A 115,353-nucleotide genomic window follows, 5' to 3' on the forward strand; every position below is an offset into this window, starting at 1 on the left:
TAAGCCCGCCGGCTTTTGAGTAGAGTACTTGGTTGTCTGGCACTCATAACACGACTCCACGAATTCTTTAACCTCTTTGCGCATCCCCTTCCAGTAAAACGAGGCTGCCAACCTCCTAAAGGTCCTATCCACACCCGGGTGGCCCGCTGCAGGCGAAGCATGATGCTCGTGTAGAAGCGCCGCCTTAGCCTCCGAATCCCGACTCACATATACCCGCCTATTGAAGTACAATAACCCATCGACCAGAGAAACCGCCGGGTCTGCATTTCCGTGCAGCAGGGCAGCCTGTAACTCGATCAAATCCGGAGTGGACTGCGTCTCCTTCCTAAGAATATCCCAGACATCCGCAATCGGATGCGCCACTGCCATTAGCGCCTGCCCAACCTCCGCCGCTGCCGCCCCTGCGTCGCTGGCTCGGTCATCTGCCGCTGACGGGCAACTCCCAGCTGAGGGTGTTGGTTCACCGTCCAGCACCTCCGTATCCCGTCTCGACAATGCATCGGCCACCTTATTGGAGGCTCCGGTCTTATACTCAATGCGAAATTTGTAGCCCATCAATTTCCGCGCATAAAACTGTTGATCCGGAGTTTGGATTATCTGCTGTAACAACTCCTTCAAGCTTCTTTGATCACTGCGGATCACAAACTCCCTGCCCAACAAGTATTGACGCCACTTTTGCACCGCCTCGACAATGGCGTACAATTCCTTGTGGTAAGTAGAAGATACTCGCCGCTTCGGACCCAACTTCTTACTGAAGAATGCCAATGGATGACCGTCTTGGAGCAGCACCGGCCCGATTCCAAAATCTGACGCATCTGTCTCAAGGTAGAAAGTACGCTCAAAATTCGGTAGGCGGAGGACGGGGGCGGTCGACATTGCCTCCTTCAAAGCCGTGAAACTGTCGGCTGCCGCGGGGGACCACGCAAAGCTGTCCTTCTTTAGTAATTCAGTCAACGGACCCGCAATGGATGCATAATGCTGAATAAACCTACGGTAGTACCCCGTGAGACCCAAAAAACCCCGCAATTGCTTCACGGTCCTCGGGATTGGCCACGCCACCATTGCCTCAATCTTCGCCGGGTCTGCCTTCAGGCGGCCGTCTGAAATGAGGTGGCCCAAGTACTCCACCGTAGAGCACGCAAATGTGCACTTTGACATCTTCACGAAGAAATTATGTTTCTTCAAAATAACCAAAACCTCGTGAATATGGCGGGCATGCGACAACAGGGAAGGGCTGTAAATGAGTATATCATCAAAAAACACTATCACCGAGTGACGCAATAATGGCCTGAAAATTGCGTTCATCGCCGCTTGAAACGTCGAAGGGGCGTTTGTCAACCCGAACGGCATTACCAAAAACTCAAAATGGCCGTCATGAGTCCTAAAAGCCGTCTTGAAAATGTCCTCATCGCTCATACGGATCTGGTGATAGCCTGATCTCAGATCCAACTTCGTAAAAAACCTCGCAGCGCCCAACTCATCGAATAGCTCGTCCGTTGTCGGAATTGGGAAATGATCTGGGACGGTTGCAGCGTTTAGGGCTCTGTAGTCGATGCAGAAACGGAACGACCCATCCTTTTTTCTAATTAGCAAGACCGGTGATGAAAAAGGGCTCTGGCTCGGGCGAATCAGACCGGATTCCAACATCTCCTTCACCTGCTTCTCTATCTCATTCTTCTGAAAGTAGGGATACCTATAGGGCTTAACGTTAATCGGCTTAGCATCCGGTAGGAGATGGATCTTATGGTCAAACTGCCGTTTAGGCGGCATGCCCGATGGAAGACCAAAAACAACACCATGGGAGTCCAGAACGCTCCGAATTTCATCCGGCAGGTCGCGCGGAAATGCCAAGTCACCGTTCCCCTCACTCGTCAAACTCTCAGTCGGTGGCACCTGGACCAACTCAAACAATTCCGCCCCCCCTTGCAACGTTAACAAAGTAGAGAACGTCTTCAGAGATACTTCAGCCGCGGTAGGAGGAACGAGCTTAAGACAAACCCGTTTCCCATTCCGAGAAAATTCCAACGTGCCGTTGACATAGTCGCTTGTGACCCTCCGCATCTGTTTGAGCCAGATTCTTCCCAGAATTACCTCAGGGCCATGCACAGGTAAGATGTGTAAGTCAACCATAAAAACATGCTTTTGAATGACCACCCGGGTCTGAATGCTAGCATGAGTACAAAGCAAAGACTCACCGTTTCCGACGTACACTCTGAAAGGTCGTATTTGCTGCAGAGGTAGGGCCAATTTCTCTGCTACCCCCGGATGTAAAAAATTGTGGGAGCTCCCTGTGTCCACCAGAATTCTCACGGGCACAGCTCCAATCGTCCCCCTCAATTCGATATCGTCCTCCCGTTGTCTACCATCCAGGGCATAAATGTGGGATAAGTCCGCTGATATAACAGGCGGGTCCTGCTGCTCATCTTGGACGTCTTCCAGCTCCTCATCTGACTCCAAGTCGGCGCCCATATACACCAGAAATCTGCCCCTGCACGAATGTCCCGTCACCCACTTCTCAGGACAATACCAGCATAGATTCAGCCTTGAACGCTCTGCTCGTTCTGCCGCTGTCAACCGTACAACCGGCAGCTTCGAGTACTCTGACCCCTTGGTAGTATTGGTGCGATTGGGCTGTGTAGGCGGGGCCGGTAATGCCAACTGTTGCGCCGGTTGTGGGAGTTGGCGTTGCTCGCGATTCTGCCACCCGCGGCGCTGTCCTCCGGAAGCCATCAAAGGCCGTTCCAAACAACTGTCATACTCGATAGCCAGGGCCATTGCTGCTGCCACAGATTGCGGGTTCTGATGTTTCACTTGGTTCTTGACCGGTTGTTGAAGACCCTCTACATAGATAGGCAATAAGATGTACTCCTGAACCCCACGAACACGATTAAGCATAGCCTCAAACGCGGTGTGATACTCTGCCACTGATCCCGTCTGACATAATTTAGCAATCAGCCCGATAAAATTCTGGAAATATTGTGGGTCGAAACGCCGTCGCACATCCTCCAAAAACTCCGTCCATCGAGCCTGCGGATTGTTTTCCCGATAATTGAATACCCACTCAGAAGCCGGTGGGTCAAATAACATGGTCACATAGTGCAGCCTGTGCTCCTCCGGCATCAAAAGGTGCTCGAAATAGTATTGCACCCTCGAAATCCAGTTTGCCGCTTCCGAACCGTCAAACCGTGGTTGCTGCATCTTAAACTGACGCGGATGTTCGAACTGCTGTTCCACGTTCTGCCTAGTGGCTGGGTTATCCCAACTTGTACCCTGGCGAGAGTTCGAAAACTCCTTCCTCGCTCCTGGTGGGTCCCACGCTGTAGCCCGATTCATCTGAGGGCCGGTCCACGATGTCAGCCCAATATTGGAAGTAGGGTTCGATTGGCTGGTCAGCAAACCCTGAAAGCCTCCTCCTGGCGGCTCCCCTAACAACGAACGTGACGACACCCCAATTGCCTGTGTATAGACCGGCTGAAACGGCGGCCCACTCGACGGCGGTTCTGGAACCGGTCGTTGAGGAGGGACCGTTCCAATCGCGCCGCGTTCCGCGGCCTCCAGACGCGCCTCCATACGCGCCAGTGAAGCGAGCACGTGCTCCATCGCGATTGCTCCGGCGTCCAACGGTTTGGTGGACGTAGGGAGCGGCTCCAGGCCCCGGATTGTTGGTTGTTCCGAACGACCCACAGTTGACATGCTTCCGATGAGTACGACAATGAAGGCACCACTTGTTAAGGAGAAAGTTCCTCAACAATAGATTTCGCGTCGAACGTCGCGGGATCTTTGCCCGTCGATCAGCTCCGGCGTCGAAAGTAGGGTTTGAGTGCATGAGGCACAAGAAAGAGACGAGATAGTGTGAAGATATTTTATTTCATATCAGAGGAAATAAAATACACACGTATTTATATCTAGGGACCCTAGGGTTGATTCGACCTACGATCCGGGAAAGAATCAACAAAGAAAACCCGGAAAGGAGCTTAACGTTCACTCAACGAATAAAATAATAAACTTTAATATTCTTAACTAATACAATAATTAAATGACTCACGAATAACTAGTAAATGACCCCAAAAATAAATACTCTGTTCCTCCTAGCGAGGAACGAAGTCTCCATAGCGAGCTGGCCGCTTCGACTGTCGACGTTCTGATCGGTCTCGCCGCGCCGGCTCCACCTGCTGTACTTCCCCCGGCACGCTAGTGTCGGCGTCTACTTCCTCTAGCTGTCGTTCTCCATGCTCCTTCAGCCTAGCCGATGGGGGACCCGTAACATACTGCTTTAAATATTTCGTTGGAATGGAATGATACATGATCTGAAAGTAAGAATTGAGCATTAATACTCATAGTGAGTTTTGTATCGATGGCAAGGATAGTTAATTATTGGGTAAATTGCCTAAAAAGTCATAAATTTTGGGAAAAATTCGGTTTTTCTCACAGACTATAAAAGTTGCGCCTAAAGTAACGAACTTTATTGGATCGTGAAAATTTCTCAAACTACCCAACCCGGTGACATATTTCTGTTAAAAACTTATCCCACGTGGCATGCCGAAGGCATGACTTGACAAAATTTCTGGCTTAACCCTAAACTCAAGTAATATAATCTCTTTTTGGTTGATTTCGAAAGCGCAACCCCAATTCAAGCGACGAAAAACGTAATCGACAAGAGTGAAATCGTCGACAAACGGTTTAGGGATGAAATCAGCGACGTGTAAAGAAGATTCAATAAAAGAAAGCACTAAACTACGTCGTTTTGTGCCCAAATATTTTTTCAAGTCATGCCTCCGCCATGCCACGTGGGATAAGTTTTTAACGAAAATTTGTCATCAGGTCGATAGTTTAGGAAATTTGCACAATCCGATAAAGTTCGTGACTTTAGGCACAACTTTTATAGTTTGTGGGAATAGCCAAACTTTCCCTAAAGTTTGTGACTTTTTTTGGCAATTTTCCCTTAATTATTTGTATAGTTTAAACAATGGCAAAGAAGCAGAGTTGCCATTGTTCAGTCAATCTACAATTTTAAAAGCTACTAATCACTTTTCCATGGCTATCAGGCTTAGTGAGGGGGTTGCCATTATCATGTCAAATTAGCTTTAATATTTCAAATAAATATGGTATAAAAACAAATTCTTGATTTCACATGATACTTTTTTCGTAGCGCCAACCTTTTTTCTTGTACGGTTTAAATGCTAAGTAACGGTGAATCGGAAACCAAAGTGAATGCAAATACTACCTCTGTCTTACATTAATTGTCACATTTAGTGTGAGCATGAGTTTTAAGAGCATCTACAATATAAATAGGCCAGCCACTCTCTCTCTCTGTCACGTCAGTAGCACTAAAAATCCACCTGCCACATCAGATTTAGGTCAGCCATAGGCCAGCCGCAATAAAAATAATTCAAAAAATACTACATTTACGGAATTAAAATAACGATTAAATTACGGAATTAAATTTGCGACACAGATACGGGAAAATTAATTCATTTCATTAAAAAAAAAGTACAAAGATTAAAAAAAAATACATGATTTTTTTTTTAAAAAAAGGGCTTCCACACACGAGCCCTCTCTACTCCTCGTCGACGTCGCCGTCGCCACCGTCCTCGCCGTCGCCGCCGCCACCCGGGGTATCTGAGCCCACGTCGGAACCCTCCATCTGTGCCCTCGCGGCATCCAAATCAACTCGCATGCTCTCGAGCATCGAGTGAAGAAACATCTTCTCTGTGGGGTCAGTTGCGGTCCTCCAATCTTGGAAGACCTTGTACATCTGCTCCCGCATTTTTTGACGCGAGAAGAAGGTGTACTCGCGTGGGGGGGTGCCGAGACGACCTCCTGGGGCGATATGGGGGATCCTCCCCTCGCTGCCCGTTGCGCCCGCTTTTGTCCAACAGGGCGAGGGCGACGAGCAAAGGATGGAGGGGCCGGAAACTCCTCAGCATCCGGGGGGAGGTCGTGGGATCCGCCGCTGCTGCCGCTGTAGTCGCTGGAATAGTTCAGCCTCTGCTTCTTCGGCCACCCAGCGTCGCACCCCGCCCGGAACTTCTCGGAGTCCTTCAGCAACTCATAGCATTCTCAGAAGTGGAAATCCTTGTACTTACCCGCCAAGGGGAACTGACTCTCGGCTATCCTCCGGGCGTCCTCCTCATTCTGCCCACTAGTGAGCTGACGGAGGGCGTTGGCGTACAACGCCGAAAAACGGCCGACCGCGGCCCTGATGCGCTCCTACCCCTTCCGGACCTCCTCCCCGCTGAAGTCCTTCCTACCCGGGCAGTTCCTCCTGTAGGCAGCTCTAATCTTCGCCCACATGTTGACGACCCGCTGGTTGTTCGCAACCAGCAGATCGTCGCACACCTCCAACCACCCCCTGGCCACCCCGGCGTACTCATCCTCCGTTCACTTCCTCCGGGCGGGGGTGTCGTCAACAGCGGGCTGCGACGACTCGCCGACCGCCTTGGTCTTCCCCTTCGTCTTCTTCTTCTTCGCCGCGGCCCGCCCCGCTGGAACGGGAGTGTCCGAATCCCCGAGATCGATCCCCATGTCATGCAATGACAAAAGGTCATCGTCAGTGAACTGCGTCTCCACCTGGGTCGACGTGTGAGACGAAGCCGTCAAAAAATCCAGAGAGGGACGATAGACCGTGTCCCCTCCCCCCCCGGTGACCCCTGCATCCCGGGATGCATACCCATCATCTGCTGCATCTGGGGCATACCTCTCCACCCCTGCCCGCCGCTGGCCTGTCCGCCGCCCGGCATACCCCACGGCATCCCTCCCTGGTTCCCACCCCCCTGTGCTCCGACCATCATCCCCATCAGCTGATTCCAAGGGACATTAAACCCAGGGCCCATCTGCCCGCCCATCTAGCTCCATCCAGATCCCACGGGTACCGTGGGAGTCTGAGATCCACTCGTCGTTGGACTAGACTCATTGTTGTGATCCATCGCTCGATGATGCTCTTGTACAGAAATTTAGAGAAAGAGAAAACTCGTTAAAACAAGTGGTGCAAATGAAAATGAAACTAAAATCGAATTATATAGGTTTTCAAAAAATAAAAAAAATAAAAAAATCGAAATACGGCGCTGGCCGATCGGCACGCCACAATGGCAGCCAGCGCATCGGCCAGCGCCACGCGATCGGCCAGCCCACGCCGCTTTTTTCGCCGATTTGGCGCTGGCCTGCTCCAATGGTTCGGCTAGCCGACCGGCTAGCGACGCGAATCGGCTACCGGCTAGCCGGCATTGGAGATGCTCTAAGAAATGTAAAGGAAAGTGAGTATAATAAGTTAGTAGATTATGGATACCACTTATATATATTAGTTTTATAATAAAATATGAGTAGAATTGATTGGTGGAATATGTGGTCTACTTACCATTTATGTTAAAAGTGAAATGTGACTCTTATTGTGAGACAGAACGAAATGACAAAATGTGACACTTATTATGGGACAGGGATAGTAAATATTATTTCTTGGTGAGTAAATAATTAATAATTATATTTTGTACGATATGTGTACTTTGCATTTGTTTTCAATAGGATGTCGTGTTGAATTGATTAAGGTTTTTATGTGATAAATAGTACCCATGCGTATCTGAGTTGTATTTCTTTTTGGATTGTCCCTATAGACGTGAAGAATAAAATAAAAAGGTTTTGTAATTCATTTTCAACTTTTTTTTTTGGCAAACGTATTTATTCTCTCTTATTTTTCTCTCTTACTTTTCTCTCTATCTTTTTACTTTCGTATTTTATTCTTTCTTCAATTAACGCACTCTTAACTCAATTTCTTAAACTTCATGGAAAAAAACACCTCTATTAATTATTTGTTTGCACGGAAGTGGGATCACGTTTTAAAATATGAGGGAAATAGGATTAAGTTATTTCTGTAAGTCATTGGGACTTTCGAAAGAGTATTTGGGCCTATCCAAATATTAACAAAGGATAAGTCCAATTAAATAGTTGTAAAATACAAGTGTTGGACTCTATTTGTTTCACCTATCTAAATACATTTTTGGGCCCAGTTTTATTTAATTTCTTTGGAGCCCAATGGAATCTATATCTATACATATATAAAAGCCGAGTTTTGGCGTTCTTTTGAAATATTTATAAGTTTTGTCCTCATTCTAATATATTTATAAGTTATGGGATCAATTTGATAATATTGGAATTGGAGCTCACGTTTTTAAAAATAAATTTAGATTAAATAATGTAGTGGAAGTTTTTTTTATATTCTACCAATAAAATTGTAACCGTCACATACATTTGAATACATTATCATGTATATTTATTACTATTTCAATATTAATTGCCATTACCATTATCATTATCATATTTATTACCATTACCAATTCAATATTAATTAGGATTAAAGAATTAGTGCAATTTACCACCACCATCCAATTAATTAGTTTGAATCATGTCTATGAACTAATGTTATGCAATTAAACTGTAAGAAATATCGGGTATTCATAATAAGAAACGCATTAAACTTTTAATACATGGCTATTAACAACAAAAATGAATAAGAAAAGTCAAATTTTGTAACTTCTGTTATCTTAAATTTATAATTATATTGTTTTAATTTCATGATCTCTCATGGACTAATTTTGTGCCTATAAAAGGCATAGAGTTGTAGAGGAATCAAACCAACTAAAGTATTCTCCACCAACATTTTATTGTACATTTTAGGAACATTGTTTTACTCAATTTTTGGAGCTCCATCAAATCATCGGCGCCTAGCAGGTTTGAGATGTTATGTACGTTAGGAGGATTTCATCTTTGGAGATAATACGTCAATCCGAGAGCACTAACCGTAATGTACTTTGTCTTGCTGAAAGAGGAGTTTTCTCAACTAGACTTATAGTTCAGTTTATTTTATAATTTTTATTGTAATTTTCATTTTATGTATTGTTGTTTTTCTTTCTTTTGATTGTAATAGTTAGAGTACCGCGTGTATATATGGTTCGAGAATTTTATCCCAATATTTCTTACAGTTCTTAGAGAGGAAGAATCATAACATTCTTGACTCGAGAATTGTATCCCAATATTTCTTACAGTAGTTAGAGTACCGCGTGTATATATTGTGATTTACATTTTTCAGTAGAGAGATATGAACGATTGTTTTAAACTTATTTTTCAAAAGTATCAACACTTGATATTCTCTTCTTCGTGTCCAAATAATTGTGTTGGTCTTAGTTCCATTTTAAATACTGGAGTATATTTATTGAATTGTTATTTATAGTATAATTTTCTATTTTTAATCTTATATAGTTATATTATTTTTTATTTTAATTAATTAATAAGTATTTTAAAATCGTATGATGAAAATATATTCCGTCGTGCATCGCACGTGGGTTAACACTAGTTAATTGTAGAAGTCAAAGATTTCTTTGCTTTCCCCCTTTGCAAGCGCGATTTTTACCGTCTTCGTATGTCAAGATTTCTTCAAATTTCTATTTTGATTTCTTGTCTTAACCCCTGCAAATTAATTCCAAGTTTGAGTCTATAAAACACTTCATAGTGCATAAAACCAAGGGGGTAAAAACCATGCGAATGTGATTTACATTTAAGACAAGACTTATATGTTAATGAAATATAAGAAATCAATAACCTAAATCACTGGAGCATGTTTAAACTATCTTCGGTCGTCTAAAACCTAAAATGAATTAGATAATTCGCAATAGTACTCTAAAATCAATATCATTTTAGACTTTTGAGTAAAATATAGTACTCATTGTTTGGGTTACACAAGCAAAACCAAATCAATTTTTCAAATTTTATGAGTAAAAAAATGTAATAGATGGAGAATAATTTTTAAAATTTGAGTTTAATGTAAATAATTGAGGTAAAATCAATATTTGACGTGACATTTACACTAAAATAAGTTTGAGTTTAGTGTAAATGCTTGGAGATCCTTTTAAATACTCCCTCTGTCCTTAAAAAATAGACAACTTTGTTAATGACAAGTGTTTTAATGTATAATTGGTAAAGTAAGAAAGGGATAAAAAAAATAAGAGAGAGGGAAAAAGGTAGTGGAAGGAATGTTAGTGGATTTGATCTACATTATAAATGATTTGTAAGATTATTATTTGTTAAAAAATTTTCATAATTAGACTTGTCTAATTTTAGGGATGACCAAATGGTAAAACTAGTCTATTTTTGGGGATAAATAGGGCATGTATTTGTATACTCTATTTGCAAATTGTCAAGTCAATTAGCCTTTTATGGTAGCTCAGATAGTTATAGTCAATTTCCGCAAATGTAAATTGCATCGTCTTTAATGCACCAAAATTTATCAACTTAGACCAATCATATGAATTTAATTATTTATTAAAATCTTCATTAGCAAGCACCGCCTTAGGTATGTTTTCGAAAACTTTTGTCATGATATGTCACATGCACCATCGATGTCAAGTATATGCACCATCGATGTCAAGTATTCACGAGGAAATTCTCAATAATAACTTTCATTCTCTAATCTAGATCAGTTATGATCATTTAGGAGCTAAACTCACGCATTTGACAAACAACTTGAATAACTAAGTGAAAGAGTTTGGACTAACTCTGACTACAATGTAGACTAGCACCAAATGTTACAGCCCATGATTATCATCTCCAGTGAACGTGGCAAATATTAGAGAGGAGGCTGTTAATACAATATGATATGTAAAATAATAATATCACTGTTGAACTATTAATAGGTCATATCGTGTCATTTGATATATCGGAAATTTTAGTTTGTTTAGTTTGATTAATACATCAGACTTTACGATTTCTGTAATTTTAGCTTATTTAATATTCGGTGATTATGAATTTGTTAAGACTTTGTAAAGTTTGTTAACGATTTATGAATTTTTAGCTTATTTGTTTGTGCTTTAGATTTCGGTTATGAAATTACTGTAATATAAAAGGATAAATTGTTACTCCCTCCGTCCCATTAAAGATGACTCATTTTTCTTTTTGGTTTGTCCCAACCAAGATGACTCATTACTTAAAATGGAAACCCATTTATCTTTACTTCTCTCTTACTTTACTCTCTCCATTTAACACACTAAATAAAGTTGCATAAAATCCCGTGCCGTCCAAGAAAGGTGTCATCTTCCTTGGGACGGAGGGAGTAACAAACTTTGGGGAAAGTTTGGTTTTTCCCATAAACTATAAAAGTTGCGCATAAAGTCATGAACTTTATCGGATCGTGCAATTTTCCCAAACTACCCGACCTGACGATATATTTCCGTTAAAAACTTATCCCATGTGGCATGGCGGAGGCGTGGTTTGACAAAATTTCTGACTAGGCTCAAAACGACGTCGTTTTATGCTTTTATTTTTATTTTTATTGAATCTTCTTTACACGTCGTCGATTTCATCCCTAAACCGTTTGTCAATGATTTCACTTTTGTCGATTACGTTTTCCGTCAATTGAATCGGGGTTGCGCTTTCGAAATCAGCCAAAAATAGGTTTTATTACATGAGTTCAGAAATTTTGCCAAGTCACGCCTCCGGCATGCCACATGAGGGTTTTTAACGGAATTATGTCGTCAGGTAAGGTAGTTTGGGAAATTTGCACGATCAAAGTTCGTGATTTTAGGTGCAACTTTTAAGTTTATGGAAAAACCCAAACTTTCTCAAAGTACTTTTTAGCCAATTTACCCCATATAAAAAGCGCGAGGATGATTTGAAATTTTGAATGACTAGAGAGATTATGGTTCCGAGTAAGGATGCATATTAGTATATTACAATCGAACAATGTTTTTGTTCATGTTTTGACATTTGTGTATGTTTGTTTTTCACATTTCTTCTGTTCGAAACAACCACCATGAAATTTACTCCCTCCGTCCCAGATAATTCGATCCAATATTTCATTTCGGGTCGTCCCACATAATTTATCCCACTTCACTTTTATCATTTTTGGCAGTGGACCTCATATTCTACTAACTCATTTCTACTCACATTTTATTATAAAACTAATACTTTAAAAGAAGGACTCACATTCCACCAACTTTTTCAACTCACTTTCCATTAGATTTCTTTAAACCCGTGCCGAGTCAAAGTGTCTCAAATTATCTGGGACGGAGGGAGTACTTGTGTAATTTGTGAAACGACTTTGATATTGCTTCGGACTGAATTTCACATTGTTGTTAGGGTGGTTGATATCAGGGACGAATGTATAAAAATTGTTATAGCAGGGGCTATCTATATATTAAAAATTTCTTGTCAGATAATAATTTTTTTACTGTCTTTGTCCCTGAAAGTTTGTCCCATTTTCCCATTTTCGTCTGTCCCCCAAAGTTTGTCCGATTTCACTTTTACCATTTTTTATAGTGCACCCCATATTCCACTAACTCATTTCTACTCATATTTTATTATAAAACTAATATATAAAAGTAGGATCTACAATCCATTAACTTTTTCAACTCACTTTCCATTACATTTCTTAAAACCCGTGCCGGGTCAAAGTGGGACAATATTTGGGGGATGGAGGTAGTATATTTTATTAATATTGTTGTTGTTAATCGTGCATGTATTGACATTGTTATAAGATGAATTTGACATTGTTTTATCCATGTATCGTCGTAAATTGTTAAAACTGTATATATTGTCTCTCATTCCTAAGTACAACTAGAAACAAGATTGGGTATGACACTGTGAACTAAGCAATATACTTAACTTAGTTAAATAAAGTAAAAGAGGGTGGAGAGAGAGACGATGAAAACCAAACAACCTTAAACATTAACAAAGCATTGATTGAGCTTTACTTTGTCAATAGCCAAAGTATCAGTTGGGAAGGCGCAGTCCACTTCCTTCTCCACCAACTCCGGACATGCTTTCGGCGTCACCTTACTCGACACCCCTCCAACATCCGTGCAATTCCACGGCAGCTTCTTCCCCTTCTCCTCCCCAAACAAAAACCCTCCCTTCTTCTCCTTCTTCTTCTCCTTATTCTCCAACGCGGCCGTCACATTCGATATACAAATATTAGTAAAAGCATCCCCTTTTATCCCAGACAGAGCCCCAACAATCTTCACATTCTTCGCCACCATGTCTCTGTAATTGATGTTAGTGATCTCGGGAAGCGCCTTGGGGTCGAACCCGGGGTCCGGGTGGCCCCCGTAGTCCCCGTTCATCCAGAAGACATACTTCATCGTGTCCATCTCCGCGTCCCTGATGTAGATGTCCTTGACATATCCGCCCCTCCCGACTCCCGTCTTGATCCGGATCCCGGACTCGGAGTTGAGGGCGCGGAGGCCCTCGGCGCGGACGTCGCTGATGCCGCCGGACATCTCGCTGCCGAGGGCGATGAGGGCGCTCTTGGGGGAGATGCAGGTGAAGGCGCGGATGGAGAGGCGCTGGGTGGGCTTGGCGTAGCTGATGCCGTAGTGGTCCCAGCCGCTCTTGACGGCGATGCAGTCGTCGCCGGAGACGACGTAGGAGTCGCGGATGCGGGTGTCGGTGCAGGAGTCGGGGTTGATGCCGTCGGTGTTGGGGACGTCGACGGGGGCGAGGATGGTGAGGCGCTCCAGGATGACGTTGGAGCAGTAGGTGGGGTGGATGTGCCAGGAAGGGGAGTTGGTGAGAGTGAGGTCGGAGATTTGGAGGTTTGTGGAGTGAAGGATTTCGATCAAGTATGGGCGAGTGTGTTTCAGCTTCTTTGCTTTGAATTTCTTCCACTAGATTTCGCCCTGCCCGTCTATCGTTCCATTCCCTCCTGCGCTCCACATGACAATTTCATATTTATTCAAATTTTGGTTGGATACGAATTTTAATATACAATTGATAAAACAAGAGGGGTAAAAAGAAAAGGTAATTAAATTATTGTTATAAATGCATACTCTTGTAGGACAGACTAAAAAGGAAAATAGTACATACTGTTATAGGACGGAGAGTAGTATTTAATGATGGACGTTAGTGTTTGTTATATGTTGTAAATGAATTGATGTATATGAGTAATGAGTTGGGGACAACATTCCATAAATGGAAATGCTCGTATTTTATGTGACGGACGAAAATGAAAGTGCACATATTTTTATGTGACGGAGGAAGTACGTATAAACTAAGCTTAGCAAATCATGTAGAGCGAGTCGATAACGACCCAACCTAATAAGACATAATCTAACATGTGATGGAAATTCTCTATCCAAATAGAACCCGTTACCTTCAAATCTCAAGATAACAACACGATAACAACATGAACATAATTTACATTATTACAGTCTGATATTATATGATTAAACCTAATTTTTAAATTACCCACTACCTTTAAAGATAACAACATAATAACAACATGAACATGATTTACACAACTAAAATAGGATATCAGACTATAAAACACGATTTACACGAAAAGTATAATTTTAAGACAAAAGAATAAACAAAATTAAAATAATAGAAAAGGAACTTTAACGGGTTGTCCAAACCTATTAATTTTGTGTCCAATACATAAGACATGACTCAAACTCATTAAACTTTTTGTAAACATAAAAATACCTGTTATTACGACATCGGTTAGATTGGTGCCAACAATGAGACTGGAAAACCTTTTCCCTGGAGCTTCTCTTCCACTTCCATATGACGGCAATGGATCGATCAGAGGATAATCCGATTCTTCCTGTAATAAACAAATATTTCACACATAACATTAACTTTTACACATTTTCAATTCATAACTAAATTAATAATGCAAGAGGGTAAAACCAATTAATTACCTGCGAAGCAAGAATAACAGCCTTTTGGTGTATATACAAAGTGAAATGGCTAGCCAGACCGAACGATCCGGTCAGCCATTTCCCGGGCGGGACAACGAGCAGCGCCCCGCCATCGGATGCAACCTTGCTCAGGTTAGCAACAGCTGCCTTAAACGCGGCTGTGTTAGATGCGACTCCATCGCCTTTGCCTCCAAAATCCGTCAAATATGCAATGTGTTTGCGACAGTTTATCGCTGAATATGGGATTTGCTCCTTGAAAGATTTGTAATCTCTTGATTCTGCTCTACTCACAAACACCAGTCCCAGTAGAATGAAGGTCAGGAGCTTCTCCATGATCTGAAGAAAAAAAGAAATTAAATCAATTGAGAAATATTGTTTTGAAATGAAAGAAGGGTAAATCATGAAGTGTGTGTGATGAGACTAATTACATGGGCTTTTGTGTAACTCATCTTGGACATGGTATGCATATGATTATTAGAGCCTATTTATATGATTTTGTTTGAGTAGGAGAGGAAGTAGTAGTAATATTGCATTTACTGATTTTAACTATGCAGTCAAGAAAATATTCACTATATTGTGAAATTAAGGTGTTAAAAATAAAATTGACAAGATCTTGATATGTTTTTATGGCATGGTCAATTTAAGGGGATTTTACAAAACAAATAGAGAGTGCTAAAGAGGTCAAAGAATTTTTAATTAGAAGGTTGAATGAGCCGGATATATAATTCAATAATGGAAAATTTAGAATTTACCCAAATAAAGTAATCTTTTCTTTAAATAAAGAATAAATTAAATATTCTCATTTTCTAGCAAGTACAGTAGTGTATTTTTCACGTTATTATAAGTAGGAAATAGTATTTTGCATGTCTGTTTTGTTAGCCGTATTAGTATTAAATTAATGTTAAAGTCTTCTCATCCAAGAAAATTCTATTGATTGTCAATGACTCAATAATCAATATAGATTTTGAAATGTGATGGACATAATTCAATGCTTCTTCATTATTACTTTCCTTTTTTCCTAATTAAATTAGCACAAAGTATTGTATCTACTGGCTTTATGTAACAGACCCTCCTATTTTTACTCCCCATTCTGCAAGAAAACAAATAACACAAAAACGGAATTTTGACAAGTGCAAGATTTTTGTGCGAATTTATGTAAGTTTTGTGGTCCCTTCCTCCCCCGTTAATTGTCCACTTTAATTCTGCCTAGGTATCAAGAAATGTAAATAAAAAGTGGATTAAAAAGTTAGTGAAATATGAGTCTCACTTTTGTTTATTGGTTTTATTAATAAAATGTGAGTGAAATAAGTTAATAGAATGTGAAGCCTACTTAACATTTATAGTAAAAGTGAAAGTGAACAAATAATGTGGGACGGACGAAAATGGCAAAAGTGGACAATTAATGTTGAGATGCAATCTCATCCACTCATCCAAAATATTTGTGAAATGTCAACAGCATGTAGTTTATGTCAACTAGGGGTATTATCGTCAATAGCCTACACATCAAATGTCAACAACTTTATTCAATAAATACATTTTTTTATTTTAATTTTTTTTAATTTTTTTAAAATTTTTTATTTTTTATTTTAAAAAAATTCATTTTTTTGTCAACTATATACAATTCATGTCAACTACACATCAAATGTCAACAACTTTATTCAATAAATATTATTTGACATGAACATGTAGTTGACAAATACGGATTTTTCATGTTTTTAAGGACTAGATTTGACTCGTTTTAAATGTCAATCATGCAAATTATGTTCTTAAATTGCATATGTTATACATTTGGTATTTTTAATGTGTTTGTTGATATATGATAGAAAAAGATAGAAAAAAAGGTGCAAAAAGGCCAAGATGCAGCAGCCTCTGTTCGAGCCCATTCTGCCAGCGATTTTGAAGTTCAATCAGTGCTTAGTTCATACCATTCTCTTCGTCTTTGAAAGAGCTTCGCGTGGATATCTCGCACGTCTCAATCGGAGTTCTGTGAAGAAAGTTATGACTATTCTACGAACGTTGCGCAGTGCAGTCAAAGCTGGCGGGAATTTAGGCGGAAATTCACAGAAGAAAATAAATTATTATATTGTGAAGCCAAATCTCTGCCATATCTTGAAGGCCACGAAAATTAACCTTTTTCCAGCCTATAAATACCTCTAAACCTAATTTTAATCTTGATCTCAGAGCCTCCAATCCTTCTCTGTCTCTACCTTCTTCCATCCCACAATCCACACATAAAATCATCCATCTTCCATTGGAGAGGCGCTCTGCAGATCCAGGCAAGAGAAGACTGAAGATTGAAGATTTGACCTTGGGTTTTATCTATTTCTTTCATGTCTCGTACTTTATTTGTAGTTTTTACTTGTCTATGAGTAGAACATCTTTTGTGGATTTTTTGGTGAAGATATTCAATTGATTTTCCTTGTTAGCTCTTGCAGTTATTTGATTTATCCTTGTGCCTACTATATTCAATTGATTAGCTACCTCTTGAGTACATGCTAGAGTTGATTAGAGTACTCGAGAGACGAAATAATTGACTTGGACGAGGATAATTCACACTTTAATTCAATAGAACTCGGGAGAGTTGAGGTTTCATGTGAGGTCATTGGTCTTTACAATCTTTTAGGAGTTAGGTCTAAAAATTAGAAGGGGACTTCAATTATTACACCTAATCTATGGATTTCTCACCTCGGGAGGGGGTTTAATCTAGTTAAGTGACCGACTTAATAACTCTAGAGACCGTAATTCAAGGAAGTCAATTGTGTTTTGAATCCTTAAATTCTACTTTCTTACGCCTGCTTTGTATCATAAGTTTTTATGCTTTATTTTATTTGTTTATTTATTTTCTGTCTAGTTTAATAAACCAAAACCAAAAATCTCTGTGTCTCTAGATAGTATATGACGCTTAGTATATGGTAGTCAGTTGCAATCTTATTCCTTGTGTTCGATATCCCGGTACTGACCTTTAGCTATATTAGATCTACCCTGTATGCTTGCAGGTATTTTTAGTGCTAATAAATAGTGCATCAGTAGTTGACATTATATTGTGTAGTTAACATGAATTGTATATGTAGTTGACATGGATTGTACACATAGTTGACATTATATGTGTGTAGTTGACATGAATTGTATGTGTGGTTGACATGGATTGTACACATAGTTGACATTATATGTGTGTAGTTGACATGAATTGTATATGTAGTTGAAAAATAAAAATAAAAATTATAAAAAATTAAAAAAATTAAAAAAAATTAAAAAAAATTAAAAAAATTAATTTTTTTAAAATTAATAAAAAATTAAAATTTAAAATTAAAGAAAAAATTTATTGAATAAAATGTACCATGATATTACCATTCTGCCCTTTCATAATTAATTAATCTAAAGATATTTTCCATGTTGAAAAATCTGGACCACTCATTTAATAAAAATGAGTGGCTGATATAGCATCTCATTTCTCAATTAGCATAAAAAATCTCAATTGATCACAATCCGGACGAAGGGAGTATAATTTGTAATTCTCGTCAGCTTTGTGTTTAAGAGACATATATACATATTAAACTAAGTAAATTAGGGTTATATTTAAAATTATGGTTAGGGTTACGATATTTGGCATTTATAATTTGTATATATATGTAATACGTATGTTGCAAGAATTATGGCGGTAAAATCATACAGTGTGGTTTGAATGTAGGGTGTGATCCTCCTTATAGTAATGGATCTATTGTGTTAAGTGGAAGTGTTTCTTAATTATGATGTCCTTATTGATTTGGTCAAGAAAAAATTGGAATAAACAATTTTGCTCAAAATGTAGAAATAGTATAGATACATTCAGTAAATTTGGGATATTGATATAGTTATATAGCTGCAAGACTTGACCAAATAAGTATGCAGATAATGACCGATGAGGCTTGCATCTCACGTATAATCGAATTGTGTATTGAGATATCCCCAAATTATCAACAACAAGTCTTAACCAACTGTAGCATATGATGTTGAATTTAGGGGTTCATAGATTCAACCATATTATATTGGGACATATGTAAGGGAACAATATCGGAGTTCACTAGTAGATATTGGTGGTATGAATTTGAACGATAATAGAACAGATATGGTTATTGTTGAGGAAGATGATGATATCCCTTGTAGTGGCCCTGGTTTACGTAGTCCACTATTTGAAGATTAAAGAATCACATGAGGACCTTTCCCATGAAGATGTTTTAGAGGCACCAAGACCATATGCTCTAATAGTTAGTAGAACACTATCGCGGTTTAAAATATTTTCGTTCTCTTCCTACCGATAGTTACCAATCAAGTTTACTATGATGGCAATGAAGAGAGGTCATGTATTGGATACATACTGGCTTGATAACAAAATTTGATGGGAAATTGCATGTGAACACTTCTATTATTGTGTGGCATCTCAATGTCGTTTGGCAGTACAACCTGGTAGAAAGCAAAGGGAAAAGATGGCATGTAGTATGCAAATATCCTTACGGAATGCAAGCTAATGAAAGTAGTGAGTCTGGATTTAGATGTGTATGGGACGTCCGGGCATCCATGATAAAACACGATGGCAAATGGGAGATTATGCGCACACTTGTATCGGGCATCGCCATTTCAGGGTCACACTAACTTACCATTATCCATGGTAGCCTTGTGTGTGAGGCATCAAATAGAAAATTGATGTGAATCAAATATTCATCTTTTACCCCGTCAAACTTTATTGGTGCTATGCATATTTAGACTCAATTTAATACAATATTTTTATTATAGGGCATGGAATGAGAAATAAAATAGAGTTGGAACAAAGTCTGGAGTCAAGGGTGAAGTTTGAAAGCAGTTTCACTTCCACTCGACCAGAGTTGAAATATGGCGAGAATCCACTTGACTAGAGTGGACAATCACCTCTTCAAATCAGAAAGTTTCACTCGATCGATTGAAAATGTGTCCAAAATCTACTTGACTATAGTGGAATATCACATCTCCAAATCAGAAAGTTCTACTCGACCTGATTGGTGGTGCGCTCAACCGCAAATTGACAGTTTTTTTATTTTTTATTTTTTATCATTTTAAGTGACGGTTTTTGGACTCACTTTGGGACATCCCAGAACGTCTGAGACACGAAAAAGAAACGGAGAAAAAGGCCATTGCATTTCCCACAATAAGCAAGTGACTTTTCTTTATGGGATGTCCCACCATAAGTGAGTCATTTCCCGTTTAAGCAAAAATCCTCTATGTTACATTATTTCCCCATCTACTTTATTCGTTTCACTTTAAATCTTTAAATATTAATTCCTTAAATCACGTGCCCAAAAGAAATGACTAGTTTATAAAGAGACAGAGAGTATTTAATTATACTAGCAAATAAGCAACAAAGTTTTAACAATAACTAAAATACTTTTTAATTAAAACAAACCTATGGTAAATTTCTACAAATTTCGTGAGATTGCGTCCAAAAATATATTGGAAACACAGTTTAAAAGTGTCTCCAATTAATTCATCAAGGCTTGCTATTTGCGTTCTCATTTTTTTTTCTGTCACATAGCCGATAGAGACAAATGTTTTTTTAAAGTCACATTCTTACATGAAGAGAAAATTATCTCATGTCTTTCATGTTCAAAAGAATTATATTATGCATCAACATGTTTCAACAGAATTATACTATGCATTAACATGTAGTAGAATTTTTTAATAATATTTTTTAAGTTGGTGTGCTAGAGAATATATATATTGATGTAGACTAGAGTTCGGATTTTCTTTGAGTTGTTGACGTCTTGAAGATATAAACAGAAAATGGAATATATCAATAAATAATTCAAACGCGAACTAGCCAAAGCCCACAATGTTTCATGGGCTAGCTAGCTAAAACTATATTGTTATAATTGCAAATAATATTGAAAGGTGCCTATTTTTATGGGCGAGAGAATATCATTTGTGAACAAAATTGGCCATTAGTCCTTTCTTTTGGATATTATTTTGTATTTTTATACCTTGAAAACTATTATAGCCCGTCGAAATTACTAATTAAATAAAAATTGAATCTTGGCTTATTCGTTTATTAATCTATTTGAATAGTAAGAGGAAAATTAACAAATTGGTAAATTAATGTGTAATTTATAAATTTATTGATCCGGATAAAACCTTTGAAGTAGTAAAAATAACATCTTCATCGGTCCTATAAAAATAGAGACTCAATTTATTTTGGTCCGTCCTGTAAAAATAGTCCACTTTTATTTTTGATAATCTTTTTCTTTTATTAAGGTGAACCACATACTCCACTAACAATACTCTAATTGCTATTTTTTCTTTCTATCTATATTCTCTTTTCTCTTTTGACAATTGTACATTAAAATTAAGTCATTTTTAAATTGTCACGAGACTCACTCATATTTAACCAAACAATCAGGAGTTCGATCTCTATATTTGAGTATGGAATAACTATATAATCATTGGGCCAACTGTCCTATTTTCAAGATGACTACAAATTAACACGACTAATAGTTACTGAGGCTGAAAAAAAAGGAAAATAGAAATTTACTTGTATATTGACTAAATAACATGTTACTAGCAAATTATAAATCGTATGTTGGTCCTCCGTATATACATTAGTAAGATGGATATATTATTTGTGAAGATTTTATTTTAACCTCGGGTATACATTTAAATTATATTTAGTACTATATCATGTAGTGACGAAAAAATTGCCACACGCATAAGAATCATTCAGTATTTTGACCCCCCATATGATGATATCTAGAAGTGTTGAAAATATTGAAAGTGCTATATAGTTTGTTAATTTCAATTTGGGACACAGCTATATCAGCTATTTGGTAAGTAAAATATAGCCCTAGCTGCAAAAGGTTGACCACATAAATTAATCTTCTCAATAACCAAGTTATTAGTATTTGATTAACACGTCCTAATCTCATATAATATGATAACTGCAGTTATATTAAGTGATATCACTGTTTTAGTGTTAAATTGCTGGGTCGTTATGTGCAAATTGACGTATTTAGACATTGTCTAACTCTAAGAAACCAATAAATTGACATTGATTAATGATTCATATGGCAATTAACGTCTCACCTATTATAACAGAAAAAAATCACACACACACACACATATATTTTTTTTAACTTATTTTTTTGGCATTTTGGCCTCTCTTTAGCTACACTCCACTAACAAACAATTGGCTATTATGGTCTGGAATATGTGGATATAATAAATATAAAACAATTTATATCGAATTATATTGTGTGATCGACACGAATAAAAGCTTTATTCACAGTCAATATGAAAATTGACATAGAAGTAGGAGGAAAAAGTATTATTTTTTTCTTTATTACTATTATTGTTGAAAATAAAATACGATTATCCAACAAGCAGTACTTCCAAATCGTACAAATTTTTATTGGTGTAGCTATAATTGGCTAAATAATTATATTTGAAGTAATTGGATTAATGCGTCACCCCAATATATTTTTAGCTGTATAAAATTAAAGCATCATTGTAAACACGCATGAGATTACTCTATCTATATAAGTTAGGTAGTTACAGACGGCGAAAACAATTATTATAATTAATTCCAAAGTATAACAACTCACAATAATGCTTCGATAATTATGTATCATCGTTCATCAAATCATATATAGTGAGAACTCCACGTTTCAAATAAAGGGCATTATTTAATTACTATAGCATGTGTGTTATGACTGTAAAGCAATCACATTAGGAGACTGGTTGTGATCGATTTAATTAAGCCAAGGTGACTGTGCACTGTCGTCTTCTCATTCATGCTAATAGATTATTGCCGACCACTCTATTGCAAAAAAAAAAAAAAAACTGTAACCACAATTATTAATAAAAGTGAAAAACAATGGATAAAAATGTCACATCAATTTCCCCTTTGTTTTTTAATTTGCATAATAATTAAATAATTATATTAGGTTCGTCTTAGCTCAGTGACCGATAATGGAACCACCTAGCTGAGCACCCGAGCGCCCACTGGTTCGTGTTAGCTTAGGGAGTCAGTGACATAACTATATTAGTGTGTTTTTAGAGCATCCACGACACAAGTAAAAAAACTCACCCCGTCCTGATCAGACGAGTTGGGAGGAGACTTGTTGTAAGCGTCCCCTTCCAACAAGACTCATGTGAAAAAGAGAGAGGAGGCATGCCGTCTCACAACTCTCGTCACCTCCACCCCCACCACGAGGCAATTACTGGTTGCAAGCGAGACTTGCAACCAGGGAGACTTGTTGCAAGCGTCACCCCCACCACTCATGTCTCATTTCTAATGAGACGTTTTTCTTTTTAGATTATCTTACTAAAAATAACATATTATAAAATGAAAATAACATCATCTCTACTTTTTTTTCTCTTACTTTATTGTGTCATATTTAACTCGCAAAACAACACTACATAAAATCTCATGTCAAAAAATAAATGTTTCGTATTTAGAGGGACGGAGAGAGTATATAATTAAAATTATCACACTTCCTCAACTATAACTATCGTATTGCCGTTGTCTCTCATTTTTTATTTTTTATTCCCCTCACACCAAAAACTCTCTCTCACTCAATTTTCCTTCTAAATTTCCATTGGCTGAGAACAGTACAATCCGACACTACCCATATAAGGCTAGAACAATTGCAGTCAAATAAGCTACTCCGTCCCGAGGAAGATGATTCCTTCCTTAGCGGGACGAGATTTTATGTAGCTTTAGTTTGTATTAAGTGGAGATAGTAAAGTAAGAAAAAGGGAATAGAGTAGAGATAAAAGGTATTTTTATTTTAAATAATGAGTCATCTTAATTGAGACAAATTAAAAAGGAAAGTAAGTTATCTTCAATAGGACAGAGGGAGTACTTATTTAGGATCTTGAGCGTGATATGGGCGTTCGTAGGCCGCTGACACAGTAAATTTTATTACGTAATTTTAATATTTAGGATTTTAGTTAGGTAAGTAGTTTTTAATTTTTATTTTGACTACATAATTTTTTAGTTTTTTAATAAAGTATTTCAAACGTAATGTTATTTAATCAATTGCATTTTTAAGTTGAAGAAATAATGTAATGAAACAATAAATAATTAAAGGAAGAGATAGTGGGTTGTGGGTGTTATCTCTTAATAAGAGATGAGTTAAAAAGTGGTGTGGAGTTTATAAAAAATATTACATCCATTCAAAAAAATATAGACAAGTTTATAAATGGCACGAATTTTAATGTGCAATTGGTAAAGTAATAGAAATAGTGGCGTAAGTAGTGTTAGGGTGTCTACAATGGTGGACCTCTTGGGCATGCCCAAGCCACCATTTCTTGGGCATGCCCATCAAACTTGGCCCTTGCTCTCAAAACTTGGCCACCACAATGGTGGCCCTCCGGGCCACTAATTAAAATTATTTTCTTATGTTTTTTGATATATTTTAATTTAACTAGAATAAAAATTATTTGCATATAATTATTAAAATACATAGAAATAATTAAAATAAACAAAATTATAACAAAATTTTCGCTGTATTATTATAAAAGGGAAAATTATACAACGAAAATTTCCGATACAACGCGAACAACAAAGAGAACCCCTATCACACTGCGCCCCCTCCTCTACGGTTCCAGATCTCTTCAACCAAATCAGCCTGCAGTGTTGAATGTGATATTTCACTCTGCATATTGGTGAAGCGCTGAATCAAGTATTCATTACTGCGTGGTACACCCATCTGCAGATGAGGGGTTGCAATACCGTGACTTGTGCTAGCACCATCTTCCGGTGCCCAACGCTCTGCAGTAAAGCCTTCATCTTCTATTATCATATTGTGCAATATGATACACGCAGTCATGATGTCTGCGACATCATTTTCGTGCCATTGTCGAACCGGACACCGTAAAATGGCCCATTGCGATTGGAGAACTCCGAAAGCTCGCTCAACATCCTTCCTCGCACCCTCTTGTTTTTTTGCAAAATAGGTCTGCTTCGGCCCAACTGGTTGTCGGATCGTCTTGACAAACACGGGCCAGCGAGGGTATATTCCATCGGCCAAATAGTATGCCCTGTTGTACTGCGTGCCATTGGCCACGAAGCTGATTTGCGGACCCTCACCCTGGGACTCATCATTGAAGAGATGCGATGATTGTAGAACGTTGATGTCGTTGTTCGACCCAGTGACACCAAAATACGCATGCCAGATTCGCAAGCGGTAGTTAGCAACGGCTTCAAGGATCATCGTGGGATGTCGCCCTTTGAAACCAGAAGTGAACTGCCCCTTCCAAGCCACCGGGCAGTTCCTGCACTCCCAGTGCATGCAATTGATGCTGCCCATCATGCCCGGAAAATGATGCACAGTCCCGTGCATATTTATCAGTCTCTGGCATTCCTCGGCCGTCGGTTTCCGTAGGTACTCCCCTTTGAAGAGTTCTTTGATACCCTTGCAAAACTGCCTCAGCGTCTTGAGGGCAGTCGTTTCGCCCATCTGTAGATATTTGTCGAACATGTCAGCAGGCCCGGCATAGGCAAGCTGCCTAATTGCGGCCGTGCACTTCTGATATGTCGACAATCCGGGTCGACCGGTGGCATCACTCCGCAAGGTGAAGCACCTGTATCGCTGAGACAAACAATCCGCAATGTGGATGAAGAGTCGTTGCGACATTCTGAATCGCCGACGAAAAATCTCCGGCGTATAACGGGGGTTATCGCCGAAGTAGTCTTCCATCAACCGCTGGTCGGCTTTGACATGGTCACGGTTGATATACCGACGACGGTATCTCGGCCGAGGGATGGCCGCCGCCGCCGCCAAAGCCGCCTCCTCCTCGTCGGCTTCATCTTGCACCGCTGCAACGAGTTCTTCGAACTCCTCATCGACCAAGCGCTGAAAATTTTCATCATCGGAATCCATGTTTTGAATCTAAAATTGAAATCAAGTGGAAAGAGTAGAGTTTGGTTTGGGGTAAAAAAATCGGAGGAGAATGGATGAATATATTAAAAATTTTGAAAAAAAAATAAAATAAAATAAAATTCGGCTGGCAAGGCCGCGGCTCTCGGCCCTTGCAGTGGCGGGCCGAGCCGCGTGCCCAAGAGCCTCGGCCTGGCCGAGCGCTCGACTCTCCCTCGTCCACCCCCCCGAGCCGCGTCCACCCCTCGCCTCAGTAGTGGGGGGCCGCGGGCTGCCCAAGCCCGGGCCGAGAGCCGCGGCCCTCCCACTGTGGACGCTCTTAGTGGATTGTGAGGTCCACATTTAAGAATAGATGATGTTTAGGGTTAATATTTGGTAAACTTTCCATATTTAGAATTAGTTTAATTTTGGTAGTCACCTTAAAATGGTAAAATTAGTCTATTTTTTGTGGACGAAGGTAGTATAGGTCATATTTTTGCCAGTATTTCAACTGAGAAAATAATCTAATTCCTTAATTTTATAATTCAGTTTTTGTTTTAATTTTTAATAAAACTACGAAAGTAATCATAATCTTGAAATTAAGGAAAGTAGTTAATTTTCCAAGTTTCTAAATCTTAGCTTTTTATAGGTATTCTTTTTCCTAGATTTATGATTCTTTACATATTTAAGTATTTAATAGAGTATAAAATTTAAAATCTTGTTCATTTTCTAAATACAAGAAAGTAAAATTGTAAGAAATCATATTCCCGAGATTCATTTTGGCAGGATTAATTTTTCTTGCCAACTTTACTTTTCTGTAAAACTACTGGCGGATCTGGGGGCCAGGAGGGGTGACCGCCACCTCCGTACGACTAATTGCTACTTATCCTAACATTAAATTGTCTGGTTCGCCCCATCTATTTGGCCCGATCAAAAAAATAATTATTTCCATCCTAAATCAAGCTAGTAATATATATTCCACCCCATCCGTTTATATATCATGGACACACATGGGATGGCCTAAGAGAAAGTTACGTTCTTTAAACATATGGGATTGGGGAGCATTAATATTAGCATAATTCTTTATTCCAAGTAGACGTTTCTTATTAATATTTGACATTCTTAATTTAATTAATTATATTCCTTTGTTTCAATTCGTTCTAGAAAATTGCATTAGTCCATTAAGAACTAACCCACGTAATTAAAAAAAGAAAGAAACAATAAAAAGACATACACAGTGACATTAGAATTTGTCTATCGGACTATTTTATAGAACATATTAAAATAAAAGATATTGACCTTTAATATGGAAGTTTCAAAAAATTGAATTTTTCACAAATTTAAAAATTAATAAATAATATCACTAAATTTACTACAGTTTGTTATTTTCTATCGGTGAAAAAGTTATGGCAAATAATATCATGATACAGATTTTTTTTTTCTTAATTTCTCCACAACAATTTAGAGAGCTTCAAGTTCTTCAATCTTTGAGGATAATTTTTCGTGAAGTACATCCTCCAAAATTGCTCTTCAATCCATTAATATAGCCATGATTTTTTCGTCAATGAGAAATAACAAACTCGGGTAAAGTTTGTGACATTATTTGCCAATTTTAAAGTTCGTGCACCAACTTTTTAAAAGTTTTATAATATTAAAAATCAATATCCCTAAAATAAAAAAAATTGTTTATTTTCATTAAAGAAGAGAGCATCATGTATAAGCTCGTAGCATCAAATTCTCAAAATCGAAATTCCAATATACAGTATCAAATTCTCAACACCTCGATGAAAGAATTCGTACAACCATTGCAAGTTGTCTTTCAATGCAAATATGCAATCGTTGTCAAATAAATGATGGGTTTTGACGGATTGGATATAACGATTTTTGGAATGATTGTCAAATAACATGATTTTGACTTCTATTTTTTAGTTATTAGAAATAAAATAGAGATGAAAAAGAAGGGAACAGAGAGAGGTGGTGTGGTTAGGCTGCGCCAACCAAAACGAGAAGTGAACCAAACCACAAAATCAAAAATTGCATCCCTTTTCTTTTTCAAAAATTTCAATCCAATATGATGCAACGACAAACTGGTCAACATTGCAATTTCCCTCCTCTCTCTTTTTCTCAATTCAACATAGTCTATATAACAAGTGTGTGCGAGAGAGAGAGAGAAGGGGCTTTTCAGGCTTGAGGTGATACTGTACGTAGTCATCACCACCTGGCAATTAAGCAGAGCTCCATTTGATTTTTCTTATCAATATAATTTTATTTTCCCAAAAAATTCCATATCCTAATCCCGAGATTGGAGGTGGGTTATCTTAAAGATTGGATTTTGGGAGGATTTCTGTCTTCTTAAGATTCTTCGTCTTCTCCCCAATTGTTTTTATGAACTGACTACTGAGGGTAGTTTTCTGTTTGGCTGATCATATATCTAAAAAAATCCAATCTTGAATTCTTGCATATTGAGTTGGGATTGGGAAAGTGAGAATGGTTGGTGGAAATCTGTTTCACTATAGAAAGAATTCATGGCCGCCACAAGAATACATTAATCGAGCAACTTTGCAGTTGGTAAGCATTTCTTGCTGGGCTCTGAATTTTTGGTATTTAGTTATGTGAATTCTGCACTTTACATATTGTTTGATGACTTTGTCGTGTTTTATGAGTTACTGGAGAAATTTAAGAGTTTGATCAGTGACTTTATAGTAGTATTTCAATTTCAATTTAGGCCTTTTGACATGGTTGGAAAGCAGGAGAAATTAGTTGGATTGGGACTAACAATTGGTCTTCACTGGTATTGGTTTTGCTGTTGCCTGTTGTGCACGTATAGATATAAACTAATAGTCATGTGTTTCTCTTCTTCATATTTGTTTGGAGACGCCTTCATTTTTTGTGCATATACACAAAGAATAAGAATCGGATATATTTTGATGCTCTTCTATTCAAACATAACGGCAGGGAACATTGCAATATGGATTATGATAATCTCTAAAGGCCTCATCTGCAAGTTTCACCATTTATGCTCTAAGATAGCTGATTGGGTTGAAAAATTGAAATTGATAAATTAATATTAAAATCCGGTTTTTGATTATCAAGATATAGCTCTATATTGACCATGGTCCTTTCCAGTCTTAATATCATGTCTCTTTTGTTTGTGGTTATCTTATAGTATTTGAAATTTTCACTGTTACATGTTTTCTTAAATCTTGTTGAGGACAAAACCACTAAAGGCTTCGATTAGATTTTGACTGATATCTCATTTATATGATGTTTCATTTTGATACATTTAGCACGTAGTAGTAGCTTTATACGAGCATTTTTGTAATCCGTTTTTTCTTTTGCAATAGTTGGATATTGATGGTGCTGCCCCTCCCGAACACGCATTGAGAAGGAAATTAAATAGCCATGCCAGTATTCTCAAAGAATTCAGTATCACATTTAGAGAAGCCATACAAATGGTAATCATCACAATCCCTCAGAACACGTTCACCGTTCTTGACTCATCATTGACAAATTGGTTCACGATTGTAGATTAGACTAGGAATACGACTATGGCATTACGTACGGGAAGAAGCATCACATGGAAGAGTAAGTTACTCATCACCCATCCTTTTGATCATCTTGCTCTTTTCAGCATACTTCAATAAATGAGCTTACTTTGTTTTTGCTCTCCTTGTACAGAAAGCACCCATAGACCCTTTTACTCGAGAACATTGCAAACCCTCTGCATCACAAGGAGTGCCGCTAGGTGGGATGGGGTAAGCAGTATTTATATTCTAGCACTCCTTTTTCTCGCTGACCATGTCATGGAAACTTAACCGGTCCTCCTCTATGCCCTTCAGAAGTGGCAGCATATCTAGAGGCTTCAGGGGGGAATTTAGGCAATTTCAAATACTTCCTGGTACATGCGAGACTTCACCGGTGATGGCCAATCAATTCTCTGTAAGAACTTTCTCCTCAATTTATCATTAATACAGTTCCTGCTTCTGATGAACGCATGTCTCTTTCTATTTTTAATCACAACCTAATATCTTAAGTTCTGCAGATCTTCATATCTCGTGATGGAGGGAAGAAGAAGTATTCATCGGTTTTATCTCCTGGACAGCATGAAGGCTTAGGGTAAGGACTGTGACAGTGTAATTAGTACATTTAAATTGTGTATGGTAGTGAAATATCATTTCAAGTAGAAACGAATTGGAGATATGATCGAGGCCATGATTAACGTTTTTAATTTTGACAGAAAGCCAAGTGATCAAGGTATATCATCCTGGGGTTGGAATTTAAATGGTCAGCATTCTACATATCATGCTCTATTCCCAAGGGCGTGGACAGTTTATGACGGTAACTTGCTATCAATTATTTTCAGCTTGGTAGATGTGACAATTTTGGCCATTTATATTAGACGTGTTTTCATTCTTTCCTTTTGTTCCAACAGGTGAACCAGATCCCGAGTTGAAAATATCTTGTAGGCAGATATCACCATTCATACCTCATAACTATAGAGAGAGTAGCCTTCCCACATCTGTGTTTGTGTACACTGTATGTCAATTTTGCATTCGAAATTTATCCTTCTATCTCAGCAAACATTCTGCTCATGCACTGAGCAATATAATTATAACCGCCTCATTAATGAGGAGTATGAATCATTCCATTTCTTATGTTGGCTTTTGTGTCTTATACAGTTGGTGAATACCGGGAAGGAGAGGGCAAAAGTCAGCTTGTGTTTTACTTGGGCGGTGAGTTGTTCATGTGCTGATAGCTGTTGTAGTTTTGCAGCTGAGTTTGAGTTCAATTTCCAACTTATCAACATCTTTCTCTTCATTGCAGAATTCTATTGGAGGCACGTCACATCTAACGGGAAATCATGTCAATGAGCCATTTATGTAAGTTTATCTTACAGAGTATTATTGTTCAATCATTCAATTTTAGATTGTGTTTTGACATTTGTGCTTGTTTTTCCTCTTTTCTTGTAGAGGTGATGATGGGGTGTCAGGCGTGCTGCTACATCACAAGCAAGTCATCATACTTTTTTACTTAAATGTGACGGTTGGTTGGCATACTTTCTTATATGTTGGAGTGAAAATTCCAGATTCTTTTTCCCAATCAAGAAATTTAGAATGTTAATCTAAAACAAGGTCAATTTATTCTCTTGAAACTCAGTGGTTAACTGTTAATAAGGGAGTTATCAAGTTAAATTGTGCGCTGGAAGTTTATTTGAGAGTAGGTTTTGAGCTTTTTAGTGTTGTATGAGAGTGAGAGTTCTAATGATTAATAACTTTACTAAGGAACTGTGCATTCAAAAATGGCAATGGTGCCTTCTAATGATTCTAAGAGTTCTTGATTCAATTTTGCATACAAGGTGTCTTCAGATTATTTTCTGCTTCAGTTTTGGACTCATGCACAACTGATTCAATATCACGTATTTAATCGAATTTATGTGCACATGTTTTTTAGTTTTAACTAAATGCATACTAACTAATACATCTATGATTGTAATATTTATCACTTTCAGGACGGCAAAAGATAACCCTCCCGTGACTTATGCAATTGCTGCCTGTGAAACTCAGAATGTGAGTGTCTCAGTTTTGCCTTGTTTTGGCCTGAATGGAGAAAGCTGCGTAACTGCAAAAGATATGTGGGGCAAAATGGTGCAGGTATGCTGATTGTCACATATTGCTTTGATTTGTCACATATTCGTCATCATGATTTTTGTGTTGTAAGCTAACAGTTTGAATCTTAGGATGGACATTTTGATCAAGAGAATTTTAGCAAGGGACCTAGCATGCCGTCATCACCTGGGGATACCCATTGCGCTGCAGTTTCTGCTTCTGCATGGGTTGAGCCTCATGGGAAGTGCACAATTGCATTTGCTGTTTCTTGGTCATCTCCTAAAGTTAAATTCTGCAAAGGGAAGTCCTACAATAGGTAATTCCAGTCGACTTTTCTGATATTTACATGTGTGTTTGCTGACATGTAAAGATTCTTATGTTCATTGTCTGGAGTTTATATAGCTGTAGTACCGCCCTTATCCTTTATTACTATTTTTAGACGGCATTCTCTTTTATATCCTGCTTACCTTTTCACTTTTCCATTGAGATCAAATACATGGTTTTCAAGAAATCTGATAATGTTGTGGCATATTCTTACCTGTTGTTTCTACATTTGTTGAAATGGGCACAGGAGGTATACTAAATACTATGGCACTTCGAAATATGCCGCTAAGGACATGGTCCACGACTCTCTAACAAGTGAGTGATTTTGTTACCTCTATTGTTGTTTCACTAATCGAGTGATTTTGTTACCTCTATTGTTGTTTCACTAATCAATCCAAAGTTGTTAGAAAGGGGTAGTGTCCTCAATCGCATTACTCACCTTCTGTTTTGTTTGATTCTTGTTTAGAGTACATGCTGTGGGAAGAAGAGATTGAAAAGTGGCAGAACCCTATTCTTAAAGATAATAAACTGCCTGAATGGTACGCAACGGTTAAACTTCTTATGCTACTCCTCTTGGTGATGTGTTTGCTTAGTTTTCACCAATAAAAATGTTTGTCAGTTGTTGTTCTGTTGTCAATATCTCTTTCCTAGTACTCGCTTTCTGGCTTGAGATTAGTCTTCGACTGAATGTGGTGCATTGTTTGCAGGTACAAATTTACTCTGTTCAATGAGCTGTATTTTCTAGTTGCTGGTGGAACAGTTTGGGTTGGTATGTATACTTCTTCAACTGCCTTTCGTATTTTTTCAACTCGACTTGTATATATCACATATCAACTTCTCCGCTTTCATTCCGTAATAGCTTGTGCACTTATCATGCAGACTCAGGCTTACCGATGGAGGATTCAGTTGGTATCAATTCCGTTATTACAAATGAAAAAAAATCGAAAAGGAAACATGTAACGATAGTTCACAAATCAGCTGGGCTTGTAAAGGAGACTGCTGTTCAAGATTCTGATGTCTCTGTAGATGTTGAATCAAGCAGCGGTGGAGATACGGCTCTTAGAGGATCTTCAGATGAAGAAGAGTCGAGCTCTTGTGGGAGTGGAGATGGAGAGAACTCTCTCGAAACTCCCCCTATCAAGTCGCCAAAGCCCATCAACGACGATGATGATGTAGGCAGGTTTTTGTATTTGGAAGGCGTCGAGTATATCATGTGGTGCACGTATGATGTGCACTTCTACGCATCTTTCGCCCTTCTCGAGCTGTTTCCAAAGATTGAGCTTAGCATACAGTCGGAATTTGCAAACGCTGTGCTGTTTGAGGATAGACGGAAAGTCAAGTTTTTAGCAGAGGGGAATCAAGGAATCCGTAAGGTGAAAGGAGCAGTTCCTCACGATCTCGGAACTCACGATCCGTGGCACGAGATGAATGCATACAACATACACGACACGAGTAGGTGGAAGGATCTGAACCCGAAGTTCGTTCTTCAGGTATACCGAGACTTTGCTGCGACAGGGGATCTTTCGTTCGGGGCAGATGTCTGGCCTGCTGTCTGTGCTGCAATAGACTACATGGACCAGTTTGATAGGGACAATGACGGTATGATCGAGAACGACGGGTTCCCAGATCAAACATATGATGCATGGACCGTTCACGGCATAAGTGCTTACTGCGGTTCCTTATGGCTCGCCGCGCTGCAAGCTGCCGCGACCATGGCCGTCCAACTAGGTGACCATGCCTTTGCCGAGAAGTGCAAGAACAAATTCATGAAGGCGAAAGTCGTATTCGAGGAGAAGCTATGGAACGGGTCGTATTTCAACTATGACAGTGGGTCTAGCAATAACAGTAAATCCATCCAAGCCGATCAGCTCGCCGGGCAATGGTACACGGCAGCATCAGGTTTGCCCAATCTTTTCGACGATTGCAAGATCCGAAGCGCACTCCAGAAGATTCACGATTTCAACGTCATGAAAGTTCAAGGAGGCAGGATCGGGGCTGTTAACGGAATGCATCCAAACGGTAAGGTAGACGAAACTTGCATGCAGTCTCGAGAAGTATGGACAGGAGTAACTTATGCCGCGGCTGCTACCATGATCCATGCCGGAATGACGGAGCAGGCTTTCACCACCGCTGAAGGCATATTCCTCGCCGGCTGGTCGGATGAGGGATACGGGTAAGCCACACCAACTCACCACACACCACATATTCAGGTCACTTTTGCCTATTTGTGTACATTGGACATCATCTACGGTATCTATGGTGGTGTTCGGTTCATTAGACAAGATAATAATGAGATACAATATGGGATAAGTTACAGTAGAATTTGTCTAGGATTAAATTAGTCATACAATATGAGATACAATCTAATCTTGACATTATGGAGGCGGTCCGAACTTTTGAGAAAAATGCAGCCGAACAAGATAAGATTAGTCATGGCCTTTAATCATAGGTAATCATGGCAACTGAATGGCCCCCGAAGATGGTATTAATCCGGTTGTTGCTCGTGCAGGTATGCTTTCCAGACGCCAGAAGGCTGGACAACCGATGGGCACTTCCGTTCCCTCATATACATGAGGCCACTCGCCATATGGGCAATGCAGTGGGCGCTGTCCTCGTCAAAGACAGTCCCAAAGGCCCCAATGGTTGTGGCGATGGACAGATCGCATGTACCCTCTGGTACTGCAAATTCGTTCTGCAACAAGGGTGGCGTCACGAAGAGAGTGAAGAAGCCGTGGTGCTTTGGCAACGCCATATTCCACTGTTCGTACTGACCAGCTGGCAGGCGTCACAAGTGTATGTAGTCTCTAATGTAACTGTTAGTGTCTCCTGTTTATTAACAGAGATTTTGTATGACATTGTTGTAGCTCATTCTTTTTAGTCATTGTATAGTTGTATTGTAGTTCAAATTTTTGCTATCATTACTGTTAAATTTGTTGTGCAAAGAATGTTGTAAGGAGTTCAGAGCTTTACAAACTGGATATCTACTTTTTTTAAGAGGTTTATTTTCTGCCATGATGTCTATACATTATAAATATGTCAACTTATTATATCTTGTGATGTATTGAATGATTCTTTTATTATATTCTGAAATGTGAGTGTATGTTGATAAGTGATATTTTGCCAATAAACAAGTGACCAAATTTGTACGAATTAACACTATGACAAATATAAAGATTGATTTATGGAATGATTTTTGAAAAATTGTTTGATTTTAGTGAGTAAGGTGCAGAAAATGCCTGTTTTCAAACTAAAGCATTCCTTTATAAATGAGACCTTTTGTGCCTAAATTTGTTATACCGATTATTCATCAACAATGTATTGGATTTGTTAATTTCCCCACTCGAGTAGTTATTTATTATACAATAAAATTTAGTTAACAAAGTCAAAAAATCTAAATACATATGGACACACAGGGCGAGTTTCAAAAGATGCTCTAAAATATGTTCCTTGTGCGATCTCTTGTCTCATAATAGAGATGCTGCCGAATCGCTCTCGACATTGACTAAACATGCGAGAAAAACTAAACTAAGCGATACAGAAACTGAAGTTTCTAAATCTTGTTTATTAAATTTTCAAAAACTATCAACTAAACTAACAATAAGGCCTATATATAGGCAATAAAAATTCTAGTACTAATTGAAAATGTTTATTAGACAAAATAATCTTGTGATGTATTCTATGATTAAGTTGTGAGATTATTTAGTAGGAAGGGGTGGCTATGATTAACTATCACATGATTATCTATCTAGAATTGAGTTGTGAGATTCAATCTCTTTAACCAAACATAATGCATATTTACTCCCAATATATAATTTTGCAAATCGAACCGCTTCTGAGAAAATAAAATAACTTCTAGACTCGATTTCTAAACCTAATTCGAAACAACTGCATATAAATTTAATCCTTTAAAGGAAGAGAATTTGGCTCAAACAAAAACAAATCCAAAACAAAAAAAAAAAAAAAAAAAAAAAAAAAAAAAAAAAAACCAAAATTAAAACTTTTACTTCAAGTCTTCATCTTTATCGCAAGAGGGCTCACACCTAGAACTCAATTTTATAATGAAAATTCACTAGTGTTATACATTCTATATTCCCAAGGTAATTTTTTTTTTAAATGATGCATTAAAATCTAGAAATATCATTATTATTCTAGGTAAAAGAGTTTGTAGAAATTGAGCCGTTTGGACGAGTTTAGAGGTGCATGGATGCTTTGGTCATCTAATGGTCAAGAAAACTTGTGTATCGATAAACACTTATCGCATACTCTCCCTCCGTCTCAAGTTAGTTAGAACATTTTTTCTGGACACGAGATTTAAAAGTTAATGTGTTAAAGATTAAAGTGGAGAGAGTAAAATAAGAGAGATAAAAGAGAATAAAGTATGAGAAAAGATAAAGTTTTTGCCAAAAAAAAAAAAAAACCAACTCTCGGAACAACTAAAAAAATATACGACCCAACTATCTTGAGACGAAAGGAGTATATCAGTATGTCACTCGTAGATCCTTGGGTGTTAGATATTGTGCGAGGATTTGGATAAGGTGGGCTCGTTTTTGTGTTGTTGATACGTGTTTCAATCCTAAGTATCTATATTAGTGTGTTGAAGAATGATTCGTTTATATGATGTGTATCAAATTTGAATTATTTTCCTCAAGTATTTAGTACTTTTGGAGTGTCATTACCAATCAATTAACTAAAGAGCTTGTTTAAAACATCCAATGAGTCGCACATAGAAGGAATATCAATATTAAACTACAGAAAATTATATCTTAATCCATAGAATTCCAAAGGGTTCTCTAACCACTAAATGATCAAACGTTTCAGTCTTCTCTTGATTCTGTGTCTTCAGGATGGGGTGAGTTCTTTTTGGAGCGTAAACGAGATTTTGAGGTGTGAAACCGTATATTGTGATTTCGAATCGCTCAACAAAAAATGTGAGAAAAACGAAATCAACTGATACACAAAACAAAAATTTCTAGATCTCATTATTAAATTCTCCAAAAGATAGCATTAAAACTAGCAATAAGGCTTTTATATAGGCAACAAAAATATCATACTCCATCAGTCCTATAAAATAGAGATTTTTTTCATTTTGTTCAATCACATTAAAACAAATGAGTCAGCCCAATTTGTTTTATTTTTCCAACAAATTTAACGCAAAATAAAATATGATCTTTCTTAGTAAAAAATTTTAAGCTGCTTCAAGAGTCAAGTCGACGGCAGTAATAATTAAGGATTCAAACATTGATTCTTGCTTAGTCTTTGTGGAGAGAACGGTGTGTATTCATTAATTAGTATCATTTGCTGTTAATGATCAAATTTTTAAATTTCGTAATTTATCTTTTGTTAACCGATTCTTTTTGTCCTGTTTTAAATACATATAATAATTGTTTTTTTGTTTTTTATTGTAGATTTAAGTGATTTATTGGATCAAGGAAATTTTTTTTCCAAAAAGACCTTGAATTTCTCAATTTTTAAAAAAAATGACTGTTTAAATAGTACTCCGATAATCATTTTTATCTTACTCAATTGAAACTACAGTTATTAATTTCTGGATTCGCAATTTAATTTATAGTCGTATAGATATGTGTATATTTGAAATACATGGGGACGTGTGCATTCAATCAAGGAGACAAGTGCTGAAATTTGTCACAAGCCAAACCCCACTCATGTCCTTGTTTTTTGCATGGCTTTATTTCATATTCACATTATGCGAATATTTCATATACACGTACAAATCAGACAGCCACGCCATATTACACAAGAAAACATTTTTAATTTGTAGTTTTCCAATGCAAAGTCCAAGTCGAACGACAGAATGGCAATAGTTCCAACAAGAAAAGGTTTGAGGCTTTCTGCATCCATTTCTTTTCAATGCTTTAAATCTCATATTTTTGACAAAGATAAGGCATTTCAACCTTTTAGAAGCTTTCTTGTCTTTATTTATATGTAAATATCTATTCAAATTGCTAAAGTTGGGGGATAGGATAAATGAGTGTGTATTGGTAACTAGCTCGATATTCAAAATAATATGTACTCAACTAAAATTATTTGCGTTTCAAATGTTTAGACTAGATCTTTAACTTAACATAATTAATTGAACAGAACGAGATATTAAATCAAGATTGAAAGTGCCTTTCCGAAGTCCTGGAGAGGAAGATTCATCTTGGGTTGACGTATAACACTTTTAATTAACAAAGATTAATTAATTTCTTATATCATATGGTATCTATCTTTTTAGAGTTAATTTCATAAGGATTACTAAAATTAGAGTTTGTAGCAAATTAGTTACTACTAAACTTTGATTTGTTTTAATTTAAGCACTAAAATTTCTCGCAACCGGTTAAACTAAAACTAAAATAAGAATATTATAAAGTAGAAATTTTAGTGTTTAATTTGAAACAAATCAAAATGTAGTAGTAAGTAATTTGTTACAAACTCTATAGTTTAGTAATCATTAATGAAATTAACCCTAGCTATTATCTGCCTATTGCATCAAAACTTTGGTCATACAATACATGAATGATATACGATAATACAGATAATTATAAGTGTTCCTTCCTAATTATGTAGTACATATATTTCGTGTCGTAATGATTTAAAAAATTATGGAGTATAAGTTTAACCCCCTATTTTGCAATTTACTATCAACTATAATCTTAACTCATACGGTGTCAAATGTAATTTGCAAAATATCTGTTAGTTTATCTATTACTATTATTTTTTATAAAGAAGTGATGATGTTGTTTATTTGTTAAATTGTTAGTTGGTTGTAAACAAGTTGCCGTAACTGGGTAAACAACAAAATAATTGAACCATAACGTAATTTGAACTAGCGGAATAACAATATGTAAATTTTAAAAAAAACTTTAGTACCGGACTATTCTACTACTAATAGTAAGATTATTAGGGAGATATAAAACAGAGAAACAAAAACCGGATATCTGAAAGTCGTGTTTATCACTTTCAGATCAAATTAATTTCGGGGTTCAACCAAAACGTTTGATCGGATAAAATTCAGAGTATTAGAAAAATCATATGTTTATGTTTTTCGATCATATTGAACCAGAAAATGATCAGTAGAAGAAGAAGATGAAACAGTGCAATGAAACATTGCAACTGTTGGGAGATGAAACCGAAAATAACCGAATTTCAAAGGTTTCCAAAATTGCAATTTAGTCCTTCGACTTTCGGAAATTATATTTTCGGATGAATTTCCGATACAGCTCAACCCCAGCCAGGGGCTCTGCCCCTTGGACCCCGCCAGGGGCTGCCGCCCCTTGGACCACGCTACCCGGGGGCGCTGCCCCCGGACCCCCGTTCATCTATCTAGGAGCTTCGCTCCTAATATTATAACGAATTCAAATAAGCGTGCACTCCGCACCTCCATACTTAAATGATGTATCATTATAACAATAACCGATCATTCAAGTTAGTCCAATTACACTAAAATATCTAACAAAGATTTTGCTACAAATCGCACGGATGCATTCGTTACTAAACTTAATCGGTTTTCAATCATATTCCAATATCAACTAAGTTTGCAGTTTGAGTGTTGATTTAAACGGATTGATTTATATAGTAATAAGATAAGGCATTAAAAAAAGGGATACGATGCACGTAAAAAATATTACAAGACGACGAAAGAAGTGAAATGATGACATTCCCGTTTGCTTAGAGCACTCCCAATGGGGGTGGCGAAAATCCGGCGAAAAATCGCCGGATATCGCCGACTTATCGCCGGCCATTGGGAGGATTTCGGCGATTTTTCGGCGAAAATCCTACCGATTTTACGCCAAGCGGCGTTTTTTCGCCGGATTATCGCCGAGCGATCGCCGGCCACTGTGGGCGACGCTCGGCGATAAATCGGCGATATTTAATTTATTTTTTTTTTTTCGGCCCAACGGCTATTTTTACATCCCACCCCTATAAATATTTCCTCCACTTCCTCCATTCATCACCCACAATCTTCATTCTCTCCATTTTCAATCTCTTCTCCCAATCTTCAATCTTCATCAATCTTCCAAAAATTATGAGCTTTTGGAAGAAAAATTCCCGCTCGGGTAAGGGTAAGGGTAAGGGGAAAGAGTCGAGTTCACAAATTCCCAACACGGATGAAGCAAACGAGCAGTGGATGCACTCGTTGTTGGCGATGGGTTCTCCTCCCGGCCAACTTCCATACGCGGGTCCGTCTCCTTTGCAGACTCCTCCGGCGCGGAGACTTTCTCCGTACTTCAACTCTGCCGGCAGAATGCCCTCTCCAGCCGACGATGTGTATCGGCCCCAGTTCGACACCCCCGGATCAACCCCAGGCGACCAAGAATCTCAGGCCGCGACACTGAGCGCGGAGGACTTCGAGGTGGAAGAAACGCCCACCGAGCCGCCTTCTAGGAGCGGGAGGGGGAAGGCGCCGGCGTCGTCGGCTGCGACTGATACGGGTTCCGATGAGAGGCCGAAGCGGGTAAGGACTACTTACACTCTGCAAGAGTCCGAGCTGATAGCCACCTGCTGGGCGGACACGTCACAGAACGCGGAGCGCAGCAACTACCAGACTGAGATCATATTCTGGGAGCGGGTTGCCGCGAAGTACAGGAGCCACAAGACTGCCTCAATGAAGGACCATGGCAGCGAGGCGATCCGTCGGCATTGGGAGCGCCTCGTGAGGGACTGCGGCCACTTCAACGGTATTTATTCTAACTTGTTGGCGAACATGCCCAGTGGCCAGAACGAGCATATGGTCCGAGATGAGGCCATGCAGAGGTATTGTGGCAAGTACTTGTCGAAGGGGTTCAAGTATTGGAACATCTACGATAAGCTGAAGGATCTCCCCAAATTCCGGACGGGGATGCACGTCGCGCTGCACGGAAAATCGGTGCGCTCGCGACTTAGCGTTTCGGAGAGCGAGGGGAGCGCGACCCACATCGACTTGAGTGGGGATGGTCCGCACGAGCGCCCGGAGGGAGCGAAGAAGGCGAAGGGGAGGCGGAAGGGGAAGGACACAACGTCGGAAGTCGAGTCGGAACCCCACATCGACTTAGAAAAAGCCACTTATTCGAGCAATGTCGCCAATCTGACTCAGATGTACACGCTGTACTTCACCGGCGGCGGGACCCCTGAAGAAAAGGCGGCCCTCTGGAAATGCATCCAAAGCCTGCAGATTACGATGGGCCTCGATCCCGACGCCCCTCCGGCCCCTCCGTCTTAGTTTTTTTATTTTAAATCTTTGTTTATTTGCGTTTTTTATTTGTAGTTTTTTTTTTCTCGTTGTATTATATTTTCCAATGATTAATACAACGATGAATTGTTCATTATTAGTCTATTTATTAAATACATTTGTAGGGAAAATTAAATAATATAAAAAATAATGATGTAAAAATGAAATGTTGAGTTAGGGAGAAATAAGGGAGAAACCAATGTAGCAGTTGGCTAAAAACTGGGGATAAAATGTGATGCTGATGTGGCACTGATGTGGCAGGAGTTAGGGAGAAATAAGGGAGAAATAAGGGAGTGCCATTGGGAGTGCTCTTAGGTTACCTATATTTGTGCAGTTATCAAATAAAATATTTAATTTTGCAAAAAAAAAAAAACAGACGAAATGGTGAAACATCATTTCTCAAATGCTTGATTAACACAATTTATCCATATCCCATATCAAAACCCTTGTTCCACCATCGGTTCAATTCAAACCCATATCCAAATTATTTCTTGAGCCCCATTTGGTTGATGGATTTGATCACTATTTTCTCTCTCATCACATTTTCATGGCTACAAAATATTCTCATGCTCCATTAATTCCTCTCCTTCTAATCCTGCTCTTTTTCTCTCTTCCATCTTTCTCGGAGGCTTCAAATCCCAATGAGATAGAAACTACTTATCCTTCGAAAACTAGTGATTCTTCCACGAAGAAAAATTTCAAGAAAAATCAAGATTTTTATGGCGCTGCTGCGCATGAAGTTCCGAGTGGTCCGAATCCTGAGTCAAATTGATTTTGGGAGTGAAAAAAAGGGGTTTTGAGCTTGAATTGCTGCTGCTCAAGATTAAGAAGGTGATGGCAACAAATATATATATTTGTAATGTTAGTTTGGGATGGTTTATGGTTCCAATATGGTAGTATTTAAATGTTTTTAGATGTTGGTTAATTTTATTTTATTTTCATGTGAGTTTGTATAAAAGGATATAAACCGATTTGTTGATTTGGTGAGAGGATTTTGTTCTTACAAGAATTAGGGTTTTATCTTATGCAGTGCTTTGATAATTCTATCAACTATGTATTTAATTATTATTGCAAAATGATGATAAATATTAGTACTACATTATTTTTATTAATTTGTATTTTTAGGATTTTTTGTATACTAATAATTGAGGTGGGTGGATGGTTAGTGATTCGTTGCAGAAGAGTGAAAAGTGAATAGTAGTACTTGTTAGAGTTATTTTTTTGGATTTGTGCATTTGTCCCATAAAGTGGTGGTCCCAACTCCCCCCTTATGATTTGCTAATTATGACAAAATGGTAATTATTGGTGCTTGTCTCTCTTTGTCATGAAAAAAGGCATTGCAAAATTTTAAGAAGATGAAACTATGACGTGTTATGTATGAATGGATGGCTATAGACAGATGCGTCATATTGCTACGAGCATCATTAACCCTGATCCGGATCTAGGCCCCAACCCCCTCCACATCATCATTCTTCTAATTTTTAAGGCCAGACCACAACTCCTATAACCCTGCACAGGGGTCGAGATCATAGAGAGAAAGGGCTTAAGCCCTCAATGAATTCTTTTTTAACATTATTTTCTTTTTAAATTTTTTGAAATATATCTAAATTTAGTGTACATTATTGTGTAAAAATCCTTACAAATAATTTAAAACATCCAAAAATATACTTTAAAACAGAATTTATAAATTTCAGCCTCTATCGATATTTTTTCTGCGTCCGTCCTTGGCCCTGCAGGCCCCATCTAGGCCTCAACTATTAAATTGCACTATTCACAACTACAAACTATTTTACTCGTAAAATAAAAAACGTTGAGCAATTATAACACGAAAAATTCATTCTTCAGTCGAAAATAGAAAAGAACAAACATAAAAATTAAAAATTAAAAAAATATATACATTAAAAAATACATCCCATTAAAATTGAACAAATACTTAAATACATAAAATTGAAATAATGCCCAGCTCACTAAATATATTAAACCTAAAATTTTCTCCTTTCTCTTCTTCCCCTCCTCTCTTCCCAAGCAGTCATCTTCTTCCTCTCTCTTTTTCATTTTCTTTCTCAACTTCCATTTCCGTCAATTACTCCTCTCCTCAACTCGAAAAATACAATAAATATGAAGGCATGTATGTTCAACAACTCAATAAAATTCGATTAAAAAAAATTGAATTGCGGCCCAGCCCGAGAGCATGCAACGTCGGACTGGGATGCAACCCCCTCCAACGCACAGGCCGCGGGCCGGGACCCAGGTGCAGTTCGGCCCGCCTGCATTAACCATGCTCTAATGAGTCATTAAAATGCTAACTACAATTAAATAGTAGTCATGATCATCAAATTAAGATTCAAGATGACCAATTCATTAGTATCAATACTATTAACAAAAATTTTCCATAGTAGTATTAATCTCAACTACTAGCAAATTAGTTTCTACTCTTTCTTGCAAAATGTTTTGAATTTATATAACTATCTCAATTTAAATTAATTTTTCGTTTAATATATATTAAATTAAAGATAATTTTATGAGAATTCTAACAATATTCTAATCGCGTAATATGTTCAAATGACAAATTTTGATACTAATATTTTCGTAAATGTTCATATATTTTGATTCATAATTTAATATTAACATATGTATCATAATATGTCAATATAATACATGTACAATGTCATTACTATTAAATTGTGTTGACATACTCTTGTCATCACGTTAATATGTTTAATACTCCGTACTCCCTATGTCCACGGTCCACCATTAGGAGTCTCATTTAAGTTCGGTCATTTTTAAAGAAATGTAGAGAAAAGTGGGCGGAAAAAGATAGTGGAATGTAAGACCCATTTTTATATATTAGTTTTATAATAAAATGTGAGCGGAAATAAGTGGAATGAGTTAGTGGAATGTGAAGTCTATCTACCATTTATGTTAAAGTGAATCGGGCTCCTACTGGCGAACGGAGGAACTCCTAATGCCAGACGAATGAAGTACTCCCTCCGTCCCTTATAATTTGTCACTATTTGACCCGACACGGGTTTTAAGAAACGTAATAGAAAGTTAGTTGAAAAAGTCAGTGGAATGTGTGGTCCATAACCAAAAATGGTAAAAATAAAAGATGATAAATTTTTAAACACAGAAAAAAAAATGAAAATAAGTGAGAAATTTTCAGGACGGATGGAGTATATAATACTCCCTCCGTCCCACATTTGGAGTCACTTATTGTTATGGCTCGGATTTTATGAAAGAGTTGAAGTGTGTAATAAATGAAGTGAGATGGTGGAGTGTGTAATAAATGAAATGAGATGATAGAGTGTGTAATAAATGAAGTGAGATGGTGGAGTTGATTGAAGGTGGGTCCCTTTTGACTTTTGATTTTTGTTTTGATTTATTTTAATGCAGATAATGACATTTTTATGTAATTTTGATGAAGAATGAGGTAAAATTGTATGACTAAATATGAAAAATTCTAAAAGTGACTCTTAAACTGGGACGGACTTTTATGGCAAAAAGTAACTCTTAATCTGAGACAAGGGAGTATTGACCTTCGTATATCCTATAAAGAGAACTTTACTTTTACATTTCATAGGCCCAATAAAATTTTAGTACAAGTATTTTAGAAAATTTATTTTTTTTACATAAAAATGTTTTTCATAAATAAAATTGATATTTTTAAAACTTTGTCTTGAATTAGCAGTTTTAGTTCAAAATATTGAACCATAACCAAACCGGTGGAACCTGTAACACAGTTCCAATTGAACTGTTTCATGTCGGTTCCTATTCGAACTATATTTAGCGGTTAACCAACAATCCGATTAAAATCGTATACCTTTGTCTATATCTTTTTGCATTTTATGGCATTTTTAGTTGAGCATGTGAGTAAAGAATGAATATCACCATCTCGTGGATTTATCTTGTCGAAGCACATCAATTTGGAGGAGTCTTTGCGAACTGTCGGATGATTGGTCGTGCAAGTAAATGGATGACAAACTTTTTGGGTGAAACCTTATAAAAGTGGACAAAGATCTGTTTTGCAAATTCATTCAGACCAGTTCACGGAAAGCTTCTAAACTTTAAGCAAAACCATTTCTTGGTTCGGGTGTGCCTCTACTTGGATTATGGTACCCCATATGTCATATATTTATAGTTCAACCAAAATGTCATGACCATCATTAGAACCTCTCATTTCCTCTATTTATAACCTTTGAACTTTCTCTAATAAATCATTCATTGTATTGCTTAACCGTAATTTAATGTGATGTAACGTGATTAATTGTAATTATTCACAATTAATCTCTACTGGAAGACACTTAACGGTATAGGAAGAAATCCATAGATCCCACCGATTCAGAGGCCAGACAAACAACCGATTACTATTTACGACAATTTAGCCAATAAAAAAAATAGTTTTATGTAAATAATAATATCTTATTTAAAATGACATTTCTATAAATACCCCCAAAACTAAACCCTAAATTTAAAATAATTTTGAATTCCCTTCACTTATGACGTGATTTTATTGTAATTATATGACATTTATGATAATTTCCCTCAAAACTCCCATTCTATTTATGCATATAATATCAAATTATTATCCACAGAAAACATAAAATAAAAAATTATTTATTAAAATTAACACATAAATATTGATTAAAATATTTTGGATATCCAATACAAAATGTGTAATCATATTATACGAATAATTAAGCATATGCAAGTTCAAAAGTGATATACCATCAACAAAATAATGCGTAAATAAAATTCCGTATGAAAATTATTACAAAACATTAATTTATAAGTTTTGAGGATATTCCACTTCTTTGAGTTCCTCCACGACGACGACGAACACGATGTAGACGCTGAGCAGGATGACTCATTGCCTCTCTCTCCGTTTCAGCGGCGGCGTGCTGAAGCCTCTCCACCCGTACTCCTCCGTTGGTGTCATGGATATCACAATTAGATAAAAATAATAAAAGTGCATATATTAAATATGATATTTTTAGATTTATACTATAAAGGGAGAAACCATACCTTAACAATATATGTATCGTTCATTACTAAAATGCCATCCATATGAAATAATTAATCTCAAAATTTATAATGTACTACAAAATGTCAAGGTTGTGTACAATTAAAACTACCCCTCACTCGTGGAGATCATTGTCGAGCAGATGGTGGTGACGGAGTTGAGCCTCAAGCAATTTCGCTGCTCTATTCACGACAGATAGTTTTACCTAGGGGTGGATAGGTACGGTATACCTTACCGAAACCACCATACCGTATACCTTACCGTAAATACGGCATGCAAAAAAGTCATACCTTTACCTTACCAAAGTTTTCGGTATACCTTATTTTCGATATGACGAATTCCATACCGATACCGTATCGAAGTTCGGTATACCTTACTTTTGCGGTATACCTGACTTTCAACATCAATTAAAATAGAAAACTAGAGTTTTTAAAATATTATTTATATTTTATAATTTTAAAAATAAATTAAATACAATTTATTCATAATTATATTTATATATGTCACAATAGATTTTATAATTTAAAAATATATAAAATATATTTTATACATAATTGTGTTTATATTTTTATGGTATATACCTTAGTTTACGGTATATACCGAATTTCGGTATGCAACGGTATGCCGCGGTATTTGAAAATTCATACCGTTACCTTACCGGAATCTTTCGGTAAGGTATCATACCGTACCGAAAGTCACAGTATACCGAAAATTCGATATTTTCGGTAATTTTTTAGTACGATAAGGCCGGTATTTTGGTATTTTTCCCCAGCCCTAGTTTTACCACTAATTTCTTTGAGTCTGAATTTATTCTCATATTTATAGTCCCTAAAGAGTCTTGTATAACCATTAGACATTATTAATTTATAGAAAAATGTTTTAGAGACGTAATGGCATTGCCATAATAGGGTTAAAAAGGTAATTTAAGATTATATTAGATTTATAATTAAATTTTTGTTATACATAAATACTATTTTACCCTCATAGTAATGAACGCTCCTCTTGCTATTAATTAAGGAATGTATTGTGAGTGTGTTAATGAGCTTTTTTAAATTAAGTGCCTAACATTTAATTACATTTTAAAGTTTTGTTATTTCATTAGTTGTCAAGCTCTCTCTCTTCTTTTCTATTTATATGTTTATCAAAAATTCTTATTTTCCTTTTCTCCAATTATAGTTTTCTATAAACAAAATATCATTTTCTTCTTCTCCCATTATAATTCTCCATCAACAAATTATTTCTTCACTAATTTGCTTAATTCTTTATATAAATTAAAAATTCCTATTTGATCCATTCGGATCCTTTTGCGGCTTCTAGTGCAAATTTCAAAATGTATTTATTTTTTGCAAAACTTTAAATTTATTGATTCTTAATTTTTAGAATGTTATAATTGAACCTCAATAAAAAAAAATTGCATTTTCTTAACCTATCTATTTAATATTTTATGTCATATAGTTCATAATTTCTCATATTCTTTATAAAATATTGAAGTTCTTAGTTCGATCCACTATATTATAAAACAAATTAGAATTTAATACGTGATGTATTAATACTAATTGAGTTGAGAGTTTTGATTTAAGAATTTTATAATTATGATTTTAATTATTTAATTTTCATAATTTCACTTTCTATAAATTTTTAACTTTTGGAATGTTTTAGTCGAACCAAGATAAAAAAAAAATCACGTGCTCGTAACTCATCTATTTAATATTTAAAGATACTCCATATAATTAATATTTTTAAAATCTTTTAATAGAATAGTAGATATTTTAGTTAAATCATAAAATAATAGTACATGATCTTGACACGTTTATTTAATATCTTAAAGATATTTAGTTAAAAAATTTCTTTTATTTATAAAATGGAGTTATTGGCTCAATGCGTTATAACATACATCAAATAAAAAACTGATATATGATTTATTAATACTAACTTTTAATTTAATATTCATTTTTTTTATTTATTAATATTAAATTCTTAATTTTGTATCGTTACGGCGGACCTCTATCAAAAAAATTAGTACCACATATATTTTTAACTCATTTATTAAATGTTTTAAAGCTTCATAGTTAATTTACCATACAATAAATTAAAATTTGATATATAATATTATTATATTAATAATAATTGAGTTCACATTTTTAATTATAAAATTTTCATAACTTTGATTTAATTTATTATTCACTTAATTTTTTAATTCTTAATATTCTAAATAAGGAGAAAAATTGTACAACTTGTAGATATACCACAAATGAAAAAATGTATAGTTACATTAATTAAGCGTTACTTTAATTTACCATATTAATTTAAACTTTTTTTACATTAAAATACTCTAAATTAGAATTATCCACAATTGTATTGTTATTAGTCAAGATATAAATTATACTTATGGCAAAAAAAAATATAAGGACATTATGTCTCTAAATCACTACAATAATTTATAATGGTCGGATTCATTGGTGGAAATAGGAAAGGCAGCCACGTTTATAAAACGCCAATTTCATTTGCTTTCTAATTAATCAGTGAATCCACATGACCGTTTCCACCTAATTGTTTTTGCTCTATTCCTTTTCTTCCATAACCTAAATGAGTTCATGGAGCCTTTTGGCTTTTCATTTCTTTGTATAGACTAAATGTGTTATAAGGATGTTTACAGTACATCCATATGTGAAATTAATTCACTGCTGTTAAAGATGAAGAAATTAATTGTTAAAAATTAGTTTTAATTGAATTGTAATTTTTTAATTAAAATGGTATTTAACTTTAGTTTAAAGAAGATGAAATTATGTAACGGAAATTTTTTATAATGTTTATTATCCAGCCAAAATTATTTCCACACGATATTAGATTATAACTGCCACTAATTTCCCATTATCGGTTTTAGTATACCATGATAATAATGGTCTACAAATTTATATTTATCAAATAAAAACACCTCCATTTGAATTAGGCATAATTAACCTAATTATGATTTCCACGTTTATTGATTATTAAATCGTAAATATGAATTATAAATGCTAGTATATATTTTGAGTATCATGCCAAATCATCTACCACTAATTTATAATGTCATTAACTATATAACTGCCAGCTCGATGAATATATTTCAAATATGTTATACTACTATTTAAAATAGTTAATGGACTCAAATATTTAATCCACTGACAGTTACTTATACTACACAATTAGCATAATTATCTATATTAAAAAGGTTCATAACTAATAAATATTTAAAATCTTGCCCAAACTTTACAAATATTCAAAAAATTGGCCAAAAACTCTCATTTTATAGATGTAGATAGATAGATAGATAGATTCAATGATTTCATGGAGCCTGGAGGGGTGACCGGCATTATCCATCCATTAGACTAGACGTGTCTGGATATTAATTAAAAAATAAATATTATCAAGACAAATATTTTAAAAATTTGCAGGCGGGGTCCAATCTTAAGGATCAGTTTATTTTATTTCTATTCTACATATTATTCATCCTATCATTATTGAATGTCTCATTTTGTCATTTCATATGTCGATCAATATAAGTCCTATATACCTTTTCTTACTATTTTTTATAATAGACTCCACATTCCTAACTATATCTCACTCACATTTCATTATAAAAATAAAATATAAAAGTAGAATCCATTTTTGACCAACCTTTCTGTACTCAATTTCTATTACATTTCTTAAAATTCGTATCCGATCAAATGTAGCCTTATAATGGTTGACGAAGAGAGAGTACTAGGTTCCTAAACCCTATATATAATTGTTTTTTGGAATTGCGATTAAGCAAAAAATAAAATAAAATAAAATAGATAAATAAGTACTCCCTTTGTTCATTCAAGATTTTTCATTCTGTATATAGAAATAAGCTCTCTCCCATCTTTCTAAAATCTCGTGCCACTCACAAATATTGATATCTTGAGTGGGACAGAATGAGTATAGAATAGTTGGGTCATATTCTAATGCTTATAGCACCCTAATCCAAAATCAAGACCAAATCTCCACCCTTAGATTTTAAAATGAGTGGATGAGATTAAATCTTATGAATCTCAATAAATAGTAGACAAAATATCAACAAAGGGGTAATATCGTCATTATATTATCATATGATAATTTTCGTGAATGTTTTTTTATATCAACATAGTGTATTACAAATATCAACAATATGACATAAGAATATCAACACTAGTACAAGAAAATATCAACACATATTTATTGAGATTCTTACATGGTTTTATTGAGATTTTTATAGGGAAATTGGTCTCTAAAATCATGAACTTTGCCTAAAATTTGGTATTTCCCATGAACTTTGAAATTGATATATAATATCACGAACTTTGCATTTTGTTTGGTATTTCCCAAACTCACTCAAATAAGATATTTTCATCAAAATCTTATTTAATATAGGCAACCTTGATATGTTTTATAATATTTGAAACCACTTTTTAAGTTCATAACATGTAGCATAAAAAGTCACGTTGAAAACTACGTTGATTTAATTGTGCCAAGTATGATAAAAAAGCCTCGTAAGTTAGTCAAATATAGCAATAAACATGCCGTGAGAAATACCAAACAAAATGCAAAGTTCATGATATTATATACCAATTTTAAAGTTCATGAGAAATACCAAATTTTAAGCAAAGTTCATGGTTTTAGAGATCAATTTCCCATTTTTATATGGTTTTATTGAGATTTTTTGATGTATTTGTTGATAAAAATCTGGTTATCAACATTTACGAAAACTAAAATTAAAAATATCAAATTTCATCATCCGAACGTCGTCGGAACATATGCAATTGATATCTCGTTGGAATCCTTATAAAATTATCTTTAGTTTGATATATTTTTTGCGAAAAAATAATTTAAATCGAGAGAGTTACGTAAATTTAAAGTTTTAAGATGATTTTAATGAGAGGAAATTAACATTAGTACCTTCTAATTTTACTTATTAATTTTTTTAATTAAAAATATAATCCATATGTCATTATTTCTAATGACTAAGATTTAGTCTTAGTTTGAGATGGTTAGCGATGGATCAATCCCTAAAATAGTTAATATAAAAAAAGTAAATAAATAGTAGTAGTAGTAGTATAGTAAATATAAAAATATAAAAAATTAAATAGTTATATTTCAATTAAAAACATAAATGACCTGGTGATGTTGACAATGTTAAAAATTTTAATATTAATATTCCTGATCTTCTAGATATTAGAAGAAGTAACCTTCTGGTTAAGAATCTCTTTTTAAAGAAAAGAGGAAGACGGTGAGACGGGAGCTATCTTCATTTTATTGATTTTAGTGCTCCCCTCTCGCAATGGAACAGTGCGTTGCAGATCTTGCTGATATGCAAGAAGAAGAAGAATTTCCAGACGAATTCCAGTGTTGCGTTTGCCTGTGAGTTTTTTCTGCTCTCTATTAAATCTAATTCCGGAACAAAACGCTCCATGTTTGTGATAAATTGCTCAGAAATCGCCCATAAAATGAATTAACGATGTGATTTAGGATTTATATCAATTATTTTGTTATAATGAGAGAAATCAATTTTACTGCATTTCGATTGTTATTCAGTGATTTATTTCTGTGTTTTTGTATGCCCTATGATTAATTGTGTTAGTCTTACTGTATTTTGCAGGGATATCATGTACAAGCCTGTGGTTTTAGGTAGTTGAAAGCTGCTATTTTGTTTAGTAACAAGCTTACAGCTTGTTTTTCCACTTGAAATTTCTCTTTGTTTGCAGACATTGTTCTTATTTTGTTACCATTTTTCAGCTTGCGGTCATATTTCTTGCTTTTGGTGTACATTTAAAGCCATGTGCAATTCCATGCAGTCTCATTGTCCCATTTGTCGCAACCCGTATAATCATTTTCCTAGAAGCTGTGGATTGTTGCATTTTTTACTCCTCAAGTTATATCCATCGCCCTACAAAAGCAGGGCAAAACAAGTTGCAGGTTTGAACTTCTTGTATTTAATTTGTGATAAGTTACTCTTGAGTCATTTCATGAGATATGCTGTCCAGTTAGATTGCAAGGGGAAATGGGAACTTTTTGTCATTGACATGCTCGAATCGGCCAATAATGTTTTTTCCTTGTTCAAATAAGCATCTTCTCTGATTTTCTTACCGGTTAACGAGGTGCAAAGCTGTGCCTTTCTGTGTACCTTCCCCGGCCTCTGTCAATAACCATATTCTTGAGACAAGTAAATTTCCATTTTTATCCACAAGGCCAGTTTCGATGGTGCAAAATTACTTTGTGCTATTTTGGCCGGAAAAATATAGCATGACTCGGGCATTAAGGACAAAGCTGTCACTGTGTTGGATCCCGGAAGTGGCAAAGATTTGCTTGACTTATGCATATAAGATGATTTTGAGCTATTGACACATGCAACATTACCTAAATGTAAGCGAATTGAGTAATCGTGTAGCCCTGTTGTCCCACGCCCCGGATTTTTACATAATTGCCCAGTCACACCCCGCTCCCTTAAAAACACTTATGCTAGCACAATAATAAATTATACTCGTCTCCCTCTGTCCCACATACTTGAGGCGTTTCTTTTCCGCACGAGATTTAAGAAAGTTGTGTTTAGTGAGTTATAAAGTAAAATAAAGTAGAAGAGGGAATAAAGTAAGAGAGAGAAGAGTGAATAAAGTAAAAGAAAGAATAAAGTAGGTGTGATTAGATGTTTTGTTTTTAGTCAAAAAGAGAAATGACTCTAGTAACTTGGGACAAACCAAAATGGAATACGACTCAAGTAACTTGGGACAGAGGGAGTATAAGTATATTAGATAAGTTGTGGGGTTCTAGGATGAAGATTATATTTCATACTTTCATCTCTTCCTTCACTTTTATATTTTCTTGTTTATACTAATTCGTGCATTTTAATGAACTCTAAACCCACACTACCATGAATATGAGTGGAGTAGCTGAATGCTCTTCTTTGTGATCTTTGCAGAAGAAGAAAAGGAGATTGGATATGCATCACCGCAATTTGAGGGAAACATTATTGAATCTCAATTAAGTGAAGTGGATGGCGCCCAAGATGCCACAGGTGAAGGAGATCATCTATCCATTAAAGATTTTTCACAACCAACTTTGCTTGAAGACGATACAAGTATCCAACCAACATCAAGCTCTCAAAGTACTACAAATGATTCCAACTCTATCTCGAGAAAAACTAAAAAGGTCCTTGTAACCGATGTAGAATGTGCAGTTTGCAAACAACTATTGTATCGCCCTGTTGTTCTTAACTGTGGTCATGGTAAGCATTTCAGATATTTTCTACGTGCATGTCAGGAAGAGTATTGTTTTATTTTTCAATGTCTTTTGTTTTGCAGTTTATTGTGAGTCCTGTATTCAGCCAGACGATAGTATCTATAGATGCCCAGGGTGCCAAAGTTCACATCCAAGAGGGATTCCGAGCGTGTGCTTATTACTACATCAATTCCTTGAGGAATATTTTCCTGAAGAATATTCAGGAAGGAAAGAATCTTTAGCCCATAGCCAGAGTCATAGTCCAGGTGGAAGTATGCTGCCATGTTTATAATCTTTATATCTCGTGTTTGATAGTTCAACTTTATCAGTTATGACATCTTTCTTTTACATTATTGTCATTAGGCTCAGCAGGAAAACAGGAGGAAAGTGCCAAAGCTTCGGTTCAGCCCTCTGGCAGGGTCAACTTTCACCCTGGGGCTGGTTGTGATTATTGTGGGGTATATATCCTTTCACTCTTCTTTGCTTCTGTACATGATGTGGCATTTTAGGATTTCATTTCATGTCTCTTTTCAGATTTCTAGTAGATTGGTGGTTTTGCATAATGTTCGGAATTTCATGGTATATGTACATTTGTGAGAGAGGATAAAGAGATCATTTTGGAGAATGTTGAAATTATAGATTCAAACTTTTGTCTACTCAAGGAAAGTATTGTTCCCATATCTATGCTTCTTGGTTCCTTTGAAGTAGAAAGAGTTCTGCATTCTATGGTAAAAGATACTGATTGGTTCTTGAACACCTAGGGTGAAAAGTGGTGTAGATACATATAACCGGGAGTGAGCTTATTGTACTCATGTTTTTTGACCATTCAGATGTGGATTTTGGTTGCCTCTTTTATCTCGTCTTAGAGTCCAGTTTATTGGAGGCTGATTGCATCTACTTTTTATATGTTTTCTGACTCTGCACAGATATATCCTATTACGGGAGTAAGATATAAATGCAAAGACTGCGTGGAGAAAATTGGTTTCGACCTTTGTGAGAGTTGTTACAAAATTTCCGCCAAGCTTCCTGGTCGATTTAACCAGCAGCATACTATGGACCACAAGTTTGATGCTATACAACCTAATTTTGTTATGGTGCTGTCAAGCTTTGGGGCTGAACTGTCTGCAGAAGATGATGGATCTGGTTTTGGCTCAGAGGACGACGGTGTAGCTTAGTTTAATACATCGCCAAGGTGGATGGTCCATAAGAATAAGCTACACCGATACCAAATACCTCTTGAAACGATCGTTTAGACGATCAGGTTAGCAATTCTGCCATTCCTCTTCATGAAAGATGACTCTGCCTGCTTGGAATGGGATCCTTGAATGATATTTTATGTGTGGATATTATTTCGATAAATACCCTTAAATTGTACCGATGTGTGTGATCTGCTCTAAGTTCTTTCTTTTGGTGTTTTCAAATTCAACAGATACTGTAACTTTGGTATTATCCGAACCATAAACCATTACACACCCTAATTACAGCTCCCTGATATCTTCCGATTCTTAAACATATGACGATTTTATGATTTTGGTCCAGAACATTATCTTTTGAAGTATTCCGTCCCGCACCATTGAAAATGGGCAGGATGTAATTCTTTTTGGACGGTGCCGTGAAAAAGTTATGATTAAAAGAGTTAAGGCTATTTTGACTGGATTAGGTTACTAATTATGTTTTATTAACGACTAAATGCGAAAATAGTTCTTTTTGAAAAAATTCGAAAATGAAAATAATTTTAACAAAGAAAAAGCAAAATACAAAAAAATACAATATTAAAAATTTATCTCTTGCTTCTCTAGTTTGGAATTGTCGTTGCTCCAAAACACCAAAAATATACAAATCAAGATTAATGAATTGGAGCAGATTTGTAAGACATCGGTGCAGTAAATTGCTTATCGATTGTCGATTTTATCTAACACTTAAAGTTTGTACGACTTCTTCTACCTTCTTCATGAATAAATGTTTGAAATTTTATTTGCAACCAAGTGGCAGATTTGGTTCATGAAAAGCAAAGAAAACATAGTACAAGGAGTTCAATACCAGAATCGGTTTCACCATTTGAAATTTTATTTCATTACTTGAACTTGAATATATAAACAAACACTAAAATAAAAAATAAACGGAATCCGTACATCACAACACTGTCTAATTTATGTATGACCGATTAGTCTCATAGATTAATGACAAATATCAAAACTCTCCTCTCCCCTCGGCCTAAGGCAGTGACAATGGAGTCATGGCATCGTCTTCGTCGATTGACTCGCACCACTTGAAAAAAATACTCTTTTCTCTCACAAATAAAGTAGCTCCTTTCCATCGGTGTTGACCATTCAACTGAAGCCACTATATTGCACTTGAAAAAAATTGTACCGGAATCGGATGTCACACCGCCACTCTTGCCGGACCCTCTGGTGTAGTTCGATCGCTCCATAGTTGACGAAGTAGGGTTTTTGCCGAGACTTGGAGTTCTTGAGTTCTTGAGAGCACGTGAAACGAGAAAGAAGAAGAATGAAAACTTCTTTTCTTTTTATTTATTTTTTATTCTAATCTACACCCCTAATTCAGTCAAAATAGAATTTTAATTTTCTTGTTAATGGAAATTGAAATCTTCCTCACTAGAGTAAAAATGTTAATAGACTAGTGTTACTAGGGGCGGGGAGTGTACTAGGGCGATGAGGTGAAACACTGGGGCGAGAGGCACATTTGGGCAATGAGGTTCCAAAATTGCAAAATAATAGACAAACAAAAAAGGAAAGATAGTATTTGAATAGATAAAAGAGTACTCTCTCCGTCCCATTGAAGATGACCCACTTTCCTTTTTAGCTTGTCCCAATCAAGATGATCTATTGCTTAAAATGGAAACCCCTTTATCTTACTTTATTCTCTCTCTTACTTTACTCTCTCCACTTAACACACAAAATAAAGTTGCATAAAATCCTGTGCCATTTAAAAAAAGGGTCATCTTCCTTGGGACGGAGGGAGTACTATATAGATAAAATTTTTGTAATTAGTTTACAATAAAAAAATCAATACTTTAAATACGGAGTATATTTTAATTTGTGAACCCATGTGATATTAGTTACTAATTATAGTATAATAATAGTAAAACATTTTCACTTATTAATATTTTTTAAAAATTCATTTATCTATCGACTATTCTAAAATTTAATTTTAAATCGAATAGAAATTTGCTGAAGTTGGCCCTTCGCTCAAGAAACACTAGAGAAAAGCTCCATCGTCGAGACGAAGCAAGAAAATAGTTTCTCCAAATTTCTTCTGCTATCGCCTTTGATCCCATCGCATCTCCGGAAATTGTGAAGACCGGCGCCCTAATTCTGTGCAATGGCTGCGGCGATGACGGTGAGCTGCGCCGGTGGGCTACTGGCGATGCTCAACGAGAGCCACCCAACTCTCAAGATACACGCGCTCTCTAATCTCAATACCTTCGTCAACTACTTTTGGCCGGAGATCTCCACCTCTGTCCCAATCATGTATTCTCTTTTTCCTTTTCTCAATCCGATTGCATGTATTGGGCCTTCTCTATCTTCATTTTTCTTCTTCTTTTACATTAGTGAGAAACTGGGATTCGAAAATTGGGAGTAAAGTTATGTTCTTTTCAGCATTTTATGCCGGTGTTTGATATTGACTTCTGACCTCCACCCAAAAAATGGGATTTCTTTGAAACTGTAGTGTATTTTAATCCTTGAATTCTGGTGGTTGGGGCTTCTAGGAATAGCATCATGTAGTGGGAATTCAGTGAGCTGAACTTCAGCTTTTGATTAATACAGGGAATGTATAGGTATACCGTGTTGAGGTAATTTCTAGGTAGTATGTGAAGTGAAACATTCTCTTTCAAGACAGGGCTTCCTAAGGCGGAAGTGAATGGAATATCATTTCGCTATCAATACACTTGGTATATGTGGCTTGGATGAGGGCATGAAGCAAAATTATGCTGTAATCCATATATTTTTTCTGCATCTTGCTGGTTTATGACTAGTTATTATGGTGATGTAGATGCCTATGGTTTCATGTAGCTAAACTTGAGGTTGTGCCGATGCATATTTCATGAGTTATCTTTGTATTTATTGTTTACTATCTGCCATTTCGGGATCTTTACTCACCTATTGATATCTGGTATTTAAGCACAATTTTGTTGGGTTTTTATTTTGTCTTAGAATTCAAATTTTATCAAGTCTGTTTGTGTAGGTTTGACTTGTAATAAGTAAGATAATGATATTCTCTAATATAACTGCAGAGAAAGTTTATATGAAGATGAAGAATTTGAACAAAGGCATCTAGCTGCCTTGCTTGTTTCCAAGGTATAATATTTCATTTTTGGTTCTAATATTGTTACTCTTATTAGCTGCTTCCTCTGTATGTTTGATTTTTAGTTTTAGAAATGACAATTTTTCTGCTGTATTGTTATCTTTGTCAGTGTGTACCTTGCACATAGTATTTTTTGCAATTATGCATTCTTTATCTAAATTCTCCATATTAGGTGAAGACTTCTTTGATGCATGATAAATTTTTTCATCTTTTAATTTCTTTTGTCTTCTTTTACAATGTACATTTGTTTCTCTCACCAGGTTTTTTATCACCTGGGTGAACTTAATGACTCACTATCATATGCTCTGGGAGCTGATCACCAGTTTGATGTGTCAGAGGATTCTGAATATGTCCACACTCTTCTTGGTAAGTCGTTAATTTTTAATGTTTCCCTTTGTTATCATGTGATGTTCACTTAAACTCTTGCTGCTTTGTCAAATTAGATTGTGTTGCTTCATGTGTAACTTTGGTGGTGTTATTATAATGTGCCCTATGTAATACTTTTGCCATCTTCTTGTGTCCCTCAGCTAAGGCAATTGATGAATATGCTAGTCTGAAGACTAAAGCAGCTGAGGCAAATGATGAATCTGCAGTAATTGACCCTAGACTGGAGGCAATTGTTGAGAAAATGCTTGATAAGTAAGTAAAGTTACATTTTCATCTGACTGAGAATTGTTATACGTTTTCTTTACTTTGTATTGCCTTTTCTTACCCTTTGGCCTTTCCTACAGATGTATTGCAGATGGAAAATACCAACAAGCTATAGGAGTGGCTATTGAATGCAGGCGACTGGATAAGCTTGAGGAAGCAGTTATAAGGAGTGACAATGTTCATGCTACTATTAATTACTGCATTGATGTCTCTCATAACTTTGTATACAGAAGAGAATATCGTCTTGAGGTGAATATTTGTAAGCCCATTTGATAGTTACTTTGCTGCCAAACTCTTGTGAATCTGTTATATGTTAATATATGAACTCTTTAGCATCTTATGAAGCTATTTGTGACTTTGTGTTTTAGATATGTAAGTATGACATTCTTGCTCTCCAATCTTAAAACAGGTGCTCCGGCTTCTTGTCAAGGTATATCAACAATTGCCCTCACCTGATTACTTGAGCATTTGCCAGCGCCTAATGTTTTTGGATGAGCCCGAAGGAGTAGCAAGCATACTGGAGAAACTCCTACGATCTGAAAATGCAGATGATGCACTGACAGCATATCAAATAGCGTTTGATCTCGTGGAGAATGAACACCAAGCCTTCCTTTTAAAGGTAAGGGATCTGATCCCCAGTGCCAAGAAGTCGCAGCCTTCAGAGTCAAAGCAGTCTGATTCTGCACAGCCAGATGCTGATGCTGTGACAGGAAGTATTCCTGTTGTACCGGAGGATGTTCAGATGACAGATCGGACTCAAGCAGATAATAGTGCAGAATGTTCTAATCCACGTGAAGCTGCTTACGATGAGAGATTAACGAAAATGAGAGGGATTTTGTCTGGGGAGACTTGCATACAGTTGACTCTGCAGTTTTTATATAATCATAACAAGTGAGGCATTTCTCTAATTTTTTATAAGTATTGGACTTTTCATATATCTAGATTCAGCTCACATGCCTAAAATTAAGTGGTCTAATAAACATTAGATTTCTTATCACCTTTCAGATCAGATCTTCTCATTCTTAAGACCATAAAGCAATCTGTAGAAATGAGAAATAGTGTTTGCCATAGTGCAACTATATATGCCAATGCCATTATGCATGCTGGAACAACTGTGGACACATTTCTTCGAGAGAATCTGGTATGTATCCATTGACTGAATTAATTAAGAATTTGCCCTCATAATCATATACTATATCTATGTTCTTCATATTCTCCTAAAACTCCATACTAATTGTATGTCAGGACTGGCTGAGTAGGGCGACAAATTGGGCTAAGTTTAGTGCTACTGCAGGACTTGGGGTTATCCACAAAGGTCATCTGCAACAAGGAAGATCGCTAATGGCACCTTACTTACCACAAGGTGGGGCTGGTAGTGGTGGTAGTCCTTATTCTGAAGGTGGAGCTTTATATGCTCTTGGTTTAATCCATGCAAATCACGGGGAGGGCATTAAACAATTCCTGATAGAGAGTTTGCGTAGTACTAATGTTGAGGTCTGTACTTTGATTTTTTCAAGTGATATTATTCTATGGTTCTTATGTGACTCCATTGATCACCAGTGGCTAAATGGTGGAATGTGACAAATGGTGCAGGTTATTCAGCATGGTGCCTGCCTTGGTCTTGGTTTGGCAGCTTTAGGCACTGCGGATGATGATATCTTCGATGAGATAAAAAATGTCCTGTACACGGACAGTGCTGTAGCTGGTGAGGCTGCTGGTATAAGTATGGGTTTGTTGATGGTTGGAACTGCTAGCGAGAAAGCTGGAGAAATGCTTGCTTATGCTCATGAGACACAGCATGAGAAGATTATTAGGTAATTATTGATTTCCCATTCAAAGCTAGGAAATATATTATGGCATGTCATGTTTCGTTCCTCGGTCTTATTTTTTTTATTGGACTTGTTGGCAGGGGTTTGGCATTGGGTATTGCACTTACTGTCTATGGGAGAGAGGAAGAAGCAGATACTCTGATTGAGCAAATGACTAGAGATCAGGACCCTATCTTGCGCTACGGTGGAATGTATGCTCTGGCGTTAGCATACAGGGGAACAGCAAACAATAAGGCCATACGTCAACTGCTGCACTTTGCCGTATCAGATGTGAATGATGATGTCAGAAGAACTGCTGTACTTGCCCTGGGATTTGTTTTATATTCTGATCCTGAACAGGTTTGTACCTTCCTTTTGGTGCTCCTTCTGCTAATCTGTTGTTTAAATATCTATGCTTAAAATGTCTATTAACTTCTGCTCGAACAAAATGAACAAAATTTACCGGATGCCTAACTTATCTGTCTTGATTCATCTTAGATATAAGTGTTAGTCAAGGGTTCTTTCCTATCGCGACTCATTATTGATTTATGTACTTCCTCAAAATGCAGACTCCTCGAATTGTTTCGCTGCTATCAGAGTCATACAACCCACATGTTCGTTATGGTGCTGCACTAGCAGTTGGAATTTCTTGTGCAGGTACTGGTCTTAGCGAGGCCATATCATTGCTTGAACCTTTGACATCAGATGTCGTTGACTTTGTCCGCCAAGGTGCTCTAATTGCAATGGCAATGGTGATGGTACAAACCAGTGAAGCCAGTGATTCCCGTGTTGGTCAATTCAGGTATTTTTCGGACTGTATTTGACTTCACTATATCCAATTGTAATCTGTCAGCTTACATTGTCTGTTAATAATAGGCGACAACTGGAGAAAATAATCGTTGATAAACATGAAGACACAATGAGCAAGATGGGTGCAATTTTAGCATCTGGAATCCTCGATGCTGGTGGAAGGAATGTGACCATCAAGTTGCTTTCAAAGACGAAGCATGATAAAATGACTGCAGTTATTGGTCTGGCCGTATTTAGTCAGTTTTGGTACTGGTACCCACTAATATATTTCGTTAGTCTGGCGTTTTCACCAACTGCATTAATTGGTTTGAACAATGACTTGAAAGTGCCGAAGTTTGAGTTCCTATCATACGCAAAGCCATCATTGTTTGAATACCCAAAGCCTACGATTGTACCTACCACTACTTCGGCTGCTAAGCTACCTACGGCAGTTTTATCTACATCGGCTAGAGCCAAGGCCAGGGCCAGAAAGAAAGATGCGGAGAAAGCAAATGCTGTAAAGGCCGAACCAAGTTCTGTAAAGGGAAAGGCAAGTGAGGAAGATGACGACACCATGCAGGTACGCCGCTGTTTCTATATGATTGTGAAGTGATTGCAGAAGTAGTACCTATATATATATATGTAGTTTCAATGAAGTGAGTCTATAACTGGGTGAATCACACTTAGGTCTAATTCTCCAATTCGGAAAATCATGAAACCAAGTGTTAGGAAAGTGATCTTGTATATTATGCAGATTTTAACCAATTAAAATGTAAGATGATCGCACCCTTAAAAACAGTATGTCTTGGTTAAAATTTCTGAACATTCTACTTTATAGATCAAAATATACATTATGTAACATCTAAATTCAAGCCTAACTGAACTGAGTATAATAAACTCCATATTTCATGGTGTGGTCATATTTTTTACATATGGGAAAGCCTTTCCGTGCGACATAAAACAAATTAGACATAGCCTTGGGAGAGGTTGCTATAATACCTTAGTTAACCATTGTCATTAGAAATCCTTTTCTCTACCCCATATGGAAGTAATGATCTCTCTTCAAGTCTCCACTGCTTGATAGTGGAACATGTGAAGTTGCTGGCTTTAACCTTGTGTGCCTTATTATGTTGTCAGATTGATAGCGCTGCAGAAAAGAAGTCTGAACCTGAGCCATCATACGAAATCCTGACCAACCCGGCTAGAGTGACTCCTGCCCAAGAAAAGTTCATCAAGTTTCTTGAAGACAGTAGATATGTGCCGGTAAAGTCAGCACCCTCAGGCTTTGTTCTGCTAAAAGACCTTCGTCCAAGTGAACCCGAGGCATTAGCTTTGACCGATTCACTCTCATCCACAGCACCAAATGCTGCTGATGCATCAGCCACTGGACAGCAGGGCTCTGCCTCGTCAATGGCAGTGGATGACGAGCCTGCTCCCCCACACACGTTTGAATATACATCATAGTGGGAAATGCTCCATTTCCTTTCTCTATGATTCTGCTGAGTGTCCGAACGGAAATCATTGTGGCCCGAAAGTCAGTTAATCAAATACTTGGAGTTGTATCCAATGTTGAATTGAGCTGTTGAGCTTCTGCTCTTCCTTCAAACCTGCTCGATTATGCTTATTTGCTATGTTATATATGAATGCGGGGAAACAAGAAGTCTGTAGAAAACTGCATCGCAGGAAGTCTCGGTGAGCAGGGGCAGAAGTCGACCATATAATTTCTATGTAGATGTACGGGTTACAGGAGACGCCGGTAGTTTAATTTGTATTAGATCAACTTTGCTGTAATTTTTATCTTCACGTTTTGTATTAGAACATGGTTTCAACTTTGGTTTGTATTAGACCGATGCTGACGATGAAATGAAGATGCGAATGATCGTGCAGTTGCTGTGTAACTAAGTTGAATTATTAAAACATGATAGTGCTGAGATCAGGCTTCCATAGTTGGTGCAGCAATCGAGTTTGAGAGAGAGCTTCGACAACTTCTCCGGTGCCTTCAATTAGTCGAGAGGCATTTTTTGGAATTGTGCCCGATCGCAGTTTGACCGGATCATACAGGTGACATAATGTCCAATTGTGAAAATTAAACTATACAAGATTGATCTACGTTCCAAGTAATTGGTCGTGGTATATATTCACTTTCTCTAAATCGGTTTCTGATTAGTGGGAAATAGCAGACAAAGTTTGTCACTTCATTATTGAGTTGGATGATTAATTAATGTTAATATCATATTGATAAATGAAACTTCATTAAGGGGTTCCATAATTCCATATAATAATTATATGCACAAGTGACCGGTGATAAAGCTCATACGTGTGCGTGAGCGTGCGCGCCACCACCGTTCGCCTCGTGTCGGGCCACGCGGGACATGGCCATGGGCTTGACTTGAATATTAGATATTTGGCAAATAGTCTTATGGATGGCTCGGGCCTAGCTTAATCTTTTGGAGGAAGGTGACATATCAAGTTAGAAATGACCCAATATCTCTGTGAGCTCTTCGTGCATAGAGAGGTCGACCAAGTACGTACCTTAAATGAGCAACGATGTGAACATTTGTCCATGTGCGTCTCAATGACTTACACCAGTGTCTTCCAACTGTTACACTTGTCATGATGACAATTTTTGAATGTACATGGAGAGTGTCAAATTTTATTGTGTCCGTGTTATTATCAGGTCGACCTGATAAAGATACGATAATTTCATATCGAGTTCATATGTTCGGGCATGATTCGAGTAACCCATTAATAATGAATATTATTATTTTATTTTTATGTCGCTTCCATCAATTCTTCGCTTTCACTGCTGGGAGCTCAACTATTACGCTGTTGTCGAGTCATATCTCACTCGCAATATGGATATATCGTTTTTGTGTTGTTATTGTGTGGTCGTCCTGTCATTATTGTATTGTGTTGTGTCGGGTTCATGTCGCTATTTTGTCGTGTTAAACAGAATGGGCTCATGTCGTTAACGGGTTAGCATCGTGTAAGGGCTTAAATGTGTCAGGGCTCGTGTTCAGGTTGACCGTTTCATTTATATATCATGTTCGGGTTTACTCTTAACAATTTAAGTTGTTGTCGGCTCAATTTAATTACAATCTAATCCACCTGATTTACAAGCCATACTTCAGAATTAAGATGATGTTCCCTATATCATCTACACCTAAAATTTCGTGGATCGATATTTCTAATTGGAAGGGAGAGAACCAGTGTTCAAAACTCAAAACATTTTTTTCCAAAAAAAATTTGCTCGTTAAAAATTGCAAACTATGAAAACTAAAAAACTACTCTTTTCTTATATGAAAATTGTGGCACTTAATATTTTTGGCGATATAATACATAAGATAAGACTGTCATGTTTTAGATGTTTATTTTGTACTATAACAAAATGAACAACCATTAACACAATATCAGTTCCATTAAAAATGAAATATTTTACTTTTTAATTGTCCCATTAAAAATAAACTATTTTTTATTTTAACATCGTCTCTATTTTTTTCATCTGTTTTATAACATTACATGAAATTTAATACTGAGATCCAAAAGGTTTATGTTTATTAATGGGAGAAAATGTAATGGACTTTGGCCCAAATCGGAAGCCTAGCTGAGAAACCACAAAACCCAATTGCATATAAAATTGAACCCTAACAAAACCCTATTTTCCGTTGATTTTCGCCGCTGCACTGCACCAGCCTTCCGAGAGAGAGAGAGAGAGAGTGTGTAGAGATGGTGTCAGGTTCGGGGATCTGCGCGAAGAGAGTTGTGGTTGATGCCAGGAACCACATGCTCGGCCGCTTGGCCTCCATTCTCGCCAAGGAGCTCTTGAACGGCCAGAGAGTGGTGGTCGTCCGATGCGAAGAAATCTGCCTCTCCGGCGGCCTTGTTCGCCAGAAGATGAAGTACTTGAGGTTCCTCCGCAAGCGTATGAACACTAAACCCTCGCATGGACCCATCCATTTCCGCGCCCCTTCAAAGATCCTCTGGAGAACCATCCGTGGGTATGTATGCTTTATTCTCCTTTCTACATTCATTCTCCCTCTTTTCATGTTTAATTTCCATATCTATCCTATCATCTCAAACTGTTTTGATTGATATAGATGTTTTTGTTAGATACTAATTTGTTGTTTTTTGAACTCAAAATTAATTATACTATTCATTACAGAATGTAGATATTCATTTAGCTAGCCTGTTGATCATATCATAGTACTCCCGCCGTCCCATATTACTCTCACTTCTCATTTTAGGTCATTAATTTGGCATTGATTTTTTAGTGTAATTAAATTAGTATTTTAAAGTGGTGTTTGGTTTCCTGGATAAAATTGTAGCAAGATATAATATAGGATATAATCTTGCAAACAACGTCCTGAGTATAGTGAGAGAGCACTTAATAATAGAATGCTTAATTAACTCTAATGTATTAATTAAATATCCTAATTCTTACATAAAATAGTTTGAGACGAGCTGAAATAGAGCATGTATAGTTTTCTTAGAATTAATCTTCTAATACTATGTGATTAGCGAAGCTGCTTGCTTTGTAGCTGCATTCTGATTTAGGTACAGTTTTTGTTATACTGGCGCTGGTAGATTTGAGTCTGTGTTGATAACTCTTCTAGGAACATATAGTAGTAAAACGTTCCTCTAGGAACGTATAGTAGTAATGTGGTTCGCGGCTTGTATTTTCAGGATGATTCCCCACAAGACTAAGAGAGGAGAAGCTGCCCTGGCACGCTTGAAAGTTTATGAGGGTGTCCCACCTCCATATGACAAAATCAAGAGAATGGTCATTCCTGATGCACTCAAGTGAGCCTGCAATCAATTATTCTTCAGTTTTGTTTCTATAAAAAATTTAATGTTTTAATTTCCTTTTCTGTAGGGTGTTGAGGCTTCAAGCTGGCCACAAATATTGTCTGTTGGGTAGACTCTCATCAGAAGTTGGGTGGAATCACTATGATACCATCAGGGTAAGTTTACTCATTTCTTGAATTTTTCATATAGTTTTATATCCAATTTGCAGTTGTGGCTTAGCGTGGATTGGCCACTACTTTCGTTAACTCAAATATGAGGTTTTTTTTTTGAAATCTCAACCTTAAAGGCATTATTAAATTCTTTGTCTGAAGAAGTTGATATTGTTAATAACTCATTCATTACTGTATCTTAGCAAATTCATTATGAGGGCACAGCCGGATTGTGGAAATTATAAATACGTTGTTTTTTGTTTGTTTTAGGAGCTGGAGAAGAAGAGAAAGGACAGAGCCCAGGTAACCTATGAAAAGAGGAAGCAATTGAACAAGCTGAGAGCCAAGGCTGAGAAGGTTGCTATTGAGAAACTTGGCTCACAGCTTGATGTCATTGCTCCTATTAAGTACTAAAAATTGTGATATATAGCTGTCGAGTGATAACTTTGTTGGAGACTACGGAGTTACATTCCTTTAATTATTAAATCTGTTTTGGCTGTCATTTTTCTTTTTGTCAAACTTACAATCGTTGCTGTAATTCTCAAATTTTGCAAGTTTTAATAGACTATCCAATGTTGTTGCCATAACTCATGTCTTTCATTTACTCGATTGATTTCATCTCATTTGCGTGATTGTTTGAGAGTGGCACATACAGTTTTCAGTAATCCTATGGAGTTTCTCTGCATCATGTGAAGATAGATCATCTCATGATCCATTGTGTATATTTTCAGCAAATTAGAGTTAGTTTCGAGTCATTGCATTTGCCTATATGCTACTACTAATCCACGTGATATGATGACTTGGTATGTCCCACTAATAACTACGTGACATGTGGATATAGTAGGATTCTAGATATTTAATCTATATATGGTATTTAGTTTTTAAGAATGGAATAAAGTTTTATAATTTCAAAACTTTCTAAATTGTTAAATAGATGAAAAAGACATGTATGTATGTACGATGGAACCATTCTCTCTCTCTCTCTCTCTTTTTTTTTTCCTTTCTGGAATATATATACAAGAATATATGTAACTTTGTATGGACTATTATATAAATATAATGAAAAATCACAAGATGATGATAACTCAAATTTTTAAATTTTCATTTTTATTTATATCTGTAAAAGTTACAAATAAAAAATGTAATGATAAACTAAATCATAAATTAATCTTGCTAGCTCTTATTAAACTGTACTACGACAAAATTAAAACTTTTAAAATTAATCTTGCCAGCACTATATGCACAAAATTTTAAACATTTATAAAGTATTGTTTTTGTTTTATTTGTAGTTTTATATATATAAATAAATAAGATAAAAATATAAAATTTTAATTAATTATCTTATGGTTATTTAATATATACTCCATAAAATAAAAATAATAGTAGAATAATCCCATTAAATCTTAAATCAATTACTTTTATGAATAGATATTGAAAATAAATGATGTTAGTATCTGTAGGTGTATTTACCGCGTGTTTAACAATTTGGGAAGTTTTCAACTTATAAAACTTTATTCCATTCTTAAAAACTAAATACTATATATAGTTTAAATATCTAGAATCTTACTATATGCACATGTCACATAGTTATTAGTGGGACATACCAAGTCATCATGCCACTTAGTATGTCATGACCACCAAATTTTTACTCCTAATCCACACCTCAAAAACACTGAAGAAAAGAGATTTCCCTCCGTTCTCAAACATACTATATGTGGTGTTCTTTTAGTCAACCAGTGGCTGCAAGGTTTAGTTAACCGGTGGTTAATCATGAAATTGGAACAGATGGTTATGGTTCCGAACCGTAACTACGAAATTAAAATGGAACCAAAATTGTGACATTTTGAATCACGGGTTGGTTCATGTTAGAAAAATTCGAAACTGAAACCATGATGGAACTGCAGGTTTCAGGTGGTTCCGAATCGGAACTGCGAAAAAATGTCGGAAAACCGAACTGGAACCGTGAAAAATTGCCAAAATACTGACTGTTTGAAGCTGAAACCGGAACTGGCGGTTTTTGAAATGGAATTGTAATTGTGAAATGCGTTCAAGATTTGGTTCTAGTTTGAGATTTTTCGGAACCCGAACAAGCGGTTCTGAACCTTAACCGGCGGTTCGTGAACTTTGTGTACATCTTGTTGCACCACAACATAGTCCCTCTAAAATCCATCACTGGTCGACTATGATCCATCGTAGAAAGGCCACTTCACAATGATCTAAGTCGCTATAGACACCGTCCTCCTCACATTTGCATATGCCTTGAAAAGGCCATGATATACAGGTGAAGAAACTAGGGGTGGACATTCGGGTTTCGATTCGGTTTTTTGCCCAAACCAAATCAAAACCTAAAAATCGAATTTAGTTCAAAATCCGAACCGAACCTGAAAAACTGAAACTGAAAAACTGAAAACTGAATTTCAAAAACCGAACTAAACCGAAATTATATGAAAAAAATCGAAAAACCGAACAAATCGAAAAAAACAAATATATACATGTATAATATATTTTATTTTTATATATATATATATATATAGAGAGAGAGGTGTATTCATATGCTTTTCCTATTTTATATGCTTTTTCCTTTTTAATCTCAACCATTCATTCTTAACATCTAATGGCCGAAATTAAGGCCTGATTATACATTTTTTATTAATTAAAAATATGGAAAAGGGCTTTTAAGGGAATGACAATATTGGTGGTTATGGAAAGTCCATAATTTTCTCCTCACCAAATATTGCATCGGTTTTTTTCTTCTTCTCCCAGATTTTTTTTTTCTCTTTCATCGTTCTTTCTTCTCTTTCATCTTTCAACGTTAGTTCTTCGGTAAAAATCCGGTGGTAAAATCGTGCATTATAAATTAATTTGTTTACATTATTTGTTTAGTTATATGCATTTTAGTGTGCACAATGTATAACATTAATTTGTTCTATGGTTTATTATACATTATTCCCTGTATATTGTACATTATTAGGCAATAATTTATAATTATTAAGTTATCTGAAGCAATTACCAGTTTTGTGAAGCAAACATTTTGTACCTACATATCCAAAACTTTCTAAAAACACCTAGTTCAGGAGTATCCAAAATATTTAGTACCAAGAAATCCAAAACATTCTAAGATATCCAAAGCATTCGAACCCACAAATTCAATGTCCATCGTGCATTCCCTGTATAGGTGGTCAACCTTTTTCCCTCGTGCCTTCCTCTTTTCCCCATCTTCATTAGATGTAATAGCCTCTACTGTCTGTTGTTCCCTAAGTCTCTCCCTAAATTTGTGGGCAATTGCTAGAGGCAGAACATCATCCACAACCTCATCTATAGCCAATCTTGGATGTTTGGTCACTGCAAAAACGAATAAGTAAACAATTTACATTAATGCATAATAATAACTGACTAATATACATAGCGGACTTTATAATAATGTTAATGACCAGTACAATAATGCAGAAATTGCTCTACAAAATCTCAAAAATACGTTTACAACTTCTACAAACATTAAATTAGCTATGGAATACAGTTGTAATGCCAAAAAACATCAAAAGAATGCACCAAGACTATGAAATAATGCATGAAACTTTTTTCTAGCAGCAATAAAGAACAATAATGATGAAATCCAAACAAATAATTCAAATTATGTATTGAATAATGCTTAAAGATTTGCAACCAACATCAATAATGTTGGTATCCAACCGAATAATGCAGATAAATATCTAATTAATGCAGAAAAAAGGAAAACGGCTTATAGCAACATTCACTGAGAGATGTAATACAGTTCCAAAATGTTATATAATGCAGAATTTACTGATAAAAAATGCACAATTCCATCCGAAATGCCCAGTAATACTGGATCCATAGCTCACTAATTGGTGAGATCAACAAAATAATGCACAACATGGTTTGAGTAATGTTAAAACAATGGACCCAAATTTTTGAACGAATAAAACAGATATGCAATAGACTTGTAATGCACAAATAAAGGCTAACAATGTTCAAATACTGATAATTAATGCATCAAATGGTATAAAACAAACATCCTAGTCCTTAAACCTCACTACTCAGTAGTGGACATCTCCATCCACATGATCAATACTACTACACACATATATCAGTAATGGTGCAGACCAACATAATAATGCAGCCTTTGAAATGACTAATGTATCACAAATGTACACCAATTTAAGCAATAATATAACAGAGTTGCACTGGACATGTAACGCACAAATAAAGACTAACAATGTACAACTACTACTCAATAATGCATCATACTGGTATTTAAGTAACCCACTAGTTTGTAAAACTCACAAGTTATCAGTGGACACCTCCAAACACATGACCCCTTCTACTGAACGCATAAATCAATAATGTTCACTTCCAATCAAATTATGCATAAAAGTCACTGAATAATGTAACAGAACCGGTCATCACTGAGGCAAGCATAAGACGGAGAGACAATAGACTTGTAATGCATAATATAAAGTCAAAAAATGTATAGAAAACGTTCAATAATGAACAAAAATAAGGACAACCACATAATCAATTTCATACACATGGCACAGCGGTCTCACCTTCGGACTGCGTCGGCTGGCTTTTGAAGGGACGGCCTCTCTTCGACATCGCAAATCTAACATATACAACGACAACAGAAACCACACCAAATTAGTCTGCAGACCCAACAAAATTAACACCTTAGTTTCAGAGTCGTGGATTAAAAACAAGATCACCAATTTCATGTCGATTTCATCCCCAAAACTTACTGTCAGAACACATACCACTAACAAATCAACAATAAACTTCCAATTTTGCATAACCCAACATCTAATACTCACAATTTCACATTTTATCTAAGAAATCGCGCTAAAAATTGGAACTTTTTAAGCGTACCGTGGATGGAACACCGATATGAACAGTGGACCGAGGGTGCGCACGAACTGCAGCGGGATCTTCAACACTCGGAATCGTCGCCGGTCGAACCTTTTCACGGTGTCAATCGAAGTCGCGGAAGTCCTAGGGTTTTCAAAGGCGGCGGCTAGGGTTTGACGGATGTTGAAGAGGAGAGGAAGTTTTTTGATCGTGGTGTGATGGATGGAATGACAGAGGAGCGAGAAGGTGAAAGGTCTATCAAATTGCCGCTTAATTATCGGACCTTCCGTTTCCAGACAGTATATGTTTACTATTATACCCTGGTAATGCACGAAATTAGACCAATAATGCAGGACGGGATTAAATTCGATTTTTTAATATGGACCCTCCACTGCTTTCATCCAATGGATGATATTTAAAAGGAAATAGTATCTAAAGGGGTGAAAGTAGTTTAATACTCCCCTATATATATATAATATAATTAATAGAAGATATATACAATACATTATTATATAGAATATATTAAAAGAATATAGTATATATTTATATAATAATACATTAAATTAATAGAATATATATAAAATATTATATTTTAAACATAATTCGGTTTTTCGGTTATTCAGTTTTTTTTCTTCCGAACCGAACTGAAAAACTAAAAAAGCGAACCAAATTTTTCGGTTTAGTTCGATTCGGATAGGTTTCCGGTTTTTTTTGCTCACCCCTAGAAGAAACACATGTTTCTTGTCGATATAATCAATGAAAAATTAGTTTCATTTTTCTATGTTATCTTTTTATCACAAGCCCTTCATCTTCCTTGAAGGAGAAGGCAATAAAAACACATTCCAGATTAAGTTAGATGTTTCTATTTTGTCACATGAATGTAGATAGCGGTGGTGTTCAATGAATTAAATTGTAAAGTAAATAATTAAATAGGAGAGATAATAAACTATGAAATAGAAAGTAAATACTACACAGTGGAATAAAGTAAAAATGATACTCCCTTTATCCACGAATAAGAGTCCCGTTTTTTCATTTTTGTCCGTCCACGAATAAGAGTCCATGTTCATAATTACCATAAATGGTAAAAAGACCCCACATTCCACTAACTCATTCCACACACATATCATTTAAAACTAATATATACAAGTGAGACCCCTATTTTACTAACTTTCTTCCACCCACTTTTCTTAATATTTTTTAACACCCGCGCCATTTAGAAATGAGACTTTTAATCGTGGACGAAGTGAGTAATAAATTAAGAGATAAAGAAGATAAGAAGGGAGTTATATTATTGCTGAAAAAGAGAAATGCCTCAAAATTTCAGTTGGTTGATTATTTTTTGTTTGAATCATTTAGAGAGAAATGGGAAGTCAAATAGCAATGAATAAATTTCTGAATTTGGCTTTACAATGGAGGTTTAGATAGTGTTGACGTTGCTGGTTTCCTTTCTGTTTTCATTTCTCAAGTGGAAATACAATTATGTTAGCTTTGACTATCTATCCAAACACACAAACAGTTGGGAAGTGAACAACAACATGCGCGCGGTCAAATATTTTAATGTTGGGTCTTATTTGTTAGTGAATCATGTTCAAACAGAACCCAATTTATACATGCCTCTTTACACATCTACATTGTTCTATTGTGAATTTGTAAATGAAATTAAATTTGATTTCACAAGTTTAATTGTATCGTACGCCTTTCATCCCAATTTAATTGGAGCGTTTCTACTGGGCACGAAATTAATAAATTATAGTATTAAATAAAATAAATGAAGATAAAGTAATATAGAAGATAATTTATAGTAGAAGAGATAAGAGAGAATAAATTTGGACAGAAAATAAAGTATGAATGATTAGTTGTTTTATTTTTGATATAAAAGGAAATAACTCAATTAAATTGAACGAATGAAACAATATTTAATCTTGTTCCATTTATTGAATGATTTAAAAACTTTCTAACTTAAATAAAATATGAAAATAAAAACAAAAGAAATCCCATCCTTAATTGAGAAACAACATGTGAATGCTTTCTTGGTAAGGTTATGATTTATGAAGTGCAACAACTCAACTCAACTCGAGCACGCCCAGTCGGTTAGACACTTCTTCTTCGTCCAATAGGTTAGATGATCGAGTCTTCACGGGAGTAGACGAGAGTACTATTACATCTTTTATAAAAGAAAAAAACACTCAACGACGACCCATAATTTTGAAAGCCTTCTTCACCCAACCTTGATCATCAATAAACGAAATGTCGGTCAAACGGTTCGCCTCCATCACTTGAAGCTTTGGCTCCCACTTGACTCTCCCCGACGTATTCGCACCCGGGCCTCTACAATTGTACTCAGCCATCATCAACGTCGATCTGCATTTTTCGTTCACACATAATTTTTTCAAGTTTGATTAATAGTATATGTATGAATGTGAAGGAGAAGATGTGTTACGTACTCATAGCCGGTGCGGGACCAAGCATCCCAACCTAGAGGCTCTATGATGTCTGCCATGGCAGTGTTGTAAAATAGAACCCTAGCGTAATCCCTCCACGGCCTTCCTAGGAAGAATTTACCATTTCCAACTATGTTACAGTTTTTGAAGATGAAGCCGCTTGTATCTTGAGGATGGTTTTTTCCCTGAGATGTGATGTAGCCGGTTTTTCCGTTCAGAGCTGCAGCAACCGCTGAAATGGTGCAGCTCTGAATGAAATAAATAAAGACTTTTGTTATAATCCATTAAAGAAGATGAAGACGAAGATGAAGAATATTTATAATTAATTACCTCGTAAATGGATTGAGCGCTGCCAAAGATGAAGTCTACCGCGCCTTGGATGGTGCAGCTTCTGTACAAATGGCGGCCGTAAGCGTCCCACAAGGTGTCTTGCACCCCAAAGAATCTACAGCGGTAGAAGGCTGATTTATCGCCTTGGACCAGCGCCGCGACTGCAGGCTCTACTGGATTTCGAGTTCTTTCTGGAGGATAGTTGTATGAGTTCTACACCAGACAATGTAGTTGAGTCAGTATTCCTTTTTTGGCAATAAAACATCTCATCTGTCTTAGTTTATTCTCACTCAACACAGTTTTTTTAAATTCAGTGCCCAAAAGAAATGTCTCTACTGTAGAGGGACAGAAGGGGTATTACGTACAGTGAATGTAATGCCCCGGGCAAGTATGTTGTCAGCTTGAGCAACGAAAGTAGCGGTTTCATTGATGGGGCCATGGCCATTCCACACAATGAAGGTTTTCTTCCTTCCTGCTCCTTTGAGGTAGATGAATGGTTTGTCGTACGGAATAACAACTTGCTCCCTGTGACATAAACAACCAATTGTCAGAATAAGTCAAATTTTACTGAACAAACAAGCGCATAAAGATTGATTGTTTGACCTATAAACGCCTTGTTTGATGTCGATTGTAGTCCACCTCCGGTTCTTGGAAGGAACAGAATTAACGGCGGCTTGGATGCTTCTGAAACCGTGTTTTCCCGACGGATCAACCACGATGTGAGAAGGTGTTCGATGTTTTCCGGCAGCAGTGATGGATGAGAAGAGAGCAAAGATTGATAATGTGCAAATGCACCATTTATAAGATAGCATTTCTTTTGTTGGTGTTTAAGAAAGATTTTTGTGTTGAGGCTTAGCTAGGATTTCACTAGAGGAAATGTTGGAAAATTTTATGTACTATTGAGAAGAGATATTTAGTGTAGTGCACAGATATAATTGGAAGTTTATATAATGGTGGAGAAGGAATGGGAAGAGAATTTTGCTGCAATCATATATGAGGATATATGAGTTAATGCAGTTTTATACATTTACAGAAATGGCACCATTTCATTATAAATGATTATAGAGATTAATTTGCTTCTAATTCAATTCACAAAAAGCCAGAGCATATCGAATCTATATACATCTGGAATATGAAACGTATATATCCATTGTTCCAGAATTTCATAATGTCCATTTGTTAATAAATCCTAGAGGATAGAAATTCAATAATAAACATATAAATAAAGTTTAATTTTATGTATATCCATAAAGTATTCCAAAGTCATTCTGGAATTTGGTGATGCAAATCATTTCTTAGTAACATAGTGCTCCAAAATGTAATGTAAATTGTAAAGTATCATTAAAAAAATATCGTTTCTTTCTAACTTAGCCCATGATTGACTTGGTAAGATCCACTATCACTAATCCTATATTTTAGTTATTTCTACCTTGATTTTAACATAATTTTATAATAATTTCTTCCATTATATATAAGGGTTCATATTCTTTTACTAGACATCCGCCAAAAATGATTTATTTTCCATTTTAATAAAAAATTAACACATTTTTTCTCTCTTACTTTATCTCTCTTCACTTTCCTATTTTATGATTTCTCCTTTTAGCTCATTTAGTACGTATATTTTTTAAAATTCTATGCTCAAAAGTAGCGCCTCATTTATGATCAGGGGCGGCGGAGGCAGAAAATTTATTTAGTAGGGGCTATACTGTAAACGATACCAGCTATTGTTTTGTCACAAACAATTAATTTATTTTAAGCACGAAATTTAAATAAATGATATTTATTGAGTTTAGTGAAAAAAATAAAATTAAGAGATAAAAAAAGAGTAAAGTAAAAGAAAAAATAATGTAAAATAGAGTAAATATGTTATACCTCGGCGAATAATGTACATTTTTAGTATAATAATGTAGCTTATCACAGCCATCCAATCTAAGGATCCAAGGGCTGTGATTTGTGCTGTGTTTTACACTGAGATGCTGTTATGACCCTAACATACCCCTATATATATATATATATATATCTAACAAAATAGTAAAACAATTAATGTTACTATAATAATATTGAATTACAATAACTAAACATTGAATTATCTGTAAAACTTTCAATCTAAACAACTCAAACTCAAATCTGTAAGTTTCAATATATAAAAAAAAGTCCTATAAGCTAAAGTTTCTTATTATTAATTTCAATATATAAATATGAATACACGTTTGTATAATTAAATTAAAAAGAATAGACAAGAAAAATAATAAAATTACCAAGCAAAGTCAACCACAGATAAGCTAAATAATCAATTTTGGAGTGTTTGTATAGTTATAGTCTAGGGAATTTTGTTAAATTAAAGAAGAAGTTGTTTGGATTACAATTCTATTAAATCTATTTAAAAATATTTAAAGGCTAATTCTTCTACACTTATGCAGTATCTAATGAATGCACTCTACAAGAAATTATGAATATTTTAAACAAATCAAACAATAAATAGCACATAGGCCTGAATCACACCCGTATCTTTTATCATTATTGTTTAATATTTAATTGTCTTCTTGCTTTCACCATTGGCCTGAATCACATCCGTATCTTTTGACATTATGGTTTAATATTTAATTGTCTTCTTCTTGCTTTCACCATTATCTCCATTGTTGTTTTCTTTCAACTATTTCATAATTTCAAATTCAGCTCCTGCAGTCTGAAGCGATATTGGTTTTGTAAGGGAGGGAGTAGATGGTTTCAAATATTTCATAAAAATTACTCTACAAACCGAAAAGTAAAAAATTATTGGATAAGATAGACCCCAGTTTATGGCGAGACAAATGAAGTACTCCCTCTCCGCTATTAGAATTTTCGGTTTATCATTTTAGTTTATCAGCCATTAGATGTTCCAGTTCATTTTTACTATAAATAGTAGGTAGACCTCATTTTTCACTAACTCATTCCACTCACATTTTGTTATAAAATTATAAAAATAAGTCTCACATTCCATTATCTTTTTTCACTTACTTTTCTTTATATTTTTTAAAATCCGTGCCGAACTCAAATGAGACTCCTAATATTGGACAGATGGAGTATTACTTTATATTTTTCAAAATTCCACCTTATAAATGAAATATTCTAGAAAATTGGTACTCCCTCTGTACATAATAGATGTCACAATTTTCTTCTTAGTTTGTCCACAAAAGGTGTCACATTTCTATTTTTTGAAAAAAATTCTCTCACACTAATAAAAATATAATATTTTCTCTCTCCACTTAACACACAAAACATCTGCTAAATCTTGTGTCATTGCCGTATCATCTATTTATGTGATGGATGGAGTACAATAAAATAGTAATATAAATGTGACGCCCCGGAATTTCGTTCCTTTCTTTCGAGATAAATCGGATTTAGTAGCTAATTAATTTCCCTTGAAAAAGTCGTGTAATCATAGTTTTTTGTTGTAGATTTCGACTTTTGGAACAAAACAAGCATTCTCGTTTGGGAGAGATAAAGTTCAAGGATAAAAGTAAAAAAAACTATGCTTTTATTTGATAGTTATTTGAGGAATAAAATACATGGATGATGGAAATAGTACATGCCTACAAGTGTGATAAAATCAACATGCACCTATTCTACACTATCTATCCTACTTCTTTAATTCTCAAGTTTGGAAGCAAACTAAATTGGGGATAGAACCAAATGAGCTCAAGAGCAACATCTTCTTTCTTTCCCTCTCATTCTTATTCTCGATTTTGCTCCCCTCCACAAGCTCCAAGAATGCCTCCATGTACCTACAAAGTTTACACCAAATTGGGGTTAGAAATTTACACACAAGTAAAGAGGGAGGGAAGCACAAGCTAAATAAGAGATGGAGCAAGTAGGTGAATAGTGCAGCTAGAAGAGCTACAAGATAGAGCATGAGGTAAGCCAATTTTTGTCACCACTTAACATCAAAAGAGATTGAAGACAAAGAAGGCATAGGAGAAGGAGCTCCTACACAAGCCCAAAGTAGAAGATGAGTCAAACTCTCATCTCCCCGTCGATCAAGGCCGAGAAATCAGCCAAGAAGATCAGCCACAATCACCAAAACGGCAAGAATCTCACAATCATCAAGCTCGAAAGAGAAAGAGCTAGCAACCCCAAAATAGGAGCCTTTGCCTCCAAGTCTCAAACATAGATTCCAATAGCTTAGCACTATATAGGAGCCATCTCCCTTCACCTCCGCCACCCCACTACTCGACACCGCCAACCACACACGACACCAAGCGCGGGGCGGCGAAGAGGAGAGGAAGGAGCGGCGAGCGGCGAGGGCGAAAACCGCCACCACCGATACAAGTTCAGCAAGTGAGGTAAACAACCTGAACACCAACCATCTCCATCGCATCATGTAGAACAACGAATAGCTAGCACAAGAACTTAGAGATTTCCATAGGATCCTCACACACAAGTAGCAAATCTTAAATATCGAGTTTGGAACTCAAGAGCCTAGAGCTTATACGAAATAGAGATAACCACATTGCTGCCCTCCCTATGAATTCAGTGGCATAGTATCATAAGCAAGAACTTAGCAAGATTTCAGTTTGAGCAACATAATAACAGTAAGCTTCACCAATGCTCCACCCCGAAAAACACAAATAAGCGACGGCCAAGAACAATAACAGTCTGCCCAAGATCAAAGCTTTAGTATTTCTAAACTAAAAAGGGGCTAAGGGATTGGGGACTTAGCTTTGGAGTGAGGAGTAGTCGGCAGAGCTGCCCGGCGATGGTCGAGCGGTGACGGAAACTCCGGAGAACCGAGAGGAGCGGCAGCTCTGCTCGTTGAGCAGCCGGGACGAGGTCGGCGTCGCTGGACGCCGAAAGGGAAGAGGGCGGCGTGCGTGGCGGACTTCGGCAGCCGCGATGACGTGCCTGCCGTCGCGAGTGGGAGGTGATGGAGGCGTGAGCGACGGACGACGTTGGTCGGAGGGATGAGACGCAGAGGAAAGCCGACCGGAACAGCAACGAGCACGAGAAGGAGACGCCGCTGGGTTCTTCGAGGTGATTTTAATTTAGGGATTTTGAGACTTGGACTAAATTAGGGTAAATGTGCAAAATTGGGAGAAGAGGCGGAGCCGGCGACGCAGAGAGGCCTCGATTCGCCGGAGAGACGGCGATTTTGCCAAGGAAGAGAGTAGAAAACCGCTGCTGCATGTTCTAAGATGGGGACCGATTTGTGAGAATGGGAGAAGGGAGAAGTCACGGTGGAAGGGGAGTATATAATTGAATGGACTCCCAATTTAATTAATTGTTGGGCCTAATGAATTGAGAGGGAATTGGGCTAAGCCCCATAGGAATTAATTAGAGAGTATATTTTTGTGATGGGCTATTTTTAGCTTGGGCCATATGAGTTAAATGAGGTGATGAGATATTTACATTTAATTAGTGGGCCAAGAGATTTAGTAAATTGGGCCAAGGATTTAATTATGAGAAGTTGGAATTAAGGATATTGAGATGGAGCTCGGAGGTCGAGGAATAAATTTCCAAATAATTTATTTAGATTCCGGGAAAAATAAAGTAGTAGAGTGGGAGACGCAAAAGCCGACCGGCGTCGCCCCGCGACGCCATGGGCGGCTTTAAGAAAAATCCGAAGAAAAGAATTTTAGAAGAGACTTTCCAAGAATTCCTATTCTATTAAATAAGTGCCCGAATATTTATTTTAGAGAAAATAGAATTTCTCCAAAGATAGTAAAGAGAATAAATAAACTCTGCAGAGTAGTGAAGCCGAGGTAGGATTAAGAAAAATCCTATAAGCCGAGACTGAGATATAGGTGCTATCCAATAGGATGCATGCATTCTTTCTAAAGAGAAATAATTCAAGTATTAATTAGCATGCTACGCTATTTATTTTCAAGGGATAAATTGCTCGAGGGCGAGTGAGGCCAAAGCGAGTAATTGAGTTGAGACATAAGCATATCAGGTGGGCTTTCTTTTAATATCCAGCACTATAATGTGGATATAAAGCAAATACTTGTGAAATTATGAAAAATCATCTTTTCTCAAAATGAAGCAGTGATTATTTTAAAGTTGTTGTCATGCCATAAAATGTTTGTTTTGAGGCCTATCTGTTAGGGTTGTAACCCGCGGGTTTTGGCGATGCCAACCTGAGTTTAACGAATTCGGTTCCCAATAGGACCGCAAATCCTGTTCGGAATAACGTGCACGCGAGCCGTGAGCCATCAGCTGTTGGCCGGCGATGTGTCCGCTGAAGGTGGCCACCTTCACGGTACACGATTCTCAGATAAGGCGAGGATCCAAAAGAACTTAGACTGCAGTCAGACTTTTAGCTCACAAAGAATTTAGTATGCTCGGGCCTTTTAAGAAAAACCCCCGTGCGATACTGTGGATGGATGACAACTATATACTGTATGTTTTGTTTTCGGCATGTGTCCACTGAGTACTCCTGTACTCAGCCCTGCATGTATTTATAAATGTGCAGGTTGAACGTCAAGAGGATGGAGAAATGATCGGAGTCGATGCTACTAAATAAGCCAGTGGATCTTTTCACGATTCGCGTCTTCATACACGAAGTCGTCTAGTATGGACTTATTCCGCTGCTCTTTTGTGAAGTGAGACATCTTAGAATCTCACCGTCGAACTCTGATTTATTGATGTAATGTTTATTCTAGTTCTAAGACCATGTAATGGTACAGTTGACTTCTATTCTATGATATGATCGACTTGTCCTTCGGGCATATTCACAAGTTCTTTCCCCTTTTCTTTCCTCGTTTCTTTAATCCCTCCCATTAGTCGCGTTTTACCCGCTTTCGCTATCCTTAGCAAAGTGCGGTCGTGACAATAAACATACTATTATTATTTAATAAATAATAGAGTAAAGGCTAAAACTGGTCCTGAACATATGACCATTTTACGATTTTGGTCCTAAACTTTATCTTTTGAATTTTTTGGTCCTGCACATTTCAAATTGGATCACAATTGGTCCTCCGTTTACAATTCCGTTAATTTTATAACGATCAACGGATTTAACTCAATTTTGACCAATTTAAGCATTTTAATTATTTAATAATCAAAATTATTTTCTGTTAAAAATAAATTGAATTTGGTGACAGGAGGGTAAATCCAAGTCCAACGACGGTGTAACGCCAACGCCGCCGAGCACGCCTTCTGGAGTCCTCAAGCGGAACACTTTCGAGAAGTGGCGGCCGCCTGTTGGTACGGCGGGAAGCGTGGGCAGCCCTACCCCAAAATCCGACGCTATAAAGGTGAAACTCCATAACCAAGCACAATTTGTTCATGCCGACGAGGTATCTACTCCCAATTCGGCTAAGCAACAGGATTTCCTTGCTGCCAGGGTCAGGCTGAGGAGTGTCAACAACAAAGAAAAACTAAATAATTGAATCCAATAGTTTAGGAATTACTAGGATTTTGTTTTTTTATTTTTCCTTTTGATTCAGCGTTTTTTGGTTCTTGTAATTTCAATTCCTTTTTGCTGAATTCCAAATTGCGATTGAAGCACCATAAAAAAATGGAAATTGTACTTTTTTTTTTGTGTGTAATTGAATTGTGAAATGTGAATGTGAAAAATCACACCGGGGCTCCGCCGCCTGCCTCAACTTCGCCGACTCCGTCTCGCGCCTTCGCGTCCCCTTGTCGAAAGACGCCAAGGACCTTAGGACGGCCGCCGCAGCCACCGCTGAGGCGTTCCAGCCGAGGGAGGGTTTTGCGGGGAAGGGCGCGGCGGAGTTCTCGGGGGTGTGCGAGGTGTTGGGAGTGGCGGGGCTGGCGGAGGCGGTTCTTATGTCGCCGCCGCCGTTGTTGGGGTGGCGATTCAGCTGGGATGAGGTGGAGAGAGATGCTTAGGAGTAATAAATTAGAATAATAATTAATGATATAATTATTGAGTTAAAATTTATAATTAAGAGCTTTAATCGGTCAAAATTGAGTTAAATCCTTTGACCGTTATAAAATTAACGGAATTGTAAATGGAGGACCAATTGTGATCCGATTTGAAATGTGCAGGACCAAAAAATCCAAAAGATAAAGTTTAGGACCAAAATTGTAAAATGACCATATGTTCAGGACCAGTTTTGACCATTACTCTAAATAATAATGTAATGATAAGGTTCGTTTCATGTATTGGTTTATGGGTAAATTCATGTGCTTATTGGGGGAGATAATGCACAAAATTTGAGTTTAAGCGTGCAGGTTGCGACTGGATCAAGTAGATCATGCAAACTAACCGAGCATACGCAAATTGAGCATAAATGGAGTGAAAATGCCAAAAAACCGCCTAATTGATCAAGGAGAATTATCAAAAGGAGCAGACAGTGCAAGGAGTAGGACAGATGAGAGAGAATTCGAAGATACCCTTTATTTTAAGGGTACAAATGTCAAATCATGGAAGGCATACCCTAGGGATTTGAGCCTCAAGCCGTCCTATAAATAGGGAGCAATATGAAGAATGAAGGCAGTCCCTTTGGAGCTCTCCGAGCTCACAACTTCACCATTCTACACACAGTCACATCCTTAGACAGAGTTCTCAGCTGAAATCCACTCCAACTCCAATTCAAACTCTCTGCCTCCTAGCTCAGAGGGGGAGGGGGAGAAATCTTTAGTTCCGAATGTTCTTAGTTTGTAATCGGTGTTCCACCGGTCAGAGGAGCAAAGATACAATTTTACATTCATGTTTAGCATCATTTGGTTTCGTTTCTCAAGTATTTCCAGTGTAAGAACATCTTAGCTTAAGAATTTCGTGATTGTTTCGTTGTTGGTTTCAGATATTATCGTTTGGAGTTTAAATCTGGTTTTATTTGAAGTTATGGAAGTTTTTGTTAGAGTTCATGTTGGATCTTACATTTTGTTGAGCTTGTTTACATGTTATTGGATGCTTTTCGCAATTGGTAGTTGTTAGGATGTCTTAGATCTAACTTTTACATTTCTTGTTTTCTTGTTGGTTTTGGATATTATCGTTTGGAGTTTGAATCTTGTTTTATTTGAAGTTATGGAAGTTTTTGTTGGAGTTCTCGTTGGATCTTATGTTGAGCTTGCTTATGTTAGGTTTGGTATACTGAAAAGCATGTTTAAGCACGAATAGAATATTGCTTGTATACGAAAACCTCTACAATCCACGCTTAACCCGATTCAGTAATATTCGAGTAGTTTTGCACGAATAGAATCAGTATTATTATTACATTGTGTTTGCTTGTGGATTTATAAGATGTTTTACAAACATTTAAATGCATAATTTTGCTTAGTAGATTAGTTGTGGGCATTGTCCACTTTAAGGTAACACAATCGATTCTATGCAATGCTTTGCAAAAGAGAAAGAAGAATTTCACAACCTAGATAGGCCTTGACTACCTATCGCGAAAGGTTGCAATGTCAGTCCGATTATATCCAAGCCTAGAATTATGTAAGAATGTTGTTGATAATAATCATAGGTTCGTGGAAAAGTTAATTACTCCCTCCGTCCCCTATTAAGAGTCACACTTTTCCATTTCGGTCCGTCCCCAATTAAGAGTCACACTTCATTTTTACCATAAATGGTAAGTAGGTCTCACATTCCACAAACTCAATTCACTCACATTTTATTATAAAATCAATATAAAAAAATGGGTCACACATTCCACTAACTTTTTCAAACCAACTTTTCTTTACATTTCTTAAAACCTGTGTCCGGTCAAAATGTGACTCCTAATGGAGGACGGAGGGAGTAATTTGGATAATACTCATGCGGTTACACTCACAGTTAATCCGTTATAAAATTATTATATTGAAAATAGGTTTCACATTCATTTACTTTATCTATTTTATTTTTATTTACAATATCAAATAATTTCATAAAACTCAAGTTAAATAATTCTTTAAATGGTGGTTCGAGGAAGTACTAATCTTATACAGTTGACCGAATAATTTGTGTATATGATAAAAACTAGAAACATTTGTTGGGTAACAGCAAATAAATTTTCTGCAGTTTGCCAGATTTGGCTTCTTCATATTTTGTTTCAAGAAAAAAAATTCAATGTATATAACACTGACGATTATGGTTTAATCTGTATAATATGAATGTAACATCCAGTACATTATTTCGGATATTTAATTGTGTCAAAGTACAAATTTATTGTACATGCCTTCTATATGGTCAATACTAAATAAATATTTGAATTACAACATGAGAAATCCAGCCCAGTTAATTCTTGCTTATGGTCAATTAAACCCTTTTAATTAGCAAGTACTATTAAAAAGGACATGAAACTGAAAAATTGTGCAAAGAATTGATCAAACATTAATGTTAACTTAAATAATACTAGTACTACTATAACTTCCCTAATTGAGTGTCAACTGTTACACACTCATAAATCGTAGCCAAAGCCATGACACCATTTAATTACCCCTTAAAAAATGAAAGTGAAAAGGAGAATAATAAAAAGAAGCTATAGATAAAATCAGAAACTTTTTTCCCATTTTCCATCCAAATATCTTTATCTATATATATTCACATTGGTTACACAACAACCTAGTTTTATCGAAATAAAAAAAATGTTGAGTTATAAATGGTATATTTGCACATTCGTTGCTCTATTATCAGCAACTTCATCCATCACCGCCACACTTGAAGAGAAAAGGATAGTGCCTCATATTATCTTTGTTGATCAATGTGGGAATGGGAAAAACAGTTTCAGAAGCATCCAAGCAGCCATCAACTCCGTGCCTTCAAACAACAAAAGATGGATTCAAATAAACATCAAACGAGGCGTCTATAGGTAAAGGAGAGAAAGTGAAATGAAACCACAATTAATTGTTATCTTCCACTTCCATTTTTGGCTTAATTACATAGTATTATTTTGTTACAGAGAAAAGGTTACAATTCCTTCAGACAAGCCCTACATTTACCTTAAGGGGGCAGGAAAGAGACACACAGTGATCGTGTGGAATGGACATGGCTCCATCGATACGAGCCCTACATTCGATTCTCAAGCTGATCATATAGTCGCGAAGGGCATAAAATTTGTCGTAAGATGAAGCTCGAATGAGTGTTTAATTTATATATGTTTCATAAGATTTATATTATTGTGACATTGTTTAATGTGCAGAACTCGTACAACTCCCCACCTGATGCTAACTATAATCCAATGGAGAGGGCGGTGGCAGCTCGGATTCAAGGTGATAAATCGGCCTTTTACAAATGTGGATTCTTCGGATTGCAGGACACATTGTGGGATGCTGGAGGCAGGCATTACTACAAGAGATGCACCATTGGAGGCGCCGTAGATTTCATCTTTGGTGCTGCCCAATCCCTATACGAGGTAGTACTAAAAAGAATCATACTCTCTTAGTCCCGTTAAAAATAAACGTTTCCTAAAATAAAAATAATACTATGTCTACCTTTTTTTCTATCTGACTTTACTCTCTCACTTTACTCTTTCTTTATTAACTCACAATATAAAATTGCATAAAATCCTATGCTGGAAACCAAATGTTTTATATTTAATTGGGACAAAGGGAATACTCCATCCGTCCCACATTTATAGTCACATTTAGTTATGGCACCGGTTTTAAGGAATTGGTGGAGTGTGTAATAAATGAAGTGAGTTGGTTGAAGGTGAGTCCCTTTTGACTTTTTGGTTTTTTTTTATTATTTTTTTTTGGTCTATTTTAATGTAGATAATGACATTTGGGTGTAATTTTAGTGAATAATGGGGTAAAATTTTATGTCCAAATATGGAAAATTCTAAATGTGACTCTAAATGTGGGACGGACTTTTATGGCAAAATGTGACTATAAAACTGGGCCGGAGAGAGTATAATACAAGTAGTATTTCTTTAGTAATTAGGGTGAATTAAAGTTTGTGACATTTATAATAATTGTAGGGGTGCACAATATCGGTAGATGCTGGAGCTCTAAGGGGAAGCCAAGGCTACATAACAGCTCAAGGGAGGCAGAATCCGGGAGACACGAATGGTTTCGTGTTTAAACATTGTAACATAGTTGGTAGCGGACATGCCTTCCTCGGAAGGCCGTGGAGAAACTATGCTAGGGTTTTGTTCTACGACACACAAATGTCTGACGTCGTTGTCCCTCAAGGATGGTATATTTGGAACAGCGCAGGCCACGAGTATGATCATATGTAACCCTACATATATATATTTACATTGATTTTTATTATTATTTGCTTATTGAATTTTATTTTATTGTTTAAAATTTAGGGGGCAGTTGACGCTGTCGGAATATAAGTCTCACGGACCAGGAGCCAAGAGTGAAGAGAGAGTGAAGTGGGAAAAGAAGCTGAGTGAGGAAGAGGTGAAGAAGTTATCAAGCTTTTCATTCATTGATAAAGAGGGGAGCTGGATAAACCAAGCATTATTCACCATTTTGGATGCTCAATTAACTGACTAATCTCCTTTTAGCTTGCATACAAAGTTATAGTCAAGCATTCACCATTTCTCATGGTTGATTATAGTACATTTTTGTTACCCCTTTATACTAGTGATCATAGAGTTAATTTCATAAATTATTACCAGACTATGACACTTGTATCAAAGTAGTTGCCAAGTTTTGATAAGTTTCGTACAAGTACTTTATACTATTATTTTGAATTCATTTTCTACTTGGCAACCAATATTCTAAAATATGGTTTTCCTGTTAATCCTACTCAATAAAATATTTGTCATATCATATACTATACATATATAATAGTGAGGTAGGTTAGGTCCACGACTATCTGAAATAGATAATTGACAATTATGTGAACAACTTACATTATGAATGTCAATATAAAGACATTTGTATGTCAATTAAATGTAGATATTAACACCTAGAAGAGACAATAGTTGCACCTAGATCCAACTTAGCGTGTTTCGGGTCAACTCTCCTGAGATTACGGATTAATCGAGTCCATGTTAATCGAATTGTAATTTTTTCGCGTTAAAATTTACAATAATAATTCTGTGAATTCAACATGCTATTTTGAGTTGTCAATTGGGCTAGGCCAGCTCGGCCCAGGACCGTATGGGTGGTTCAGGCTCTACCCATTAGTGAAAGGAAGTGAGCCTGAGCAGGACTCATTGGTTTACGTGGGGTTCAATTGAGCCATTTGGTAAACCTAGGCATGGGTTGGGCCTATGCCCATTTGAAGCCCCGCCCAAACTCGGGACATGCCTAGGACCAGTCCAGTAGAGGTCCACCTTGAATAATTAGACTTTTTTTAAGGTAATAAAGTAATTAACCACTAATAATAATATTTCTCCGTGTCATCTTACGAATGAGTCATGTTAATATTATCTAGTCCCAATTTTATTGGATATTGCCGGAGGGACTCAATCACTATTAAGTGATTAGTCTAATATCTACAAAAATTCCCAACTAATGAATACAATACAACATCAATCTTGATAGCATCCAAAAAAATTTCATTTACTTTTTTTACAAAATATAAAAATGATGGTTGTAAAGTTTATCTTTAAGAATATTACTCATGTCCTTATATCCAAACCTCTATATTTAGTAAATAATTATAGGATTTTTTAAATATATTAATTAGTTCATATATACTTTTAGTTTTAAAAATACAACACAAACATTTATATCTAATAAATAATTATAAAATTTTTAAAAATTATTAGTTAGTTCACATATTTCTAGGTTTGAAAATTTAACATCTACTCATATGACATCTCTACTAACAAAAGTAACAATATTGCTTTTTCTTTTAATTTTACACTTCTATATGAAATAAAGAACATGAAAAATGATGTTAGTACAAAGTCAGTAAATGAACTTAAACGGTATTTAAGTTTGAATTTAGTGGAAATGAGACATAAATATAAGTTACACTATGTTTTATTTTTGTATATATTCCTTCCGTCCACCAAATGCTGTCCACTTTGACTTGGCAGGGTTTTAAGACAATGTGAAGAAAAAAGTGTTGAAAAGTTACTAAAATATCACTTTTATAATGATAGTACAATAAGTTAGTGGAAATTTAAGACAATGTGAAGAAAAAAAGTGTTGAAAAAGTTACTAAAATCTCACTTTTATAATGATAGTATAATAAGTTAGTGGAAAATATGATTCATTTACCAAAAATGAAAAAAATAAAAATAAAGTGCATAATATTTTGTGAACTGGATGGAATGGCAAATGTAGATGACATTTTGGTGGACGGGAGAAGTAATATTTTTAGTTTCTCTTGATATACAAAAGAAAAAAATTTAAACAATATCCCACTCGACCAGTGAGTCTAGCCTGGGTCGGGCTTAGCAAAATTAATTACCTATCAGGGATTATAAGAATGAGAATATTGTGAAAGGTTAAGATGATTTAATTACCATGTAGTAATGAATATACCATATACAAAACAATATTTTTCACCCTATACAGCAATAACATGCAACATGATTCATACCAATTCCTTTAAACTAGTGGCGGAGGCAGGTGGGGTCGAGTGGGGTCGGCCGACCCCACCGCCTTACCCGGAAAACCGCCGGAATACTCCTGCTACCGGCCTCCGACCCCTCGGGATCCGGAATTCTGCCCTACGGTTCATCCTCAAGATGGCAAGCAGCGCAGCTTTGCAACAAAACGTCATTGTTATCCTTAACTAAACTAATATTAATATGCACTGGACTAATTTGAATGTAGTCGGAGGATGATGGGCGGGAGGGCGACGGCAGAAGATGGGGTGATAGAGAAGATGAAGTTCCTTTTTTGCAATTGGGCTTAGGGTTAGGCTTTTAGTTTATTACTGTAGTAAAAAGGAAGCAAGTATACTAGTTTTGAGATATAGCGAGCTGTTTTGCACAAGATTTTCTTTTAATCATGTTATATTTTGAGTTTTATTGGGTAGTAACAATAAAATTTTACCCTAATTTTGTATGTATACTAATACTTTATCCGTTCCATAAAATTTGTCCCATTTTACCATTCTTGTCCATCTCACTTGTAATTTCATAAAAGATAGTCATTAAATACACCTCCTAATCTTCTTAATGTGGGATCCTTATTCCACTGCACACGTCCATTTAATACAAAGTCAAAATAGTTTCTTAAAACTTGCATCGGGTCAAGCTGGGACAAACTTTGTGGGACGGGGGTGTTAAGATAGAGATATTTCCTTTGTAATACTCCCCCATTTCATAGTAGTTGAGTCATTTTTTTTCATTTAGGCATTCCATAGTATAGAGATATCTCTTTTTAATTAAAAGTAACACATTTTCTAACTTTTAATTTTCCCTCTCTCTTACTTTATTTTTCTCTATATTTTTGCATTCTTCTACTTTATTATCTTTTTATTTAATATTCTCTCCGTCCCACAAGAATACGCTCTCTTTTCTTTGTAGTCTGTCCGTCCCACAAGAATATGCACTTTTTAATTTTGGAAACACTTATCTCTCTAATGAGGTGGAACTCATTCTTCACTATCAATAATTTATTTGTTTTTTCTGTCTACCTCTCTCTTACTTTAAAAAACTATATTTAGGTATTACTATTATATTTATGGTCCGTTTGTCCGACCGCACGATTTTTTATTTCTGGATCCGCGATTGCAGTCTAAACATATTCTCTACGCCATTAATCAACATGTAATAATTGGGAAGATGTTTCACAAACTCCTGTTTTTTTGTTTCTTTTCTTTTGATTTAATGAAACAAATCTGTTTTGACCTTATACTCAATTGCCAGAGAGAAGAAAAAAAAAACTGAAGACTGTTGAAATAAAAGCTGCCCTGCTGTGTTGTGGGCGCAAGCAAGGAGTGAAGAGAGCGAGAAGAAGGGAGTGAAGATGAATATATTCAGGCTAGTTGGCGATATCACACATTTGGCTAGTGTTCCTGTCTTACTCCTCAAGCTTCACACTATTAAATCTTGTGCAGGTCCGCATTTTTTTTCCAATTTCTTTTTCTTTTTGTAAAACGAGATTTGGCCTAATTGAGTGCTGAGAGAGAAATGGAAACATTTTACTGTTGTTTGTTTGTGTAATTTGGTGAAATAGTTTCATATTCTGATAGTGTATTATTGCTAAATTAAATTGTCAGTCTTGATCAAAGGTCTGAGTGTTTTGATGGTCCTTCACTCTTTCTATTTCAATATAGGAGGTTTTAATTGTATATATGCAAGGAAAGTCTATTGTTGAGAGATCAATGATTTAATTGATACTCCCTCCATCCGCAAATAGGAGTCTCGTTTTTTCCATTTTAGTCCGTCCGTGAATAGGAGTCCTGATTCACTTTTACTATAAATGGTAATAGGAGGGACCTTCCACTCACATTTCATTTAAAACTAATATATATTAGTGGGATCCTTATCCCACTAACTTTTTTCCACCCATTTTTCTTAACATTTCTTAAAACTCGTGCCGCCAAGAAATGAGACTCCTAATGGCGGACAGAGGGAGTAGTTGATAATGGCGAACTACATGCTTCATTTCAACATGACAATGTATATCACTTGTATATTGGTTGTAAATCGATCGGATATGATATATGCGTTGTATATCAGATAGAGTAGATGGCGATTTACTTGTGCAGCCTACTACGTTCAAGTTGATAACGCACATGCATCTTGGTTTGATTGTGTTCCACACATGTGAATCACTGATAATCATTTTGTATGATGTTGGTTGTTTTTGCCTATGCAGACGTTTCTTTGAAGACTCAGGAGCTCTATGCTATCGTTTTCGCTACTCGCTACTTTGATTTATTTACACAATATGTGTCTCTCGACTCTCTCCATAGTACCCTGATGATATTAATATTTTTGGTGAGCTGTTTCTCAATTTTCTGGTATATGATGCTACACAATGTTGAGTACAGATCATACGACGAAGACCATGACAGTTTTCGCCACTACTTGTTAATTGTTCCGTGTTTGTTACTAGCCCTGGACATAAATGAGAAATTTGCATTTAAAGAGGTACTGTAAACTACTATATCTCCCAACATCTTTGTATGTTTAATATTTATGCTCTATACGATTGACTAGGTTATGTTGGCTTTTTCGTTGTACCTGGAAGCTGTTGCCATCCTTCCTCAACTGGTCTTGTTGCAGAGAACAAGAAATTTGGACAACTTGACAGGGAAATATGTTTTTCTTCTAGGGTAATTGATGATTCCCCATTTGTTTCTAAAAGCTAAGTTTACAAGGTTTTGGAATCTCCAGTCTCCATTGGTTTATGAATAAACAACTTCTGCAATTGTATGGCATAGCCAAGTGATGACAAATAAATTTGCTTTCAACGTGACCATTTTCGTGTAAGTAGATTTTGTTTTAACATTTTGTGTATCTTGGTTCCTTCTTGCAGTGCTTACAGATTGTTCTACGTTTTGAACTGGATTTACCGTCACTTCACTCGGTCACACTTTGTCCACTGGATATGTATAGCCTTCTCTCTCTTTCTGTGTGTGTTTTGGTTTATAATCTTATAGTATATCATATCTCTGCTGAAGATAGAAAATTTAGCTTAACTTTACATATTCTGTATTGAGGAGAAGCTGACCAAAATTGATACTGAATTTATGTGCTTCTTTCTTTTACTACTATTTCCAAAGGTAAACTACATTTAGTTCTTCCAAAGTTTTAGTTTGCTTTGTACTGATTTATTTTCTGGTTTTATTTTCTCAGCTGGAAGAATAATGTAAAGCTTGAATTAACTGCTTGAGATCATATCTGCACAAAATATTCGAGGCCGAGATTTTCAGGCAGCACGCACAAGAGATGTACTTGGCATGTGGTTTTGTTATGCCTATCTTGATTTGGACAAGAGATGAGATCCCATTAGGCGTTTATCAGATGTGTCTGCCCTGTTGTTAAGTGACTTAAACTATAATGCTGAGGGAAATAGTTATAGACTAATAGCAGAACATATATATGCCCAACTTTCTCCCTATACAGATATAACTTACCATTTTCTTTTACCTAAACGGAAAAATGAACAAACAATGTTTTCTTATAAAATAGTTGATTTAGTTAGTATTTTACCAATATGTTTTGTTAGGCAGCGTTCAGTTCGTTAGATAGGATAATAATGAGATACAATATGAGATAAGTCAAAATTGAGTTTATCTAGAATAAAATTATTCATAGGGGTGAGGATGTGATGAATAATCATAAGATATATTGTCATGGGCTGAGCTTTTGAGGGAAAGACAACGAAATAAGAGATATGGCATGAGTTTTGATGTAAAATTGGTAAAGTAAGAGAGAAATGAAAAGAAAAAGTAATTGGACTTTTGTTAATGGAAAAACAGGGCACACCTCACATGAAAGAAAAATTTGATAGAAATTAAGTGGACTAATTTTATGAGACGTACCAAAATAAAAAAAGAAAACATTTTTTTTATGGGAATGAGTTATGTACGTATGACAAGAAAAGAGTTATGTATATATGAAGTTGAAATAATTGAATGGTTAGACTTGTCTTGATTGGTGGAAAATTTGCAGATAGATTTTTATGCGATGGTTTGGTTTCTATTCCATATAATTATTTTTTTAACGTACAAAAGGGTTCTCAAGCGAAGTTCCAACAAATTAAAAATGGTCATAAGCACAATTTTGGTTTTGTTCTAGCCAGTGCCAAGATATTAATATTTGGGGTCAAGCACTATTAATAGCTGTGGGCTACTCCCTCCGTCCCAACGTCCAAGGAAGAAGACCCATATTTTTGGACAACACGAGATTTTATACAGTTTTATTTTGGACAGCACGAGGAAAAAAATAAAGTAAAGACGGAGAAAAGTAGAGAAAAAATATTTCTAAATTTAGTAATGGGTCGTTTTGGGTAGAACAAACTAAAAAAGAAAGTGGTTCATATTCGATGGGACGGAGGGAGTATTTTTTATTATCATGTCGCCGGAAGTAGCTATGATGTATGATGATTGTCATTAAAAGCAGCATCGGCAACGTCGGGCAAACAACAGTGGCGTCATCGTAACCACTACTCCACAGAAACAAGTCATGTGTATTACATTTTTGTCCATCAACCAAAATTAATCTCTATCTATTTATAGATAGTTTATTTGTATAAAGGGTGAGTGAGTCATATTTTTACTAATAATACTTCTAGCTATTATTTTAAAATTCATATCGCTGACTACTAATACTATTTCGGGGGATGGTATTAATAACACTATTCCTTGGCTATTAAGCGTCATAACAGCATAACATAATACTAATATATTTCTTTGTTTTCCACTTATATCCATAATGATTGACAATTCAAAATCTTTCGATAAATATTTTAGGCATCTTTAATCAAATAAACTCCACGATGAAGAATATAGTTCTTTAGAATAAAAAACATAGTTTTACATAAAATTTATCAAATATTATATGATGTATATACAAATTTAATATTATCAGTCCATTACTATTTATACAATCAAATTACGCATATTCATTTTTATTAATATATTCAAAAACAACAAAGTGAACTGTCATGAATAGACGATGGAACGCAACTCAATTGATAGAATAGAATACTTCTACTCCAATCAAGAGATCAGAGATTCAAGTTATCATGGGGAAGGTTAGATCCCATTAAAAACAACTAGCACAAGTAATGAGTAATATTGGAAAATAAGTTAATTGTTGGGTGTGTAAAAAAAACAAAATCTTATGAATAATAAAAATTGTAAGGAGAACTTAACGACATTAAACTTTTTGCAAAAACCTGAAAAGTAAGGAAAATAACTTCGACTCAGTTTAAATCTTTGTTTATAGTTTAGTCTGTTTTACAATTTGGTGCTCCGTCGCAAAATCTGAACTTGTAATTTATAATGTACATTTATAATTATGTATGTTACGAATAGGAGTTTGTTTATTATTGAAACGCTGTAATTTAAAAATATGCTATATTATTCAATCAATATCAATATAACTATTTTTCATTTACTTATATTTTAATTTTTAACTTTTATATTTTATTTTTGAGTGAAGTGCAAATTTAGACTCCAAACTATATATGGCAGTTGCAAATATGTGATCACTGAAAAAAATTAGTCAAATTTGTTTTCCCTAAACTAAGTTATAACATCATGTGAAGCCATATTTTTTACTTTTTCTTAAACAAATTTGTTTATTTTGTTCTTCTTTTTGGCACACTTCTCTCTTTTTCACCTTTTTCCCCCCATTGAGCGAATTCGAAGGTCTTTAGCCTAGGGTGGAAGAAGAAGGCTGGAATGAACGAATAATGATATTATAATGGGTAAAGCCAAAAAAATCCTAAAATTTGATCAAATTCTGGTCTATTCCGCAATTTTAAAAAATAATCAATTATATCATAACTTTGACATAGTTTATGATTTGGGCAAAATTATGCATGCTTTTGGCAAACGAAAATTATCAGGCGAACAAAACATTCGACTATTTAAACGACGTCATTAATACATTTAGTCAATTATGTCTTTAATTTTTACATATGTACGAATTACATGGATAAATTCAGAGACGTGGCATGATAATACCTTTTGCTATGGGACAATTGAGAAAATGGTCAAAGCTATGATATAATTGGCCGTTTTTTAAAGTTGCGGGATAGACCAGAATTGAACCAAACTTTATGATTTTTTGGCCATTTAACCTATTATAATTATGAAGGATATTTAGTTAATGTTGAGAAAAATAGACGCATTTGACCAAACTTCATGATTTTTTGGCCATTTACCCTATTATAATTATGAAGTGGCCATTTACCCTATTATAATTATGAAGGATAGTATTTAGTTAATGTTGAGAAAAATAAATCATCGTCTTCAAAGTTGATGACAATTTATAGAAATTATCAAAGGCAAATAATAGGGCAATCGTATATATGCATTCAATGTTACAAAGTATTAATGTTCCTTTAAGAACTTAATTTACCAAATAAATTCTAATTGGATACACATTTCAAACTTATTAATTACGTGAAATTTCATGAGAATTCTACATTTAAATGAATTTCAATGAGATTGTATATGTTTCAAGGTTTCAAGTGAATTAAAGAGATTAAGGTTTCAAAGTTGTTGACAATTTCAAATGAGTATTTATCAATCGTTCATACTACTATTTGAAATTGTGCTCTTATTCCTTGCAAGTGATTTCTCCTATTGTACAGCGCACACAAACAGATATACAAGATACGGTTAGTAATCTAAAACAGAGCTCCTTTCACTAATGATTCCACAACCATTGAATTAGATCACAGAACTCTGCTTGGGCATGAAAGCATACATCATCAGTCGAATTTGAATCTGACTGCTGCAAGAAATAAATATAAGACATGTTAATGGGCATAAAGAGAATTCTTAAGTACGGGAAGCTGAGAATTGGTAGCGGGTTGCACAATGAAATAGTCTTACTTCGTATTTGAATAGAAGTATAAGATGCTATGTGATTTTTTAAGGAATAAGCATACATGAGGTTTCTTCTTAAAGATTTCGTACCTTCAGTCCCTCGCCTCAGGTGGTGTATCAATCTGCTTCCCAGGCATTGCATCTTGAAAAGCGGGGAGTTGTTTGTATGCCTCATTGAACTTTGATAAAAGAGGGAACTCGTTCTGCCCACATTCAAAACCAAAGTCATAATGAGAAGGTTTTAGGTTCATCAACATGACAAATGTACAGGAATAAATTTATATGGAAAATGGGAGTCTGTATTCTGAATTCTGAAGCTAAATTGTGAACAAGATCTTTACAATAACGCCTCCAACAAAACTTCGAAGCTCAAGTATTAAGCTATTTTCATAATAAATCATAATTTTTCTGGAAGTTTGTTTATTTATATATAGTACTATGAAACACTGAAAATGGATTTCTAAGTTACTGAATCAATAAATTGATAGAAGAAGAAACAATGAACTAATTACAAGATCGAGTTTCAGTGAAGACCTACCATATCAACACTGAACCTTTTGACAGCACCATCAATCTGAGGTGCCAAATACAAATCAGCCTGCAAAATTCGTATAATATATCAATGCTTTTTTTAATGTTATGAGGACAGAAGTGAGCTGAACTGGATTTAACGAAAGTTTTTATGAATGTTATCATCTAGGAACAGATCATATTTTACAATTCTTCTGAAAAAATATACAATATCATGCAAATGATATGGTGTTGTTTGATGATCCAAAATTAGTATTGTTTTATAACATCAAGTTACTACTTAAACTACTAGACTTCGTTTTCCAAGAGTGGCAACAGTGAATCTGGCTAGCAAAAAATGTCAGTAACTGAAGCAACTAACCAAGAAAACTTCATCTCCTGTTGCATATTTTCCAGCAAATTTCTCCAAAAGCTTCTCCAGAGCTGCACTCAATTAGGAAAAATAATTAGGTTTTGCTCTGCAAACCAGAAATGCTGTTAAAGCTGCCGGATGCTGCTGAGATTGTCAAATACTGCTAAATCTAGACATTTATATACTATTTCGGATACTATTATCATAAAAAGATTCAAACTCTAGCATTTGTTGTCATTAGCATAGGACATTTGGATCACGAAAATAAGAAACTGAAAACCCCTAGAATGGTATTACAATGGGATATTCACCACAGTTTTTACCAATACTTTCTTCAAAGCAAAAACATAACCTGAGTCTCTTTAATGTATACCAAGCTTGTGTGGCTTTTTTGGTATTGGAGAGAGTTTCAAGACCACTAAATTTTGTACACGAGTAGTTAAAGCCAAATTTTCTAAAATTACACATAAATGTCAAAGCTTACCAGAAAACCCATGTTTAATATGATGCTGAACCCAAGAAAGCATCTCATCAGCTCCAAGTTTATCTTTAACATACCTCTGTTTTATTAAAAATAATCAGGTGGATATCTTCTTTGTTCATATAATACAACAATCACATGTACATGTTATTGCTGATTTCCACTCTTTTAAATTGAAAGGGTTATTAAATGCTTACAATGATGGGTATATTCTGGTAAGGTTGTATGCTTGCAAAAACAATATTTGCCGCCTATAATGAGTAAGCAACAGGGATAGTTAGAACCAAGAACAGATATAGCAACAATTTCAAATAATGATTAAAGTAAAGAAGTTAGTTCATTTAACGAAAAGCACATAGGTTGGTGAATACTTAAAGCAGCAGCATACCACCAATAGGATTCGATTGCATTCCACAGATAAATACAATCTGTTCATCGCGCGCATATCACTGTATGGTAGTAAATACTCTTTCTATTTTTGGTTAATAGACGTATACAATCAATCTTTGTTGGATGATTTTCTGATATTTACTTCTACTGTATATTTGTTCTCTAGATTGAGATAAGCGCACTCAATTGGTTATGAGGAGTGATCAGCTGCTTTAGAAAAAATTGGGAACATCAGTACCATTCAGATAGCTTTAAAATAACTACTATAATTTAAATCTATAATTCTATAAGCATTTCTTTCAAGCTAAGAAGGCAACTGATTTATTGGCTATTGCATTTAGTTTGTAAATAGGTCTCAGCGAAGTTATCCTTGTCCTTGTTCCAGCAGTAACTCTCAAGCTAAGAAGGCAACTGATTTATTGCATTTAGTATATCTAACTTCAAGCAGTCGTGAATTATAACTCTCACACACACATACTTTCATAACTGTAGCTGTGTAGCAACCTTCAATCATTCAATTGGGTGGTTATATTTCATCCCAAACTGAACAGACTCTGTAGCAGCCCAGTTTTCCTATGTAGATGAGAACTTTTTTTCTCTTCCTCTTACTTTCTACCCCACCTATCCTCACAGTCTTAGCAACCAGTGTAGACGAAGTTTTTGCATTTGACATAGAAATACAAAACGAAGTCGCATATTAAGTTATCCTATGAGACAAGTCTTTGCAGGGTATTGAAATGCAAAATAATTTTTCTCAGAAACAAACAATCTTCCGATGTTGATCCTATTCAAGTACTAATGATAATTCAAAAGATAAAGGATCATATTTGGAAAACATTTATCACCTGGTAATTCAGGGCCTTCAGCTCCAGATCCCGGGGTAACAACGGACGTTGAGGATACCTCTCCTCCAGATACTGCATATCAGATAATACAAACAATTAATCGACATAGAAGGCATAGTAAGCGCTGCTAGTGTAATCTTAAACCGAGAAACTTGCCAATAAAATTGCAAGGGAGTCTGAAACAACAGTATCTCCATCGACAAGCACAGGCACCAATCCAAGCGGATTAAGCTTCAAAAACTCTAATAAGTTCAAACAAAATATATGTCATAGTATTTTGCATCCTAAAATCCATGGAAATGTGAAATTAGAGCAAACATTAACATAGCAAGTGAAAAGCAAACACTAACTAACCAGGAGACTTCTGTTCTCCTTTGAGCAAGTTAATCGCTATGTACTCGTAGTCCAGCCCTGTTAATTTGTCAAGACACCAATAATTAATCATATATTGATAAATTAGGTGAAAATTTTGAGTAACTACTGGATGAATGAATTACCCTTGAGATTGAGAGCAATTCGAACACGGCAGGAGCAAGAGCTCCGCCAATAAGAGAAAAGCTTCAGCTTGTTCGGCTCAGCAATGGCGTGGGTAGCCTGGTTAACAGTGATTGTGTACAAAACATCAAAGAATATACATAGGTTTTCTGATTAATAAAAAGAGCATCTTTACCATGGTCGCACTGAATATCGACGATGAACAAATTCTTAGCTTCACTCAATTTGAAATTGCCGAAGAAGAAGATTAGATAATGCCGACTGCCGACTGCCGATAACTACTACTACTACTCTTTTGTCGTTTTAAAATTCTATTTGATTCTATTAGAAAAATGTTGAAAAAAGTTTAAGAGATATACTTCTATTTATCAATTTATTAAAAATAAAATAAAAAAGTAAATCAATTTCAAATCATGAATGTTTATTTTTCGGCGCTAGGAATTTTAAAAAATATCACCACACTTTTAAGAAAAATAAAAGCTATAATCACAAAAATGTTTTATTTTGACTCTTAATAATCTATTAAAGACATGGTATTTTTTTTTTCTCTACTATTTTAGATTTAAGATTAATAAATTTTAGTTTTCAAAAATGAAGAAATTTTAAATTATTCCATAATTAATCAATATGTCACTTAAATTTGAATAATTTTCTTTCAAATTAATTCTATACTTGTGTGTTAGGTGACTTATGGATGATCTTACATTCAAAATTACGTTTTTTTTTTGAAAGATTGAAATCTATGAAAATTGCAAACAATGAAGTACTATGTGAATTAAAAATCATGTGAAAATCATATAACATAAATATTATTATAAAATATCTTTTAAATTATATTTTTTTTTTCCGTTAATACTTCAGATTTTTCTGCTTATTTGCATTTCATTTTCATTCGCTCATTCGCTTCTGTCAGTGTATAGAAAAGATAAATAAGTGGGTATGAGTTTCTTTGATAATCTATTCTTTTAGAAACAAATGATAATATATTTTCAAATTGGGAGCTTCAACACAAAAACATACACTATCACACTTGAATATAACAAGGGATGATTACATTCACATTGACTATTTGGCTAGAAAATTATAAAAATAAATAAGTAGGGCACACAAATTTGACACTAATAACAAGCTACGGCGACACCTGATATTTTCCTTTTCTTGCCTTACCGATCATATTTGCTGCAGTGATCAGTTTATAGCTAGAATGTCCCATTTCACTTAGCTTACCAAATCTTTCTTCATAGAAATCCCAAATTTCTGACCTGATAAAAATGGAAGTTCCCAAAAAAATTTAGATCTCCAGCTAAATGGGACAATGTGCAAGTTGAAACAACATACCAGAAAGCTAGGAACTGAAATGGTGCATATTTTCCATAGATGTTTTCAAGATCTTGTTGAATTGTTTTAGCCGAGGAGCTCTTTGCATGGACCTGTTTAGAACAATTAAAAGATTGCATGTATAACAAAAAGAATTAAAAATATAGATATACCTGTTTCAAATGCCTCATAGTTTCTGAATCTGCTGGAATTACATGGTAGAAGCCCATGCACATTAGAACATTAGCACATGTGAATGGCCCGAAACCATCAATCTCTCTCAGCTTCTCGGCCAACTTATCATATTCAGACAAGCTCAATGTACCACCCTCACATTCTAGTTCTCTCAATTGAATTCTGCCTTCAACGACACCCTGAGCAAGCTTTATCACACGGCCTGCCCTGTAACCGAGACCACATCGCTTAGCCAAAAAGTTCTCATCCAATCTAGACAATTCTCTGGGGCTCGGAAAGTTCCCAACCGCGGAGCTGCTATCATTTTCTGTCACTTCTGTACTCTTAAGAGAATCGTCAACTGAAGTCGTGGAAGGTTTACATTGCCCAAGGAAGTCGCCCCCTGTCTCCTCCGACACGAAGATTGGACTTTCCAATAGTACAGCTGTACTAATTTTCATCTCAGATTCTTCATCTCCTAATATTTTGGCATATTTTTTTGCTAATTTTTGTAGGCACTTGCGAGGCTTTCTCTTTGATTCTTTTCCACAAGGTGTTTCTGGAGCAAAAGACTTAATATTGTTTGATTGACAGCTCGAAATTATTCCATTTTCCGTATTTGATGCTCCAGGTGACTGATGCTGCAATTCTGCTTGAAGGTCGCATAGTGCTTGGGCCATGCTCAGAGTTCTCGGCCACCTGAAAAGGTAATGAAGAATACAGTTACCATTGGCTAAAACACCGACACCAACCAAAAGATAGAACTTTAAGAACCAAAACGATGATACTGAAGAGAGATGCTTATTTTTCAGTAATAGAAACACGCCAATTGCTTCGTGTGACTGAAAATATCTGAAAAGTCATCACACATGAGTTCAGCCTTCAGATTGAAGTAGTCCACTTGTCTTGTTATTGCATTTTTACTCAAAAATTCTCTCTGCTTCTACTATTTCTACTAGTAATTCATGCATATATACACATACATCATTAAAAAGAAAAGTTGGTTCACTCACTGGCAATTGCACAGGAGAATACACTTGACCATGTCCTCAAACAATGTAGGCGATCGGAACACTCTCCCGAATCCACTCCCTTTTGCTTGCTCATGCATATTATGGAACTCAATCACCCTCTTATGTTCTTCATCTGATAATCTCAGCATCCTTCTAACTTGACTCTACAACATACAAGCAAACTCGTAAAATGAAATCAAATCAAAATGTTACAGCTGAGTTAACAACAAACATGACGAAACAGAAATAACAATCAAGTTGCACAAAAGCAAAGGCTTGAATTGAATTGATCAAGTTGCTCAAAAGCAAAGGCTTGCACAATACACACAACACAAAATTGAATTTATTAAAGTTTTAATTTGACAATAACCGCTTTACTTTACACATTTAGTAAACTAAATTAATCAAATATTCATTCCTCAAATTCGAAGTTTGTAAAAGAGTAGCAATTAAATAGATAAGATGATAATAAAAGAGAAGAGGAATCACCATTAACGATTGCTGCTGGTGAAGGGTGAGGGTGTCGGTTCCGAAAACGCGGAGATGAAGCGCGTGGGGCGAGTGGGGAGGGTGGGAAACGTGAACCGTGACGGAGGTTTGGTCGTCGTCGTCGTCGTCGTCGTCGAGATTAAGGCGGAGTGGGCGTGTGAGGGTTTTGGAAAGAGGGTCCCAGTGGTTGGGCGCCATCATGAATAGGCCATGGCTACACACAGCTTTTTCTAGGATGAAATTCCACGCTGCGTCACCGAGCTCAAGCTCCACCAACACGCCGCCATCATCTCCCCCTTTCATTTTACGGCAATAAACGCAGAAAAAAGTTAAGATGATGCAGTATTGGAAAATTACTTCTTAAAGAGATGATGTTTTTAATAATAGTACAATAATATACAGTATACTCTGTTATATGGAAATAGACTAATTAAAAATTACACAAGTTTTAATAAGGAATAATTAATAAAATAAGATAGAAAAGGAAAAATTAGTTAAATAATCTAATGGATAGTGGAACCTAGAAATAAAATGGTAATAGTAAAAGAAAAGGAGAAAAAGTTTTTATAAATAGAACTATTTTTATGGAATAGAAGAAATAGAAAATTTGGCCTATTTCTATGAAACGGAAGGAATAAGATAGTACTAGTTGATTAGTGTGGTATGCATTTGAATTTTGGTACTATATGTTAGGTGAAAATGTGAATCGTGATATAGGACATCTTGAACCCAAAAAAAATGGTTAAATTGAACATGCTTTTATTGATAATTATGATATGTATCTGATATTTTGTAAATGTATTTGGTAAACGTATGCAATACGATCATGAATGATGTACATCATATTCCAAGTTTATTTAGGGGATGTTATTTTGTTTGATATGGGTAGCTGAGAATTAAATATAGACGAAACTTAGTACTATCGAGTCATGATATATGCTGATGGTTTATGGTATTCATTGTTGTCCAAATAAATCAAGAAATGGAACGATCAATTTTTTTAATATTTTTATTGAATTAGTCAAGTGTGTTGTATGACCATAATACCCCCATTTGAGCCTTATTTATTGGGGGAACACCAATATCAGAGGGTAAAATTAGGAATGTGAGCCTCATTTCTTGACACACTACTCAATACGAAATAAGAACCACCCAAAGACTGAGATTTGTTTTAGGGGTATTCCACCACTAAATGCCTAGTTTTACAACTCGGGCTCCTCATAAATTAGTCTTGAAACCTGAACACTCGTTAAACCCAAGAATTAGCCCAATTTCTTAAGGACTTGAGTCGGCAGACACAGATGACTGCCGTGATCATGGCTTGCATGATATGTGATAGTCGTGCTTATTCGAAGCTTCGCAATGGCAGATGAGACCCAAAATTTGAAGATGGAGCTCGGAGTTCAGATAAAGCATTCAGGCCAAGATAACAACTTAAGGGGACTTTATCAAGCAGTGTGACATCATGCCATATAGAATTCTAAAGTTCTCATTAGTCAAACATACATGAAAACAAGGATGAAACTCTACGCCAAAGATTTGTAGCTCAATAATAGCCTATTGGTAACGTATTTTGCCTAATTGGGTGATTGACTTCAAACAAGTTTCAACACCACTAAGTATGGCAAGTTATTAGCTGATCAGAGGCTACAGTCTGATCATAAAAGAAATAAGATGTCTAAAATTTCATGTGCTAACATTGTGGGTAATAGTATGTACAAAGTCTGATTTAGCCCATGCAATCAATTTGACTAGTAGATATATGGTTGATCGTGGAAAAGAACATTGGCAAGCAATGAAATAGACTTTGAGGTATTTGGTGGAAACTCAGAGCCATGATCTATTGTTCTCAAAATAAGAAGTTACTGAGGAAGATGAATGTGAATCGATCGGATGAACAACAATAACCAAGATGCAAGAAAAGTAAAGCACACAAGCAATTACGTGGTTCGGATGAATCCTACGTCCACGGGAAACTCAAGCTCCGATTTATTCAATGTCGATACAGATACAAGATGGAAACATTCAAGCAAGAATCACTACAATTACAACACTCCACAGTCTAGCTCAAAAACGCGATTGAACTATCACAAACTAACCGAACATCCGCGGCTATTCCACCTCTGATCTCGATTGCACAGATTCAAGAACCCCGGATTACTTCTGCCTTCTTCTTGTATCTACCGAGAGTGAGAGAGAGTTTTTGAGAGAGTGTAATTTTTGTTACTTACTTTCATTAGCTCACATAAGAGCTATTTATACTTGGGCTCAGTCAACCACATATAAAACCATCCGGCCCAGATCATTTTACCCAAAGCCCAAACAGAATTATTTGAATATTTGTGGACCATAACCCAACAAATCTCCACCTTGGTCCCAACATCTTCAAAACCAGCCTTCATTGTCTCCACCCGCAACCTTTACCTCCTCTGCACCTTCACCAACTCCAAGCAATAAGCAAACTTGCTAGCTGGTAAGGCCTTTGTCAACGCATCAGCAGGATTGTGCTCTGTCCCAATCTTCTTCACCTCTACTTCCCCTTTGCTCACTTCATCTCTGACAAAATGAAGTTTCACATCCATATGTTTGCTCCTGTTGTGGAAGGTTTGGTGCTTTGTTAAGCATATAGCACTGCTGCTATCACAGTGAATGACAACTTTCTTCTGAGTTGCACCAAAATCACTCAGCAATCCCTTGAGCCAATAGCTCTCTTTCACTGCATCTGCTAAGGCATTATATTCTGCCTATGTTGTAGACAAGGCCACCACAGATTGTAGATTGGACTTCCAACTGATGACTGACCCAAACAATGTGAACACATACCCTGTTTGTGACTTCTTATTGTCAACATTAGCTGCAAAATCTGAGTCACAAAATCCCTCCAACACATCTTTAGTTTGATCCTGATCTGCAGAGAACAAAATCCCATAGTCACTAGAACCCCTTAGGTACCTTAGTATCCACTTCAAAGCTTGCCAGTGTACTCTCTCAGGATCACTCATATACCTACTGGCTATGTCTGGCCTAGTACAAACCATGACATACATCACACTTCCAATTATGTTTGCATAGGGTATTTTGTCCATTTCTTTCCTTTCTTCATCATCTTTGGGCCTATCCTCTGCTGACAACTTAAATTGTTGTCCCAATGGTGTAGCAACTGTTCTTGATTCATGCATTTGGAACTTCTTTAAAACCTTGCTGATATAGTTTTGTTGACTCAACCATAAGAGTCTCTTTCTTCTGTCTCTGAATATATCAATCCCCAGGATCCTCTTGGCCTCACCAAGATCCTTCATTTCAAATCTGCTACTCAAGTCATGCTTCACCTTTTGAATTTCATTCATATCTGAACCAACAACTAACATATCATCAACGTACAAGAGTAGATATGCAACTGCCTTCCCATCCCTCTTCTTGAAATAAACACAGCTATCATATTTGGAGTTCTCAAAACCAATCTGCATCATGTGTAGGTCGAATTGCTTGTTCCACTGTCTACTAGCCTGCTTAAGACCATATAAACTTCTTTTCAACAAGCATACTTTCCCTTCATCACCTAGTTTCACAAAACCTTCGGGCTGCTCCATGTAGATGCTCTCTTCAAGCTCACCATTGAGGAAAGCCGTTTTCACATCTAACTGATGTAATTCCCAGTCATACCTTGCAGTCAAAACCAACAACATTCTTATTGAATTGTGCTTGACCACAGGAGAAAAGACCTCATTATAGTCAATTCCCCCTCTCTGATTGTAGCCTTTAGCTACTAATCTAGCCTTGTATCTGACTCTATCATTATCTGATGTCTCAATCTTTCTCTTGTAGATCCACTTACACCCAATAATTTTCTGCATTACTGACTTCGTGACCAAAATGCAGGTCTTGTTCTTGATGAGTGAATCAATCTCTTCTTGCATTGCTTTGATCCATCTTTCCTTCTCTTTGCTTTTCATAGCCTCTTTGTAAGTACTTGGATCTGTGGACTCCACCTCTTCAGCAACACAGAAAGCATAATGAACCAAGCTAGCATTACTATATCTAGCTGGCCTCTTGACATTTTCTCTTCTCTGTCTGTCTCTAGCCAACAAGTAATCAGATAAATCTTCACCATTATCAATGTCATCAGCTGTGGCTTCATTCTGACTTTCCTCAACCTCTTCAGGGATCTGAGTATCAACCATCTCCTTTGTTATCTTCAGATCATCCAATAACTCCACCTGAATTGAAGATTTCTCCTTGCTTGCTATCATCTGATCATTCTTAGCTTTATAAGGCATCTCCAATTCTCTAAAAGTTACATCTCTGCTGATAATCACCTTATTGTTGTTAAGCTCCATAGACCACGATCTATACCCTTTAACTCCCTTCTGATACCCAAGCATAACACATTTGATGGCTCTTGGTTCCAACTTACTTTGCTTGATGTGTTAGTAGGCCCTGCAACCAAATGGTTTCAACAATGAGTAACTACCGTAAGACCCATATCATCTGAAGTCAGGAGTTTCCATTTCTATGACAGATAATGGACATTTTGTCACGACCGCGCCTTGCTAAGGATAACATCGCTCGGTATATCGTGACTAGGGGAGGGAATTAAGAAGAGGGAATAGCAAGTGGAAGAAAGAATTAACAATAAGACGCACAAGTACTTTTTCATAAGATAAGAGAGGTTCGCAAGACAACGAAAGATCATAAAATCAAGAATGTTTATCAAAGGTCACTCGATACTAGACATTGTTCTTACGATCCATACATTACAAAATACTACTATCATGCACAGCGGAAGGAGTTATGAAAACATGGTCATATATATGAAGACACATGCCACGAAAATCCTACAAAAGAGATTAGACGACCACCAACTCCACTCAGCCACCATTTCATCACTTGCTCAACCTGCACATTTAGAAATACATGCAGGGCTGAGTACGGGGTACTCAGTGAACACATTGCCGAAATATACACATATATTAGAAAAAGTTATTACATGCCATCACAGTAACACACGGGGGTTTTTCTTAAAAGGCCCGAGCTTACTAAGTTCATTTTTATAAAGTTCGCTTGATCAAGCTAAGTTCATTCCAGCAATCCGCCATATCTGATGGTTCATTGTGTGTCGGGAAGGTGGCCACCTTCCACGATCACATTGACCAGCCAACCCTTACGATGACTCACGGTCCATTCCTTTGTGTACACTAACTCGAATAGGATCTTGGTCCTATTGGAGCCGAATTCGTTTCATTCATTCATTTGGCATCGCCAAACAGATAGGCATCATAAAACAAACAATTTATGGCACGATAACATTTTAAAAAAAAAGTAAGTGCGATTTTATCAAACAAAAATCATTTCATATATTTAATAATTTTATCCACACTTAATGTGTTGGATATAAAGCCCACCTCAAAGCTTCCAAATAAAATGCTACAAAAGCTTGGCCTTGGAAATCAAACTCCGTGAATACGCCCTTCTTGAAAGAGTATAATGATTACAAATTAGTCTAAAGAACATACATAAGGTGCATAACATGAAATGATCCTACATGGAGTATGCATCCTATGTTCGAGGTTCGATTAAGATAACTTTACTCCTTTAATCTTATGGATCTCTAAATTTTATAAAGACTTTAAAAGAAATTGGTAATTTATTTGGGAGATAGATTATTGAGCTCGTACATTCCTATCTTCGAGAAATTAATTAAGTAAAGAGGGTAAGATATTAATTAAATCATAAGATTAATTATTTAAAAGCTTCAAACAAATCAAGTAATATCAACCCTAAATTAAGAGATAAGGTTCATTTTCTCACTTATGATCCAAAGCCCAAAATCCCCTTTCCTCTAAATTTTTTGCCCATATTAGAATAAATAAGAGACTATTCTACAAAATTTAATTGGCCCAAAGGGGAGGCCCAAATCCTAAATAATTAGTAAACCCTACCACTTCAATCAAAAAGAAAGGGAAGGGGGGGGGGGCTCCTTTCTCCCACATCTAACTCTCTCTCTCTGACTAAATCTCCCCCTCTCTCTCTCCGCCGAAGTTCGGCCACGGCGTCACCGGCGAGGATGCCGGCAGCTGGGGCGTCTCCCTCCCTCTTCGTCCTCTCTCTCCCGGTCTCTCCTTCTCTCTCGGTCTCTCTCTGTTTCTCGACTGACGGAGCTCGGCTGCCTCCGGAGAGGAGCCTGCGTTGCCGGCGTCCGCCCGTCACTCGATCTCTGCCGCCTCGTCCATTTTCAAGTACGTTTCTTTATCACAAACCACTCCATACCTTAACACACACACAAACTCATCTCCTCCTTCATTCATGGTCAAAAAATAGTGTCGGGGTGCGGTCGGCTCGCCGGTGTGCGCAAGACCAGCCGCCGTGGACTTGCGGGCGGTGGGCAGTGGCGGAAGTGGCGAAGAAGAAAGCCGAGGGGCAGCAGCGATGGCTACCACCGTGTGACAGCAACGGCGTCGGCGTGTACGGCTGCCAAACGGAGCAGCTGTGTGCGTGTGGCTGTCGAGAGTGCAACAACAAGGTGTGCGTGGCTGCCTTGTGACTGCAGCAGCGACTGCCCGGCAGAGGCAGCAGCGGCATCGTCTGGCAGGGGCATCGGCTTTATTAATTCTAAGCTATACTCTCATCTTGAGGTTTCAAACTTAACACCTTCTTGTCTATAATGTCTTATGCCTTGTTAACTTTAGAAGAGAAACATGTAATGGCTTTAATTCATTAGATTAATTGTCATGAAAGGGGTATTGCAATAGTATTGACTAAGAGTCCTACGTTCAAAGTCTAAGTTGAGCGTGAAATTGTGAGAAAAGTCGGTCTATTGATGTTGATAAAGATGAGAATCATTGGAAGAATTCTACTAACATGGTGTGATGGAAAAAGAATAGTAAATGTGATGCAAAGCTTAGGAAATCAAAATGGTTTAGAGGTGGATACCTTGAGGAAAATATGGAAGCAAGGTAGTGTGTAGAAACTTGACTTCCTTCTTCAAGCACTTACTTGCATCCTCACCATGAGATAAATTTTTGTTTAGGGATTTTGTGGAAGAACAAAAGAATTAAGGGTAGAGATGGTGTGGTATTTATAGTGGAAAATGATACATGGAAAAACATGGTCAATTCCCTAACCCATGGAAGCAAACTATTACACAAGAGATAATGACTTTTGCTAAAAGGGGTAAGTTGGCAAATCAATCATTCTTAATACCATAAATGGCAAGAATATTACATCTTGTCGCTTAAAAAGACGTGAGCCGTCGTTGTTGGGGTTTGTATACTAAAAGATGCTTCGAGCGTACATGCCTTTGTACAGTCAGCTTGTGCATGTATACGAGAAACGCCACGTCCACTTGTTTACCTAATTATGAGAATAAATAATATAATATAATGGTTTATTATTGAAATATGATAAACAAGTCTAAGACTTTTTACTAAGAAGGTCAAGTAGGGAAATTCGACGAATCTCCTCATGAGTTTTCCAGTAGGGGACTTGGCCAGATCTTGTAAGAAGAAAAACGTATTCACAACCTAGATAGGCTTTGGCAACCTATTGGTACGGTTTCAGTGTTTGTGATAATTCTCTCTTACCTAAGACGAGATTAGTAACACCGGTGTGGTAAAGCACTGAAAGGATCTAATATGAAATGTATTCTTTATTGCTATCTACAGTAAGAATATATTTCAGAAAGTTTAGTATTTTCTAGTCTATGATATTAATATCAATATTGTTTATTCAATCAAACGCCACTTTGACTTATCAATGTGAGAGTTTGTACGTAACTTAAGTTCATGATATCTTGGGTGGTAGTAATTGAATAACATGAAGGTATTGAAATATTATTTCATAGAATTCGCGTGCCCAGTGTGGTGTGATTAAATCCCTAAAAGGGTGATCCCCAATGAGGTGTTTGAAAGAGGAATTTATTATTCAGAAATCTGCGCAGTTGGAATTTATTCCACGAATAATAAATAAAGTTTCAAACTAGAAAAACTCTTTGGAGAACTAATTTAATTCTAGTCACATAGCAGACAAAAGAATTAAATTGACGGATCAAGATAATCTTAAACGCGTGAAATATTATAAAATAAAATGGACCCAAGTTATTTGTAATTTGGTGATTTAAGTGGGAGTGCAATATTATTCTTTAGTGGAACAAAATACTATTCCATTGATAATATATTAAATCATGGGTCATTTGATTTAATTAGTTAATTATCTAATGGGTGAGCCCAACACTTAAGTCATTCCATGGATCCCCTTACTAGCCCATTAAGTCCACTATAAATATTGAAGAGATGTGGAAACCCTAATATACAATTCAAGACAACACTAAATCCTAACCCCAGCCGACAAAATTGGAGCCTCTCACTCTCTCCCTCTTGGTCTCGAATTTCGTGCCTAGCACGTGGGAGAATTAGGGTTTTGATTATTGTTCTTGATCTATCCTAATTCATAGGATTAGATCTAGAAAATTTCGTGTTTGTATTGGTTTTTCCTAGATCCATTCAAAGTTATTTAATTGATTATCTAAGATCCTCCCACACGGATGGATGATCAAGGACAAGGGAATAGTATTGAAGATTTGTGGTCGATAAACCAAGGATCTCCGGGTGGTGCAGCTAGCAACGTCAATCCAATGATGGATCAAGAGGTAATAATCGAATCTACATCGAATATGCATGATTATGTGTTTATTTGATGTTATATCTATAGATCTATGTTTATTGCATGAAATTGGAGTCGAATGCATAATCACCTAAATAGATCCGTTAAGGACCTGTTTGTTTTTCGTGTCTTCCGCTGCGGTAGTTCCAATAGTCATTTGATAAGCGTGCTTGATGTGATATGATTTCGTCGATCGTCTTGTCTTGATTTAACATGCTTCTTATCCTTTCGTGTAGGTATCGGGGTTCAAGGCGTGACTATTAAGCAAGATCTGGAGGGCATGAAGAGTATTTTTATTCTTATTTTTACTCTAATGTTGAACGTGATGTAGAACGTGTACAAACTTTTATTTGAAGCTCGGTCTTCATGGACTTTAAGAATCTTAAATATTGTAATAACACTATTTTCATTTACTTATTCAAAAATTACTTCGCAACGATTAATCATAACAAGGAGTAAAAGAAATGCGCAAAACTTATATATATATATATATATATATATATAAATAAATAGGTCGGTTTTCTAAAATTCTTAGGGTAATTAAAAGGCGGGATGTTACACATTTATTGATCAACACAACTGCAGTACATGCAGCCTCACCCCAGAATCTTTGAGGCATACCAGAAGAAATCAGCATACATCTCACCCTCTCAAGGATGGTTCTGTTGGCTCTCTCAACCACACCATTCTGCTGGGGATTATAAGGAACCGTTCTATGCCTTTTTATTCCTTTTAATTTGCAGAAATCATCAAACTGATGTGACAAGAACTCAAGTCCATTGTCAGTTCTAAGACACTTTAGTGATAGGTTCTTCTCTACTTCAGCCTCTTTACACCATATTCTGAATTTATCAAAGGCCTCTGACTTCTCCTTCATAACATAAACCCACAATTTCCTAGAGAAGTCATCAATGATAGAGATGAAGTACCTTCCTCCACCTATTGTAGGGACTGAAGCCGGTCCCCAAACATCACTGTGTGCATATTGCATAGGCTGAGTAGAAATGTGTTTCCCTGTTGGATATGAGTTCTTCTTGCTCTTTCCCAACACACAAATGTCGCACTCTGTGGAGCTCATATCAACAGCTTCTTGGATGACTCCTTGCTTCACTAGCTGCTTGATTCCACCTTGAGATACATGCTCAAGTCTGAGATGCCACAGACTGATTTCTTCACAGCATTGATCTCACCAGTAACTACCTCAGCCTGAAGGTGATACAAGCTATGCTTTCTTATGGCCTCCATAACCAACCTTGATCCCTTGAGAATCTTCATTTTTCCATCTACTGACAAGAATGAGTAACCTTTCTTCTCAAGTGAACCCAATGAAATGAGATTTCTCTTTATATCTGGAATGTACCTGACCTCTGTAATGATCTTTATTGAGCCATCAAGAAGTTTGAACTTCACACTCCCTATTCCCTTCACCTTGCAAGCTTGATTATTCCCTAGCAACACTGATCCATCTGCTTCTTGTAAATTCTGAAACCACTCTAACTTTGGGCAGAGATGAAAGCTACATGCACTGTCCATTATCCAGGAATCACTGATATCATTCTCAATAATATTCATTACTTCAGTTGTTTCCACCTCTTGTGCCAAGTCTGCTGTGTTCTGATTCTTATCAGCTTCCTCTTGCTTTCTTTTCCAGACATAACAGTTTTTCTTCAAGTGCCCAGGCTTTTTACAGTAGTGGCAAGATATGGTTTCCTTCTCTTCTTTCTCTTTCCCAGATTTCCACTTCTTCTGGTTCTTCTTCTTGAACCCTTTCTTATCAGCAGTCTTGATGTTCATTGCTTCTGCTACTGGATCCACAGGCTTTACCACAACTCCTTTCTGGACTCTTTCAGCTTCAAGGCAGAGTGGACTTCTTCATAGGTGATCTTAGAATCCCTTCCAAGAAGTATAACATCTTTGAACTGATCATAGCTTTTGGGCAATGAGTTGAGAAACATTAATGCCTTGTCTTCATCCTTGATAACCTCATCGATATTTTCAAGATCATCAATACATTTAGCAAACTCCTCAAGCTGCTCTCCTATACTTCTTGAATCAGAAAATTTGAAGGTAAATAGCTTCTGTTTGAGATGCAGCCTGTTGGTGAGGGATTTGGTCATGTATATTGACTCAAGCTTTGCCCACACCTTAGCTGCTGTCTCTAGCTTAGAAACTTCCCTCAATACCCGATCACTTAGATTCAGAATCAATGTGCCGTAGGCTTTATCATGGAGATTTGATTTCTTGATATCAGTTTTCTCCTCTGCTTCTTCTTTTCCCCCTTTCAAAACATCCCATAAACCCTGCTGCATCATTACAGCCTTCATCTTGAGCCTCCATAACCCAAAATCGTTGTTGCCATTAAACTTCTCTATGTCGAACTTAGCCATAGCCATCGCAATTGATTCCCCCAAATTATTTCCCACAGACAGCGCCAATTTGTGAATCGATCGAATGAACAACAATAACCAAGATGCAAGAAAAGTAAAGCACACAAGCAATTACGTGGTTTGGATGAATCCTACGTCCACGGGAAACTCAAGCTCCGATTTATTCAATGTCGATACAGATACAAGATGGAAACATTCAAGCAAGAGTCACTACAATTACAACACTCCACAATCTAGCTCCAAAACACGATTGAACTATCACAAACTAACCGAACATTCGCAGCTATTCCACCTCTGATCTCGATTGCACAGATTCAAGAACCCCAGATTACTTCTGCCTTCTTCTTGTATCTACTGAGAGTGAGAGAGAGTTTTTGGGAGAGTGTAATTTTTGTTACTTACTTTCATCAGCTCACATAAGAGCTATTTATACTTTGGCTCAGTCAACCACAAATAAAACCATCCGGCCCAGATCATTTTACCCAAAGCCCAATCAGAATTATTTGAATATTTGTGGACCATAACCCAACAATGAACTCATTGGTTACTGTGATTCTGAAACTCTATGGGAGTGCTATTAGTTGGAAGTCGAATCATGTGGTTGCTCTTTCAACAAGAAGCAGAGTATATTAGCAGATGCAATAAAGGAAACAATATGGATCAAGGGTATACTTGAAGACTTTAGGGCGGATTAGAACTCAGTTCTATTTTCTATGACAATAACAATTAGGCCTATCAAAATGGATAGCGGGTATTGGATACCCGATATCCAAACCCGAAAGTCGGGTAATTGGATACCCAAAACCCAATTTTTCGGATTTCGGATCGGGATCAGGTATTGAGAAATTTGGATTTTTGGGTATCGGGTTACCCGATACCCGATCGGGTATACCCGAATTATCCGATTTTTTAAAAAATTAATAAAATAGTGTATATATTCTAATTAGGCCGATTTCTTACAAACCCAAATACCCAATTACCCAACTGTTCATATTCTAATCTCTAACTTCTCATATTAATTTTAATATTTAAAAATTTAAGTAATTGAAATATTAAGGCTTTTAATGACTTACTGTCGCAGACAGCAACACGCCTTCCCTCACCTCTCATACTCTCTCGCCTGCCTGCGCCTCCCACCGCCGCCGATGGCGGAGAGAGACTCGTCTGTTGCTTCGATGGGAAAGCTTATTGATTTGTGAAATTCTTGATTAAGTTTACTTTGGGGTTAAATCTCTACATCTTTCTAATAAGTGGAGATTGGATGTAGGTTTTGTTGGAATTCGAATTATTTGCATGTATGACTTGATTTGACGAAGACAAATTGTAGTTAATAATTAAAAAAAATCAAAGTTGAAATTGAAATCGGGATTGGATACCCGATTGTTTGGGACCGGATACCCGAGTCGGGTATCCGGGTACCCGAAATCAAAATCGGATCAGGTATCGGGTATTGGATTTTGGGAAATTCAGGATTGGGTACCCGAAATTTTCGGATCGGGTATCGGCGGATACCTGATTTGACAGGCCTAATAACAATGTTAGTTTGGTCAGGCATCAAGTATTTCATGAAAATGGCAAACACATTGATGTCAAGCTCCATTTTGTGAGAGATGAAATAGGAAATGGGAAAGTAACGGTGAAGAAGGTGCATCATACTACAGAGAATACTGCACATATGCTTATAAAAGCACTATCAAGTTCTAAGTTTGAACATTGCTTAGACTTATAGCATGATGATATAAAGAATTGATAGAAATAAAGGTGTTTGATCAATACAATCAAGGTGGAGATTTGAAATGAAGTGGCTAAATTATATCAAGCCCAAAAATACCCATGCCCAGGCCCGCATGTGAAGTCTCCCAACAGCTAGTTTGAGTCGGAGTCAGTTAGTTACTTTGTTTCCAACGACTAGTTATGGTCGTTTCTCTTGTACCATTGAGAAATAAAGAAATAGAATGAGCGATACACATACACAATCCATGTAGCTATTCAATAGGTTTTAGGTAGAGCGATTGCATTGTATTGTATTGAGGCTTCTTGGTTGTATATATAATAAACAGCTCCCGCTTCATCTATGGATGTAGATCTCGCACGGGATCGAACCGTGTTAGTTTTGTGTGTTGATTTGTATAACAGTAGGATCGATTTGGAGGCAATTAATTGATTCAGACTGAGGACTGCTGAGCTACTACAGGTGGCGTGAGTGTGCAGGCACAATGGGTCTGGTGCTGCCATATGGAGAAGCAAGGGCGGGATGGTTCCGAGTGAGAGAGAAGTTGCTGGGAGAAAAAAAAGATTTGTGATTTGTGAACGGTAAGCCATAAGTGACATAACCCACATAGAAAGATGAAATATACTCTGAACCAGCTGGACCAATTCGTGGTTTCTGGCTCAACTTACAGTTCCTCAGTTCAAAATGGTCTTATTGAGTAGCGGTTTTGTGAGGTGGATTAGATTGGACAAGTCATCCGTTCGCAGCTGAATAAGTCTAGTCTGATATTTAAAATATTGATTCCACCTATTATGGAGAAAAAACCTCCTAAATAGAAAATTAATTTTAAAAAATGAATTAAAATAAAAATGGTCTCTAAATTTTTAATTTTAAAAAATGAATTAAAATGACTCCACAATGGCGGCTAGCGCACCGGCTGTCACTAGCCGGTCGGCTAGCCGAACCATTGGAACCGGCCAGCGGCATATCGACAAAAAAACCGGCGAGCGCACGCCGATTTTCAGGCGCTGGCCGATGCGCTGCACGCCATTGTGGCGGCTGATCGGCGAGTGATCGGCCTGCGTAATTTTTTATTTTTTATTTTTTGAAATTTTTTGAAACACTATATATACGCGATTTTAGTTTCATTTTCATTTGCACCACTTGTTTTAACGAGATTTCTCTCTCTCTGAATTTCTGTACAAGAGCAACATAGAGCGATGAGTAACGCGGGTGGTAGCAGTGGTGGTAGTGGTGGGGATGCTGATGAGTACGAACGGCGGATGAACGAGGCTATGGGGGCCTACATGAACCGCGAGATAGAGCGGTACATGCAAAGGGTCGAACAGCAAGCGGTATCTCGCCCTCGACCCGTTGTCCAGCGCCGAACAGTGATTGATCGGGATCACGTAGCTGCACATCAGCGGCTATATGACGACTACTTCGCACCGGACCCGCGGTTTAACGCAAACATGTTCAGGCAGTGTTTTAGAATGCGCAGGGAGTTGTTTATGCGTATCGTTGACGCTTTGGAGCGTCGATATCTGTATTTTCGCCTCAGGCACGATGCGGCTGGCAGACCCGGCCACACCCCTATTCAAAAGTGCACGGCGGCAATCAGACAGTTGGCCTACGGAGGCGCGACAGACATGTGGGATGAGTACCTCCACATCGGTGAGACGAATGCTCTGGAATGTCTGAAGTTTTTCTGTCAGGGCGTGATTCAAATTTTCGGTGATCAGTATCTTCAAAGCCCTACCCCCAAGATTGTCAGGATCTGATGCAGATGCACGGGGAGCAGCATGGGTTCTCCGGGATGTTAGGCAGCATAGATTGTATGCATTGGAAGTGGAAGAACTGTCCAACTGCCTGGAAGGAGCCGGCTACAAGGGAAAGAATCCCACGATGATCCTCGGGGCCGTAGCTGATTACCGGCTGTGGATCTGGCATGCTTATTTTGGGGTAGCCGGGTCGAACAACGACCTCAACGTCCTCAACTCGTCGCCCCTCTTCAACGAGCAGTGTCAGGGCATTGGTCCGGCCGTCTCATTTGTGGCCAACGGCAACCGGCATGATATGGGCTACTACTTGGCGGATGGG

General features: G+C 36.5%; 11 protein-coding genes, 2 long non-coding RNA genes and 1 pseudogene across 17 annotated transcripts; 7 read left to right on the forward strand and 7 right to left on the reverse strand.

Annotated features, from left to right (window-relative positions):
* Window positions 1-12,549: 12,549 nt before the first annotated feature.
* On the reverse strand, window positions 12,550-15,014 carry LOC125186360 (putative polygalacturonase; annotated as a pseudogene). Its single transcript, XR_016136005.1, has 3 exons — window positions 14,682-15,014; window positions 14,464-14,584; window positions 12,550-13,684 (listed from the first exon to the last, which is right to left on the reverse strand). The product of XR_016136005.1 is annotated as a putative polygalacturonase (transcript).
* Window positions 15,015-24,262: 9,248 nt separating this feature from the next.
* On the reverse strand, window positions 24,263-25,567 carry LOC148931530 (uncharacterized). The gene is made up of 2 exons (XM_089064817.1): window positions 25,016-25,567; window positions 24,263-24,775 (listed from the first exon to the last, which is right to left on the reverse strand). The coding sequence occupies exons 1-2, from the start codon at window positions 25,565-25,567 to the stop codon at window positions 24,263-24,265; spliced, it is 1,065 nt and encodes a 354-aa protein (XP_088920943.1).
* Window positions 25,568-27,541: 1,974 nt separating this feature from the next.
* Window positions 27,542-34,480, forward strand: LOC148931531 (uncharacterized). 2 transcript variants are annotated; one of them, XM_089065573.1, is made up of 18 exons: window positions 27,546-28,111; window positions 28,888-28,998; window positions 29,072-29,128; window positions 29,222-29,298; window positions 29,383-29,482; window positions 29,586-29,659; window positions 29,781-29,881; window positions 29,976-30,079; window positions 30,223-30,276; window positions 30,368-30,423; window positions 30,514-30,552; window positions 31,053-31,194; window positions 31,281-31,465; window positions 31,721-31,788; window positions 31,940-32,012; window positions 32,181-32,242; window positions 32,353-33,646; window positions 33,983-34,480. In XM_089065573.1, exons 1-18 carry the CDS (start codon window positions 28,031-28,033, stop codon window positions 34,242-34,244), a joined length of 2,940 nt encoding a protein of 979 aa, XP_088921699.1. In that variant the 5' UTR covers window positions 27,546-28,030; the 3' UTR covers window positions 34,245-34,480. The 2 variants fall into 2 exon arrangements, with proteins under 2 accessions (XP_088921700.1, XP_088921699.1); XM_089065574.1 differs by lacking the exon at window positions 33,983-34,480 and having other exon boundaries at window positions 27,542-28,111; window positions 32,353-33,650.
* A 16,442-nt stretch (window positions 34,481-50,922) lies between these two features.
* On the forward strand, window positions 50,923-54,462 carry PRT1 (proteolysis 1). Of its 2 annotated transcripts, none has more exons than XM_089063759.1 (7): window positions 50,923-51,098; window positions 51,337-51,365; window positions 51,474-51,653; window positions 52,654-52,959; window positions 53,036-53,224; window positions 53,316-53,410; window positions 53,879-54,462. In XM_089063759.1, exons 1-7 carry the CDS (start codon window positions 51,019-51,021, stop codon window positions 54,125-54,127), a joined length of 1,128 nt encoding a protein of 375 aa, XP_088919885.1. In that variant the 5' UTR covers window positions 50,923-51,018; the 3' UTR covers window positions 54,128-54,462. The 2 variants fall into 2 exon arrangements, with proteins under 2 accessions (XP_088919885.1, XP_088919886.1); XM_089063760.1 differs by having other exon boundaries at window positions 50,925-51,098; window positions 53,036-53,218.
* Window positions 54,463-56,140: 1,678 nt separating this feature from the next.
* Window positions 56,141-62,412, forward strand: LOC125223804 (26S proteasome non-ATPase regulatory subunit 1 homolog A-like). Its single transcript, XM_048127101.2, has 13 exons — window positions 56,141-56,443; window positions 57,208-57,271; window positions 57,539-57,644; window positions 57,806-57,917; window positions 58,010-58,178; window positions 58,339-58,820; window positions 58,935-59,070; window positions 59,175-59,423; window positions 59,523-59,743; window positions 59,839-60,097; window positions 60,307-60,539; window positions 60,614-61,106; window positions 61,664-62,412. Exons 1-13 carry the CDS (start codon window positions 56,295-56,297, stop codon window positions 61,988-61,990), a joined length of 3,000 nt encoding a protein of 999 aa, XP_047983058.2. The 5' UTR covers window positions 56,141-56,294; the 3' UTR covers window positions 61,991-62,412.
* A 1,767-nt stretch (window positions 62,413-64,179) lies between these two features.
* LOC125202295 (large ribosomal subunit protein uL13w-like) lies at window positions 64,180-66,068 on the forward strand. Its single transcript, XM_048100673.2, has 4 exons — window positions 64,180-64,524; window positions 65,210-65,326; window positions 65,400-65,487; window positions 65,752-66,068. The coding sequence occupies exons 1-4, from the start codon at window positions 64,253-64,255 to the stop codon at window positions 65,893-65,895; spliced, it is 621 nt and encodes a 206-aa protein (XP_047956630.1). The 5' UTR covers window positions 64,180-64,252; the 3' UTR covers window positions 65,896-66,068.
* A 2,460-nt stretch (window positions 66,069-68,528) lies between these two features.
* LOC148931532 (uncharacterized) lies at window positions 68,529-70,646 on the reverse strand. Its single transcript, XM_089063748.1, has 2 exons — window positions 70,047-70,646; window positions 68,529-68,823 (listed from the first exon to the last, which is right to left on the reverse strand). The coding sequence occupies exons 1-2, from the start codon at window positions 70,093-70,095 to the stop codon at window positions 68,552-68,554; spliced, it is 321 nt and encodes a 106-aa protein (XP_088919874.1). The 5' UTR covers window positions 70,096-70,646; the 3' UTR covers window positions 68,529-68,551.
* Window positions 70,647-72,302: 1,656 nt separating this feature from the next.
* LOC125186375 (putative pectinesterase 29) lies at window positions 72,303-73,924 on the reverse strand. The gene is made up of 5 exons (XM_048082737.2): window positions 73,716-73,924; window positions 73,478-73,637; window positions 73,113-73,325; window positions 72,786-73,030; window positions 72,303-72,702 (listed from the first exon to the last, which is right to left on the reverse strand). Exons 1-5 carry the CDS (start codon window positions 73,922-73,924, stop codon window positions 72,528-72,530), a joined length of 1,002 nt encoding a protein of 333 aa, XP_047938694.1. The 3' UTR covers window positions 72,303-72,527.
* Window positions 73,925-76,612: 2,688 nt separating this feature from the next.
* On the reverse strand, window positions 76,613-78,295 carry LOC125217690 (uncharacterized). Its single transcript, XR_007175789.2, has 2 exons — window positions 77,083-78,295; window positions 76,613-76,876 (listed from the first exon to the last, which is right to left on the reverse strand). It is a non-coding gene; the product is annotated as an uncharacterized LOC125217690 (long non-coding RNA).
* Window positions 78,296-83,621: 5,326 nt separating this feature from the next.
* On the forward strand, window positions 83,622-85,559 carry LOC125186388 (putative pectinesterase 29). Its single transcript, XM_048082743.2, has 5 exons — window positions 83,622-83,845; window positions 83,936-84,095; window positions 84,176-84,388; window positions 84,953-85,197; window positions 85,289-85,559. Exons 1-5 carry the CDS (start codon window positions 83,622-83,624, stop codon window positions 85,476-85,478), a joined length of 1,032 nt encoding a protein of 343 aa, XP_047938700.1. The 3' UTR covers window positions 85,479-85,559.
* Window positions 85,560-88,719: 3,160 nt separating this feature from the next.
* Window positions 88,720-91,051, forward strand: LOC125202858 (ER lumen protein-retaining receptor-like). The gene is made up of 5 exons (XM_048101334.2): window positions 88,720-88,953; window positions 89,718-89,992; window positions 90,062-90,177; window positions 90,381-90,454; window positions 90,701-91,051. Exons 1-5 carry the CDS (start codon window positions 88,863-88,865, stop codon window positions 90,715-90,717), a joined length of 573 nt encoding a protein of 190 aa, XP_047957291.2. The 5' UTR covers window positions 88,720-88,862; the 3' UTR covers window positions 90,718-91,051.
* Window positions 91,052-94,121: 3,070 nt separating this feature from the next.
* LOC125202178 (glutathione S-transferase 2-like) lies at window positions 94,122-97,835 on the reverse strand. Of its 2 annotated transcripts, none has more exons than XM_048100539.2 (11): window positions 97,680-97,835; window positions 97,507-97,603; window positions 97,364-97,420; window positions 97,166-97,251; window positions 97,010-97,081; window positions 95,972-96,025; window positions 95,778-95,853; window positions 95,303-95,364; window positions 94,949-95,008; window positions 94,501-94,613; window positions 94,122-94,312 (listed from the first exon to the last, which is right to left on the reverse strand). In XM_048100539.2, exons 1-10 carry the CDS (start codon window positions 97,680-97,682, stop codon window positions 94,503-94,505), a joined length of 678 nt encoding a protein of 225 aa, XP_047956496.1. In that variant the 5' UTR covers window positions 97,683-97,835; the 3' UTR covers window positions 94,122-94,312; window positions 94,501-94,502. The 2 variants fall into 2 exon arrangements, with proteins under 2 accessions (XP_047956496.1, XP_047956495.1); XM_048100538.2 differs by having other exon boundaries at window positions 94,122-94,315.
* A 671-nt stretch (window positions 97,836-98,506) lies between these two features.
* Window positions 98,507-100,868, reverse strand: LOC125206450 (uncharacterized). Its single transcript, XM_048105706.2, has 5 exons — window positions 100,498-100,868; window positions 100,009-100,172; window positions 98,995-99,694; window positions 98,843-98,934; window positions 98,507-98,766 (listed from the first exon to the last, which is right to left on the reverse strand). Exons 1-5 carry the CDS (start codon window positions 100,798-100,800, stop codon window positions 98,634-98,636), a joined length of 1,392 nt encoding a protein of 463 aa, XP_047961663.2. The 5' UTR covers window positions 100,801-100,868; the 3' UTR covers window positions 98,507-98,633.
* A 5,612-nt stretch (window positions 100,869-106,480) lies between these two features.
* Window positions 106,481-107,231, forward strand: LOC125217964 (uncharacterized). Its single transcript, XR_016134982.1, has 2 exons — window positions 106,481-106,733; window positions 106,816-107,231. It is a non-coding gene; the product is annotated as an uncharacterized LOC125217964 (long non-coding RNA).
* The last annotated feature ends 8,122 nt before the right edge of the window (window positions 107,232-115,353 follow it).

This window comes from Salvia hispanica, chromosome 2 (genome assembly GCF_029641045.1).
Source record: "Salvia hispanica isolate PSC_SH4W2 chromosome 2, Shi_PSC_v1, whole genome shotgun sequence".
Taxonomy (NCBI): Eukaryota; Viridiplantae; Streptophyta; class Magnoliopsida; order Lamiales; family Lamiaceae; genus Salvia; species Salvia hispanica.

What these genes read in the sequence shown, in the direction of transcription:
- PRT1 (XM_089063759.1), top strand. Translation starts at nt 51,019, where the DNA reads ATGGAACAGTGCGTTGCAGATCTTGCTGATATGCAAGAAGAAGAAGAA. An exon ending in GAGTCATAGTCCAGGTGGAA is followed by an intron (nt 53,225 to 53,315) that starts GTATGCTGCCAT and finishes TATTGTCATTAG; the next exon opens with GCTCAGCAGGAAAACAGGAG. An exon ending in CTGGTTGTGATTATTGTGGG is followed by an intron (nt 53,411 to 53,878) that starts GTATATATCCTT and finishes GACTCTGCACAG; the next exon opens with ATATATCCTATTACGGGAGT.
- LOC125202858 (XM_048101334.2), top strand. Translation starts at nt 88,863, where the DNA reads ATGAATATATTCAGGCTAGTTGGCGATATCACACATTTGGCTAGTGTT. An exon ending in AGAAATTTGCATTTAAAGAG is followed by an intron (nt 89,993 to 90,061) that starts GTACTGTAAACT and finishes ACGATTGACTAG; the next exon opens with GTTATGTTGGCTTTTTCGTT. An exon ending in AAATATGTTTTTCTTCTAGG is followed by an intron (nt 90,178 to 90,380) that starts GTAATTGATGAT and finishes TCCTTCTTGCAG; the next exon opens with TGCTTACAGATTGTTCTACG.
- LOC125202295 (XM_048100673.2), top strand. Translation starts at nt 64,253, where the DNA reads ATGGTGTCAGGTTCGGGGATCTGCGCGAAGAGAGTTGTGGTTGATGCC. An exon ending in GTCATTCCTGATGCACTCAA is followed by an intron (nt 65,327 to 65,399) that starts GTGAGCCTGCAA and finishes CCTTTTCTGTAG; the next exon opens with GGTGTTGAGGCTTCAAGCTG. An exon ending in ATCACTATGATACCATCAGG is followed by an intron (nt 65,488 to 65,751) that starts GTAAGTTTACTC and finishes TGTTTGTTTTAG; the next exon opens with GAGCTGGAGAAGAAGAGAAA.
- LOC125186375 (XM_048082737.2), bottom strand. Translation starts at nt 73,924, where the DNA reads ATGCTATCTTATAAATGGTGCATTTGCACATTATCAATCTTTGCTCTC. An exon ending in ATCAAACAAGGCGTTTATAG is followed by an intron (nt 73,638 to 73,715) that starts GTCAAACAATCA and finishes TTTATGTCACAG; the next exon opens with GGAGCAAGTTGTTATTCCGT. An exon ending in TGGTCCCGCACCGGCTATGA is followed by an intron (nt 72,703 to 72,785) that starts GTACGTAACACA and finishes CGAAAAATGCAG; the next exon opens with ATCGACGTTGATGATGGCTG.
- LOC148931530 (XM_089064817.1), bottom strand. Translation starts at nt 25,567, where the DNA reads ATGGATTCCGATGATGAAAATTTTCAGCGCTTGGTCGATGAGGAGTTC. An exon ending in TGATAAATATGCACGGGACT is followed by an intron (nt 24,776 to 25,015) that starts GTGCATCATTTT and finishes GATGAGTCCCAG; the next exon opens with GGTGAGGGTCCGCAAATCAG.
- LOC125223804 (XM_048127101.2), top strand. Translation starts at nt 56,295, where the DNA reads ATGGCTGCGGCGATGACGGTGAGCTGCGCCGGTGGGCTACTGGCGATG. An exon ending in TTTTTATATAATCATAACAA is followed by an intron (nt 58,821 to 58,934) that starts GTGAGGCATTTC and finishes ATCACCTTTCAG; the next exon opens with ATCAGATCTTCTCATTCTTA. An exon ending in CAGCATGAGAAGATTATTAG is followed by an intron (nt 59,744 to 59,838) that starts GTAATTATTGAT and finishes ACTTGTTGGCAG; the next exon opens with GGGTTTGGCATTGGGTATTG.
- LOC125202178 (XM_048100539.2), bottom strand. An exon ending in ACTCCCTTGCAATTTTATTG is followed by an intron (nt 97,082 to 97,165) that starts GCAAGTTTCTCG and finishes TCTGATATGCAG; the next exon opens with TATCTGGAGGAGAGGTATCC. An exon ending in TATTAAACATGGGTTTTCTG is followed by an intron (nt 95,365 to 95,777) that starts GTAAGCTTTGAC and finishes AATTGAGTGCAG; the next exon opens with CTCTGGAGAAGCTTTTGGAG.
- LOC148931531 (XM_089065573.1), top strand. Translation starts at nt 28,031, where the DNA reads ATGGTTGGTGGAAATCTGTTTCACTATAGAAAGAATTCATGGCCGCCA. An exon ending in GCTTGTGTTTTACTTGGGCG is followed by an intron (nt 30,277 to 30,367) that starts GTGAGTTGTTCA and finishes TCTTCATTGCAG; the next exon opens with AATTCTATTGGAGGCACGTC. An exon ending in GATAATAAACTGCCTGAATG is followed by an intron (nt 32,013 to 32,180) that starts GTACGCAACGGT and finishes CATTGTTTGCAG; the next exon opens with GTACAAATTTACTCTGTTCA.
- LOC125206450 (XM_048105706.2), bottom strand. Translation starts at nt 100,800, where the DNA reads ATGAAAGGGGGAGATGATGGCGGCGTGTTGGTGGAGCTTGAGCTCGGT. An exon ending in ACCAGCAGCAATCGTTAATG is followed by an intron (nt 100,173 to 100,497) that starts GTGATTCCTCTT and finishes TGTATGTTGTAG; the next exon opens with AGTCAAGTTAGAAGGATGCT. An exon ending in CTATGAGGCATTTGAAACAG is followed by an intron (nt 98,935 to 98,994) that starts GTATATCTATAT and finishes TGTTCTAAACAG; the next exon opens with GTCCATGCAAAGAGCTCCTC.
- LOC125186388 (XM_048082743.2), top strand. Translation starts at nt 83,622, where the DNA reads ATGTTGAGTTATAAATGGTATATTTGCACATTCGTTGCTCTATTATCA. An exon ending in ATCAAACGAGGCGTCTATAG is followed by an intron (nt 83,846 to 83,935) that starts GTAAAGGAGAGA and finishes ATTTTGTTACAG; the next exon opens with AGAAAAGGTTACAATTCCTT. An exon ending in CGAAGGGCATAAAATTTGTC is followed by an intron (nt 84,096 to 84,175) that starts GTAAGATGAAGC and finishes TTTAATGTGCAG; the next exon opens with AACTCGTACAACTCCCCACC.
- LOC148931532 (XM_089063748.1), bottom strand. Translation starts at nt 70,095, where the DNA reads ATGTCGAAGAGAGGCCGTCCCTTCAAAAGCCAGCCGACGCAGTCCGAA. An exon ending in CCAGCCGACGCAGTCCGAAG is followed by an intron (nt 68,824 to 70,046) that starts GTGAGACCGCTG and finishes TCGTTTTTGCAG; the next exon opens with TGACCAAACATCCAAGATTG.